Raw genomic sequence first — 144,179 nt, 5'->3', positions numbered from 1 at the left:
GCCACTTCTGCATCAGAAGTTCAGCAAGCAGGAAGCTAAATGCCAACCAGAAGCTTCTATAGGCACTGGTGATCGTGGGCATCTACTTTGACTACTGCATAAGTGTTAAACCCAAGATAAATTTCAGGCCCCTTCAACAAGGAAAAGCCAAGAGAAGACCTCCACAAAAATCTGGGCTCATAGAGTTACCACCTTGTAACATGAAAGAGAAGTAAACGCCACCACAGAGGACGGAAGAAGACAGAGGGGACTGGCCCCTCTTGGCCTTGATGAAAGATATATACATTGTTGCAAAATTCTGAACTTGTAAGAACAGCATCGATTTCGGAGAAAATGAAAGCATTCCTAGAAATAAAGAGGAACACTTTATAATGATAAAGGCTCAATTCACCAGGATAATATAACTACTTGTAGATTTTATCTAATCACATAACCACAAAATATATGGGAAAAAGTCAAAACAAGAAAAGATAAATCTATAATTAGAGTGGGAGATTTTAATGTTCCTCTGAATAATTAATAGAACAAGTAAACAAAATATCAGCTAAATAACAGCATGATTAAGAAATTGACTTAATAGAAAAAATAAAATACCATACGCAACAGCTGAGGAGTACATTTATTTTTCAAGTGATTATAAAATATGTACAAAATTGGCTGCATACTGAAGGGCCATAAAGTAAGTCTCAAAAAATTTCAAAGATTGAAACCATTCACAGCATGTTCCTGAACCACAAAACAGCTATAAATAATGAAAAGATAACTAGAAAATCCCAACTTTCAGCAATTAGGAATAAATTAGTGCCAAGGAAGAAATCATATCGGATGTTCTGGGGTACAGCAGGCTTTCTGAAATAAGATGCAAAGCCCAGAAGTCAAAAGTGAAAAATATAGGAAAAAATGATTAAAAATTAAAACGATGGGGGCTGCCCGGTGCCCTAGTGGTTAAGTTCGCACACTCCAATTCTGCGGCCCAGGGTTTCGTTGGTTCCCATCCTGGGCGTGGTCATGGCGCTGCTCATCAGGTCATGCTGAGGCAGCGTCCCACATAGCACAGCCAGAAGGACCTACAACTAGAAGATACAGCTATGTCCTGGGGGGCTAATGGGGAGAAGAAGAAGAAGAAAAAAAAAGAAGAAGAAGATTAGTAACAGATGTTAGCTCAGGTGCCAATCTTTAAAAAAAAAAAAAGAAAGAAAGAAAGAAAAATATGTATTGTGGAAACAACGTTAAATAACATACAATCCAGAGACCCACTGGGCAAAAGAATTGTACCTTATTTAATAGAGGAGGGATTCAATCCACATTATATAGTGAGCACAACAAATCAGCAAGGGGAAAAAATCCTGATCCAACAGAAAACTCCGTATTAAATAGTATCAGACAGATAACAGAACAAAATGGTAAAATGTTCAGTAGTCAGATGAAAAATTAACTCAATATCACTAACATAAGAATTAACAGAAACAATAATAGGGTAACATTTGCCAATCAGAGTAGCAAACATATAGAAGTGATCTTCAGGAAGTACCCAGATGCGGTAAAACAAGCATTTTCAAACTTTATTGGCATAAGAACAGAGAGAGGTTTTCTATAGTGTGTACAGAAAGATGCAAGGATGATGAGCAGAGCATAATTTGTAATTGTGAAACTGGAAACAAACTGCCCCTGGAAGGTTCGATCAACGATACAGTTCTGTATTGAAGACAAGGAGATTGCCAAAATGCATCGTAAGCTGAGAAAAGCATATCAGAGAACAGTGTGCAGAAAATAATCCTATTTATGTAAAAAACCACTATGTACATGTGTATCTACTCACGTATCCATAACAATATTCATTGAGTGCTTACTTAGTGGCAGGCATCACAGAAAACTTTTTGTATATTTTAACTTCCTAATCCTCATAAAAATCCTATGCTTAGGGGCCAGCCGGGTGGCACAGAGGTTAACCGTGCACATTCTGCTTCTGCGGCCCGGGTCACAGGTTCGGATCCCGGGTGTGGACATGGCACCGCTTGGCACGCCATGCTGTGGCAGGCATCCCACATATAAAGTAGAGGAAGATAGGCAGGATGTTAGCTCAGGGCCAGCCTTCCTCAGCAAAAAGAGGAGGATTGGCAGCAGTTAGCTCAGGGCTAATCTTCCTTAAAAAAAAAACAAAAACCCTATTTGTAGATACTAACTACCCTCATTAACAGATTAAAAAACAGGCACAGATATTGCAATTGGCACAAAGTCACAGAGATGAGACGGGATTTAAACCAAAGTGGCTTGGTTTCCTCCTTCCTTTTTCCGTCTTATTTTCTGTTTCCTTCTCTATTCCGTTCCCTTCCAATGCTCTTCTCTCCCGGCACCTCACCTCTCTTAGTAAACATCCAAATGTCTGTTAAGTAAAGGGGAGAAATGTAGGGGTGCAGAAGGTCAGATTCGCTTTCCTCCATACTATCCTTTATTGTTTGGAGGATCTTGTGTTCCTCTCGTAAATAAAAACACTAAATGAAAAAAAAAATCACTGAATCCTTCAGTTCCAGTCGAGGGCCTGGAAAAATTAAACACTCTAAACACAGCTGGTCGGTTTGACTCTTAAAAGGGGTTAACATCGTTTGGTGGAGAGACAGAGACAGAGACAGCAAGAAAGCGAAAGAGAAAAGGGACCATAAGGAAAAACGAGCTTGACCCCTGTCCCTTCCGAGCAGCCCACGCCCCCCTGAGAGGAAGAGGAAGTTCTCCGGCTTATAGGGCCGGTAACCCCACCCCACCTTCCCGGCTAGTAATTTCCCCAGGGCCAGGTGCTGCGGCCGTCCAGTGCGTCGCTGCGCTCGACCCAGGACGGAGCGGCTCTCCGCGGGGAGCAGCGGGCGGCGCGGCCGGAGCGCGGGCACCAGGTAGGCGCAGGCGAGCCCGCTCGTGCGCGCCCCATCCGGAAACGAAACCCGGAGCCGGGGGCTCGCCCGAGGTCGCTCCGAGTTTCCTGTGGGGGCAATTCCGGGGAAGCTCGTGGAACCCCCCCCCGGCCCCCCCCCCCCCCCCCCCCCCCCCCCCCCCCCCCAAGGCCGCCCGGGGTAGAGGATGGGGCTGGCCTCGGGGAGCGACCCCGGAAGTGGAGCCGGGGCTCCTCTTAGGGTCCCAGCTGGGCCGGCGGTACCCCTGTCCAGTCCTGGGACCTTCCCAGCGACAAGGTGTGTCCTGCCTGAAACCGCCTTGCAGGCTCGACTTTGCTTAGTACATCTCTTATCGCAGCAGAGAGCAGCGCTGCATCATGGCAAGAACCTGGGCTGGGGGTATCTGCCAGCAGGTTGGGGGGATTAGAAGGGATGCTTACTAGAGCCTGCTAGCTGTAACATCTAACAGTAAGTATTAACTAGGAGTATGGCTGCAGCCCAAAACTGTGCGAGGCACCGTGGAACACCAGAATTGGGAAGATACAGTAGGTTTCTAGCAGAGAAGCTAAGAGTGTCAGCTTGGGAGCCCACCTGCCGGAGTTGATTCCTCCCTCTGCTCCTTACTATCTGTGGGCTCCCCGCCGGTTTCTTCTTCTACACCCCTTCCACGCCTGTCTCTGAAGTTGTGGAACGACTAGAATGAGTTACAAGAATTACAGTCAGATATGTTAGGTTGACATGTGAGTTACAGGAAGACATGCATTAGTGTGATGTGTTTAGAGCCATGACTGGCACTGCAGAAAATACTCAGTTAACTTTTCCTGCTTTGTGACAAAGTTCCTAGTTTCCCAAGCTCACTATCTGGTTTCCTGTGATCTGATTTACAGAGTTATTACTGGAAGGCGTGGGCTGGCCACTTCCCAGTTCTAGGTTTAGCAATAGGAGGTACATGGTTAGTACAAGTGTCGCTTGCATCATAGGAAGTGTCAGGTGATTTCAGGTACCAGTTTTTCTTCCTTGAACTTACTTAACAGCAGAACTTTCTCTTAATGCTGCCTTACACCCTTGTGGAAGGAAATGAAATAAAAAGTAAGTGAAAAGGGAAGTGAGTGGATTTCCACAGCTGGGTAGAGGAGTGCCATGTGAAGTGGCTGCTTGTGGACTGAGCAGCCTTTGCATCTGAGGGAGCTGTTCTTTCCAACTGAAAGGAGAGAAACTGTACACACATTGTTGAATCAACGAGCACTGATTAAGTCTCTTGTCCTGGACAAGACAGGCAATGATCTGGCCTCCGAGAGCTGGAGAGCAGGTGGAGAGACATTGATGGTGCAAGAACTGTCCCCTGTACACCTCTCCACCTCATGTCTGATGATTTCTTCCTCCTTTGCTCTTTAACACACAGACCTCCGTTCCCTTGAATGAGTCAGGCTCCCTCTGGCCACAGGACTTCTACCTGTGTAGTCCCCTCTGCTCCTCTGGCTATAATGCCTCCCCACCACGCCACACCCCCACACACACCACACACGCCTCCATGGCCTGGTTGGTTGAATTTAGACTTCTTTCTGCTCTCAGATCTCTTTCTTGACAAGCCCCCCCATCTAAATTAGTGCCCCATAACTCCTTCTTAAAGCATCATTATGATTATTCATCATACTTAGAGTATTGTAATCATGTATTGTTAATTGTCATTTCTGTTCTAGTGATTGTTACAGTACCTCGCATACTCTAGGCCTTCAATCCTTCTTTGAAAAAAGGCACAAGCTTTATACTGAGTGAATATGTACATACATATTTATATATGTACACATACATTTATATATGTGTGTGTATTGCACTTTCTTGAGTAATGCTAAATTTAAAAAGCTGAAGCACAGTAGTTACTCAGTACTAACAATTGTGCTTTTCATTTTCCAAATTTTGAATTTAATAAGCACTTAGAAAAAATTTTCGCCTGGCCTAGTAAAAACAAAATGGCCACAAGTAAATTTAAAATTCCATGCTTTCTATGTTACGTAAGATATCATAAAGATAGTTTTTTAACAAGTTTCAAAGAAACTTGACAATTTGGGAAAATGTCTTTCTTTTCCTCAATGGATCAAGGACATGAGTGCAAAGGACCTGAGTCCTGAATCCTTGTAGTTCAGCTGTTCTGAGCATTCAGTGGTCATTTATTCTCTGGGCCTTGTTTCCTCACTTATAAGGAGGAAAGGAAACAACGGATCCATGTCAGGGGGCTCTGAGTTGTCAGCAGAGGCTTTTCAGGAGTATAAAGCAACCAGCCTATGATAAGGGACGTCAAGATTCGTTTGTGTTTCCTTTGTCCCTGGGTTACTTGTTAGATTTGTAGACCACTTGACCACCCCGCTCTCAATTCGTCCCAGTTGATGTAATGTCTACTTTTTTCTCCAAGGTTTACGATAAAATGCTATCCAAATGGTTCTGAGCGTATTTGTTTTGTTTCCATGAACCTGAAATACAGGCGTGGATTTTACAGGAAGACTCCCGTTACCCGGTTTGCATTTATGCGTTGGCCGCAGCCACCCCACCTCCGCCCACAGCCTTCCTGTCCGGTGGACTGGTGTACTCGAATGCTCACCATCTTGGCCCACCTATTTGTGTAAACTTATCTGTTTGTGGTCTACTTGTCTTTTACCACAACCACAGTTCATCAGATGAAATGTTTTTGTCCTTAGATGTCAACTCAATGTTTTTAAATGCACAAAATTGACCTACATTCATGAGCTGAACAACATGGAAATTTTCTAATTTGTGTCTTAGCTCAGCAAGCGTTGGCTTCTCCACATCCTGTGCCCAGTTCCTCCTCCCCGGTCTAGTGTCTCATTCTCACTTACTCATGGGAAGGTAGGGACGTAGAATTCTGGGATTGTCTTTAGAGCAGTAACATTTGTGCTAAAATAATTCAGAACATATATCCCCATCTTAGGACTCTGAGAAAAATGTTAACTGCTTTGTTCTTAGGCGATTAAGAAGTAAATTTGGGTAAATAATCCAAATCGACTTTATGCCTAGTTTATAGGCATAGTAGTTTTAGGATCTTCCAAAATTAGGGATGCTTCCCCCGTGGGTTCCAGATTTTATATTAATACTTTTTGGAAGCAAGAAGAGAGAAATTCCAGGCCCCCAAGAGATGGGTGAGAGGGTGTCACTGTCATCTGATTGTGGAGCCATAACTGGATGACCTGCACCGCTTGCCTTTCTTTGTGGTGGTGGAGGTGTATAATTACCAAATAGCCCGGAGCAGCAGGGGACTTATGGTGCCTGAGAGAGTAATTTTAACAGCTATACTTATATGTATATAGCATATGATGCTTCAGTCTCTTCAGAAGCTCTCACCTAACAGAGTTAATCAGATTATAATTTGAAGATCTGTGTTTGTCCTGAAGTAATGAAGATTCCAACAGTGCAATATATAATATGACTTTATTAGAGATTTTTTTTCTTTTAGTACAGGATAAATATGATTTTCTCTTTCTTGGAAGTCTTCTTGGATTTGTTTCCTACTAAGAGTTGTGGAAGGCATTATTTAAAAGTTATCATGTCAGGGGGCTGGCCCCGTGGCCGAGTGGTTGAGTTCGCGCGCTCTGCTGCAGGCGGCCCAGTGTTTCGTTGGTTCGAATCCTGGGCGCGGACATGGCACTGCTCATCAAGCCACGCTGAGGCAGCGTCCCACATGCCACAACTAGAAGGACCCACAACGAAGAATATACAACTATGTACTGGGGGGCTTTGGGGAGAAAAAGGAAAAAAATAAAATCTTAAAAAAAAAAGGTATCATGTCAGGGCAGGCCAGGTGGTGTAGTGGTTAAATTCATGTGCTCCGCTTGGGGGTTCATGGGTTTGGATCCTAAGTGAACCTGATGTGGATTAAGGCTGCCCCAGGTAGAGAAGCCCAAGGTGACCTGGCCTACATGCCGATCTATATGACTCGATGGATTTTTATGCTGTGAATTAGGGCTGCCCCAGGGAGAGAAGCCCAGGGCCTCCTCACCTACATGCGGATCTATATGACCAGATTCATATCTAAAGTTATATCACCACACAATAACCAGACCCCATCTGCACTGAAACCATTTAATGACTTTTTACATCATCTTTTCTTTTTCCAGTAAAAATAAGTCACATACCCATGCCTTATAAATTTAGCCCTAACCCTCAACACATGGCAGCAGCAGCAGCTTTGACTGCCCATGGGTCCTGTCCCCATGCTATTCCATACTATTCTCTAAATAAAAGAGCACTACTGCCAGACCTTGAGAGTCCAAGAAATCTTTCTCTCGACTCTTCGGCTTGCTGTCCCCGCATCAAACCAACACACTGCTCATCAAGCCATGCTGTGGTGGCATCCCACATACAAAATAGAGAAAGATTGGCACAGATCTTAGCTCAGCAACAATCTTCCTCACCAAAAAAAAAAATAGTTATTATGTTAATTAATTCACTAATTAACTTACCCAGGACTCAGCCCAGTCATTTTCAAAACTGAGTGACGTTATGTCTTGTAATAACCCATTGAGTTTGAGGAAATCAAAAGATCCTTAAGACAGCAAGCAAGAGAGTACGGGGATGAACATGGTGGGTATCATTATTCCACACATGCTTCATTCCACTTGGCACACCTGCAGGTACACCTGTCACTTAACATTCTGCACCAGAGCTTGTGACATAGCATTTTTCATGCTTGAGATGCCATGTAATTGCTAGAATTCTAAAACCTGCAAGAAAGTGAGGACCCAGACTTTGTTCTGCAGTGGCTTTGCCAACAGATACTCATCTTCACAAACCTATAGTTTGACTCAAAATATCGTAACCAAATAGGGAGGAAAAGAGCAAAGATGAACAAATGAGCGCTGTTTCAGAGTCTGTCTAGTTCTGCTTCCTTGGATTTCTGGGCAAGGAGGGAATGCTCTCTGACGCCGTGGAAGAGAAATACTCTCGTATGCGTGGTTGGTGCTCATTTGGCCAGGACTGGGGAAGTACGGTCGAAGTGTCATCACTGACGAGCCTCACCTGTTCCTAATATGATGCATAGAGGCATTTATGAATTTCCTCTTTTTCTGGCATGTCCTTTCTTTCCGACTCGCACGGGACTTCCCAGGCTCAAACAACTAAACACAAGAAAAAAATGTTTTTCAATTAAAAATATTTTAATTTTTTTAAAATAAAAAAATTATTTTAATAATTTTAAAGTCCCCTCCACATGGAAGAACTTGCCCATGTTCCTTCTCCGGGTGTTACTCAGGATCTGTCCTTGAAATGAGTGCCTTTCTGCCATTGTAGGCTAAGGGAGAATGATGGAAACAATAGTTCTTTAAAATTGCTGTTAAATTGGCTGAAGGCCATAGAATTTTTTTTTAACTAATCATATTGAAGAGTGGTGTTCTAGGAGCAACAGGGGATAGTTAAACTCTTCAGAGATGTTTAGTCCAGTGTATTAATTAAGGGATACGACTTATTTCTACTCCAGAACTTCAGTCTTTTAATGTTATATATCTGTTAAGGTTCTCTTGGCATATTGTGAGGTAATGGGTGTTACTTTTAATGTATAATCTTTGACCATGGAAATGTGAAGTTGACGAAAATAATCATGGCATTTGGTGTGTATGAATTTACTCTCCTTTTATAGTTCTTCCCATGACAGACCCAATTACACAAATGTGGCCTAGGAAAACTTTTAGCCTCCTTTGGTTACGTGTGTTTATTAGCTTACTGAACATCTTATAGATTAATTACAGAAAAACAGAAATTTTAATCTTTTTGCCCTTCTTGCCTGAGGAGGTCCACAGTGGTTGGTTTCTGACGAGTTAAGGAAAACTTGGGTTACAATTATTCTAAGAAAAGCCAAGAAATAAAATCAGTAACTCCACCTTTTTGCTTTATTCCAGGGCCAAGTAAACCCATTCTGAATTATTCAACCATTACTGAACTTCTTGAGTATATATAATTAAGAAGTGACTATAATTGAAATGTTCTTAAGAGTTTTAGCAGAGTATGAAATTTTATGCTTAAAGTAGGCAACGATAAAGAAATAAAATTGAAAGGAGAGGCAGGATGTGGTTTCTTCTTGGGAACACCACATTTTACTTGAGAATATAGAGGCATCCGTTGACTTTTATTTACCAATTCGGGTGACGCAGCAGGAGGAGTTATTAAAGGGGCACCAAGACTGGAGATGGCTTGGGAAGGGCAGGGCTGATTCACGTTAGTGTGTGGGTCCAAGATAGAACAGTCAGGTAACAGAGGTTTTGCCTCATGTCTTAACTGTAATTAACAGGCGTATGGGGGCTGGGATTTAAGGTGAAGAGAGGCAAAAGAGTGGCCGGAGAGGAGTGGGAAAGACTGGGATGGGATCAAGGCTCTCGAAGACAGAAGTACTGAGTACAATGTTTTTTATTATTAATTTTCTTAGAAATAAGCAAACACAAAGTTTCGGTGTGATTGTCATGGTGCTACAGCTGTGACATCCCCTAAGCGTGCGTTCCCTGGCCAACAGCACGTCTTGAGGCTTAGAACAAAGGGTCAGGGCTTTTCAGATTCACTGTTCACGTTGGGCAGAACACGTCCACGGGACCTGGAATTCAGAGATATTTGCAGTAGTGTGGCCTGGTAGCTAACCTGTCTGTCCAGTTGAACCGCGAGTGGAGCCCAGCCATGAGGTTGAGTACAGGGTTTTGGGTCACGTGCTCACTTTAGGTTGTGTAGGTTGGAAGCCTCCGATGTTTAACTGGATTACCAGGTGGGATCTTCGGCTCACAGTGTTTCCTTCCTGCTCTCTGCCTCCTTGGACCCTATCCTCCCAAGCTTTTAGAAATTGTCCTCCTACCTGGGCTGACCCACAACTTCTAAAGTCCTATTCAGAGCCGCAGCAGTGAGGAATAGGGTCAAGGCCAAAGGGTTTAAGTGACCAGATTCGGGTAGACTAGGTGAATAGAGGAGTATCCTATGTATATGTATAATGTCAGAGTATCTTGTTTCAGCAGTCATACTTGACCTGTAAATTTGTAGACAACATATTAATATCTGGTCTTATTTTTCAGACTCTTAAATCATGGACAAACAAAGTAAGTAATTTTCTTTGAGTGCTTGCTTTGCTCCTAATGTTAAGTCTGTTGTTAATGTGTTGTCATAATGTTTTATTCGGTTTCTGAAAGGATGTAATTTGCTTTGTGTTGTTCATGCTCCAGAATCCAGTCTGGTTCACTGCGCTGATTATAGAGATGTACACAAATATCCACTACCACTAATTTTTCCTTTAAAAATAGAAAAGCCTTAGATAAACCTAAGAAATTTTAGGCTTACTATGAAATCTGTTGTATAATTTATGCTATAGTCCATCCAGATCAGTTTTCCCTTTTCTGTGTGTGTTTTATATACATAGCAATTGTTAAGATCATATTAATTAACAGATAATAGATTTAATATGTCAATCCACTGTAATAAAATCCTCAGATACATCCCTGATATATATTTCATAACATATGAATATGTTATGATGGGAATAGATTTAAATCAATACCAATCACTATGTTCTGGCTTTTTTTCTCTCAAGAAAATTCTAAATAAGATGGGTATTTGACCAAGTATGTAATAGAAGACTTTCTCTTTTTAAAAATCTAAGATTCTGAAGAGAAAAACAATACATTTTGGGGAAAATAAGAAAAACAAAATCCTGTTTTCCAAAGGATTTATATTCTCTCTTTTTCTTTATTTCAATGGTGAAAGAGATGTTTACCTATCACCACAATGTCAGCCTTGCTAGATACGTCAGATAGTTGTTAGGAACAGAAACCTCGACTTTCCTTCATGAAGTTTCGTGCTCTTCTCTTAATGTTTGCTATATTAGTTTAATTTTATTTACAAAACTCAAAGCTTTCTAAATGTAAATTTATATAGTATTAAGCTGTCTTATTTGCTACATGCTTTAGGATGCTGCAAATCCCTTTAGAAAGATTCCTTTGACTGTGGTCATCTTTTAACTCAGCTTCATATATATAATTGTGTGTGTGTATGTATATATGTGTGCACAAATGGAAATAAAGTGTAAGTATGTATGTAAATATACATATCTATAGAAGTAAAAGTAAAATAGCTTTAAGGCAATGTGATAGTCCTGTGATTTTTGTAAGTTATTTTAAGTTGCATTTCCTGGATTCAGAAATCCATCCATTGTTCACGTACTCTTTGGTCTACTTGACTCCTTGCCCATTAACTTATTATTTTCTCTCCATGTGAATTCCCCCTGGAATTTCTGAAACCAGGATCATTGCTCTGGTACCAAAACCTCCTAAAATCTTGAATCTGTCAACCCCTTTATGCATATGTGTATTTGGTCAAACAACAGTATCTGTTAAGAGACGCCAAAATGTGACATATTGGTTAAGGTATGTCTTTAAGTCAGACTTGCAGTGTGTTTCCTTGAGATCTGTTGAGTCTGATCTTGTAGTTTCCAACTTAGATTGGGAGTGAGGGATGTGATCTCGAGAGCTAGAAAACCAGGAGCTAGGCCACTACCTGAAGCCCAGAAACAGAAGGGAATGGCTGGGATGGAATGATGTGGTATTTCAGAGATCTGTGATAATTCGATGCATGTCGCAGTGTCCCTTCAGAGAAAAGCGCTGATTGAAGTAGAGGGTTCACTGTCACCTGAATTTGCAGAGTCTCCATGGACTCCATTCTGTTGAGGTTATTATGAAGCCAATTGAACGGAGGAGAAAGGGGGCCCGCAATCCAGCCTTCGCACTGAAACCACATGCGTTGAGTGGTCTTTGAAGGCTCATGATAGATAAGTATAGAGAAAATGTATTGGATTGAAAGTTTGACAAACATTTTCTTCTGTATTGATGCCATGTCCCCATGATTCCAAAAGAAATTATTTTGAATCTAGAGTTAGTGAGCCATGAGGAAAGAGAGGAGAATATGGTATAAGTGTAATGTCCGCTAGACCATAACTTCGTGGAGGCAGAGCCAGTGTAGCCCCAGAGCCTAACTCAGGGGTGACACAGGAGGATATCAGTAAGTATTTATCGTCTGGCTGGAGTGGCTACTAAATGAATGACTGGAGAAACACAAATGTGAAGACTAGGAGAGTGAACCATGGACATATATCAAGATTATTCAAAACACACTGATTAGTAGATAACAAAGTTTACTATGTTAGATGATTGTAATTGTCAGTTGTGATTTTTGTAGGTCAAAATTAGTTAAATATTGGGGATTTCTTATGGTGCAACCTTATTGGAGTGGTTGCAGAGTAAGCATAAAAAGGATATTTAGATACTGAAATGTATGCATTATTTTAAATATTATAAAATAATTTGTATAATGTCGACAAAAATAATCCATAACCAATCTATAAATGAAAATCTGGGAGAGTTTATTCTGAGCTGAAATCTGAGGACCATGGCCCAGAGCCTTTTTTCCCGAAGGAAGAAAGGGCACCAAAGAAGTGAGGTGTACAGAGTGGTTATATACCCCAAACAGGATGTTTCACATATGATTGAAATGTCCGTTTTACAATAATCGCCAGACTGCTCTGTGGGCACAGCAATTGATGGACACAGCAGGTAGGTCTGCTGTCTCGGTGGACACAGCAGGGTGGCAGGTCTGTTGTCTCCAGCTGGGTGGTCACAGGTGAGCTGGGTGGTGAAAGGTGAGTGCAGCAATCAGTTCCTAGCCTAAGGAAAGATGATTATCCTTAAGGAAATGCCAATGTGGGGGGAAATTGCAGCTTTATCTTAAGGCCATTTGTTCTTGCCATAGGAAATGTTTTAAAGCAGATATACGATGCATGCTCAACGGCCACAGTCAGGCCCTTTTGGAAAAAACAAAGTCAGGCCGAATTAGGTTTACACCAAATGGCTTCCTTATATACTCCAATATATCCTATTGCTTGCCACTTCAATTTGTCAATAGCAATGATTATCGAAATCTTTATAATCATAATTCTTCCATTACCATCCTCACCTCCAACCAGTTTCATTTATCTCCTTCACAGTGTATATGTGGTTTTAAAACAATCATTTTCTCTAATACCAACAAAATCAGTGTACGGAAGTAAACGCTCACCACCGGGCATATTTGAAAACTAGAAATTCAGCCCTAGGAACCCCGTTGCCTCATTTATCCGAAAGGGAGTTTGAAAGGGGATTCCACTGCCGAGTAACTCTGATGACAGGCACAGCTTTTGTTAAGTGAAGTCTTCAGTCTATTTCAATACAGCACAAGAGCGTGCAAATTAAAGCTGTTGAAGGACAATGCATTTTTCTTTCTCTGTATTTCCATATATGTTTCCCTCTCCTTGAATTGCAGACATGCCAGGAAGAAATTTACCAGCTGGGTCTCTCCCTCAATATCCCCCGGCAGCATTCCAAGGTAAAACATTTGTTTAAAGAATAAAAAAACAAAATTAATCAGTTATTGCTGTTCTCCAAAGGGTGTCTGTCTGTCTGTCCATCTATGTGTACTTATTTTAGCAGTGCTTTTTATTAAAAGTGCAATGGTGAACTTGGCAGCCTAATTGTTCTTGATTTTTTTGACTATGTATCATTATAAAAGTAATTTTTATTTATACAGGATAGTAAAGATGTAGAGTTAATAAAAACAATAGAGAGTTTACATTTAGCAAATGAAATACAAGGTTGCACATAAATTAAACCCTAGAATACATCTATTAAATAAAAGATTTTATTGATTCTCCATCTGTTCTGAGCATTGGAATCATGTAATCACATTCAGGAGGTTTGTCCCTGGATGTTTTTGAGTCACGTATGAGCTAAGGTTAATTGTATTCAGTGAAAGTCACCAAAAAGAGACAACTGCTTAAACCTGGAAGCTGTAAGCAGTAGAAATGTACCCACCTGGGGATAATTCTCATTTTCATTTGGTAACATATGAAAGCTTGACTTTTGTATACACGCTGAACTATATCTTGCATTTCTAAGGAAAGTAATTGAGTCACCTCACTATGTACTGGGAGTACATTTCTTCCTGTGAACCAATGCATAAAAGACTTCAGAGATTTTCATTTAGACAAATGGAGTTATCAAATTTACCAGAACTTTCCTAAATGGCATAGTTCATGGTGCACCCAGATTGCAAGTAGGTGAGCTACCCACATCTTGAGAAACCATCCTGGGGACCTAGTGTCAAAGGGAATCTGGTTTGGGCAGAAGAGTGTACGCATTTTGCATTCTACTCTGAGCAAACAAATGTGCTTGGGAGCTGAACGGTCTGTTTAAGTGTCTAGCCGGAAATCTCCCCATGGAACCAGGATCTCACGCAGATGTTTGCAATTAAAAGAATGTGAGCTAGAAAAACGGCAAGGCTCAAAGCTGATAGTTCGCAAGGGTGCCTGCCCTGAAGTATTATTGTGGAAGCTCTTAAAAACGCTAGCACCAGCGCACTGTCTCAGGACAGTTAAAGCAGAAGCTCAGAAAGTGGGACCCAGGGATTGGTCATTTTTTAATTCCCCACCTGCTTCTAATATGCAGCCAGGCTCAGAACCGCTGCTCTCAATTCTTATAGGGTTGGCATTTGGAGAATTATTAGCAAGTCTATGATAGTCACCCAAGGCACTTGGAGAATGATTTAATCCACCCATAGCTAATTAAAAGTAGGTGATACATAATTAAATTGGGTTATAATCAGACTTGAGAGTTTGTGAGAAAAATGGCTCAACTTTCTATCTAAAGTCCAAAGCCACATATAGCTCAAGTCTTATGACAATGATGCTAACAATAGTGACGGCTTCAAATCGAGAGCACCATGCGTAATGTGGATTAACTCATTTAATTCTCAGATACTCTTATGGAGTAAATACTATTAATTATCCCCATTATGCAAGAGAAAACGGGCATAGAGAGGCTGGGTCAGGCTCCAAATTCTGGCTTCTGTTCTTCATAGTTGTCTGGTGGTTTTAAACAAGTTAGTTGCTTGGAGGTTCCCCAGCCTTCTCCTTAAGTGCCTCTTAGGCCTGGCTCTCTCCTCTTCAGGGAGACTGGACTGTTTTCAGATTTTTCAAGGCCCTAATGCTTGTTACTATCCCAGAGCTTCTCTCTAAAATGTTCTTTCTCTGCTGCTGGCCTCAACTTCTTTGCATCCTTTAGGTCTCAGCTGAAAGGTGGTCCTCAGGGAAGCTGCCCCAACTCCTTCCCTTCCTCTCTCCCCATCCAAGCAGCTTCCTCTGGCATGTGTAATCATAACACCCTGGTTCTTTCCTTCAAAGCACTTGTCTCTGATTTCTAGTTTCACTTCATCGCACTGGTGTTCCCCTTCCTTAGAGTGAGCCATAGGGTCTAACATTCTCGCTCCTGTTAGGCCGTGACGGCAGGGATTGCGTCTGCAGGTCTCATTTTAAATCCCAGTGCTTGGCACTCCGAAAAACCTTGTAGATGTACATCAGATCACGGAACTCACTCTTCTGCTTTGGATCCTCTGAGGCCTGTCAATCACGCTTGGAATAAAACCCAAACTCCCTTTTAGGGGGCTCCCTAGATGAACTGCTCCTATGTCTTTACTGACAGCAGTTTTTTTTTTTTTTTTTACAATTGGCACCTGTTCTAACAGCTGTTGCCAATCTTCTTTTTGTTTTTTTTTTCCCCCTCTTTTTTCTCTCCAGATTCCCCCAGTATATAGTTGTATATTTTATTTGTGGGTCCTTCTAGTTGTGGCATGTGGGATGCCGCTTCAGCATGGCTTGATGAGAGGTGCCGTGTCCGCGCCCAGGATCCGAACTGGTGAAACCCCGGGCTGCCAAAGCAGAGCGTGTGAACTTAACCACTCGGCCACGGGGCCGGCCCCCCGACTATGGTTTCTAGTCTTCCTCTTCCTGATGGGGTTCCTTTCTTTCTCACACATGCCAAATTCATTCCAAAAGTCAGGGATTTTGCATTTGGGTTTCCCTTTCTTCTGGAACATTTCCTACCAGATTTTCACATAAAGTTTTTCCCTTCTCATCTTTTAGGTCCCCATATAAATTCTTTTTTTTTTTTGGTGAGGAAGATTGGTCCTGAGCTATCTGTTGCCCATCTTCCTCTCTTTGCTTGAGGAAGATTGTTGCTGAGCTAATGTCTGTGCCAATCTTCCTGTATTTTGTATGTGGGATGCCACCCCAGCTTGGCTTGATGAGTGGTATGAAGATCCTTGCCTGGGATCTGAACTCGCAAACCCCAGGCCACTGAAGTGCATGAACTTAACCACTACGCCACTGGGCCAGTAACTATGTGATACCTTGCCCTCTCCCCCATGTATTTTCTCCCTCAGATCAATCTGAAATCTTTTTTAAACATTTATTTTCTGTCACCCAGAAGTTGCCTGTCAACTCTCTGAGAGCAGGTTGCCTTGTTGATAACTGAATCCTCTGATGCTAGAACAGAGCCAGTCACATTATAGATCATCTGTAAACATTTATTCATTTTAAGAAGGAATGACTTATAAAAGCTATATTTAAAAGACATTGAGGTTTAGTCTTTTTTCTGTCTTTTTAATCATGTATGTGTTTTTGTCATCAGTGTTTCATTAAAAGTATTTATAAATTGCCTACTCTGGGTATTAACTTTTGCATAGCCTTTACTGATAAAATATTATGAAATACAGTCCTTTGAAATTGTATTCCGTTCCTATGGAATTACTACCCTGTGGGCCATTCATATAAGCTTATGAAGCTTCGCTGTAATCACAAATTCACATGGAATACATAGTATACACTTATTAAATTTCTTTCTCTACTGTGCTTATTAAATACTAAAGACAATTTTGCCCATTATAACTTTTTACCTTCCTTGGTTCTCAAATTGTATTGTCCAAAGAGCTAAAGGTGCTAAATTGTGAAATTTCAATTAGTAACCTAAGTATCACAATGGAACTTTTTTTTCACGTAGAGGGTCTTAGGAATGGGTTACACCATAGCTTAGAACTTCAGGGAAACTGTTAACCCAGACAAGTGTCTGGAGAGGCCTGGAAGGAATGACATGCTCTTTACCTCTATACCAGGCACCAGGGTTTCTCAATAGCAGCACTGCAATATTTGGGGATGAATAATTCCTTTTGTCCAGGGTGTTCTTCTCAGCATTTAGGATATTTAGCAGCATCCATGGCCTCTATCCCTCAGCTGCCAGAATCACCCTCCCCTCCACTTGTGACAGCCAAAACAGACCTTGCCAAATGCGTCTTGAGGGGGCAAAACCACCCCCAGTTCTACACATAAGGAGATGTTACTTGTTAGAATTCTAGAATTATCATTTTTTATAGACTCATTTGGTCCTAGAAATGCTGGCTCAAAGCCTTTATTTTGGGCCTTCTCCTCAATGTCATCTCTCTTTTCCATGAAAGCACTCCAGAATCTTTATGTAGGTGACTCAAAATCATTGTTGATTTTCTTTCACTTTCTTAGGTTTCAAGCATATTTTCATCTAAGTTTTGAACGATAAGGTTAAGGTTGTGGGCCAACTCTATACACAGTCCCAAATCCTCAAAGTAGAAGTGGATATGAAACAGATATTTCACTGAAAAATTGCTGAAAGGTAAAAACACACACTTTAAGCTTCATAGAAACAGGATTTCTGAGCTGAAATTTTACTTGGTAGATAACTGGGGTAATCCTCAAAGAGTTGATGTGTCCGCTTTTCTGTGCAGTTACAAATTATTTCGCTTGTTCCTATTTTAGGACCTCCAGGACCTCCTGGCTATCCTGGCCCGCAGGCTGGCTATCCTGGCCCGCAGGCTGGCTATCCTGGCCCCCAGGCTGGCTACTCTGGCCCCCAGGCTGGCTATCCTGGCCCCCAGGCTGGCCTCTCAGTCCCACCAGCTGATTATCCAGGTGCTGGCCCAGTGGGCTCTCCTGTCCAGCAGCAGCCAGTGTATAATCATCCAGGTAGACCTGGAGGGCTACCATGGATGCCAGCACCAGCACCTCCATCAGACTGTCCACCTGGGTTGGAATATTTAAGTCAGGTAATTTCAAACACATAAAACAGTCATAAAAAAATAAAACCGTGCTTCCACTTTACATAATAAGATTAATAAATGACTGATTCACAGAAGTCCAAAATGGTAAAACAATATTTTTTGCTAACAAATTACTCTAATTCTTCTAGGTCAGGTTTAATTTTAAAGCAAAATGCAAATGTCTTAGAAAATTGTGTTTTCCATGATCTTGAACAGAATCTGTGATAATAGCCAATAGCAAATCTTTATTAAGCACTGTTTTCCAGCCTCTGTTCCTGAGTATAATGCATGTATTAACTGGTTTAGAAACTCTATGATATATAGGTGCTATAATTATCACCATTTTACAGAAGAAGAATCTGAGGTCCAGAGAAGTTACACAATTTGCTCAGCATCAAAACACTAAGGAAGTGGGAATGGCTTTTTCTTCTGGAATCTTGGTTCTGGATCCTGTGCTCTTTAATCCCAACACTGAATAATTACCTAGGAGGTGGAAAGAAACGTCAAACTCAATTTAGTTTTCAGTTCCAATAAGGGGTACCAAAAAAGGAGTTAATGTTTTGTGTATAATGTGACTCACTTTTTTATTGTAATTAACACAATTACATTTTTATGATGATTTTGTTCTTTGAAGATCCAATTTTATTAAGCTATCAATAAGGGAAAACATCCTGGATTTTAATGTACTGCATGTGAGGTTTCATATTTGTTTGCTGTTAGAAATCAAGTAGGGAATGTAGAAATATGAAATTCTTTGTGTCTAATCTATAAACAAATAAATGAATATTCCTATGATATTCAATTAGTTTTTAGTAAATGAGTTGTCTCTCTTGTACTCTTTGCATTAATTTAACTTCCCACAATGCACTTGGACAGCATATACTGTAAGAACTTTTAGTTGTTCATTAATTCTCCAAGAAATACCCTAAATCAATTTTTTTCTTAATTAAGATTTTACAAAATATGTAGAAGTTATCACCTACTGCAAATAATAATAAATATCAAGTATAAGTAAAAAGAAAAATTTTCATATTTATAGGAAAAAGCTCTTTAAATGGATAAAAACGTTTAATATTTTTTAATCCTTTTCTAGAAGGATCTTTTTTTCTAATTTCTATAGGGATTCCAGTGTAAGTCAATTTTATTTGACCTGAATTTGCCCACATTAATAGTGAACACATTCAATGGATATTTTTTCAATTAAAACTATATTAACTTTGGTTACACCCAGTACTAATATAAACCATGATTAAATATTGATAATATTGGTAATTGATTATATGCATTCTTTAAAATATAAAAACTAATGTTAATTTGGTTGGCTTAAAAACATGTAATATATACTTACAGATTGATTCTTTTTTACTATAATAGATAGATCAGATACTGGTTCATCAGCAAATTGAGCTTCTGGAAGGTAAGTCTTCAGCGTATTGATCATATTTGTTGAAAGAGAGGACATTTATGCAGATAAAGGCATATCAACAGCCACCAATATAACACTGTCCCTGCTGCGGAACAGTTAAACCTGGTCATTTACAAATGCCTCTCTTCATGCTAATGAAATAATGATTAGCAGCAGCTGGTTTCCTGAAATTAAGAGTCAAGTGGTGAAATACTCTTATGCTGGGCATCTGTCCTCATGGTGCAGACCCTAACTTAGAAGGAAACCAATCAAAGCTACTTTGTCACTTCAGTGGTTTCTCTCTTTGCCTGACTTCCATCACTTCAGCTGCTTTTTGCCTGGTTTCTGATTACCTTGAGATTGGCACAGAGCCAAATGCAATAGTTCAGCTACCTGAGTAGATTTCTAAAACCAATAAACATTTTGAATTTGGATGGATATGTTTTGGAACATCGTATTCCTGCCCACAGTTCCTCTTGGGAGCTCAGATGAACCCTATAACATTTGTTCCATGGGCTGAGGAGCATCCCCCTGGATATGGGGCCACTGAAGTGTTGGAGGAGGCGGACCAGCAGGCCTCAAGGCCTGGCTTCCCAGAACAGCTCTCCTGCTCCTGTGAATGGGGCATGACTCCACCCTGTGTCTGCTTGGGCCCAGCATTCCTCAGGTGCAAGATAAACTTAGGAAGCCACTAGATGTTTCAGAACTCCTGCCAGGGGAAAGAGAGCCTGGGTAGATTCATGAACCGTAGTGTCTTCCTTCTAGATATAAAGAGTCTAGTGAAAACTTTGCTAGTTTTTAGCAGCTATCTGTCAAATCCTCTTCACCTCTCTGCAAAGTACCTTTCCACTGGTAGAAATTATAACATGAATTTTACTAGTATAGTAATAGACTTGGTTAGAATATATAATTGTCACCTCTTACATTTAGATTACTTCTAATTTACATTGTTAGATATTTATAATGTTCTCATTTTTGTTTGTTTATACTAAGTTTTCTCTGGAAAAGTTCTCTTTGTTGTTTGATAATTTGTATTCTAAATTTTTTTAAATGTTTCGTTCTAAAGAATTTATTTTTGAGATTATAAAACCCCCAAAACCAGACACTATACATTATATATACAAATACTCTAAACTGTATGTCTGTAGTTTTTAGACTTCTAAGTTTTATATGTATTTGTGAAATATATATGTATTAATCATGAAATATAAAGTAAGTTCCAAATTTAGTAGTTAATCATTCTTTAGTTTTAAAAAAGGGATGTCTTTAATTTTCTTTTTGTCTCAAATTGAAGGTCTATATTTTTTTTAAAGATTTTATTTTTTTCCTTTTTCTCCCCAAAACCCCCCAGTACATAAGTTGTGTAGTCTTCGTTGTGGGTCCTTCTAATTGTGGCATGTGGGACACTGCCTCAGCGTGGTTTGATGAGCAGTGCCATGTCCGCGCCCAGGATTCGAACCAACGAAACACTGGGCCGCCTGCAGTGGAGCGCGCGAACTTAACCACTCGGCCACGGGGCCAGCCCCTGAAAGTCTATATTTTAACATTATGAATAATGTAAAGAGGTGAAGACTACTCAGTTTATTTTTAGCATCTGAGAGTACGACAAGCACTTATAACTTTCCCAATTCAAAACTTAATAGACAATAAAGACATAGCCATAGAATTCATATTTTTATTTGTTTTCATTTTTTTAACTAGAAGGAAATTATAGATTGTAGAAGCCCGTTTACCTCATTTTATAGATGAACAAGCTGAACATTTTTGAGGTTAAGCTACTTAATGAAACGGTTAGATAACAGATCCCATCTCGTGAATCAGTTTAGTTTTTTTCTCACGAAACAATAGACCTGCAGATGTTGAGGTCAAGGACAGTTCTTATGAAGACAGAGCAGGCTTGTCTAAGTCAGAGAAAGACACTTAAGGGAGGTCATGATGATAGAATTTGTGAAGGACATCTCTACCTGACTAAAAGTCCATCCACACAGATATTAGAGAGTAGCTTTTGTCTCCATATATTTCTTTTAATCACTCATTATTTTGGTGGCCTCTGACATCCTATGACCCAAGTTATTGAGGGCTAGGGACAAATGGGACCATTAATTGCTCCTTCCTGGCTCAAGTAAGGAGAGATTTCCTACATGTGGGTCTGTATGGGAAGCCCTTTGGTAAGAAATGACGTGAGTGTCCGCCTTGACACTGCTCTGTGTCCCTGTGGAGAGGTGAACCCTCTAAGGTGCAGAGCTCACTTAGGATGCCAGTGGTCCAGATGTTCTGAGCTGCAGCCTTGGTTGCCAAGCACCTTTCCCCCTTGTGTAATACCTGTCTCCCCCTCCTGAACAACTGCTGCTGAGCTAAACACAGGTGCCCTGGGCCCACGTGATGTTCTAATCTACCTTCCATTTCACTCTCTCCCTCTTCACATGGAGAGTAAGTAAGGTAAGTACATTACTTTCCCTCAAACATGGTGCAAAAAGATAAGCCATCAATATGGTATGTAAAATAAAATCTCAAACCAGTTCTTGGCTATATTTCATAAAGCAGAAACATAGCAATCATCCTATATTCTCCTTCCTAACTGAGTATATGAAAACGACACCGAGCTAGTGGACATCTTCTGCATCCACCTCGCATGGCTTTGACCATCTGCAGCATCGCACCATCTTCGGCAGCCGAGTCTGCCTTTCTGACGTGTGCCTACGGAATTACGAGGACAGGAGTGTGCTCCTCCAAGTCTCCCAGAGGGACTCTTAATGTCTCTGTGCCTTAATGCCCTCCCCTCCTTCTTTCCCTTTGCCGTTTTTTCCTCTGTCTGAATCATCTCTAAACACCTTTCCTTTTCTTTCTTCTTGTGTTACTTGAAATATCAACTAAACATGGCATAACTAGATGTTATAGTATCTTGGGGTAAATTCAATATTCTTATAACATCATGGTCATAATGATTCCCTCTTTTCTGTTTTTAGTCATAACAGGTTTTGAAACTGAAAACAAATATGAAATTAAGAACAGCTTTGGACAGATGATTTACTTTGCAAAGGAGGATACTGATTGCTGTACCCGAAATTGTTTTGGGCCTGCTCGACCTTTTACCCTGAGGATTGTTGATAATCTAGGCCAAGAAGTCATAACCATGCAGAGACCACTGAGGTGTAACAGCTGCTTTTTCCCCTGCTGCCTTCAAGAGGTCGGTGAGCAATTACAAGGGTACTTTGTAGGTAGTTTGGTAAGAGTTTTCCTCCTTTTGTTGAACCCGTATAATCAAATTAGACTTAAAGGGAAATTGGCCCATAAATTATTGGTTTATGCTTGAGAATAAATTGTGCAGGAAAAGGAGCAGGTGTAAAACAGTGAGCAGTTAGCCCCATATCCCTGAGCAGTGTGTCTCATGGGATTGAGCATCCACTCAGAGACCAGACTTCTTGACCTTTGGGAGAACTGAGAAGGTAGGGCACCTTGGTCAAATCCCTTATCTGAAATGACCGTGAGAGGCCTGACCAAGACCAGAACAGGGGCACCGCAAAGAATATCCTGGAATACCATCCCAGGAACAAGTGGACAGAAGAATGAGGAAAGAACAGATGTATTCATCTCACAATTTTGGCCAACCTACTAAGAAGCAAACCTAGGAGAGGCCCCCTCTGAAAAATCTCAACTTCTGTGTTTTTCATTTTGCCATTTAAAAAATTAATATATTTGAGTCCTCCGTAAGAGGTAAACACTAGTATGAGAACCATTAGCTCCATAAACACCAGGTGTCTCCTTCCTATTACTTGACAGCCCATTGGTGGAGAACATGGATCTCAGGGGAGATGCCAGGGCACAGAGAGTTTATAGGAAAGTTGGCCTTTACCTGTGTCCCCATTGGTGTGAGACCAGCCCTGCCCGGGTCACTTAGTCGTTGCACATAGGTAGCTCTGAGAGCATGACACAGACAAAGATACAAGCACACAGATACTGGAAGTCCAATAGTGCATTTATTTTAAAAAGATAACTGAAGTTGTTCATGCTGAATTATTTTGTTTTCTATGTCATTTAGCTTAGGAATAATATCTATCCTGGGAATACCTGAGGAAACACTGAGAGTTTGGTGGAATGCGCGCTACAGTATAAAGCGCACATTGACGTGTTATATTGTCTGCTCATACACAGTGGGCCTGGGAAGCCCTCATTTGCGGATGAGCACACGGAGGCATTCTCAAGGTGCCCAGCTGAGTAGCAGAGCCAACATTCCAGGCCCCGTTTTCTTTCCATGATCACACCGTTACCACTCCTGTTTGAAAACTGCACCATGGATCAGAGCTGTGTTCCTACATCTAAACTACTGCTTTTAAAGGAGTTTAAATTTTTAGACATTTTTCATAAGGATGGAAATTAAGAAGTATGAGACCACTAGAGCAGAGCTTAAGAGTGAAGACTCTGCATACAGCCTGCCTGAGTTTGTGTCTCATCTTTCCCACTTTGTAGCTGGAGAATCTAGTACAACTTAATTAACCTCTCTGTTCCTCAGTTACGTCCTCTATAGATAGGGATAATAGTGGCAACCCAGTAGGGATGTATTATGAATTGAGTGGTGCTTAGAACAGTGTCTGACACTTAGAAAGTGTTCAAGGGGCCAGTCTGGTGGCATGGTGGTTAAGTTCGTGCACTCCACTTTGGTGGTCCGGGGTTCACAGGTTCAGATCCCAGGCATAGACCTAGCACAAATCATCAAGCCATGCTGTGGTAGCGTCCCACATAAAATAGAAGAAGATTGATAAAATAGAAGATGTGAGTGCAGCAACAGTCTTTCTCAAGCAAAACAAAAGAGGAAGATTGGCAACAGATGTTAGCTCAGGGCCAATCTTCCTAACCAAAAAAGAAAAAAAAAAGAAGTGTTCAATAAATGAGTTATTATTAGACATTATGATGATGATGATTTTTATATATATCTTTTTGCTTTTATAGCTAGAAATCCACGCTCCTCCTGGTGTACCAATAGGTTATGTGACTCAGATATGGCACCCGTTTCTGCCTAAGTTTACAGTTCAAAATGAGAGGAGAGAGGATGTACTTAAGATTATCGGTCCGTGTATTGTGTGCAGATGTTGTGCAGATGTTGAGTTTGAGGTAAGAGATGTGATAGTGTTCATAGGCGTTACCTTCCTAATATAAGAATAATATAATTTGGGGGGATGTTACAAACATATTAAATAAATATACGTATTCTGATATCTCAAGAGGAAGATAATGGCTCATATATTTACCTTTGGTCAGAAAGATGGTTGTTGCTCTGATTAAGCATCTGTGTTGGTTATGCTAAATGGAAAAAAGAGAAGCAGAGCTTTCTAGTCAAGAAATATAAGCAAAACATCGAACATTTAAACATGGTGGTTTCTGTGTATTCTCTATTTGAAATACGACATTAACCTTGTCATCTGAGTCTGACTGCAGAGCATATGGACCCTCGCTAGTCCGCAGTGCAGGCTGCCAATGTGCTAGATCCTCCTCAGAAGGTCTGACACCTTTAAGTTCCTACAAAAAGCCAAATTATGCAAAGAGAGTTTTCAGGAAAATAGCATTAAGGCCTACTACCCAATTATGCTTCTCTAAGGACGCTCCTTTACCCTTGTATTAAATTCCATCCTCAGAAACCATGATATAGCTGTGTATTTACTACAGGGAGGAATTTGATGACAGCAGTTTTCCAACAGATGGGCCAGCCTTGTAGCCCAAGTTATTTAGTGGCAAATCTTTAAAAATCAGGATATTTCATAACTTAATCTTGGTTTTCTCATATTGTTAGGCAATCAGAAAATCTGGTAAATTGAGCCTACATTTTCATAGAAAAGGCACAAACAGGCTGAACCTGGGCAGTGCTGCCCCCTTGTGATAAGAAAGGGGAACTCTGTCAATGTCCCTTGACTTCCTAAGGTCTTTCACTATCCAGCTTTTCTTTTACGTGATCTGCCTGGCTTCTCTAGTCACATGATTTGCAATTCCTGTTAGACCCTGGTTATATAAAGATGAGTCCTTCCCCTCATTGACTTCAGAGCCTCATGAGGGAGAGGTAATTCTAAGAAAACACGTGATGTAACAGAGACTTTATAAGGACTCTTACAAAGCGATATGCATAGTGTGTGGTGGAGGGTCGGGGGGCTGTGTACCATGTATGTGTAAAGACGTTATGGGTTTATGTGTAATAGTTCTCTGTGTAGGGCTTATCATTCCTATCAAAGACGTGGAAGACTAAAAATATATTTGTTCTTTAAGGGAACATTAACAGAAGTTTGGCTGACATATAGTTTATTTGTGGAAAATAAGTGAAAATACTGGTGAAGCAAGTCAGACTGTATTGTGAACCTCCTATATTTAATGCTAAGGGATTTAGAAATCATCCAGCAACCCTTCTCAATGGATGCCTTAAAGCCCCCAGTATATGTAATGAGTTAACTTTTCTTGTGTACCTACAATGGTGTTAACTACGTAACATCTTTGAGGGAATTGAGAAAGTAGTGCCTTGAATCACTTTCTGTAAGCTAGAAAATGGAGAATTTGAAAGCAGAAATTATCAATATGAGGGACCATTATGGAATGTGAACTCCATTTGAGTGCCAACAGGCATAGCAACTTGGTGTGGAAACACGGCAGGAGCAAGAGTCCTTCTAAAGGAAAGAAGAATTCAAGAGGCATTTAATAAGTGTACTGAGTAGAACTGATTCATGGATTTATGTCAGTTGAGGATTAAAGCAAATTTGGAGATGATTCTGATGTCTAATGTTTGGAAAGCTGAATGAATAATGATGCCATAGGCTGAATTAAGAATATTGGAGGACAAACAGTTGTTTGTGGGAAGCTAATGATTTGTATTTGAGTCATGTATAATTTTAGGTATGTAGAGGAAAAGGTTGGAGAGTTTTCAGCATACAGGTGGTAGTTGAAGCCATGAGCAGATTATCCCAAGGGTGAGTAGAAGGAAGACAAGTAGACTTTTTATCCCATGGAGATGATAAATCTGTCTCTTTCCAGGATTCTTGGTAGGGGGTGAAAATATGCCTATGTGAAACTGTTATCCCCCCAATCCAGCCTCATCTATGAGTTTGAAGTCTGAATTCATACCACTGTTGTGATTCAGGAATCTCGAAACATAGAAGTTGATCCCCAGTGGTATACAGATGGCAGAATCAAATGCTAAAGCACACTAGAAGGACATTGATCCCCAAGGGCACCCTCTATTCCCACAGAAAAAGCCTATCTTCATGTGGGCAGATTCAAAAACTACATAATTCTCTAGAAACTAATTTACCAGGAACAACTGCATGTAATAGAACAGTTTGCAATCATACAAGAAATACCTCAATAAACATTAAAGAGACAAAAGATAAAACAAAAACTGTCATAAGGGAAGAATGAGACTACTAATAAAGGACAGGAGGATTTGAAAACAAACCAAATAGAACTTCCAGAAATGAGGAACAGTCCTTGATAAATCTTCATTGGAAAGTTTGAGTTGCAAATTAGATGCACGTGAAGAGAGAACTAGTGAACTGGCTGATCCATATGAGGAAAATAAAAAGGAAGGGGGGGAAAGATGTAAATTTGAAGGGACAAAAAAAATTGAAGGGAACAGAAGCTATAATAAACTACTCTTGCATGTACCAAAGAGGAGTTACAGAAAAAGAGAAGACAGAAAATGTGCTGAGATAATATTCAAAGAGATGAATGACTAAGAATCTTGCAGACTTGATGCCATGGATCCTTAGATTTTGAAAGTGCACGGAGTTCTGGGTAAGAAAAATAAATGGCACCTACATACAGCTTAAATTGCGAACTTCAAACTAAACAAGGGAATCTAAAATCAGCAAGCGGTAGAGGGAAAAGATTACCTCTAATGTAATTCCCTAACCATTAGGGATTGTGAGCATTTTATCTAGGTTTACCAGCTACTTATATTTGCTCTCGTGGAATTGTCCATTCATATCCATTGCCTGTTTTATCTATTGGGTTGTTTGCTTTTTTTCTTGTCAATTTATAAATATAATTTTTGTGTTGAAGACATTGACCCTGCGTCTGTCCTCTGATTTGCAAATATTTTCCACAAATAATATATATATGTATAGCAATATAGAAATTTTAAACTTTACGTAGTCAAATATATGTATTTTAATAGTTTCTGGTTCTCCTGTCTTAGTTATGTTCTCCTCGATGTTATACTTTATCTACTTGTTTTTTGTCTTTTTACATTTAAATGTTTAACTCACATGGAATTTTATTTGTACAATATAAGATCAAACTTTTTTCTTCCAGGTGGCTAGACAGCTGTGTCTTCACAATTTACTAAGTAGACTATTCATTCCTTCCTGAACTGAAATACCATCCATTAAATTCCCACAAGTAATGGGAGCTATTTCTCGATTCTCTCCTCTGTTGCATTGATCTCACTATCTGTCCTTACAGCAGTGCCTTATGATTCAATGGTAGTGACTTAATGATACATCCTACATCTAGTCATAGCCAAATGGTCATCGGTATCCTTCTTTATCGTATTTTCTTGCTATTATCAGATGTTTTATTCCCTGTGAACAGTAAGGTCATTTCATTCAATTTTTCAGAAGTTAGAATCTCACTGGTAGTGTATTAATCTGTTTATCATCTTTTAAAATTAACGTATTTGTGATGCTAAACTTGTCTCATCCTAGAAGCATTCTGTCTTTTTATTCATTCGTTTCTAAGTTTGTATTCTTCACGAGACCAAATAGGTTTATTCATAAAGAACCTCTATCTTTTTTGATAAATTTATTCCTAAGTAACATATAGGCATTATCACTATTAGGGAGGAATATTAATATTTTTAGCTACTTATTATTAATATTGAGAAAAGCTGTTTATTTTTGTTTACTGTATATCCAGTCATGTGACTGGACTCCAGTATTAAGTTTAGAGGGCATTTTTGCTGTATTTACTTGGTTTTCCTAGGTATAAAATCACAAGGCAAATGAAACTATTTTAGCTCTTCAAATGTTTTAATGTTTAATGTTTACCAATTAGCTCATTTTCTTTTCCAGCCTACTTCTACAGCAAAACTGAATAAGGCCAATTGTGGGAATACCTACCAAGTTGATGATTTCAATTGAAATAGCAGCAAATATTTCATAATTTAGAAAGATATTGGCTGTCATTTTTCACAGTATTTTTCTATTCTTATTTTACCTAGAGCAGGAATCAGCATGCTTTTTTCCTTTTATAAGGAATAAGAGAAAACATTTTACACTTTATGGGCCATATACTCATTGTTGCAACTACTCAGCTCTGTCATTGTAGCATGAAAGGAGTCATAAACAGTACATAAATACTGCGTGTAACTGTTTCCTGACAAAACCGTTTACAAAAACAGGGGGCAGGCCAGATTTGGCCCATTGACCTTTGTTTGTCGACCTCTGACCTAAGTTTTTATTAAGAATTGATACTTAACTTCCTAAAAGGCAGAGTATCATGATTGTCACAAATACAGACACTCTGGAGCAGCAAGCCTGGGCTTCAGACCCATCCCCATGACTGCTTATCCGTGTGAACTTGACAAACTACTTAACCCTCTCTTTGCTTCAGCTTTTTCACATGACAGTTGTGTGTAATAATAGTACATATCTTAGGAGAAAAAAAATTACTTCATACTTGTAAAGCATTTAAATGCCTTGTATATACTAAATGTTATATAAAGGCTTAATTAGTAAAAATACCTTTTCAGCCTCTATGGATATACTCATATGTTGTGAATTATATGATTTTCTAGTATTTTACTCTTTGATAGTATATTCTTTTGATACTTACCTAGGTTCTATATGCTAATGTTGTATTTGGATTTTTTGCATTTATATTTATATTGTGAGATGAGCCTATAGATTACTTTTTAGAATACCTTTATTAGTGATATATCAGTTTATTTCCAGAAGTTTAAATCTTTTTATTACCTAGATTTTCTGTTTTTAAAATATTATCTAGAATTTACCTAAAAATTATCTAATCCTGTTGACTTTTCAGCAGTAACTTCAAGTCACATATGAATTGACTATTCACATTTCTGAACTTTTCCATAAAAAAATTATATGTTCTACTTCCTATGTAAATGTTGGTGAATTTTTAAATTTCCTGCTGTAGGAGTGAGAAAGGGGAAAGTTACTGTCCGTTACGTCTAGTGGTGGGATTATGGTGGTTAGTACGTTATCTTTTGTATATTTCATTTAAAAATATTTCAAAAATTAGAAATAACTCAATTGAAAAATAAAATGTAAGATTTTATTACTAGCTTGAAATCCTTCAATGAGAGCTATTAGCAGATAAAACACTACAATGTGCAAGAAGGAATTTGTGTTAGGCTATTTTGCCACAATAGTGTTGCATAGCTTATAAGCCCTAGAGCTCAGTGGCTTAAAAAAAACGGGCATTTATTCCCATGCTCACAGGCCTGCAGGTCAGTGGGGCCTCAGGGCACATTCCTAGGCTTAGCTAGATGGCTCTGATTCGGGCTGTAGGTTGGCCTCAGATCTGTTCCAGGTATGTTTGTTTTGGAGCTGTAGCTACAGCAGCCCCCTGGGTCCTGCTTTCCTCGTGGCTGATCCCTGGAGAGCAAGAGCCAGGCTGACCCACTTAGCCTCGGCTAAGGCCTCTGCTCCTGTCACAGCAACTAACATTCCATTGGTCAAACAGGTCACGTGGCCAGGACGAATTATCAGTGTGCAGAGAACACTGGCCCTATAGAGACGGGGGATGTTTGATGAACATGCTATCTATGCTCCCACAGTTTTCATATTAGAATTTATTTCAGATTTTTAAAGAACTCATCTACCCACACCCAAATACAATGTCAACTGTTTTCAGTTTCCCTCATTAATTTAGCTGATCCCAGCCTGAGGCAAGGGTGTTTCTAGCACATATGGTACCGCATGTACGTTTGAAAAGGATGCTTCTCCTCCTGGGTTGATGCAACCTATGTGTACTTACTTTGGTGGGTGTGGGCTAAATTCAGTCCCCGCGTGCCCACTTGGTAAGGTGCGTTTGTCCGGCCACAATCTGTTCACTATTTGTGATGGCCCAGGGCTATCAGGCAGAATTGTAAGATTAGAAAAATTTTACTTTGGAGCCCTTTTTTTCATACACTCTTCCTCTTTTGCTGTTTACCCACCTCCTGCTGTCTAGTCTTACCCCAACTTTTGACCCGGGGTATACCATCAAGTTACTTCGCAGTTACTTTCCCTCTCTCAAAACTGCCAGTCCTCTTTCCCAGCTTCTTAGCCATTCACATTTTCCTACTGACAGCGGGTAGTAACAGGTCCTCCCATCCCATTAAACACTCTGCCTGTGTAAATGCCCTGTGCTTCTCTTAAAGCAGAGGTCACGTGGGGTTTATTTATTACTTCCTGATGGCTTCTAGAAATTTCGTCAAAGAAACATTTCATATTTGTATCTTTTCTTATTTAAATTTTGTTTTAGATAAATTCAACTCATTTATTACTGTGTGTCTTAATGTAGAATAGAAAATATTTCAGCACAACTTCTTTCATATAAGATCTCTGTAGCAAAGAAACAGTTTTTTCATGTATCTATAAAAAGATCCAGGTTTTTACATGCGTCTGATGAATGATATAATGTTCATAGTTATGTATGGCATATAATTTTAGTAGAGTATTTGTTTAATTTTATTCCAACTTTGGAAGTAGCCTTATTATTGGGTTTCTAGAATTCTTTAAGACTGTCTTTTTCTTTTTCAATTTAGGTTAAGTCTCTTGATGAAGCAAATGTGGTTGGCAAGATTTCCAAGCAGTGGGGTGGTTTTCTGAGAGAGGCATATACAGATGCTGATAACTTTGGGATCCAGTTCCCTTTAGACCTTGATGTGAAAATGAAAGCTGCGATGCTTGGCGCATGTTTCCTCATTGTAAGTGTATTCTGGTTCATCTGGAGTATAGATGGTCTCTCAATTCTCATTCTGAAATGATTCAGTAAATTGTACATTTTAAATGATCTTCTTAAGTTTATAGGTTTTATTTAATCCTCATTCTGAAATTCCATTTTCTCCTGAATCTCTGGATTCACAGGTGACTAGTTTCTCTCTGGATGGTCTGTGCAGTTTCACATGGTAACAGCAGGACTTCATGTGTTAGGGAGAGGCCCTGGTCTTTGGGGTTTTTATTAAAAAATGGAAATTGGTGCTTTGGAGTAGACTTTGAATCTGGATTTACATGGATAAGACTTAGTGAAACAAGGAGATTTCCTCCGGATTCATTATTAATTCATCTAATACAGGAGTGTAAACTGCAATAACAGAATACATCCAATCAAGCCCTTAAATGGCACTGCCAATCAAGAGGCAATACATGGGCTAGAGCAGTGATTCTGAGCTTGTCTTCACGTTAAATAACCCAGGGAGCTTCTCAAAAACCCAAGTGTCAGCCCATACTCCAGTTTACCTAAATCAGAAGCTCAGAATGAGGTATGTATAGCTCCCCAGGTGACTCCATACACAGCGAAGCCAAGGACTCCTGGGACAGAGCAGTGGTTTTCAACCATAGCTGCACAGTGGAAACAGCTGGGTAGCTTTCAAACTCCCCGTGTCAACACTGCACCAGATCGTAAATCAAAATCTCTGGAGAGGGGACTAGCCTTCAAGCTGTTTAGAGCTGTTGGGTGATTCCAATATGCAAGCAAGGTTTGGGGCCACAAGATGAATATCTTAAACATTGACTTGGGGGTGAAATCAGAAAAAACTAAAAACTAAGAGAATTTATAGAAAAAGGAGCTAGTTGCTTCAACAAATACATGTCAGAATAATAAGATAAAAATAAAATAAAAAGAGAGAGACCTAAGAGACATCAACTTAATGCAGTTTGTATACCGATACAAACAAAAAACATAAAAACAAACAGTATAAAAAGACATTTACAAGGCATTCAGGGAAATTTGAGCATTGACCGGCTATTTGATGATATTAATTATTAAGTTTTTATTTTTAGGTAGGATGATATGGTTATGTAAAAGCAGAACAGTCCATAATTTTTAGGGGCACATACTGAAGTATTTCAGTATAAAATGGTATGAAATCACAAATTTGCTTTTAAATAATGGGGGGTGAGGGCAGGGGCTCTAGGGGATGGAGTGATTGCTGAACCAAGATTGTCATGTTAATAATTATTGGAGCTGGGTGAGGGGTCACTGGGATTTTATTAAGCTATTCTATTTAATTTGGCATGGGCTCAATATTTTCTATATGTGTTTTCAATGAGTGTTTATTTCACATGAAAAGTAACATTTAATCTTACCCTGGCGTGTTTGGATAGATGAAAAATGGATTGGGGGTGGTGGTGGGGTAATTATGAAATGACTATGGGGTAGATTGGGCTTCTTCTAAAGGACTTTTAAAGATTGAGCAACTTCTTGTAGACATTGGGAAGATATTGAAAATCATTTAGTTAATTAGTTAGTTTTGCTAGATATAAAGAAAATAGTTATAGGGCCCGCCCAGTGGTGCAGCAGTTAAGTTTGCACGTTCTGCTTCTCGGCGGCCCGGGGTTCGCTGGTTTGGATCCCGAGTGCGGACATGGCACCGCTTGGCACGCCATGCTGTGGTAGGCATCCCATGTATAAAGTAGAGGAAGATGGGCACGGATGTTTGCTCATGGCCAGGCTTCCTCAGCAAAAAGAGGAGGACTGGCAGTAGTTAGCTCAGGGCTAATCTTCCTCAAAAACACAAAAAGAAAAGAAAATAGTTATAAATCCAAATTTTAGAAAAATAAATCCTGGTGACTATGTGAGAAATAGATTGACAAGAGGTAAAATTGCAATAGTGCAATTGCAAGTGAATGGTGACAAGGATTAAATTATTTCTTTGTGAACTGACAACGGAAAAGATAGATGTGAGAGACACAAAAATCTGTGGTTTGGGCAGAAGTCATATAGGCAAGAGTGTGTGGTTAGACATGGAGGGAGTGAGACAAGCTGGGGAATACAGTGGACCAGTTTGGAAGAGAAATCATAAAACTGGGCCAAAAAATGCTACGATACATTCTAACTCTAAGAGGGCTGTCATTCTCCTGAAAAAATCTAAAATTTGTGTATGGAATTCCAGTCACAGAAAGAGTTATTTTATTAGAGGAGTACAAAAAGATGAGGAAGAAAGATTGAAAGAGGAACATTCTGAGAGGCATGAGAAAAAGTGAAATTTAGAGAAATTACCAGAGGATTAATTAAATTCATGCAGGTATCAATAAGTGAATAGAATTTTAGAATTGAGTTGCTTTAAAATGGAAAGCTGAAGCTATCAACTTTTCCCAGATTGACTTACTAGGGTCCGTTTGTCTTGTTTAGCAGATATGTTATCATGTTTCATCAGATCCCTTAACATTTATGCGTCTGAAAATTGATCTTTTTTTTACTGAAAACTCATTTGTGTATTTTTGTTTTTCTCTAGGACTTCATGTTTTTTGAAAGCAGTGGAGGCAATAACTAGAAAGCAGGAATGTGGTAGTGGATTAATGATAGTCTCCTCAGAAAACTTGAAGCCTGTATTGATTGGGATTACGGAGAAGAAAAACTCAGTTTTTTTTTTTCTTTATTGAAATGGCTTATAGCGTGTTTGAATTACACTGTGATGCCTGAAGCTCCAGGTGTATGATTTCACTTTTCACATTATAGAGTTTATTTTCTGTATTACTTATAAATGTTTTTATACATTTTCTTTTATTTTATACATTTTCTTTTTCATTGTGTATTTCAGAGAAAGGATGTAGGAATTTTTACATTTAAACATGGAATTTCCTATGATAAATTCCTTAGAACTATAGTCTCTGCTTTATTTTCAAGTTTTATACTAAATTAAAGACTTACTAGACTAATTTTAATATAAAAGTATATATTATTTTATAAATCTAGTTGCAATATATTTCATCTGTAACAACTAATGTTATTTTGCAAATACTGTAGATGCAAAAAATTAAAAATGAACACGATTTCAGTTTCCTGTGCAATTATCTTCTGATAATACTCAATATACATATTATAAAAGAAAAGTAAAATCTGTATTTGTTTTTTATTCAGCAAATCACACTATATTTTTCTCCCATAAGCTAATCTGCTACTGTAGATAAAATTTCAATATTGAAAAGACAAGTTACCAATTTTTGATGATTTTCAGTAAAAAAAGACATGATTCTGTCCCAAAGAAGGACACATTTAAAGACATTCACTATAAAACTGGGGTATTATTATAATTTTTGAAGTAATTATTTACACATGGACTGGCTAGCTCCTGTCTTCTCTCATTCATAGGACGTGGTAGTTCTGAGATCGTGCAGGTGTTAATTAAATAGAACATAGATATTCCGTCAGAGTATAAACTTCAATAATAGTCTCGTAGATTATTTATACCAACACTCAAATAAGTGAGCTAAAAACTGTTGATATGTTTCTTTGCATATTTGATTTTTATTTTTAAACAAACTGTGAATAATCAATTCAGATGATGTTCTGAACCTTACACATGGACCCCCTTCCATTTCAAATCTCCGTTAAAAAGAGCAAAAGCATATAATAATCTTTAGTAAAATCCGTTTACTAATTTCCAGTGCTGGAAACTAGCATTTCTACCTGTCAGAAATGGAAAGGAATTTTTATGCTCTATCTTGTAGGGAAGATTGGATTGAGTGAGAGGGGATCCAAACCACAAAGGAATTCATGCAAAGCAAACGTGTGCTTAGGAAGCAAGGGCTTAGGGGAGCGACTCCCTTTCCAGGTCAGCAGAATTCCAACAGCACTGTTCCTAATGTTGGGAACACTGGGATAGGAAAAGTGAAGACCAGACCACCTCTCATTAGCCTTAATAATTCACCAGATGCCAGATTCCAATGATGAGATGTAATGGGTGCTCACGTTCAGTTTATGGTTGGCACAGATAGCATGCCAGGTAAAGTGGGGTACCTGCACAGCTGGATCCTGGTGGCATTAATTACACCAGCTGGAGAAGGAGAGGGCTTTCCACGCCAGCTCTCAGGTACCAAAACCAACCCCAAATGAAGCTAGAGGCACTGACGTTTCTCTCTGTGACAGACACATCTTGCTTTCATCACCCCCCCCCCCCCCCCCCCCCCCCCCCCCCCCCCCCCCACCCCCGCCTTCTTTGCATAGGATTTAGGATCTGTGGTTAAGCAAAGTAAAGCTGCAGTTAATCTGAGCAGTTCCTTCCTTCTTCAGCCATGCGAGGAAAAGCTGAGCAGAAACCCACACACTTTCTGCAGGACGCATTAAAGCTCAAATATTAAATACCTCCTCATTAAATATTTACAAAGAGAAAAATCATCAAATATGAAAAATTAGAAATTTAAATGAGAAAAATACCATGAGTTGCTGCAAATGTCTTGATTCGTAATCTCAATGAGATTTGAGGGAATGATGCATATTTATTTCTGGAAGAGGAAGTAGAGAAAAAGGAACATGCTGATGAGGCAAAATTTTAATAAAGTTGAAAAATATGATGACCACATGTTAAAGTATGATGGAGAAAGTGCTACAGTAGATTGCATAAAGTAGAAAGATAGCACAATAAAGTAAAAAACAGATTTTAGAAATTCTCTGGGAAATCAGATAAATACAAAGTTTCAGAGAAAAGGTAATTCCTGAGGAACAGATTCATCAGCTTCAATTTATGCACAACAGGAATTCCAGAAGCAGAAATTAGATGGAGCCAAGAGAATAATGAAAAAAAAGTAAGAAAATTTATTTTCAATCAAGATAGGTGATTCCAGGTGAATGGATTTACTATATATCAAAAAAATTCATGAAAATGCCCTACTTATGAGTATATATACGCAAAACAATTACTACACACCTGCACTAGGGCAGACGTTAGGCTGGAGTAGAATGGTTTCTGTGCCCTCAACTTCCAGGATATTCCCACAGTCTAGCTGACTTTTTCTTACTTCACTAGGGTTCAATCAATTCAGTACTCCTTAATCACAGGCATTTAAAAGGACCAAAGCGTGTGGAAGAAAAGGAAATCCTAGAAAGGTATTTGTGGCCTTTCCCCCATTTTCTCATGCCTTTGAGTAGACTCTCTCCCACAGGATGATGTGATATACAGAGATGTGGTGTCATGGATGAATTCAGAACGCAGGCTCCCTTTGCCTGTTTTTTTGACCCTGAAGAGAGCAAAGGAACAGCATCACACATCAGGTCATCATTCTGCCACCAAGTCCTAGATCTTGGCTTCTAAATACCATCCTACACTTAAACTGGGCTCTTTGAGAAATGGCTCTACCCAGAGCCGTGGCGGGAAAAAGTACAAGATGAGCCTTGAACGACTTATGGTAAATCCAGGAGGTGCTCAAGGAATAATGGTGGCATGTCAAAAGGACGAAGGAACCAAACTGAAAGGGCTCCCACCAGCAAAATTAAGGACAATTCGAGCATCAAAATATTTATATAAGAGATTATTACCATTGAGTAAAATAGGGCACTACGCATCCCTACAGATGTACCTGAAGTTTGGTAAGAAGGAAGATACACATAGTTTCAACTTTCTTTCCCGTGAAATCCTTTTAATTTTGAAGAAGGAAAGAGTAATTTATACAGCAGGGCCTAGCACCCGCCACAATCAAGTGATCAAAGTGATCATCGTCAGTAAAGGGACAAAGTGCAACCGAGTGTCACCTGATGGATTCACTATGACACAGCATCACAGGAATCTTGACATGTTGTTTAGGACAGCACATAGTCAAGTAATTTTTCCAACTTTTACGGAGGTATAATTGACATTGTATTACTTTTAGAAGTACAACATAATGATTTGATATATGTATATATTGCAAAATAATTACTACAATAAGCGGTTAACATCCATCATCTCACATAGCTACAATTTTTTTTTCCTTGTGATAAGAACTGAGATTTATTCTGTTAGAAACTTTCAAATATACAATAGAGCATTATTAACCGTCATCACCATGCTGTACATTACATCCGCAGGACTTATTTGTCTTACAACTGGAAGTTTTTACCATTTCACAACTCATTTCTCCAACCCCCCGCCCATACCACTGACAACCACCCTCTGTTCTCTGTATCTACGGTTTCAGTTTTTATTAGATTCCACATATAGGTGAGATCATACAGTATATGTCTTTCTCTGATTGGCTTATATCATTTACAATAATGCCCTCAAGGTCCACCTATATTATTGCAAGTGGCAGGATTTCCTTCCTTTTTATGGCTGAATAATGTTCCATTGTATATATACCACATTATATATACCACATTTTCTTTATCCATTCATCTGTCAGTGAACACTTAGCTTGTTTCTGTGTCTTAGCTAACATAAATAATAATGCAATGAACACGTGGGTGCAGACACCTTTTGGAGATGGTGATTTCGTTTCCTTTAGTTGAATACTCAGAAGTGGAATTGCTGGATCACACGGCAGTTCTATTTTTAATTTTTTGTGGAATCTCCATACTGTTTCCCCTCGTGGCTGCATCATTTTACATTCCCAGCAAGAGTGCACAGCGTTCCCTTATCACCATATTCTTGCCAGCACTTGTTTTTCTTGTCTTTTTGATAGTAGCCATTCCGACCAGTGTGAGGTGATACCTCGCTGTGGTTTTGATTTGCATTTCCCTGATGATTAGTGATGTTGAGCACTTTTTCATATACCTGTTAGCCATGTGTATGTCATCTTTGGAAAAATGTCTATTCAGATCCTGTGCTCATTTTTAATCAGATTGTTTTTTTCTGTTGAGTTTTATGAATTCTTTATATATTTTAGATACTATCCCCCTGGTAGATATATGATATGTAAATATGTTCTCTCATTCTGGAGGTCGCGTTTTCATTTCACTGATAGTTTCCCTTGTTGTGCATAAGCTTTTTAATTTGATATAGTACCACTTGTTGATTTTTGCTTTTGTTGCCTTTCCTTTTGGTGTCAAATCTAAAAAAATCATTGAGAAGAACAATGTCAAGGAGCGTATTGCCTATGGTTTTCTTCTAGGAGTTTTATGGTTTCAGGTCTTACATTCAAGTCTTTAACTCATTTTCAGTTTATTTTTGTGTATGATGTAAGGTAGTGGTCCAGTTTCATTCTTTTGTGTAGCCATCCAGTTTTCCCAGCACCATTTATTGAAGATTATAATTTTTTATATAATTCCCATTATATTCTTGGCTCCTTTATCACAAATTAAACACTTAATTAAACGTCATAAAACCCATATTTATGGGTTTATTTCTGGGCTCTCTATTCTGTTCCACTGATGTATGTGTCTGGTTTTATGCCAATACTATATAGTTTTGATTACTAGAGCTTTGTGATATAGTTTGAACTTGGAGCGTGATGCCTCCAGCTTTGTTCTTCTTTCTTAAGATTGCGTTGGCAATTCTGGGTTTTTGTGGTCCCATGCAAATTTTAGGATTGTTTTTTCTCTTTTGGTGAAAATTACCATTGGAATTTTGATAGAGATTCCATTGAATCTGTGGATTGCTTTGAGTAGTATGGACATTTTAACAAGATTAATTCTTCCAATCCTTGAGCACAGAATATCTTTCCATTTATTTTTATCTTCTTCAATTTCTTTCATCAATGTCTTATCGCTTTTAGTGTATACGTCTTTCATCTCCTTGGTTAAATTTATTCCTAGGTATTTGATTCTCTTTGATGCAGTTGTAAATGGGACCATTGTCATAATTTCTCCTTCTGATAGTTTGTAGTCAGTATATAGAAACACAACTAATTTTGTGGGGGGTTTTTTGTGTCTTGCAACTCTAACAATACACTGATTAGCTCTAATAGTTTAGCGGTGGAGTCTTTAGGGTGCTCTTTGTATGATATTATGTCATCGGCAAGAGGAGATAAGTCTACTTCTGTCTGATTTAGATGCCCTTTTTTTCTTTTTTTTTTTTGCCTAATTGTTCTGACTAACTTCTAGTACTATGTCGAATAAAAGTGACAAAAGTGGGCATCCTTTTCTTGTTCCTGATCTTAGTGGAAAAACTTTCAGCTTTTTGCCATTGAATATGATGTTAGCTGTGGGCTTGTCATATATGACCTTTGTTATATTGAGTTACATTCCTTCTATACCCAGTTTGTTGAGACTTTTTATCACGAATAGATTTTGAATTTTGTCAGTTGCTTTTTTGCATGATTTGCTGATGATATGACTGTTATCCTTCATTTTATTAAATTGTGTATCACATAGATTGATTTGCACATTTTGAACCATCTTTGCATCCCTGAAATAAATCCCATTTGATCATGATGTATGATTCCTTTAATATATTGTTGAATTTGTTTTGCTAATATTGTGTTGAGGATTTTTGCATCTATGTTCCTATGGCTATTGGCCTGTAATTTTCTTTTCTGCAGTGTGCTTGTCTGGCACTTACCCTGGTATGCTGGCCTCTTGAAAACGAGACTGGAAGTATTCCCTCCTCTCCTATGTTTGGAAGAGTTTGACAAAGATGGATATTCATTCTTTTTAAAATACTTGGTAGAATTCACTAGTGAAGCCATCTGGTCCTGGACTTCTGTTTGTTGGGAGGTCACTGATTTAATCTCCTTCCTAGTAATTGGTCTGCTCAGATTTTCTCTTTCTTCATGATGTAGTCTTGGAAAGTTGTTGTTTGTAGGAATTTATCTGTTTCTTCTAGTTTGTCTAACTTGTTGGCATATTGTTGTTCATTGTAGGCTCTTAGGATCTTTTGTATTTCTGTGGTATCGGTTGTAACATCTCCTCTTTCATTATTTTATCTTATTTATTTGAGTCCTCTCTCTTTTTCTTTGGTGAGTCTCAATAAGGTTTGCTTATTTTGTTTATCTTTTCAAAAAACCAGCTCTTAATTCCATTGATATTTTCTATTATTTTTAGTCTCTAATTTTTTATTTCTACTCTGATCTTTGTTACTTTCTTCCTTCTACTAACTTCCAGCTTAGTTTGTTGTTCTTTTTCTAGTACCATTTGGTCTAAAGTTAGGTTGTTTCTTGGAGATCCTCCTTATTTTTTAATATAAAGTTTATTAATATGAAATTCCCTCATAGATCTGCTTTTGCTGCATCTCATAAGTTTTGGTATGTTGTATTTCCATTTTCATTTGTCTGAAGATTTTTTTTATTTCTCTTTTGATTTCTTCATTGACCATTTCGTTGTTCAGTAGTATGTTGTTTAATTTTTACATACAAAAATGTGAATTTTCCAGTTTTCTTCTTGTAATTGATTTCTAGTTTCATACCATTATGTGTGGAAAAGATGCTCGATATGATTTCAATCTTCTTAAATTTATTAAGACTTGTTTTGTGGAATAACACATGATCTATCCTGATAACACATGATCTATCCTGGAAAATGTTGCATGTACACTTGAGAAGAATGTCTATTCTGCTGCTTTTGGATGGAATGTTCCGTAAATGTCTAAGTCCATCTTGTCTAATATGTCGTTTAAGTTCAATGTTTCCATATTGATTGTCTCTCTGGATGATCTATCCATTGATGAAAGTGAGGTATTGAACTCCTATAGCATTATTGTTTTCTGTCTATCCCTCCGTTTAGGTCTATTAATATTTACTTTATATATTTAGGTGCTTCTATGTTGGGTGCACAAATATTTGCAAATGTTATATCCCCTTGTCAGATTAGCCCCTTTATTATTATATAATGACTTTCTTTGTCTCTTATTACAGTCTTTGTCTTTAAGTCTGTTTTTTCTGGTATAAATATAGCTCCCTCTGCTTTCTTTGGGTTTCCATTTTCATGGAATGTCTTTTATATCCCTTCACTTTCCATCCATGTGTCTCCTTAAAGGTGAACTGAAGGGCCCGCCCAGTGATGCAGCAGTTAAGTGCACAGATTCTGCTTTGGCGGGCCGGGGTTCACCAGTTTGTATCCCGGGTGTGGACACGGCACTGCTTGGCAAGCCATGCTGTGGTAGGCCTCCCACATATAAAGCAGAGGAAGATGGGTATGGATGTTAGCTCAGGGCCAGTCTTCCTCAGCAAAAAGAGGAGGATTGGCAGCAGATGTTAGCTTAGAGCTAATCTTCCTCGAAAAGAAAAAAAAGGTGAAGTGAGTCTCTTACAGGCAGCATATAGTTGGGTCTTGGTTTTTTTATCCATTCAGCCACTCTATATCTTTTGATTGGAGAATTTGGTCTATTTGCTTTTAAAGTAAATAAACTATTGCCATTTTGCTAATTCTTCGCTGTCTGTTTTGTAACTCTTTTCTTCCCTTCTTCTTGTCATATCCTTTGTTCTTTAATGATTTTCTGTTGTGGTATACTTAGATTCCTTTCCCTTTTTATCTACTATAGGTTTTTGCTTTGTGGTTACCGTGAGGCTTACATAAAACATTAAATTTATAACAGTCTATTTAAAGTTTAAAAAGACTTATGTTTGAATGCATTCTATAGGTCCATGTTTTTACTCTCCTTCCCCCAACACATTTTATGGTTTTGATGTCACAATTTACATCTTTTTACCTTGTGTATCCATTAACAAGTTATTGTAGTTACAGGGTTTTCTCTTTTTATTATTTTTGTCTTTTAATCTTCATACTAGATTTATAAATGATCAACCCATCACCATTTCAACTTTAGACTATTCTGAATTTAACTATTTATTTACCATTGTCAGTTATATTAATACTGTCATATGTTTTCCTGTCACTAATTAGCATTCTTTCATTTCACCTTAAAGATGTTCCTTTAACATTTCTTGTAAGTCTGGTCTAGTGATGCATTTCTTTAGCTTTTGCTTTCCTTGAAAACTCTTTATCGCTCTTTTAGTTATGAAGAACAACTGTGCCAGGTAGAATATTCTTGCTTGGCAGATTTTTTCTTTCAGTATTTTGACTATATCATACCACTCCCTTCTGGCCTGCATTTCTGCTGAAAAATCTGCTCATAGTCTTACGCAGTTTCTCTTGTAGGTAACAAACAGTCTTTCTCTTGCTGCTTTTAAGATTTCCTCCTTGTCTTTGACTTTGGACAACTTAATCATAATGTGTCTCGATGTGGATCTCTTTGGATTCATCTTATTTGGAACTATCTGGGTCCTCAGTTTGGATGTCTGTGTTTCCCAAGGCAAGGGAAGTTTTCAGTCATTTTTTTCTTCAAATAATTGTTCTGCCTCTTTCAGTCTCTCTTCTCCTTCTTGGATTCCTATAATGTAAATATTGGTCTGCTTGATGTGGTCCCATAAATGCCTTAAGCTATCTTCACTCCTTCATTCTTTTTCTTTTTGATCCTCTGATTGGATGAATTTCATTGCCCCTGTTTTTGAATTTACTGATCCATTTTTCCACTTCATCTATTCTGCTGTTGAACCCCTCTTTGAATTTTTCAGTTCAGTTCGTGTATTCTTCAGCTCTGTATTTTTCTTTGGTACTTTTTTATATTCTCTATCCCTTGTTGAAGTTCTCACTTTATTCATGCATTGTTCTCCTGATCTCAGTGAGCATGTTTTTTGGAAAGCTTTTTAAAAATTTTAAAAATTTTGTTTAAAGGTATGCTTTTTGGTGAGGAAGATTGACCCTCAGCTAACATTTGTTGCCAATCTTCCTCTTTTTTTTTTCTCCCCAAAGCCCCAGTACATAGTTGTATATCCTGGTTGTACGTCCTACTAGTTCTTCTATGTGAGACACCCCCTCAGTTTGGCTTGATGAGCAGTGTGTAGGTCCATGTCCAGGATCCGAACTGGTGAAGCCCAAGCCACAAAAGAGGAGCACGCAAACTTTACTATGCCACCAGGGAGGCCCCAGAGAGCATCTTTATAGCCATTATTATGAACTCTTTACAGAGTTGACTTATCACTTATGTCCAGTTCACTAAAGTCTATCTCATCCTTTTGTTTGGAACTGATTTGTTTCTTCATTTACATTCATTCTCTGTGTTGGCTTCTGTTCATTAGATGAAACAGCCACCTCTCCCAGTCTTGAATGAGTGGTCTCATGTAGGAGATGAACCTTGTCGTTCAAACTTCCATGGCTCTTGGTTGACCCTCAAATCTTTGTCATTGTCTAAGCTGCCTTCTTTCTTCTTGGTGACTAACAGTTGTTGAGGGTAAGCCAAAACCTGTCAGAGTTCTAAAGGGGTTTAACTCAATCAGCACACAGATTTTGGCTGACTAGAAGTTAGACTATCAGGTAGTAGCTTTTAAAGTTATGAAAGCAGATATTTTTTAGGGAAAGACTGGGAGCTGGGCATTTCTGTCTGGTCCTTCTGTGCTGAGCCCTAGGTGATAGGCAGTTGAGAACTGTTTCTTTGTTTACTGCAGTCCTGTGGGATCCATGAATTCAAGCCCTGCTGGCTGTTAGAGCCAGGTGATAAGTGATGTTCCCCTTGGGCAGTAGCTGCAGTAGCCAGGGTGCTAGTCATGTGTAGAAGCTCATTCCAGGGAAACAGAAGTGATTTGAAGCTGGCCAGAGGGAGAACGTAGAGATGGAGCCCTCTGGCCTCCCAGGTCCAAGGAGGATCACAATCTATACCTAGATTGTGCTAAATTAGAAGCCTGACCCACAGGCAGCAGCTTTTAAAGTATGCAAATCAGCCTCTGTGGGAGAAGAACTGGGAGATGGTCCTTTCTGTCTGTTTTCTCTGTGCTGGGCCTTAGAGTAATAGCTGTTTAAGTAGTATTTCTTTCTTTGCTACAGTCCTGTGGGACCTGAACTCAGGTCCCACTAGCCACCAGAGCTGGGTGATCCAGGGGACATCCCTGATGGCAGCCATGAAAGCTAGGGCATGAGACACATGCACAAGCTCTTTCCAGGGAGACACTGGTGACCTGGAGAAGGGCTGACAGAGAATGTGGAGATGGTACCTGCTGGCATCCCCAGTCTCCTGTGAGGATCACAGTCAGCCTCTAGGTGTGTGTTAAATTAGAAACCTGATCCTCAGGCTATAGTTTTTAAGATATGCAAATAAGCATCCTTTAGTTAAGACATAGAGATGGGTGTTTCTGTCTGCCACCTGTATGCTAAGCCCTGTGGGGATAACCACGGAAAGTCTTTGGGAGCCCCCTATGAACTGTTTCTTTGTTTACTGTAGTCCTGTGCATCTCAGGGATGCAAGCCCTGATCACTTTTCAAATTAGGAATTTTAGGGGTCCATCCCTCAGGTGGAAGTCTTAGAAATTTTCGTGGTGCCTGATGTTGGGTCCAAACACTTCTCTTTACAAGGAGATTCTGGGAGCTGTAAGGTCCCTCCCAAGTATACAGCAATGTGTTGGGGTAGAGTTTATGGCAATTGTGTATCACAGCCATTCCTACCTGTTTCAATGTAGCTTTCTTCTCATTCACCCAATGAGAAGAAGTTGCTCAGCTTGATTCTGGATTTCTTTTAGAGGGAATTGTTCCATGTGTAACTGTAGATTTGGTATGTCCACCTAAGGTGAGATCTGGAGCCTCCTGTGATACCATCTTGGACCTGAACCTCCTCAAATTAATTTTGTTTTAATGCTTGATGAGCTCGCCATTCCTTGTGGTATGACTTTGGTGCAGTATTAGTGTTTATCTAGTCAGAAGTTGGGCTTAGTTTGCAATTTTTGTCATAGTTACCCTTGGTGCCCCTCAGGCTTCAAATTCTCCTGGAGATAACTGGTGTTCAGGATTTGGGCTAGTTTGTCAGCGAGTTTTACTGAGTGTCTGCTCCTCAGAGAGACTCTGTCTCTTGCAGCGTTCCAAGCTGTAATTCACTGTGCTTATTAACCTGGGTGTGGGGAATGGAGGACATAGTGTTCTGTGATGTAATTGAGGTGTCAGTCTTCAGCAAGCACTATAAATCTCCTGAGGCCACACCTCAATTCAATGTAGCCCTGAAGTCAGAGACTGTGGTGATGTGGCCAATTTACCTCTTTAATCAAGTCATCATGCAGCAAGCATTCACAGAGAGCCCAGGCCTGGCTAGAAATTTGGGTGTGTTTATGTGAGGGGAGTTGATGGGTGATGAGGTACAGGGGGTGGGAGGGTTGATAGAATCTTTTGGTCAAAAGAGACTCAACACGTAGAGAAATTTAATGATCCCAGTTAGAAACACGCCAGAGTGGAAAAGTTCAGAAAAGCAAATTGAGACCACTCCTTCAGAGGGCACGTGCTCTATACGGCTTGGCTGGGGCAAAAGTGCATAGAGTATTGAGTCTGCTATTATCCTAGGACAGGGAAGTGCTTTCTTTACTCCTACCCCATCACCTTCCCACACTTCCCAGTCCATATCCCAAGATTCTTTAGCCAGAGAGGGAATACAAAGGGTGAGAAATTTCTCTTCTTGCTCTGGGAGTGCCTGAGTCCCAGGAGAGGTTTAGGGGCACACCTAGGGCCTAGGAACCAGGTCATGTTCAGTGGGTTGTGACAGAGAATGTTGTGGATGTCCCTGACGAAGGGTAAGTGTGGGGAGAAGGAGTTTCAGAGCCAGAGGATGGAGCTGTGTTTTCAATCTTGAGAAGGAAAATCTGGGTGTATGGTCAGTGGGGAACGGAGGAGAATGGATGGAGGGAGAGGAAGAAGGCAAGTACCTGGCCAGAGGCATTGTCGGGGTGCAGGGTCATAAGTGGAGAAGTTGCTGGGAGAGAAGAGAAGCTCCAGGCAGTGGCAGTTAAAATGGCCAGAAAATCACTGGGCTCCTAGCATCCAGTAAGCTATTCTTTGCAGTCTAGGTATTGAGTTTGAAAGGGAGTTTGGGAAGAAAAAGAGCTACTCTAATTTTAGGGTAATTTGAATTAATTCAATACTAATTCCTGCCATTGTTTAAGGAAAAACTGAGTTTAAAAAAGCTTCCAGGACACAGTTACTCCTCCTAGCCCTAGAACACGCCCTGGGTGGGTGCTCAGAGTTTCCCTCAGAAACCTGTCCAGCTCCTGCCCCTGTCCCTGCCCCCACCTGCCATGCCCTGGCTGTCTGACTTTTCTAGGGACTCGTTCCTGTACCCAGCCCTGTCTCTTCTAAGCTGTGTACCTCCCTGTTCCGTAACTTCCTCAATTGTCAAGTGGCTGTGAAAACAATATTTACCTCATAAGATTGGTGTGAGCATTACAGGTTCTAATGTAGTCAAGTCACTTGAGCACATTCCTACAGGAGAGCCAGAGCAGAAAATGAAAATGTCTTAATGTTGGTAATGATCAATGGTTTCAAAACTGAGAGAAGTAGCTCAAGGCAAAGTAGAAAATATTGGTTAAATTGAGTTTCTGTATTGTGGCTTTAAATGTCGTATAAAATTTATTCTGAACACTCAGATGAAAAATGATTCTCCACTTGGAAGAAAGAAGATGCCTTCATATAAGATGCGAAACTGGGGGACCATTCTCATCTCAGAAGAGGGTGGAATACTGTCTGGCACAGAGGCCTTGACTTCCTTTCTTAGCCTCATGGCATCAAAATGTGGCAGGCTATTGAAAGAGGGGGGCAAAAATCTGGAGCATGAGACCAGGTGAAATACTGTTAACCGAACAATGCAGGATTTGAATTGGCAGCTCTGGATCTGTAAGCAGGATGGCCATAAGATGACGCCCAACAGAGCCAAACGGCCACAGACTTCTCAACTTGCTTCCCCTACACCATGCATTAGAGTTGGATTTCAGTCTACCTGTAATATTACATAATAGAAAATAGCTTATTTGTACCAAAGGACAGCTAATAAATTTACCTAAGCTGGAAACCGACCAGACTTGGAAAACTGATGCTTGAAGTGGGCTTGCCTAAAAGGCAATTTATTTCTGCCTGTGGGTTCTGGTTTCCCATCATTAACATATTGAAGTTATTCTGCCTGACAATTACAGGAAACAAACATGGTTTATTTTTTCCTCCATTAGAAGTTGCTTTTGAGAATGAGTTGCTAGGAAACATTTCAACTTGTTTTCAAATCTATTTTGTTTTTTGTGAAGAAGACAGATTCACTCAAATAATTCAAATAAATGTATTTGTGGGATTTGTTTCATTAAAATTGAGAGAACAAATATAAAATATAAAATTGATGACATTTAAATTGATTATCAGTCATATAATAAATATGTATAAAGTCCCAACTCTGGGGAAATGGCCGTGCTAGGTATATTGGTCAGAATATTGAATCAAAAATTATTCTACTCAAGGTGCTCAGCATACATACGGAAAGTGCAAGGATAGTGTTCAGGGTACTATGGAAAGCAAGTAGTAGGGACACTTACAATATTGTGATTTATAATAATATGTCTTTACTCATTCAGATGACCAAAGTGTCATTCTCCAGAATATATATATTTAGTTTTAACCCAGGGTTCCTGGCTCATAGCTCCCCAAACCCTTGGAATTTCCTGAGCAATAAGGCCAATAGAACATCTTTTGTTATAATATTTGCTCCTTTGTCCTCAGTTCCTGAAATCACTTCAGAGAAACAAAGGTGACTTTATTCATAACAAGCCTCCTTCTAGCACCATAGAGTTTATGTTAACAAGGTGACTTTTGGAAAAGACATAATGATGGGGGCCAGTTGCCAGGGGAACCAACTATGAGTAGAGAGGTATAACTTTTAATTCTATCCCCTGATATCCTGAGAAGGGAGAAGGGCTGAAGGTTGAATCAATTGCCAAGGGCCAATGATTTAATCAATCATGCCTATATAATGAAGCCCCCATAAAAACCCAAAAGGATAGGGTTTGGAGAGCTTCCAGGTTGGTGAACAGGGGGAGGTTTGGGGAGAGTGCTGAGCTCAGAGAGCACAGAAACTCCATGCCCTTTCCCCATACCTTGCCCTATGCATCTCTTCCATCTGGCTGTTCCTGTGTTGTATTCTTTTATAGTACATCAGTAGTCTAGTGAGTAAATGGGTTTCTTGAGTTCTATGAGTTGCTCTAGCAAATTAACTGAACCCAAAGAGGGGGCCATGGGAACCTCTGACTTATGGCCAGTCAGGCAGAAGTACAGGTAACAATCTGGACTTGCAACTGGCATTTGAAGTCCAAAGAGAGGGTCACTGGAAACTCCAATCAACAGCCAGTTGGCCAGAACAGGTGATAACCTGGGCTTGTGAGTGGCATCTGAAGTGGGGGAGGGGGAGGGTATACACAGTATCAAAATTGAGTTGAATGTAGGACACCCAGCTGGTCTCCAAAGAATCGTTTTTGATGCAGGGGCAGTGTTGCTTTCATGCTCACATCCATCCGCAGAACATGCAAGCCCCTTTCTTTGGTTCAAGGGGGTTTACAAATGCCCAAGACTGTTTTGTTGTCCATGGCTAAGGTTAGCAAACAGGCTCATGCAAGAGCGAAGCTCGCTAGAGTATTCTTGCTCCCTGCTTCAGGGTCCTCATGCAGTGAGGTTGCTCCATCTCTCTTCTGTTTTGAATACATTTCACTCCTGTTTTGAAATACCAAAGCCTTTACCTTTCCCCTCACCCAAAGCCTGATACCAAATGTGATGTCCTAATTCACATTCCATTTTGTCTTTCTCTCTTTCACATATTTGTACTCAGTCTGAAGGGGTACTTCTCAAAAAAATTCCCCTTCACATGGTGCAAGAAAGAAAACCAGCACAACAGAAGATCACATACAATGCTCTTAAACCATTTTATGAACCACAAAGTAATTTTTAAAATTCTCCCTATGATTATTATTCAGAGCGGTAGGGCCCTTAGCTATCAGTAAGCCCCTAGGAAGTGGCCCCAGCTTGGTCAATTATTTGAATTTAGTGCTTGGCACTCCACTTGTGCCTCTGCTGCCATTCCAGGACTACAGGAGAAATCATCAGCATTACATCCTAGGAAACAGGTGAGTATTCATAAAACTAATTAGCTTCAAAGTTCTGAACGCAATGTTTATTATTGTGGCCGCTTGGGTGTCTTACCTTAGACTCTTCCCCATAAAAACTTTGGGAGTCTGTGGATTGTGGTCCGGACAGAGGACTAAGCCCCCTCAAACCCACCTCCCAGGTGGCCATTCCACACGTAGTTTCCAGAGTGTAATGCATTCCAACTGTTGGTCACCACAACTGACTTCTTCCCTTTGTTTATGTCTATGGTCCTGTTTGTGGCCTACCTAATAGAGATTTTATAACTCAAATTGGGAAACTGTAGTTTTTAGGCAAAAAGATCTACAACTTTGCTGATGCTTCATTGCTGCTGTTCTGATATAAGTGAGAATCTTGCTGCCTTTTTGGAGAGGATGCCTAAGTTCCTGGGTTTAGGACAAATCTCTGAGATCCCCACTCAGGTGTTCAGTATCCAAAGTAAGAAGCAGACATTTATCTTCCTATCTAGAGAGCAGTAAATCAAACATCATAGCTTATGACTAACAAATCTCCAACCCCATCTTATTTCCAACTTATACTTAACCAGAGTTTTAAAATATATCTGACCCTACATGTGCCTCTTCTTTCCTGCCCTGATACATTTTCTCATTTCCCGTACCCCCCATCCCCATTCCATGATCAAATTCAGAGACTCCTGCTATTCCTCTTCTTGAGAATACCTGAGTTCTCTTTCTAGTCACTATATTTATAAATCTGAAAGATAACAAAACATATTTGAAGCTCACATTTTTAATCTGTAAAAATTGTATGAGGGGAGAATGACACCATGGAAGTGGTGAAATCAGAGTTTTCTATCATATTCCCTCTAAAGAACACTGATATTGACAGTCACTTACGAATGAGAGTGCCTTTGTGGAAGTCCAGGAGTCCAGCAGAGATATTCCAGCACACCACTGGAGCAAAAAGATATGACAAATTGGACATATTGAAGAGGATAAGTGGAATGGTTTCACTTTATACACATTATCCTTCCCTGAAGGCAGCAAAGCTCTGTACCAAGGGAGACCTTCTTGGCCCATGATTTCTCCTGCAGGGGAACGTTGAGCATGTGAATGAATGCCCACGTCTCCAAATGTACAGGATGCTTCCAAAGAGACCTACTTTTTTCTCACCCTATACAGAATACAAAGGTGTGTAAAACAATTAAGGGGCAGCTGAGAGAACTGCAGCTAGGGCTCTGGGAGGGCATCAAAGGGACGGATTCCACTATTCGCGTCACAGGCTGCATCTGGTAGCCTGCCCACAAGATCTCCCCAGCAGGCTCAGAGCCACCTCCAACACTCTGTGTACCTCACCCTCAAACACACCCACCCTGTGGCCAGCTCACTGCACATAGTCCCAAAGGTGGCGAGAGCAAACATTTGGATCTAGCCAGTGAGTACACACAGAAAGCAGGCCTGACTATGCAGGACTCCAAAAAATCATATAAACTTGAGCATTCAATACCACCCTAGGGAAAGCAAACAGGAGGCTTTCAGCACCTGCATACAATCTTAAGAATTACCCCCAAGGGGGAATAAGAAGTACAAAGCAGGCATATCCATAGAAAGCATGTGAGAAACCCTCGGAATCCCTAAGAGAGGTAACAGAAGGTATTTCTCCCCAAAAATCAGTCAAAAAAGACTATAGGTGTTGACTGCTTCTTCAAATGAAACCACAGCCATGTAAAACTGCCAGGAAGAGGAAAATCAAGGAAGCATGACAGCACCAAAGGAACATAATAATTTTGCACTAACAGAACCCCCAAAAAATGGAAATTTGCCCAATAAAGATTCAAAATAGTTGTTTTAAGGGAGCTCAGTGAACCACAAGAAAACAAAAACAATTCAATGAAATTAGCAAAACAATACATGAACAAAATGACAAGTTTAACAGAGATAGAAATCATAAAAAAGAACCAAACAGAAATCATGAGGTAAAGAATATGAGTGAAATAAAAAATGCAACATAGAACATCAATAACAAACGATCAAGCAGAAGAAAGAATCTGTGAAGTCAAAGACAGTCATTTGAAATTTTTCAGTCAGAAATGAATAAAGTAAAAAGAATGAAGAAAGCCCATGTGAACTATAGGAAACCATTAAAAGAAGCAATCTAAGACTTATTGGAGTCCCAGAAGTAGAACAGAGTGCAAAGGGGGCTTAAAGTTTACTTAAAGTAATAATGGCTGAGAACTTCCCAAATCTACAGAGAGATTTCGACCTCAAGCTTCATGAAGCTCATAGAGCCCCCAAAAATTTCAACTCAAAAAGATTTTCTCCAAGACACACTATAATAAAATTGTCTAAAATCAAAAACAAAGAGAGGATTTTAAAAGCAGCAGGGAAAAAAGATTCCTCATATACAAGGGAAGCTCCCATAAGGACATCAGTGGCTTTCTCAGCAGAAACCTTTCAAGCCAGGAGAATGTGGGATGCAATATTCAAGGTGCAGAACGAAAAAGGATACCTCACTTGGAAAAGTTGCCCTTCAGAAATGAAGGGGAGAGGACATCAGCGACATGGCGGCGTCAGCTCACCCGGGACTCTCTTCCCTCCAAACTACAACTAAAACCACCAACTGAATTCCAACCAAAAAGAAAAAATCCTAATAACGGAAATCATCAGAGACCCACAGCAGCCAAATGACGGAGGGCGGAGAGGCTGGAGCTGCCGTCAGAGGAGCTGGAACAGGGTTAAGAGACGTCTTCGCTCCCTCCCCTAGAGACTGGGATCGCTGCTGGGGGTGATGGAAGGAGTAGGGGAGGGGCCGCATGTCCGTGGGATTGTCCAGGACTCCCACAGACCTGTGCAGTGAAAATGCTCTAACGGGGGAAAGCTTTCACGTGGAGGAACCCCATTAAGCCAGGGCCCCAGGAAACCAGAGAGCCAGCACTGAACAGAATCCAGGTCTGCACGCGACAGAAAGTGCCCCTCCTCCCCCAACCCGCGCTGCGTGCCACCATCATGGCTGAAGGCGGAGGGCTCAGAACGCATGGCTCTCTACCCCCATCTAGTGGCAACAGGCTGTAACTGCAACCGAATAATAGCATTATGCACAAAAACCCCTCCTCTACCATACAGCAATTTCTAAAAGCTCCAGACCAAAAGAAAAATAATTAAAACACAGATTTCCTGAGGACTTGGAAATAGGTAAACTCAGTGACAATGAATTCAGAGTAGCTATCATCAAGAAACTCAATGAGGTAAAGGGAAATATAGAGAAACATGTCAACAAGTTCTGGAGTTACTTCACAAAAGAGATTGAAACTACAAAGAAGAATCAATCAGAAATACTAGAGATGAAAAATACAATGGATCAGATAAAACAGAATATGCATTCCCTGAATGCACGTGTAGACACCATAGAGGAGCAAATTAGCATAATCGAAGATAGACAGACTGAATGGCTCCACACAGAGGAAGAAAGAGAACTAAGAATTTAAAACACTGAAGAAAATATCTGAGAAATAGCGGACTCAATGAGAAAATCCAACTTAAGAATTATCAGAATCCCTGAGGATGTGGAAAAGGAAAATGGAGCAGAAAGTGTGCTTAAAGAAATTATAGAAGAGGACTTCCCAAAAGTAGGGATTGAGAGAGAAATGTGTGTGGAGGAAGCTTTCAGATCTCCTAGATTTGTCAATGTAAAAAGACCTACTGCAAGGCATATAGTAGTAAAAATGGCAGAAATGAATGACAAAAAAAAAGAATTCTCAGGGCAGCAAGGCAGAAGAAAATAACCTACAAAGGAACCCTTGTCAGACTTTCAGCAGATTTCTCTACAGAAACCTTATAAGCTAGGAATGACATGTTCAAAACTTTAAAGGATAAAAATCTTCAGCCAAGAATACTCTATCCAGCAAAAATATCCTTCAGATATGGGGGAGAAATTAAATCTTTTCCAGACAAACAAAAGCTAAGGGACTTTGTAGCCACAAGACCACAACTACAAGAAATCCTCAAGAAGGCTCTCATACCTGTAAAAAGAAAAAAAGGGAGAAAAGGGTCACAAAACACGGAGTAGGGAGACAAGTAGATAGAATCAGAATAGGATAGCAAATATTCAACTATAGCGTTAGGATAAAGGGAAGGAAATCACCAAAGCAAAGATAATCTTATCACTCTAACCACAAACTCACAACACAAGTTGGAATAAGGGATGAAAATAATATTTTAGGAGGGGAGGAGGAAAGGGATTGAATAAGTCTAGGCTAAGAAAGTAAGAGACTACCAGAAAATGGACTATGCTATACACGAGATTCTGAATACAAACTTCAGGGTAGCCACTAAACTAAAAAACAGAACAGAGACACAAAATATAAATAAGGAAAAATCTAAGAAACCCAGCATAAGAAAATGCAGAAGTCAATGGGTAGGCTAAAATACACAGAACGAGAAGCAAAGGAAACGCAGGAAAACCAGAAAATAAGCGACAGAATGACAGCATCAAGCCCTCATGCATCAATCATCACCCTCAATGTAAACAGATTGAACTCTCCAATAAAAAGACACAGAATGGCAAAATGGATTAAAGAACAAGATCCAGCAATTTGTTGCCTCCAGGAAACACACCTCAGCTCTAAGGACAAACACAGGTTCAGAGTGAAGGGGTGGAAGACAATACTCCAAGCTAATAACAAACAAAAGAAAGCAGGTGTCACAATACTTATATCAGACAAAACAGATTTCAAGGTAAAGAGAGACATAGAGGGCCAATATATAATGATCAAAGGGACACTTCATCAAGAAGAAATAACGCTTATAAATGTCTATGCACCCAACACAGGAGCACCAAAGTTCATAAAGCAACTATTAACAAACCTAAAAGAAGATATCAAAAATAACACAATAATACTAGGGAACCTCAACACCCCACTCACATCAATGGGCAGATCATCCAGACAGAAAATCAACAAGGAAACAGTGGAGCTGAATGAAAAGCTAAAACAGTTGGACTTAATAGACATATATAGAACACTTCATCCAAAAACAGCAGAATATACATTCTTCTCAAGCACACATGGAACATTCTCAAGATAGACCATATGTTGGGAAACAAGGCAAGCCTCTACAAATTTAAAAAAAATTGAATAATAACAAGCATCTTCCCCAATCATGCTATAAAGCTAGAAATTAATTGCAAGAAAAAAACTGAGAAAGGCACAAGGATGTGGAGGCTAAACAATATGCTATTGAACAAGCAATGGATCATTGAAGAAATTAAAGAAGAAATTTAAAAACACCTGGAGACAAATGAAAATGATAATATGCCATACCAACTCATATGGGATACAGCAAAAGCTGTTTTAAGAGGAAAATTCATCGCAATACAGGCACATCTTAACAAACAAGAAAAATTCCAAATAAGCAATCTTAAACTACACTTAACTGAATTAGAGAAAGAACAAACAAAGCCCAAAGTCAGCAGAAGGAGAGAAATAATAAAAATCAGAGCAGAAATAAATGCTATTGAAACAAAAAAGGCAGTAGAAAGGATTAATGAAACAAAGAGCTGGTTCTTTGAGAAGATAAATAAAACTGACAAACCCCTAGCCAGACTTACAAAGAAAAGAAGAGAGAAAGCTCAAATAAACAAAACCAGAAATGAAAGAGGAGAAATAGGAACAGACTCCACAGAAATACAACAGATTATGAGAGAATACTATGAAAAACTATATGCCAACAAAATGGATAACCTATAGGAAATGGATAAATTCTTGGACTCCTACAATCTCCCAAAGCTTAGTCAAGAAGAAGCAGACAATTTGAGCAGACAAATCACAAGGAAAGAGATTGAAACAGCAATCAAAAGCATCCCAAAGAATAAAACTGCAGGACCAGATGGCTTTCCTGGGAAATTCTACCAAACTTTCAGAGGATTTAATACCTATCCTTTTCAAGCTATTCCAAAAAATTAGGGTGGATGGAACACTCCCTAACACATTCTACGAGGCCAACATCACATTGATACCAAAGCCTGACAAAGACAGCATGAAAAATGAGAACTACAGGCCAATATCACTGATGAACATAGATGCAAAAATTCTCAACAAAATTTTGGCAACCTGAATTCAACAATTCATCAAAGGATCATACATCACGATCAAGTGGAATTCATACCAGGGACACAGGGATGGTTCAACATCTGCAACTCGATCAATGTGATACACCACATCAAGAAACTGAGTAATAAAAACCACATGATCATCTCGATAGATGCAGAGAAAGCATTTGACAAAATCCAACAGCCATTTATGATAAAAACTCTGAATAAAACGGCCATAGAAGGGAACTACCTCAACATAATAAAGGCCATATATGACAAACCCACAGCCAACATCATACTCAATGGGCAAAAACTGAGTGCCATCCCCCTGAAAACAGGAACAAGACAAGGATGCCCTCTGTCACTACTCTTATTTAACATAGTACTGGAGGTCCTGGCCAGAGCAATTAGGCAAGAAAAATGAATAAAAGAAATCCAAATAGGGAGGGAAGAAGTGAAACTCTCACTGTTTGCAGATAACATGATCTTTTATATAGAAAACCCCAAAGAATCCATTGGAAAACTTTTAGAAGTAATCAACAACAACAGCAAAGTTGCAGGGTATAAAATCAATTTACATAAATCAATAGCATTTCTATACTCTAATAATGAACTAACAGAAAAAGAACTCAAGAACACAATACCATTCACAATCTCAACAAAAAGAATAAAATACCTCAGGGTGAATTTAACTAAGGAAGTGAAAGACCTATACAAGGCTTTTCTGAAAGAAATAAATGATGACATAAAGAGATGGAAAGACATTCCGTGTACATGGAATAAACATAATTAAAATGTCCATTCTACCTAAAGCAATCTACAGATTCAATGCCATCCCAATCAGAATCCCAATGACATTCTTTACAGAAATAGAACAAAGAAATCTAAAATTCATATGGGGCAACCAAAGACCCTGAATTGCTAAAGCAATCCTGAGAAAAAAGAACAAAACGGGAGGCATCACAATCCCTGACTTCAAAACATACTACAAAGCTACAGCAATCAAAACAGCATGGTACTGGTACAAAAACAGGTGCACAACTCAATGGAACAGAATTGAAAGCCTGGAAATAAAACCACACATCTACGGACAGCTCATCTTCAACAATGGAGCTGAGGGCATACAATGGAGAAAAGAAAGTCTTTTCAACAAATGGTGCTGGGAAAACTGGAAAGCCACATGTAAAAGAATGAAAATTGACAATTATTTTTCACCATTCACAAAAATAAACTCAAAATGGATGAAAGACCTAAAGGTGACACCTGAAACCATAAGGCTTCCAGAAGAAAATGTAGGCAGTACATTCTTTGACATCAGTATTAAAAGGATCTTTTCAGACACCATGTCTTCTCAGATAAGGGAAACAATAGAAAGAATAAACAAATGGGACTTCATCAGACTAAAGAGCTTCTTCAAGGCAAAGGAAAACAGGATTGAGACAAAAAAAAACAACCCACTAACTGGGAAAAAATATTTTCAAGTCATACATCCGACAAAGGCTTAATATCCATAATATATAAAGAACTCACACAACTCAACAACAAAAAATCAAACAGCCCAATCAAAAAATGGGCAAGAGACATGAACAGACATTTCTGCAAAGAAGATATACAGATGGCTAATAAGCACACGAAAAGATGTTCATCATCACTGATCATCAGGGAAATGCAAATCAAAACTACACTAAGATATCACCTTACACCCATTAGAATAACAAAAATAACTAAAACAAATAGAAACAAATGTTGGAGAGGTTGTGGAGAAAAAGGAACCCTCACACACTGCTGGTGGGAATGCAAACTGGTGCAGCCACCATGGAAAACAATATGGAAATTCCTCAAAAAATTAAAAATAGAACTACCATAAAATCCAGCTATCCCACTACTGGGTATCTATCCAGAGAGCTTGAAGTCAGCAATTCCAAAAGTCCCATGCACCCCAATGTTCATTGCAGCACTCTTTATAATAGCCAAGACATGGAAGGAACCTAAGTGCCCATCAACAGATTATTGGATAAAGAAGATGTGGTATATATACACAATGGAATACTACTCAGCCGTAAAAAAGAACAAAATCATCCCATTTGCAACAAGATGGATGGATCTTGAGGGAATTATGTTAAGTGAAATAAGCCAGGTAGAGAAGGACAATCTCTGTATGACTTCACTCATATGAAAAATTTAAAAATGCAGGCAAAGAGAACAGATTAGTGGCTACCGGGGGAAAGGTGGGGTGGGGGGTGGGCACAAAGGGTGAAGGGGTGCACCTACAACGCGACTGACAAACAATAATGTCCAACTGAAATTTCACAAGATTGTAACCTATCATTAACTCAATAAAAATTAAATTAAAAAAAGAAAAAGAAATGGAGGGGAGATATAGACTTTCCTAGATAAACAAAGGCTGAGGGAGTTCATCACAAGTAGACCTGCCTTACAAGAAATTCTGAAAGGAGTTCTTCAACCTGAAATGAAAGGACACTAATTAGTAACGTGAGAACTTATGAAAATGTAAAACACACTGGTAAGGATAAGTATATAGTCAAATTCATAATACCATAACACTGTAACATGGTAGTGTGTTAATCACTCAACTCTAGTATGTAAGGCAAAAGGCAAAAGTATTAAAAATAACTGTACCTACAATCATTTGTTAATGGATGTGCAACATAAAAAGAGAGAAAACAAAATGTGAAGGGAGGAGTAAAAAGGTAGAGCTTTTGTATGCAAATGAAGTTAAGTTGTTGTCAGTTTTAAATGGACTGTTATAAGATGTTCCATGTAAGCCTCACGGTAACCACAAAGCAAAAACCTATACTGAAAAGATGCATAACAAGGGAATCAAAGCATAGTGCTATGGAAAATCATTAATTAAAAAGGAAGACAGCAAAAGGGGAAGAAAGCAATAAAAGAAGTATGAAACAGCCAGAAAACAATAAGTTGGCATTAGAAATTTCTAACCTATCAATAATTAGCATAAATTTAAATGGTTAAAATAGACAATCAAAAGGCACAGAGTAGCTGACAGGATAAATAGCAAGATTTATGATATGCTGCCTAAAAGAGACTCATTTCAGCTTTAAGGACACAGCTACCGTCAAAGTGAAGGAATGGAAAAAGATACTCCATGCAAATGAAAAACAAAAGAGAGAAAAGGTAGCAATACTTACATCAGGCAAAATAGACTTTAACTCAAAAATCACAACAAAAGATGAAGATAGTAATTATATAATGACAAAGGGGTCAATTTATCAAGAATTTAGTAAATATGTATGTACCAAACATTGGAGCATCTAAATATATCAAGCAAATACTAACAAATCTGAAGGGAGAAACTGACAACAATACAGTAGTAGGAGACTTCGATAGTCCACTTTCACCACTTTCTAGATCACCCAGACAAAAAATCAATAAAGAAATGTTGGACTTAAAGTGCACTTTAGTCAAATAGACCTAACAAATATGTACAGAACATTCCAGCCACCAGCAGCAGAATACTTATTCTTCTGAAGCACACATGGAACATTCTCCAAGATGGATCATAAGTCAGGTATCAAACAACTCAGCAAATTTAAGAAGATGGAAATCATACGAAATATCTTTTCTGACAACACTGGTATGACATTAGAAGTTAATAACAGGAGGAAAACTGGAAAACTTACAAATATGTGGAAATTAAACAGTACACTCCTGGATAACCATAGGATCAAAAAAGAAATGAAAAAAAGAGAATAAAAAATGTCTTAAAACAAATGAAATTGTAAATACAACATAGCAAGACTCAGGGGATGCAGAAAAAACATTTCTAAGAGGAGGTTTATAGCAATAAACACCTACATTAAGAAAAAAGGAAGATCTCAAATAAACATCCTAACTTTATACATCAAGGAACTAGAAAAAGAAGAAAAAACTAAGCCCAAAGTTAGAAGAAGGAAGGAAATAAAAAAAGACCAGAAAGAGGCCAGCCTGGTGGCATAGTGGTTAAGTTCATGTGCTCCACTTCAGCAGCCTAGGGTTCACAAGTTCGGATCCCAAGTGCAGATCTAGCACCGCTCATCAAGTCATGCTGTGGCGGCATCCTGCATAAAATAGAGGAGGATTGGCACAGATATTAGCTCAGGGCCAATCTTCCTCACAAAAAGAAAAAAAGATCAAAGAGAAGTAAGCAAAATAGAGACCAGAAAAACAATAGAAAATATCAATGAAACTAAGAACTGATTTTTTGGAAGGATAAGTAAAATTGACAAACCTTAGGTAGACTAAGAAGAAAGAGAGAAGAAAAATAAATCACATCAGAAATAAAAGAGGAGACATTACAATTGATACCACAGAAATACACAGAATCATAAGACACAACTATGAACAATTACATGCCATCAAATTGGATAATCTAGAATGCAGAAATTCCTAGAAATACACAACCTATCAAGACTGAATCATGAAGAAATAAAAAATTTTAATGGACTAATTACTAGTAAAGAGATTGAATCAGTGATCAAAACATCCCAATGAAGGCAAGCTCAGAATCAGATGGTTTCACTGGTAAATTCTACAAAACATTCAAAGAGGAATTAATGCCAATCCTTCTCAAACTCTCCCAAAAACTGAAGAGCAGGAAACACTCCCAAACTCATTTTACTAAGGCCAGCATTATCCTGATATCACAACCAGACCAGGGACACCATAAGAAAATTACAAGCCAATATACCTGATAAATATGTACAGAAAAACTCTCAACAAAATATTAGCAAGCCAAATTCAGCAGCATATTAAAAGGATCCTACAACATTGTCAAATGGAATTAATCCCAGGGTTGAAAGGGTGTTTCAACACATGCAAATGAATATATGCGATATAGCACATTAATAAAATGAAAGGTAAAAATCATATGATCATCTCAATAGATGCAGAAGAAGCATTTGACAAAATTCAACATATTTTCATGATAAAAATTCTCAACTAATTGAGCATAGAAGGAATGTACCTCAAAATAATAAAGGCCATATATGACAAGCCTATAGCTGACATCACTCTCAACACTGAATAGTTGAAAGCTTTTCCTCTAAGAACAGGAACAAGACAAGGAGCCCAGCCTCATCCGTCCTATTCAACATGGCACAGGAACTACAGCTACAGCAATTAGACAGGAAAAAGAAGTAGAAGGCATCCATAGCAGACGGAAATAAGTAAAATTGTCTCTGTTTGTAGATAACATCATCTTATACAGAGAAAATCCTAGACTCGCCTAAAAAATGATTGGAACTAATCAATGAATTCAGTCAAATTGCAGGATATAAAATCAACGTACAGAAATCAGTTCTGTTTCTATACACTAACAGTGAATTATCTGAAAGAGAAATTAAGAAGCAATCCCATTTACAAAGGCATCAAGAACAATTAAATACTTAGGAATAAATTTACCAAAAAGGTGAAAGATCTTTACACTGAAAATTATAAGATATTGATGAAAGAGATTGAAGAAGACACAAATAAATGAGAAGATATCCCAAAGTCTTGGATCAGATGAGCTGATATTATTAAATGCCCATGATATCCAAAGCCATCTATATATTCAATGCAATAACTATCAAAATTCAAATATAGTTTCTTGTAGATATTTCAAAAATCCTAAGATTAATACTGAACCAGAAAATACCCCAAATAGACAAAGCAATCCTGAGAGAGAAGGATAAAACTGGAAGCGTCCTGATTTAAACTATATACAAAGCTACACTAATCAAAACATTATGGTATTGGTATAAAAACAGACACATAGATCAATGGAACAGAACAGAGAGGCCAGAAGTAAACCCAAGTATATATGCTCAACTAATTTTCAACAAAGGAGTCAAGAACATACAATGGGGAAATGGTAGTCTCTTTAATAAATGACATTGAGAAAAACTGGATAGTCACTTGCAAAAGAATGAAACTGGACCACTATTTTTTCTTGGTTTCTACTATCCAGATTGAAGACCTAATAAAGAATTTTTCGTGTCCTGGAAGAAGGAAAAGATGGAAAGGAGTAAAACTTAACCTAACTGAAAACATAATAATAATGGATTAATCTCTCTGAAATTCAAAAATGATACAAAAAAGCTATGCATAGAATTTTAGTAGTCAAAGGAATCAGAGAGTGGCTAATGCATCTTTTTAAATTTTTTTGTAGGGGGAAACTAAGATACCAGTGAAGCTAAGTGATTTAAAGCTACGCCATTGATTACCCAATGTAAGTTCCATATTTGAAGGTAATTTGACGTGCAATTTATACACGTCTCCATCAGTATTACTAATAAACCACCACATTGTTTCATTCTTTAGTCCTCAGTCATTTTGAAACAAAAAATATGAAGTCATCAACAATCAAGGACAGAGAATTCCTTTTGCAGAAGAGCAAAGCAATCTCCTCCAACACTTCTGTGGACCTTCAAGGCCTTTTACCTTGAGGATTTGTGATATTGTAGGCCATGATATCATTACCACGCATAAAGCTCTAAGATGTAGCTGTTGCTGGAGCAACTGCTACTTAGGAAAGGTAGGTAAATATTATTTCTACCACCTGATTTAGAAGATAAATATTTGAGTTTTTTTGAAAAAGCCTTAACATTGGACAGTGTGTTAAAATTAAAACAGCGGATTTGGCTGCAAAGCGTCTGGAAAGAAATATATATCGGGGAGAGAATTATGTATTTGTACCACATACCTGCAGGTGAGGATCATGCACGATGCTGTAAATATTTTTCTGGCAATGAAGGTCAGAAGATCTTTAGATTTTTAGAACCTTTCTATTCTAAAATATTGTGGGTTTTATTTGCATTTTCCTGCATATGCTTATTAGCTATTTGAATGTGTTCTAGGAAATGCTGAAATCTTTTGCCCATTTTAAAAATCAGTCTCTTTGTCTTGGTATTGAGTTATAAGAATTCTTTATACAGTCTGGCTATAGGTCCTTTTTCAGATGCATGAATTGCCAATATTGTCTCCAGGTTTATGGCTTGACTTTTCATATTCTTGTCCTTGGAAAAATAGGTTTCAATTTTGATGAAACCTAATTTAGCATGTATCTTTTATGTTTCATGCTTTTTTTATTGGTTTTTACTGAGGAAGATTCATCCTGAGCTAACATCTGTTGCCAGTCTTCCTCTATTTTGTATGTGGGCCACCAGCACAGCATGGCCACAAGTGGCATAGGTCTGTGCCAGGGAACAGAACCCAGGCCACCAAAGCAGAGTACGCCAAACTTAACCACTAGGCCACTGGGCTGGCCCTATGTTTCATGCTTTTTATGACTTGTTTAAGAAATCATTGCCTACTACAAAATGGCAAAAACTCTCTCTCATATTTCCTCCAGAAATTCTATATTTAGGTCTCGCTCCGTTTTGAGTTAATCTGTGCATCTGAGGAAAGGGTTGAGATTCATTTTTTTCCAATTTGATATCCAGTTGTTTGAACACCATGTTTTGAAAAAGGCTATCCTTGTCCATTGAATTGTCTTTTTACCTTTTTTGAAAATAAATTGCCAATATATATATCTATTTCTGGAATCTACTCTCTCCCATTGTTCCATTGATCTGTATATAGATAGATAGATGTATAGAGATATATACCATTACGTCAATACTACATTCTCTCGACTCTAACTTTGGAGTAAATCTTAATATCAGGCAATATAAGCTTCCAATTTTGCTTTGCTTTTAAAAGATTGTTTGGCTCTGTTAAGTATTTTCCATTTTCATACAAATTTTACAAGAGCCTTTTATATTACTTTAAAATTCCTGCTGAGCTATTGATTTGGATGGCATTGAACCTGTTCATTACTTTGGGACAGAACTGATGTCTTACTAATACTGTATCTTCTGCTCAATGACCATGGTACATTTCTCCTTGTATTTAGGTCTTCTTTAAGAATTCCCAGTAATGGTTAGGTGTTTTCAGTGCTTAGTCTTGCAAATATTCTATTAGGAGTAAATTTAAATATTTCATGTCTTTAGATACAATTAAAAATATCTTCAGATTAAATATTCTATTTCCGTTGCTCATATACAGAAAACAATAGATCTTTGTATATTGACCCTTTACCCTTTTGATTTTTCCAAAAATCACTTATGAACTCTAGTAGTCTTTTGCAGATTCCTTAAGATTTTCTACAATTATATACTAACAAAAACAAAGTTTTACTACTTATTTTGCCATCTGTATGCTTTTTATTTATATGTGTATATGTATGAATGTAGTATGCATTTATTGTTATTTCTGTTCTGATTAGGAACTGTAATATACTGTTGAAGAGAAGTAGGAGAGAGGATAACCTTGCCTTTTGTCCTGATTTTGGAGGAAAGGATTCAATCTTTATCATTCAGTATGAGGTTATCTGTAGTTTTTTTTTTTTTTTTTTAAGATATCACTTACTACATTGAGGAGATCACATTTATTCCTAGTTTTCTGAGTTTATATCATAAATAAATTTTGTATTTTATCAAATACTTTTCCACATCTATTCATTTGACTATATGATTTTTCTCTTTTAATCTGTAAATATGCGAATTGCATCACATGATTCTTTTAAATGTTAAGCCAAACTTGCATTCTTCAGATAAATCCCACTTGGACCTTGGACATATTTGTTGTTCTTTTTTATGTATTGCTGGATTCACTTTGCTAAGATTTTGTGTCTAGGTTTATAATATAAAGATCTGTAGTTTTCCTTTAAATTTTTGTGTGGTTCTGGTATTAGCATAATGTTGGTTTTGTAAAGAGAGTTGGGAAGCATTCCTTATTCTTTTATGAAAGAATTTAATTAGGATTGATATTATATTTTACTTAAACATTTGATCATATTCAACAGTGAACTTATTTCAGGCTGAAGTAGAGTGTGTGTGAAGGATTTCAGGTTTAAATTCAAAACTTCTTTAATAGATAAAGGTTTTTCTTCTTGAGTCCATTTTTGTAATTTGTGTCTTTTGAAGAATTTGTCTAAGTTATTGAATTTATTGGCATAAAGTTGTTAATATTTGTTTATTGTCCTTTTAAGTTTGCATATTATGTAGTAATAGTTCCTTTTTCATTTCTGAGATTGGTAGTTTGTGTTTTCTTTCTTTCTCATGCTTAGCTTAAGGAATTTTGTTGATATCTTCAAAGAACTGTAACCAAAAGTTCGCTCTCTGAACCCGATGCCAATCCAAATAACGAGAACAGAGTCTTGAGTGGAAGAGGAAAGGTTTTTACTATGCCAGGCACAGGGAGCAAAGCAAGGGCTCATGCCTCAAAAATTGCTAGCTCCCCGATGAGGAATGGGTAGGGACTTTTATTTGGGGTTTTGGGTAGGGGAGGGGGCGCATGTAGCTGTGCAGGCTGGCGTTTTCCCACCAGCCTGCGTTTGGCCTTGAGAGGCTGCTTGCAGCAAGGCGGGGGGGAGGGTGAGATAGGAGGGTGGCAGGTGGGCATCCTTCGCGTTGTCTCCTCTTCTTGTTTGAGGCAGGTTCGAGCGCCGGGAGTCGAAGAGTTGAGGTCTGGGAAGCTTCTGCTCCTTGATATTCTTGAGACAGCAGCTTTCCTGGCAAACTCAAGGACACGTGATTAGCCAAACTTTAGTGTGCCTCCAACTCCAGGCCACCTGGGCTTTTAACAATTTGTAACTCCCATTTAGTTGTAAAGCTCAAGGCGTCCAAGTTTAAAGAAACAGGTATTTACATATGAGTGGAGCTAGAGAAGCAGGAAAGGGGGTGGTGGGTTTTAGTTTTAACCCCATATATGCTGGGTTCAATGGGGGGGGAACTGATACCAGGGCTGATGTTAAGAGCCTGTAACAGAATCAGCTTTTAGTTTCATTTGTTTTCTTGATTTTTTGTCCATTTTCCATTTCATCGATTTTTTTCCTTTAATCTTTATTATTTCTTTTCTTCTACAATTTTTCTGAACTGGCAAAGCCCAGGCCATCAAAGCAGAACATGCACACTTAACCACTGCGCCACCGGGCAAGCCCCTAAAAAATAATCTTAACGCTCAAATTCTATTTTCTTCAAGGCTATATCTCAAAAATGAAAGTGCAATAAATAAATTAGCATTAAAAGAAAACTAAAAGTTTTACAACACACAGATCATTTCTAAAGGAGATACTTCAGGAAGAAGGCACATGATCTGAGAAAGATCATCTGAGGCTCAATAAGATTCATCAGCAAATAAAATGCTAAATATATTTGTGAATGTAAATATGTTTAAAAAATAAAATAATAGCAAGCATCTAATTTATGAGGTCAAAAAGAACCAAAACTAAAATACTAGCCAACCAAAGTATATAAGTTGTGAGAAAGTGATTAAAATTAAAATGTTCTAAGGTCTTTCTATTGTTCAAGAGATGAGTTCAGTTAAATGTGCATGTTAAAATTTCATGGATGACCACTGAAACAACAGAAAGACTGTATAAATTTCAAACTAGTAGAGAAGAAAAATGGGATTAAAATACAATCAGGCAAACAAAAAACCAAAAACCCCATTGGGAAAAAAAAGAGAAAAAAGCATAGAGAAAGTGAGGCAAACAGAAATAGAGATTAAAATGGTAAAAAATATCTACCTATTTGGCTATATCAAGAAGTCAATTAAATATATATTTATATTAAATAATTTTAAAAAATTATATCTTTTTACAATAACTACAATAAATGTAAATGGGCAAAACTTGCAAGTTAAAAGATAGAAGTCATTAAATTGGATTTTTTAAGTATCCATAGGCTCTTCATAGGAGGCAAATCTAGAATAATGACAAAAAATTTGAAAGAAAGAAAATATGGGTAAAAGTATAACAGAAAAATATTAACCACAAGATAACTAGTAAAACTAAGTTAACACCAGAAAAAATAATTTAAGACCAAAAAAAACATTATTAGGGACAGAGATAGGAAGGGTAACTGCATGATGATAAAAGTTCTACTCAAAAGAAGATGTAATAATTCTGGACTTGTGTGCATCTAATACCAACCTCAAAATGCAGAGAAAAATGTTATACTATTTGAAAGTGGCAGACTCATCATCATAGTGGGAAATTCTTCCACATCTTTCAATATTTACCTGGAGTAGGAGACAGAACCTTAGTAAAGTTATTTAAAATTTGAACAAAAAAATTAAGAAGCTTGATTTAATGGACATATATAGAACTTTATCAAACAAGGAGATAACATACATTGTTCTCAAACAAGCTTTTTTACAAAAATTATTCTCATAGTGGGCCAAGAAGCAAGCCTCAAGTTTCAGAGAATGAGTATCACTTGGACCTTGGTGTCTGAGCAAATAAAACTAAATTATAAACAGATAAAGGTATATATTTTAAAATATTTTGTACTATGGAAACACGTAAATAACTCTGGGATAAAAAGTAATACATGATGAAAAATTTAAAATATTATCAAATTGTCTAATAACTAAAATATTACATATCAAAACTTTTGGGATGAAACTAAAGATGTTAAAGAGAAATAAATAGCTGAAAACACTTATTGAAGAAAAGTGGAAAACTATTGAGCTAATTATCTATCTCTTAAAAAGTTAATGAAAGAACAGAACGAACCTAAAGGAAGCATACGGAAGGAGATATTGAACTACTGATCAAAGATAAATGAACAAACAGCACCCACAGCTGGTCTCCAGATGGAAAAGAACTTTCAAAGCAAGGAAGTCTCAAAGTAGCAGACTGCTAAGTTAGAATATCTAAACTTACGTACAAGACAAATCATAACATTAAATATTCAAAAGCTGACAATAAAGTAAGGACAATGTAGGCTTCAATTATGACCAATGAATAATATCCTTATATTAATGAGAGATTTTATTTAAGTGAGAGGAAAAGCTTCAAATTCCCAATGGAAACGGACAGAGAATATGAAAAAGTACTGTATACAAACACTGAAGAGGGAAGACTAATAACCAATAACCATAAGGAAACATTTTCAAAAACATATGAAGAGAAGAAAAAGTGAGAAAAACAATGAAATATCCTTTTTCATTTCTCATATAATCACTTTTTTCTGACGGTGAACTCTCAGTGCTGATGCAGGTTTAGGGAATCAGGGACTCATGAGCTACGGGTATGACCGTGGGGACCACACCAAGATATCTCTAAAACAGAGTGTTAAAGACTCAGAATTAATGTCCAATAAATGAGCTTGAACGATGAATACTCAGGATATATTATGCAGTGAAAAAAGCAAGATATAATCATGTTATAATACCAATTCTGTGTGTCTGGAAGGAATTTGAACCAAAAGATTAATGATAGATTTTGAGGAGATTGAAAATATAAATTTTTCCCTTCTCTATAACTACAGTTTTTCATATTGAGTATATATGAATGAAAAATGGAGAGAGAGAAATAAAATGAAGTAGAATTACTTGCTGTCCTCTAAGTGCCTTTATATCCAAATTTGTTATTTTGGTGTGTTTAAAAGTAGTCAAACGATCATTGTTTTGCTCTTGAAAGTTGGCTCCTCATAGGTCTGATCCTCAGAATTCTGTTTTAATGTTTTATAATCATGTTGTTATAACACCAAAAAGCACTGTCATGTCTAAGGTCTGTACCTATTTCTACTATTAAACCAAGCTAATTATATTTACTTTTCTTTTTTTTCTAGGACTACATGTATTTTGAACTCTGGTCATGAGAATCAGCCTGAAAGAATACACCAAAGATTACTGACATTAAGTTTTTGCCAGCCCTCAGCAAAATTAAACAACTTTCACTGAGAATATCTAAATAAAATTATTTGTATGATTTTTTTCTGAATAATAAACCACACTAAAATTTAGGAACTTCATATGATCACTTTCTTTAGCTCAGGATTCTGCTGTATAGTTGTCCTGGTCAAGATCTGGCTCACTCATGCATGCGCAGTCAGTTAACAGATTGGCTGGGGACTATCTCATCCCAGATGGCTTCATTCATATGTCTGGCTGTTTTCTAAGGCAAGAGTGTCAACAGGCCACATATCTTCATCATCTAGGAGGCTAGCCAAAGCTTTTACACGTGATGGCTACGTTACAAAAGCAGCAAGAAAGCAAGATGAAATGTTCAAGCTCATTTCAAGCCTCTGTTTCTGTTACATGTGCCAAAGTCTCATTGGCCAAAGCAAGTCATGTGGCCAAGTCCAGATTCGAGACGTGGAAAAATAGATTCAATTTCTTTATGGGAGTTGCTGCAAAATATTGTGGGATTTTTTTTATCCCCTCTAATCTACCATTGTTCACCCTCTCGTCACAATTATTTCATTCTCCCCACACAGAAAATATCTTCAACCCTCTTAGCATGTTCGAAATTCTCTCTCAATGACAGCATCAGGCTCAAGTCCAGTATCATGGGATCTGCATCTTTTGTGAACGCACAACATCATACTTGGTTGCAGCTCCTCTTGATTCAGAGTCTTCACAATTAAAAAGACACACCCAGCATTCAATAGTGAACTAAGGTCAAAATAACCACAATAAACAAATGGAATCCTCATAGCAGTCACCGGTCAACAGCAATGTTGGAATTGAGATGAGCACATGTTGCCAGTTCCCTTTACTCTGAGGACAGAGAACATTCTGCCCTCTGGAAGTGGCTCTCTAGTCCATTGTTCTCCATGGCTGTGCCCTCTGGAATTTTGGTTCTATCTTCTGAGACATTTTTCCTTTGCTAAATGAAATGGCCATGTTTTTAGCTGAATAGTTTTTGCAGCCTTCTTCTCACCTACAGAAAGTTAGAGACAGAAGTCTCTTTTCATTTTAAACTGTCTCACTTTCTTTTAGTCTGTTCTGGTACAACTCCCTTAAAAACTGTGTGGCTTTCCTCGTATCAGATTTAGTCTACTCCATTGGAAAAAGCCACATCCACTTTTCTTTTAAAGATAGACTTCTGTCTCTGGATTTGCTCATAGCTAGCCTAGTTTTTATATGATGGACGGGTTCCAAAAGCACCCAGAGAATACATCCTTGTGCACAAGCACTTTTCAAGCCTCAGCTTGCATCAAGTTTGTAAACGTCCCATTGGCCAGTTCAAGTCACATGGCTAAATCTACATTCAAGGGATGTTAAAAGAGACCTCACCCCTTGATGGGATGTGTTGTAAAATATTGTGGACATTTTTTCACAATTTACCACGTTATTTAGCAAGTGATTTTTCTTGATTTGTGTTTGCTATAGACTGAATGTTTGTGTCCCCCAAAATTCATCCATTGAAACCTAATGTTCAGTGTGGGGCTTTGAGGAGGTGATTAGGTCATGAGAGAGGAGCCTTCATGAATGAGCTGGTACCCTTAAAAAAGAGGCTCCAGAGAGTTCCCCTGCCCTTTCACCATGTAAAGTTACAGGAAGAGGATGGCCAATTATGAACTGCAAGTGAACCCTCATGAGACACTTAATCTTCCAGCGTCTTGATCTTGAACCTCCTAGCCTTCACAACTATGAGAAATAAATTTCTGTTGTTTATAAGCCACTCAGTCTGTGGCATTCTGTTACGGCAGCCCAAACTGACTAAGATAGTCTTATCTATGAAATAGCTTTTAATATGGGATTTTATTTTTCAATTCCATCTCATTGTGTAATTACCTGATAATTATTATGATGATTCTTAGATATGGTTTGTTTCAATGAGAGATAAGGTCCGAAGAACAGGGCATTCCACATCAGAACTACACAGACACTGTCCTCAGGGGAGCAAAAGATAAAGACTGGGTGAAATATACTAAAATGAGACCTGAATATTTCCACACAAAGGTTACTCTTCCTCATTACAAAAGCGTCTGGATAGAGCAGCCCTTGTCATACAAGGGTTGCCATTCCATTTTCTGGATAAATTCTGTCCTTGTGGTAGGAATTTCTCTCCTTAGAAGAGAATAGCATGTTTCTATTTGGAATGAGTATGACCTAGCTCATTCTAGAAAGATGGAATCAAAAACTTGAAGGAGTCAGAAGTGGCTCATCTAAAGAGAAACGGGTAGACTTGAGGCAGATATTGCCAGGGGGTAAGAATTTGTTGCCTACTCCACTTCAGTGGTCCATAGGTAAATGGACCCACATGTATGCCTAAAGATGTTCACTGGGTGCTGTGGCCTGGGAGATTCACATAAAGAACCTCACGCTCCAGCCTAGATAGGAGGAAGTGGAGGCTCCTGCCCCCCAGAGGATGATAGGATCTTGGCCTATGAGCTTCTCCCCAAATTATATATTTTATAACATTCCTCAGCAGTCTTCTATCACCTTTTGGTGGGAAGACATCACACACATCCTCAAAAAAAAAAAAGGACATGAGACCAAATTTCTTACCACACAGGTGAGAAGAGACTTGGAAGCAAATTAATTTAAAAAGGAAAATTAATGACATGATTTTTTTGCTTCCAAATTTTGTGGAGCAATTTCATTTCCAAATTATCTGTGTCACTCACAGTTGCTTCTCTGAAACTTATCTGCCTAGAATTCCTGGAAGACAAATCCAATTTTCTCTCTATCCAGGTCTGAATGAATCAAGATTTGGCACCTTGGGGGCAAGGTATTCAGCCCCTCTAGACTCTGTATATAGTAATAGTACCTACTTAAAGCATTCTTTGGAACATAAAGTTAGATTTTTAGCACAGTGCCTGGTACATACTGAATGCTTAGTATATATTAGACAGTGTTATTAGAGCCATATTTAATTGAATGTTGGTAATTCAGATATTACATACCCAAAATGGAACATTAGTATACGAAGAAAGTTGAAACTTGTTCACACACTGGTATCTTGTTTGTTTGCCTCCATTTATACAGATATGAACAGGCTTTTAGAGGAGAAATGAGTTTAGTTTGACATTGTTAACAGGATGCTTTTGTTTTGGTCAGGCTCCTGGAGGCAAAGCACAAAACACTAAGATTTCAATGCTCACATTCCAGAACAAAGTTCTAAACTCTTTACGTAGGATATGTTGAAAAAAACAAATTTGTCTTCAGCTCACAACTCATCAAATACGTCTCACACAATACACCAGTTACAGGAGGAAGAGGAAGAGGAAGTATAAGCCATCTCTTTCCGGTCTCCTCCTTTGTGATCTGGGTATTGGGTGTCAGAAGTTGGTAGAATTGATCAAGAGACCATGGAGGCATTTTGACATAGGTGGAATTGTTTCTGGGACAAAGTTTAGCCCTACCTTCATAGATGATTTGATGCTCTTCTAGCACCCTGACGACTGGAAGCTTTCATAGCACCTAGACCCAGCATCCTTGTTATGAACATTGACATTCCCATAACAGGTCATGGCACAAGTGAGGTTTCTTCAGAAGACACTGGAAATAGGTAAGTGAGAGCAAGAACACAAGAAGCAGAGCATGCAATGGGAGAGCTAAGAGGGATAGACTGGCTTTTGAACACACATGAAGACCTCCAGAGTATACTCTCTGGTATGACTTGGTGACATTATGAAGGGTGGCTGGGAGAGCAGTGAGGTCCTGCTAATACCTGGGAGGGAGCTACTGAGCCAGCAAGTATTTGGGTTAAGCTGTTATTGTTATTGTTATTACTAATATTCTGAAGAGTATTTGATTTCTCTCAGTTATTGAGGATAACTTAGCTCCGTGAACTGGAGTGGGTTTGTTGTTGTTGTGTGTTTTGTTTTCTGAATGTGAGACTGCAAGAAGCAGCATTTACCTTGGGTGCCTCATTTCTTTGCAGTTATCAAGTATGTGAATAAGTGGGATTCAGATATGCTCCCCAAATTAGCAGCCAGTGAATACACTTGATAGGGAGCAAATGAGATTTTCAACTGCTTCACAGAACCAATCCAATAGAATTTTAGAGCAAGCCAACTGAAATTTTAAAATGCACTTTGAAATAAGATGTTATTGTGCATAGAAATGTGTTACCTGTTAGTCTCACCAGCTATGTATGTGGATATGACACCCTATCACACTTTCTGAGAAAAGATTATGCTAGATTATGCTAGAAAACATGTTCCCAGTCATCCAAAAAAATTCACTCACAAATGAGTGCTGACCTTTTTGGGAAACTCCAGTACTCCTGGTTATTAATTTCAGGCCATTCACTGAAATAGTGGTCCTCAAACTTTAGCATGCATCAAAATCATCTAGAGGGATCATTAAAACACAGATTGCTGCACCCCATCCCCAGAGTATCTGATTCAGTAGGTCTTGGGTGGAGCCTGATAATTTGCATTTCTAAGAAGTTCTCAGGTGAAGCTACAGCTACTGCTGATGGGGACCACACTTTGAGAACTTTGGCACTAGAATAAATTACCAGATTTCAGCCAGAATTCCATGAACTGCTGAGGGATCAAATTGAACAAACCATGGAGGTTTACTAAACATTTTAGAGGACTACTGGAATCATCAAAATTGCCTCATCTTCAAACATCGTGGCTGGGCATCTTCAGGTGTATACTGAATGTATTGTGGATTTAATGAAATCATAAAAATTACGTCGGCCCACCTAAACTGCCACTGGGAACTTCCTCATCTCTACGAAGAACTTTGGTATTGTAGGGGAGGAAGAACATTGCCTCTACCCACTGGGTCCTTCTGACTGGGCTACAAATTAAATTGACATGAGACAAAATAATGAGAGAAAATTAAACAAAGCTTTATACCATGTATACATGGGAGAGACCCAGGAAAACAGAGTAACTCACCAAAATGGCAGAGGCTCTCATGTTAAATACATCTTCGGCTAAAGACAAAGGAGGATGTTGGGAGTAGTGGTTTGGGATTTCAAAGGGGAGAAAGGCAAATCACATGGGAATGGCAAAGCAAATGTCTGGTAAATAGAACTTTGATAAGAGTGGGCTTAGCAAGCATCCTCCCAGTCTACTGGATACCCAAAGTTATTTATTGTGATGACCTGTCCTGGGGACAGGGCTTTATTTTAAATTTCTTTTAGGCCGTTAGGGGGAAGGTCAAAGTTGCTTTCAGAGTCTTTTGTTTCTAAAAGTAATCAAGGCAAGGCAAAGAGACGTACTTTGGGGTGGCCAATTCTGATCACCCACAGTACTTATTGCCTTTGATGTACATGTGGGATGTCAACTTTGCTGGTCCTTTCTGTCCTTCAAGGACTGTGTTCTCAGAACTGTTCCACAACCGTTCTATAGGAATCAGCATTCCCAGTGCAACTAGTAATGCATTTGCACCAGTTGGCATCTGTTTCACTTACATAGCCTGCAGGATAAATTTGGACAATTGTCAGTATTCAAACTACTAGATGACTAGAGAGGTTTTTAGTTTGGATTAGTTTGGTTTAGTTTAGATTCCATAGGTTTACAACCCAAATGTCTATTGAATGACTATTCAAAGTAATTCCTACTTCTAAGCAAAAGAATCACCTTTGCTGTTTTGAAGATGTTGGGAACGCTAGTAGGGCAGCATTGCTTTCTTGGTTTTTATCTGAGAAAACAAATGCTAGAAGCAATGTGGCTACAACTGCACGCACTTCTTGGGCTAATATGTCCTGGTTACCTACAGCAATGTAACCTGGACGTAACTGTCTGGAAGTTGATTTTGCCACCATGTGAGTAATTGTTGTAGATTATTACTTCATGACTGTGTGTGTGTCAGATACCTGTGACCATTCTGCACTACCAGTACTACCCTAAAATGCTTGAAGTCATCAAAGCAGGCCTTCCTTAACTTCCTGCTAATCTACTAACAAACTTACTTGAATTCACATTCATACTTTCTTTTTTTCCTCATTGTCACGAAGAGGCCTCTGCATTTTCTCCCATCAACAAGGCAACCAAACCACTGCAGCTCTAGATGCTTGCATCCTTCCAAAGCTCCTTGCCCAATCAACTATCTCTTTTCTCTGCTTTCTCTTCAGTCTCTCTCCCTAGAGCAGAGTGTTACTCAAAGTGTGGTCTTTGAGTCAGCATCATTAACATAATGTGGGAACTTTTTTAAAAGGCAAATTAGTGGTCCCAACCCTAGACCTCCTGAATCGGAACCTCTGGGGATGGGGTCCAGCAATCTGTGTTTTAACAAACTCTCAAGGTAATTTTAGTCATCACAAAACTGTGAGAAGCACTAAAATAGAGCTGGGGTTCTCAGACTTACCTACACTCTGGAATCACCTGGGAGCTTTAGAAAACTATTAAAGCTTTGGTCCTAGCCCCAGAGATTGATTGCATTTATCTAAGGCACAGCCTGAACGCCGGATTCTTTTTTTTAATAGACTTCTTTTAAGAGCAGTTTTAGATTCACAGCATAGAGATTTCCTGTGTATACTCTGCCCCCACAAACACCCTGGAATTTTTAAAGGCTCTCCAGGTGATTCTCATGGAATGACTCCCAAGAATATTTTTCTTCTCGGAATGTAAACATGCTCAGGATTCTCTCGTTTTTCCTTCAATTTCCCTCAATTGTAGATCTACCTCCACCTTTGACATTTTGGTGTTGTTCTTTCACACTTAAGCTTGAATTTTGTCACCTTTCTTTCTCCACATCCTCGTCTCCTATTCATCGTCCAGCTCACTGTGATTTCTCTCTCATTTCCACCATTCCCTTATTTTCACTAAGGGATCCTTTTAAACCTTATCTTACTTGACTTCTCTAGGGCCTTGGTGTTGCTGACAACCTTCTTGAACTCTTCTCTTTCACTGGTTCCCAGACAATCCATTCTCTGGAGTTGATTCCCCACTTCTCACTCAGTCTCTATTAGGATTTCCCCTGCGCCCAAGCCTTAAATGTTGATCCTCCTCAAGTTTGCATTTCAGGCTCTCTTCTGGACTAACCAGCTTGTCACGAAGCAGGAACATTTGGGGCACATGGAGAATTTTTTTAAAGTAACTTTTGTTTATTAATGAAGAGCATATAGATAGTATAAAAAGCCAAACACTGCTAAAAGACTTAGAAGTCTCTGGCTATTCCCCTCTACCCATTTTCCACAAAAACAAACAAGAAAACTTTCTGGGATTTTTTTGGAGTTTCCTTGAATCCATAGAATCAATTTGTGAAGAACTGACATTTCAACAATATTGAAATATCGAATCTGAGAATATGGTATATTTTATGTAGGTTCTTCTTTAATTTCTGTCATCTCAGTTGTGCAGTTAGAAGAGTAGAAGTCTTACACATTTTTCATTGCTTTTTTTTACTACGTATTTGATGTTTTGATGCTGTTGTACATGGCATCTTTTAAATTATCTTTTCTAATTTTGATTTCTTGTATAAGGAAATACGATTATTTTTGTGCATGTTATCTTTCATACTATGACTTTGCTAAATTCACTAATTAGTTCTAGTAGATTCTTCATAGAGTCTTTTGGATTTTTTGTGCACACAACTGTCATTTGTGAATAAAAATAATTATACTTGACACTTTCTAATCTTTATGGATTTTCTTTCTTTTTCTTGCTTTTTTGAATTGGATAGGACCTCCAGTATAATGGTGAATAAAAGTATTGGCAGTAGACATCTTTTCTTTGTTCCCAAATTTCTTTAAGGGAAAACCTTTTAATATTTCACCCTTGTATATGTGATTAGCTCTAGGTTTTATACTCTTAATCAGATAGATACTCTTAATCAGATTGAGGAAGTTTAATTCTATTCCTAAATTACTGAGATTTTTACCAACGTAAATCTAATTAAGTGATTTTTATGTATTTGTGATAAGATCATATGGTTTTTCTCCTTATTCTGATCAACTGGTGAACTACATTGATTGATTTTGGATTATTTACCTAACCTTGCATTCTTAAAATATCAATCATATTGCCATATCCCACTTGATCATAATGTTTTGTTAATTTTACTGGGCTATAATGGCTGTTATTCTGTTAAAGATACTCACATCTATGTTCATGAGTGATTTTACTCTATAATTTCCTCTTCTTGTAATATGTTTGTCAAGTTATGGAATCAGGGTTAACTGACCCAGTGGTGTGCTGGTAAACATTAAATCATTGGCTTCCCAGAGGAATCAAAGGCCATATTTTATAGTGATTGATGATTACTTTGGTGAACATACTCTCATCATAGCTGATTTCAATCCACCAATGGGATGTCACTGAATGCAGAGTTGGGAAGGGATGCTCACAATTGGCTCTTGTTAGGCTTTGCAAGCTGGATCCAGCATACCACTGTTCTGACCTAAAAAAAACAAGTGGGGGCCCTGTTGCATAGTGGTTAAGTTCGCATGTTTCACTTTGGTGGCCCAGGGTTCACGGTTCAGATTTCAGGCTTGGACCTACATGCCTCTCACTAAGCCATGCTGTGGCAGTGTTGCACATACAAAATAGAGGAAGATTGGCGCAAATGTTAGCTCAGGGACAATCTTCCTCAAGGAAAACAGAGGGGAAGATTGGCAACCAGATGTTAGCTCAGGGCCAACCTTCCTCACCAAAATAAAAGTTTGTAATTGTTCTATCATACTTCATACTCTGAATGAATTAGTGTAATATTGATATTTCTACTTCCTCTTTAAATTTTTCTTAGCATTCATAGGGTTGTAATTAATGAATTTGAATGCTGATCCTATTAGTCTTGAAAAAGATAAATGTATTTTCTTTTTCTTAATGTAAAAGAAATTTCCCTCTCCTACAAAGAGCATGTCCTCAGTTGTACTGTGTCTTTTGAGAGAAGCTCTTATTTAACATATAAGTGCCATATTTCCATATTCCAGGAAAAAGAAACTCAAATGAAGAAAAAGGCAAAAAGAACCTCAGGATCTTCCTACCTGACAACTACATTTGCAGTTGGCTAAACAATTAGCAGTGGCTTTTGTCAAATGCTATTGGAGAAAGATTTACACTAATAATGGTTCACTTTGTGTTATGCTAAGACATTAGCTTAATCAGTGGCTTACTTTCTCTTTAGCTAAAACATTAGCTAAATCACATTGAGAAAATAAAACCCAGAGGCAGAAACTAATTGGAAACATTGCTTTTAGGTAATGAAGCACTTTACACATCCATTTTGGGATTCATTAAGTTTTAGTTTGGAGAAGTTTTCACATAACTCACCTAAAAAATGCATAATTGTGACTGAGATATATAATTGCCAAAACCTGCATAAAAATGGGAATTTGGCATTTCATTTCACCAAACATTCCATCAAAATTTTGACTGAATTTTAGGGGTCTGAAGATAAAAAAGATGAACAAGGCTGTATTCCACTACTTGAGGAGCCTAGTAGAGGATGAACACATTTAAACTAGTAACAACTTTACCAGGTGATAAAGGCAATTAAAGAGATTTATGCGAAGCACTGTAGGAACACAATGAGAGAGCAATCCGTTCTTTCTAGCTGGGAGACAAAGTCTATTGACAACGTTATAGCCTCCGTCTCTCTCTCAGCCTCCCTCCCTCTCTCCCCTCGTAGATTTAGTATTTTGAAGATCAATTTAAAGAAAGGTCAAGGAATCCCTTCAGTAAACCAGAGGAAGTCACTTCTGTCCCAAATCCTGTGTTTGGTTAAGAGGTTTGCTCAACCCAAATGAAGGGGAATTCATTCCCAGTGGGAATGTTCCTTCCTTTGGAGAAGTCCAGAAGCATCACCGTGGGTGGAGAACGCTTCAGCAACAAGTGAGCACATTCAGGGTCAATGAGTACCATTCTCACAGGAAAGAGAAAACTGATATCCGAGAGGAATAGCTGTTTACTAATGATGAAATGCAACAGTCCCAGAATTGTCCAGGAACAATCTTGCCTGTTGATTGGGATAGGTTTTATCATAGTTTTAAACATGAAGACTGTTCAAAGAGATATTGAGATATTTTCTAGAAGCAGGACCAGCTATGTAATTTGCTGGACCCAATGCAAATTAAAAATGTAGTGCCATTTGTTTAAACACCTTTAAAATTTCAAGATGGCAACAGTGTCATATTGAACCAAGCAGGGGGTCCTGAATGACTGCACAGCTCCCGGCCTGTGAAGCCAGCCTTGACCAGAGGGCAGTATCACTTCATATATTAAAGCAAGATAAATCTTTCTTGATTGGTCTAGAACGGGAAACCATAAGCTTTAAAATATAGCAAATACAAGTCTGAATTCTGCCTTCATTGCACATTACCTCCTGGACATTGGACAAGTTTTGAAAATTTCCATTTCCTCACTGAAATGTGGCCATACAATTTAAAACTTCCATTGCAAGTTCCAACAATATATATGAACATACATGCGAATTTTCTATGGGTGAATTTACAAATAATTATATGCATTATGAAAAAAAAGAGTGTGCAAATTAGTGGCGTTACGATATTGCAGTTAGTTTTAGAAAAATAATGTAAATAATGTTAAATTAAAAGATTCCTTTGATTTCTTTCTTTTTAAACTTTCTTGTCCATTGCTGACATTGCTCATCTCAGTTGTGAGCTATCAGTCACAAGTTAGATCCAAAAAAAAGATCATTTTAAGATCATATTTTTTAATATTCAAATAATTTATGTATTTAGGATTAGCAACATCATATCAGGTGTATTATATATTCTGCATATTATATTCTTCATTATTCTATTTCACCATTACTTTTGGTTATTCATAGATAGGTCCATTTAATTTACATTGTGTTTAACAATTTAAAAAATTATTTGCTAAAATAATATGGTGTTGGCATAAAACAGACACTTAGATCAACAAAACAGAACAGAAAGCCCAGAAATAAACCTACACACATATGGTCAATTCATTTACAACTAAGGGGCCAAGAATGTACAATGGAGAAAGGAGAGTCTCTTCAATAAATGGTGGAAAAACTGGACAGCCACATGCAAAAGAATGAAACTAGACCACTATCTTATACCATACACAAAAATTACCTCAAGATGGATTAAAAACTTGAATATAAGACCTAAAACCATAAAACTTCTAGAAGAAAATGCAGGTAGTAAGCTATTTGATATCAGTCTTGGTGATGATTTTTTGGATTGACACCAAAAGCAAGGGCAACAAAAGAAAAAAAAGTGGAACTACATTAAACTAAAAAACTTCTGAAGAACAAATAAAACCATCAACAAAATGAAAAGGCAACCTACTGAATGGGAGAAAATATTTGCACATCATATACCTGACAAGGAATTAATATCCAAAATATATAAAAAACTCATACAACTCAATAGTAAAAAAAAACCAAACAATCTGATTAAAAACTGATCAGAGGATCTGAATAGACTTTGTTCCAAAGAAGAAATACAGATGGCTGTTGGGTATATAAAATATGTTCAACATCACTAATCAGCAGAGAAATGCAAATCAAAACCATGAGATATCACCTCACATTTGTTAGAATGGCTTCTGTCAAAGGGACAAGAAATAACAAGTGTTGGCGAGCACGTGGAAAAAAGGGAGCTCTTTTGCACTCTTGGTGGGAATGTAATTGATGCAGCCAGTATGGAAGTATGGAGGTTCCTTGAAAAATTAAAAATAGAACTGCCATTTGATCCAGCAGTTCCACTTCTGGGTATTTATCTGAAGGAAATGAAAGCATTAACTCAAAAAGATATAGGCAGCCCCATGTTCGTTGCAGCATTATTTACAATGTAGTTTCCATACAACATATGGAAACAACCTATGTGTCCTTTAATGGATGAATCGATACAGAAAATGTGGTGTATATACATATATATGTATATATGCACACTCACACACAATGGAATATTATTCAGCCATAAAAAAGAATGAAATCTTACCATTTGTGACAACATGGATGGACCTGAAGGGCATTATGCTAAGTGAAATAAGTCAGACAGAGAAAGACAAATACCATATGATCTCACTTATATGCAGAAGTTTTAAAAATGAGCTCATAGATATAGAGAATAGACTGATGGTTATTGGCAGTTGCGGAAGGGAGTGAAATGGCTGAAAGGGATCAAAAGGTACAAACTTCCATTTATAAAATAAACAAGTCATGGGAATGTAATGTACAGCATGGTGAGCATAATAAATAATACTCTATTGCATGTTTGAAAGGTTCTAAGAGAGCAGATCTTCATAGTTCTCACCACAAGAAAAAACTTTTTGACTATGTATGGTGACCCATGTTAAGTAGTCTTATTGTGGTGATCATTTCAAAATGCACACAAATACCTGTCTGGAATCATTATGTTGTACACTTGAAACTAATGTACTGTTAGATGTCAACTACACCTTCTTGTTCAGAAAGATAGGAGTGCTAGTTCTTGACTGTGGTCCTCCCTCTCTGGGCGGCCTGGCAGCTTTGTTCACTGTCTTCAGGTGGCTATTAGACAGCTGGCTTTTTCTAGCTCATCAAGAATCTGGAACCACATCTTCAAGTACCTATTCCTCTGAGCAAAATCACTGTTATGCTCTCTCCATTAAGAAGAGAAAGCAGCAGGGGGCAGAGTAACTTTGTCAACACCCGGCCCCATGGTCCAAGCACATTTCTCCAGGAAATTGCAAAAACAGGGACTCATGCTCCTGATGAAACTCATTATGTGATGCTTACTGCTATCTGCCTGAGCCTTTGCAAGATAGTCCTCATTAAGTCACCAGAAGATAACAAGGGCAGGAATTATTCATCTCCTTTTACTAGTGAGAAACGTAAAGTCAGATGAATGAAGTGAAACACCCAAGGTCACAAATCTAGTGATCAGCATTGATGTGCCAAAATATACAAAGAACTCATACATCTCAACAACAAAAAAATTAACAACCCAATTGAAAAATGAGCAAAAGATCTGAACAGACATTTTTCCAAAGAAGATACACAGATGGTAAACAGGCACATGAAAAGATGTTCAACATCACTAATTATCAGGGAAATGCAAATGAAAACTACAATGAGATATTACCTCACACCCATCAGAATGGGTATAATTAACAAGATAGGAGATAACAAGTGTTGGAGAGGATGTGGAGAAAAAGGAACTCTCATACACTGCTGGTGGGTATGCAAACTGGTGCAGCCACTATGGGAAACACTATGGAGATTCCTCAAAAGATTAAGAATAGAACTAACATATGATCCAGCAATTCCACTGCTGGGTATTTATCCAAAGAACAAGAAAACATGAATGCCTAAAGATATATGCACCCCTGTGTTCATTGCAGCATTATTCACGATTGCCAGGACTTGGAGGCAGCCTAGGTCTTCATCAAGGGACAAATGGATAAAGAAGATGTGATATATATACACAATGGAATACTACTCAGGTATAAAAAAGGATGAAATCTGGCCATATGTGACAACATGGATGGACCTTGAGGGTATTATGCTAAGCAAAATAAGTCAGAGGGAGAAAGCCAAACACCATTTGATCTCACTCATAAAAAGAAGATAAAGACAACAACAAACAATCACATAAAGACAGCGAACGGATTGGTGGTTACCAGAGGGGGAAGGGGGGAAGAAGGGGAGGAGTATGAAAGGGGTGATCAGGCACACGTGTGTGGTGATGGATTGTAATTAGTCTTTGGGTGGTGAACATGATGTAATCTACACAGAAACTGAAATATAATGATGTACACCCAAAATTTATATAATGTTATAAACCAATGTTACCACGATAAAAAAATAAATAAACAATGCAAGTATACTGGAAATGCAAAGGAAAACAAGTTTGCTGAAAGATAAACATCTCCAAGAGAAAAAACTTCATATAATATTTTTTATAATCAGAATAAACTTTTAATTTTTACTGGATGAATATTTAGCAGAAATGCCTTTAAATACATGTTGCATTAATTCCTTTTTTCTTTATATATATTTGTTTCTTGGCTTTACCTAGAACCTTGCTACCTAAAGTGGGGTTCAATAGGCTGGTAACATCAGAACTACTTGAGAGCTTGTTAAAAATGCAGAATCACAGGCTCCTTCTTAGAATCCATCTATCAAGTCAGAATCTCCATTTTGCTCAGGAGATTTGTATGCACATTAAAGTATGGAAAGCGCTACTCCAGAATTTAAACTTCTAAAGAGCAGGCACTTCACTCTTCTGTGTTCAATCTCCTGTGTTCTTCCATGTCATCCAGCACCTGGGCTAATGGGAATCACTCAATATGCCAAGCTGCACCAAGTATGAACAGAGCGCTCCATTATCAGACTATTTATCTCTAAGCATTAGTGCTTTTCCTTGGCATTTGTGTTGTTGACTAGGGAAGTCCATGTGGCAGCGAAAATACTACGTGTTCACCAGCAATAGTGTATTAAAAAACTACATTTCCCAGCCACTCTTGCAAAATTCAAGGCCATAGTCTGAGTGTTGGCCCATGGGGTAGATCCGTGGCTGGAAGCTGTGGGCATGAGAGTTCCTATGCAACCCTCAGGACTGACTAATAATTTGTGGGGCCCAGTGAAAAGTGAAAATGCAAGGCCTCTTGTTCAAAAATTAGGAATTTTAAGATGGCAAGGGCAGAGCATTAAACCAAACACTGGCCCTTTCCAGTGGGGACTGGGTGGGCGGTGGGGGTGCAGTGCTCCTGCACAGGGTGCATGCCATGGAGCCGGCTCTGGCAGCACTCTAGTTCCTCTCTTCTCTGGCCCTGGCGACTCCTGAAACCATGTGTGAGATTGTGGTATTACAAAATGCTGGAGCCTCTGTCAACCTCAGTCCCTGAGTTACCCTGGGGAACAGAGCACCTGCCAACACTCTTTGGACATAGAGTGAATGAGGAAAAAACCTTTTGTTCCTGAAAAAAAATAATAGATAAATAATAAAAATTTTAAAAATTAAATTTACTCAAATTCTAAATTTGTCTCTACTGTGCACAGATTTTTAAAATTTTTTGCTTTTCTAGAAGTGCTGAAGCTCATATTCCTTGGAGGAGGCAGAACATAAATTTAATGAATATATTCATAAACTAAACAAATAGTAAATAAGTAAAATATATAGTATTTGACAAGACAATAAGTACAAGTATTCGAAAAAGTAATAGGTGCATGAGAAAAAAAGGATCAGGCAACTGGGATGGAAAATATACTGTAGTGCTAAAAGTTTAGATTGAATCATCAGGAAAAGCTTCATATTTAAGAAAAGGTTTGAGGAGGTCAGAGAGCAAAACTTGTGGCTATGGGGGAAGAGCATTCCAGTCAGAGAATGCAGCATTTGCAAAGCGCCTGCAGTGGCGTGTGCCTTGGATGTTGAAAAATCAGTAAGAGACCAATATGTCTAGAGAAAAAGCAAGAGAGTGAGAGAGTAATGGGAGGTGAGGTCTGAACTGCCAGATTGTGCAAGTCATTACAAGGAATTTGGCCCATACTTTGAGTGGACTGATGGGAAAACAGTAGGCAATTCACCTGTCTTTTTCTGAGGCAGCTGGAGGAAGATTCTCAACACCCAAGTCTACTAGCGTTCTCCTAGATGGCGGGTCATGAAGGTCAAGTTCTCATTGGCTATGATATGTGTGTTCTAGCTTTTGGGGATCACCAAACCCAAATATACATGGTTCTACATAATTAAGTATCATCATCATCATATTCATAGACAAGCTCTTCCCATGATTAAAGTCTTCGTATGATCTCTCACACTAAGAAGAGAACCTCTCTCATCTTCTCTTCTCAGGTTAAACTGCTGGGAGCTGGGCAGGGACCACGCATGACTGGAATCCTTTGTATGATGTATTTGCCAGACAGCCCTTTGTGACAGCGTATGAGGTAGCTCTTTAAAGCTTTTGTAATGATTAGAAATGACATCTTAGATCAAGTGAAAATCTGTTGTCCATCCCTGAAAATTCTTTTCTTTGTTTTCAACTCTAATACACTGAGATGCAAAGACACTTCTAAAAAGTTCTTCAAATGCTTCAAGACAATGGTCAAACTCATCCTCTACCCTAAACCTTTAGTTTTAGGGGCTAAGTATCCTTGGTGTTAGCTGTTTTTCAAATGAAGCCATGCTCAGGTGCTCTCTGACTCCAATGGCTATTCTTTAAGATATTCTCACCCCCACAACCCCATTTGAAATGAGGCTCCAGGAACTAAGCGTGATATTCCCAGTAGATTCTCATCAGTGCAGTGTACTCATATACTAATGGACATGACGTTGGCATCAATTTCTTTGGAGCCATATGAGATGGCTCACTCATCCTGAGCATGGAGCTGGCTGACTTGTCTATTTATTTCCATTTCAGTAACCAAAATATAAGTATATGACTTACATGATTAGTTCATGGAAATTATGGCTATGCTTGGAACAAGAATTAAAGCACTGTAAAGTTTTAAACACAGCCAAAAACTAGCAGGATATTTAATCATTTATTTAAACGGATCGCCTAGTATTGTCAGAGTTGTTTTATATCTTACTTTAGGAATTCTGCTTATGGTTAGGAACTCACTAGGGAAGGTCCATCATCCATTCTCTCCTGACTTTCACTGAATGCAGTTGTTAAAAGCTTTGCCTTTGATTTCAGCCATAAGAAATGATGGGATTTGGATTAGCCAACTAATATCCTTCGGCTAAAGTCAGCACACACGAGATGGTTGAAGTCATAGAATGATTTGCTGCTTTGGAACCATTTCCCACTGAAGATGAGCTATTCCTCAGCTGAAACTAAAAAAATATATACTCAGCCAGGCTCACGTGCTCAGGGTCCACATTAGCCTTTAAACAGAAAGACACTAATATAAGAAAAAAGTCCAGGGCACTGCAGGTCCCACTGACACTTCTTCAGTCCCCAGTACTCTCCTCACTGCTGAGACTCAAAGGCTCACATTTCATTCATTGGAAACTTACTAGCACTCTTGAAGTTTTGCTCATGAACTCTATAATTGGGTTTCAGGATATGTTCACATGCTTTGTCTTATTTGAATCTCACAATATTATGGAGTGAACAAGGAAGGTATTAGCTTCTCCATCGTAGAGACAAAAACACTGAGGCTAAGAGAAGTTAAGTAACTAACTCCAGGCCACACAGCTAGTCAATAGTGGACCAAAAATCCAGGCCCAGATTTTCATGTTTTCTAACACCCATTAGTCACTATAAAAGAGAAGGAACTGAGCAGTGGTTCTCAACCCAACTGCACATAAGAATTACCTCGAGATCTTTTAAAAATGTACCAATTCTTGAGCCCCATCTCTTAAGATTCTGTCGTTTTTCTGCAGCCCTGACATCAATATTTATGGAAAACTCCCCAAGTGATTCTAACACTTGTTATTGTTAAGAACAAATGGCAGAATGTGTCTAAGCACCCAGACTCTGCAGTGAGGCCGCCTGAGTGCAGATCCTGGCTCTACCACGGGAGAGCGTGTCATCTTGGGCACGTTATCAACCTCTCTGTACTTTGATTTCCTCATCTGTAAATTGAGTATCATAAGAGAATCCACTGAAGTTCAGTCCCGGGAAGAAAAAATGTAATAATCCATGTGATCCATTTAGCACAATGAATAACAAATAATAAGCACTGATAAATGGGAACATCCATATTGTTATGGTGCTTTGCAGTTCTTAAAAAGTTTTCATGATCATTATTTCATTTGTTTCTTGCAGCAACACTGTAAGATAAGTTATGAAATTCAGATTTAAAATTGGAAGACCACAGCTCAAAGGTAGTTCTGGCCTGGGGAGACCAACTGTCCAGTTTGCCTGGAACCAAGAGGACTCTTGGGACACAAAGCGCTAAAGTCGGAAAGTCCTGGGCAAACCATAAGTTCCTTTGACCTGAAATATGAGACCTTTTAAGGATGTCGTGCTTCTGAGTCAGGCTGGGAACTGCTCAAAGAAAGACAGTGCCTTTCTCTGCTCGTTTCCCCACTACAAAGTACTCCGCCCAACCTCCACTAAAAAACTCACCCATTTTCTGCAGAATTATGAACTGAGTGATTATTTAACTAACTGGTAGATTAAGGCAATGAGTATATAATGAAAGTGATTCACATGATGTAGACATTTGCATATATACAATTCCCTTCTGCTAATAGCCAATTGTGTGCCTAGGAGTTATTTGTTAGTGTTCAGGCTTGGTTACTATACTGACCCAATAGTTAGCTTTTCTTCTCTCAGCGGTTGTATAGTATAGTGAGATGCAAGTAGCTGACTGCCTTCAGCTCTGCCTAATCCAGGGAAAGTTTGTCTTCTCCAAGCTTCAGCTGCCTGATCAATAAAATTAGAATAATAAGACCTACATCACGTGTTTGTTTTGAGGATTAAATGAGACAACAAATGCAGGGCTACTGGCACACTGCAGTGTATGATAGTTTTTTATGAATTTGTAGACAAGTTGATGCTTTATGTATGTGTTTGTTTGAATTTAATTGGACATTCTTGGGTAAGAAGAGGGAAGTTTTTGCCATACGCCAATCACCTTCCTTGTTCATCCTATCACACCACACACCTGGGGGTTGCTAATTCAATCTGATTTCAACACACCATTTGGTCACATTTGGTGATGGGTAGAGTCAATATGTTATAAAGATCGCATATATGGATGTGCCATTCTTTCCCCTGTGTCCCCATGTATGTTTAAATAAGTAAACCAGCCATCATGCTCACTCTCCTGCTCATGAACTGGTGTTAGGTTTGGGCCAAGAGGGAAGGAGAGGCTTCTAGCCAAATTATCCAACGAACGCTGAGTTAGTGCTTATAGTAATAAGTGTGGATAACAGTAAAGTGTTAACATTAAATTGGCACACCTCTTGTTGTTGCTGTGGACCTGGGACTCCCCTCCCCAACCAGGAGATACCAAGGCAGGCAGGCAGAACTTAGCAATTGGGACTCAGCTACAAGAACCCTGGCCCCAGAAAACTCTTTGCCCCTGCTGGCCTGAGACTCTTCCCCCACTGGGTGACACCTGGCAGCCCAGCAGCCCAGCCTGAGGATACCCCTACTTCACCCTCAGGCAACACAAACAAGGGCTAGTGGAGGCTCTATCAGCACAAGATCTATTAAAGCAGACAAAAACAGCAGCACAAAAGCTTTGAAAAACTAAATGATTATTACAAGCACAGTCCAAAAAAGTAAGCCAGGACCTTCTTGCTAGACCTAAACAGGGTGATTGTCTGCTAAACATAAAAGATTTAAATAGGACCCAGAGTCCCACACACCTCATCCAGCACCTGAGAGAATTCCTATACAGGAAATCTGCAAGGATGTAGATGATCTGAGGAACACAATCAACAGGGAATAATTGACATATAAAGAACTCTCCAGCAAACAACAGTAAAATACATGTTTTTTCAAGTGCCCATGGAACATTTGCCAAGATAGACCACATTTTTGATCATAAAATAAACTTCAACTAATTAAAAAGAATTGAAATCACACAGAATGTGTTCTCTGATCATAATGGAATCAAACTAGAAATCAGAAACACAAGAGGAAAACCTCTAAACACTTAGAAATTAAATGACACACTTCTAAACAATCTGTGGGTAAAAGATTACATAAAAAGCATACATAGAACTGAATGAAATAGAAATGCAATATATCAAAATATGTGGGATGCTGTTAAAGCAGTGCTGAGAGGAAATTTTATAGCATTAAATTCTTATATTACAAAAGAGGAAAGGTATCAAGTCAATAATCTAAATTTCTACCTTGAGAAATTAGATAGAGAGGCAAAATAAGCCCAATAAGCAAAATAAGCAAACAGAAGGAAGGAAGGAAGAGGATAAAAGACAAGCTCCAGACCGGGAGAAAATATTTGCAAACCACTTATCCAACAAAGACCTATAGAGTATAGTACAATGACATTAATGTTGTTTTCATGCCTGTGAACACAACGTTCATTCTGGCCCATGGATCAAGGTATGCTTTCTATTTTCAATTGTTATTATCCAAGAAATACATTTGTTAAGGCTATAGCTACCATAGGTGGTGATTCCTCTGATGGATCTAGGCAAAGTAAATGGAAAATCTTCTGGAAAGGATTTACCATTCTACATACAAGTAAGAACGTTCTTGATTCATAGGAAGAGGTCAAAATATCAATATATTCAGGAGTGTGGAAGAAGTTGATTCCAAGCCTCATGGACGACTTTGAGGGGTTCAAGACTTCAGTGGAGGAAGTAACTGCAGATGTGGTGGAAACAGCAAAAGACCTAGAATTAGAAGTGGAGCCTGAAGATGTGACTGAATTGCTGCAATCTCATGATAAAACTTTAACAGATGTAGAGTTGCTCCTTACGGATGAGCAAAGAAAGTGGTTTCCTGAGATGGAAACTACTTCTGGTGAAGAGGCTGTGAAGATTGTTGAAATGGCAACAAAGGATTTAGAATGTTACATGAACTTAGTTGATAGAGCAGGAGCAGTCTTTGAGAGGATACTCCAATTTTGAAAGAACTTCTACTGTGGATAAAATGTTATCAAACAGCTTTGCATACTACAGAGAAATTGTTCTTGAAAGGGAAGGTCAATTGATGCAGCAAACTTCACTGATGTCTTATTTCAAGAAATTGCCACAGCTACCCCAACCTTCAGCAGCCACCAGCTTGATCAGTCAGCAGCTATCAACATCAAGACAAGATCCTCCACCAGCAAAAAGATTAGGACTCCCTGAAGGCTCAGATGATGGTTAGCATTTTTCTTAATGTTCTTTTTTTGTGTGTGAGGAAGATTTGCCCCGAGCTAACATCCATTGCCAATCCTTCTCTTTTTGCTTGAGGAAAATTAGCCCTGAGCTAACATCTGTGCCAGTCTTCCTCTACTTTGTATGTGGGATTCCGCCACGGCATGGCTGATGAGTGGAGTAGGTCTGCACCCAGGATCCACACCCAGGATCCAAACCCGCGAACCCGGGGCCACCAAAGTGGAACACATGGAGCTTTACCCACTCAGCCATGGGACTGGCCCCAAATAAAGTATTTTTTGATTAAGGTATGTACATTGTTCTTTGGACAAAATGCTATTGCACACTTAACAGAGTACAGTATAGTGAAAACATAACTTTTATACGCACTGGGAAATAAAAAATTCATGTGACTCACTTTGTTGTGATAATCACTTTATTGTGGTCTGGAACTGAACCCATCATATCTCAGAGGAATGCCTGTATAAAGAACTCTCAAAACTCATCAGTAAAAAAAGAATACAATTAGAAAATGGTAAAAGACACAAACAGATATTTCACTGAAGGAGATACATAGATGGCAAATAAGCTTAGGAAAAGATGTTCAACATCATTAGCCATTAGGGAAATGAAAATTAAAACTACCATGAGATATCACTATATACCTATCAGAATGGCTAAAATAAATGTTGGCAAGGATCCAGAGAAAAGGCATCACTCATACATTGCTGGTGAGAATGTAAAATGATAGAGACACTCTGGAGAAGTTTGGCAGCTTCTTATAAAAGAAGACATGCGTCTACCATAGAACCCAGAAATTGCAATCTCAGGAATTTATCCCAAGAAACAGAAACGTATGTTCATACACAAGTCATAGCAGCTTTATTCATAACAGCCAAAACCTGAAAACAGCCCAGATGTCCTTCAATAGATGAATAGTTCAGCAAACTGTGGTGCATTCATAACATGTAATACTACTCAGCAATGAAAAGAACAAACTATTGATACAAGCACCTTGGATGGAATCTCCAGGGAATTACATGGAGTGAAAAAAGCCAGTGCCTAAAGGTCACATACTATATGATTCCATTTATACAACATTTTTTCAAATAGCAAAATTTTAGAAATGGAGGTCAGATTCCAGGCTTCCAGTGTTAGCAAGAGGGGAGAAGGTGTACAGGGCAACTGGAGGGAGGTGGGCATGGTTAGGCAAGGGCGACACGAAGGATCCTTGTGATAATGGTGTGTTCAGTATTGTGACTGTGGTACTGGATGCCCAAACCTACAATTGTGATAAAATTATATACAACTAAGTCCCCCCCTACTCCCCGCATGAATGTTCTACCTGAGCCATCTGTTTGCCTGATGTACAATTTTACTTTAGAAAGTTCTAAAGTTCTCTTTTTCTTTTCAGCCAGTCATTTCTGTTTTTGCCTTACCGAGGTGACATTTGTAATCATTTTGACTTGAGTTCCACGTGTTCCCCAAACACTTACGTCACTCTTTTCCATTCTCTATTTCCATATTCTTGGAGATGCGACTCACTTACCCTCCGTGTATCAAAGACAATTTGATCTAGATAGTATAAATGAGTTCAAGCTTTTAAAATCATATAATCTACATCCATGGACACAAAATAACATGAAAACGTATTTTTGAAACCACTGTCAATTATATTTTCAACATCATAGAAAGTGTGAAGATTCAGAAACATAGGGAGAAACAAACTCTCCCAATTCTCAAAAAAAGAAAAACAATATTGACTTGTAGAAATGGCACACACACTTTGTGTTAGGTTTCTATAGCTGCCTTACCAAATTACAACAAACTAGACCACTTTAGACAACAGAATTCTGTTCTGTCACAGCTCTGGAGGCTAGAAGTCTGAAGAAAAGGTGTTGACAGTGTTGATCCATTCTTGGGCACTCAGAGGAAGAATCAGTTCCACGCTTCTCTCCCAGCTTCTGGTGCTTGCTGGTAATCTTTGGTGTTCCTTGGCTTGTAGACACATCACTCCAATCTCTGCCTCCATTGTCTCACCATGCTCTGCTGTGTGTCTGTCTCTGTTTCCAAATTTCTCTCTTCTTATCAGGACACTAGTCATTGGATTAGGACCCACCCCAATTCAGCATGGTCTCATCTTGACTTGATTACATTTGCAAAGGCCCTATTTCCAAATAAGGTCATATGCACAGGTACCAGAGATTAGGGTTTCCACAGACCATTTTTGGGGATATAATTCAACCCACAATCCACTGCAATGTCAATTTCAAGCAAATGTATAATATAATTTTTAAAAACAATAGTAAGTGAACATTTAGCAAAGGGAGTGGTGAACATTAAAAGTTTTGTATTCTCAGATGTTCAATTTCATAAAATGGACACATTTCCCTTTCCTTATTGTTACTATAGAGGAGTCATGAGAACACCACAATGAACATTGCTTTTAATATACATTAAGCAGAAATTTTAATTTTCTTTACTGGGGGCAACAAAGAAAAAAGCAGATTACATAACAAGATAGTCTAAGTGGATTTTTAGCTGATTGAATAACTACAGGAAGTATTGATTATTGAATTTCTGTCACCTTGGAAATTAGTCTCTAATAGTGACCTATTGGATTCTTTATTTGTCCCAACATTTGTCTCAGTGACATGAAAGCAGACATAAAAAAGCAGGATTACCAAATTTCATATGACAAAATCTAAGAAAAAAGCTAACATGATAGATTAACGGAATACAGATTCAAATTAACCTTAATAGGCTACATCTGACTTTAGTCATAAGGCTGAGAAGCTAAATGGGCTTAACGAAGAAGATGACATTATACAGCCAAATAAGAGTTTCTGTTTCTAAAATAAAAAGTCAGTTGCCCACATAGACACCATATCTGTAGCCTTAAAGAGCTGATTTGATGATATTGCCTAAGCATGGCTAATCAGATTGTGTCCTTAAACTGCCACTGAAGAAGTCTGTGGCTGAGACCTCCCTAAATTAGCCCTAAACTGGCGGTAGAGTTACAAAGAGCACAAAAAACTTCCATTATAGGCGCTGTAGAGAGAAACAATTTTGTTACAAGGATTTCCACTTTTACTTACTTTTCCTGGTTAATGTGCCAGGGAAGTTAGTTTGAAACATAATAACATTGGTGTCAAATCCATCCATAAGGTAAAATGTAACAATGAGAAACCTTACTCTGAAACATATTGTTGCTGGCATCCTGTTCATATCTAATATGCACACATATAGAAATATTTCCCATTGCTCAAATACTCTCCTCACATTCGTTAGTTGGGAGTAAAGTTTATGGTCTCAGTCTATGTTACAATGTGTGAACATTGTGGAAGCCCTGGAGTACTTTGACTCCAAAAATGGTGAGGACAGCAAGGAGGATTAGGATTGAAAATGGTGGACCATTTGACTTATATTGTTTGCTGGCAAAACCATCAAGCCACTATTTTGGTTGCTGCAAAGAGACTCTCTCCCAGCATGCTCATCTCCCCCACCCCCAACTTCAGCCTGCTTTCAATTCTCATCCTCCGTATCCTCCTTTGTAAAATTCTTTGCGTGTCATTCTCCTTATCCCTTACATATAGACCTTACTGGACTAAACAGCTGAAGTCAGGAAACAAAATACTAACAATTATAACAATTTCTCCAGTATACAATGAAAAGACCCACTCCAGGGTAACTAATGTTGCAGTTTAACTGCCATAAATATACTATAAGTGATTATATGTCAATAAAACTAATGCAGTTGGGCCTCATTAGTACAGCCTTATGGATATTTCATTGTATTATATAAGTATCAGACCAAATAGTAGAAGGGAATTAATAACCCTAAGGAAGATAATCTCAACATAAGGAATCAGGAATGAAGACAAAAAAGTAACAACAAGCAACAAAATGGGTTTTCAGTCTTAAGAAGAAAATATTTAAGGAAAAGTGGATAGCGACTTACAAAAATGTAAAGGTTGGGGCCAGCCCTGTGACCTAGTGGCTAACATTTGGTGTGCTCTGCGTTGGTGACCCAGATTCAGTTCCTACTCACCTACCCCACTCATTGGCAGCCATGCTGTGGCAGTGATCCACATACAAAACAGAGGAAGACTGGCATAGATGTTAGCTCAGGGTGAATCTTCCTCAAGCAAAAAGAGGAAGACTGACAACACATGCTGGCTCAGGGCAAACCTTCCTCGGAAAAAAAAAAAAAAGTAAAGCTTTATTGAATTAACGTAAGAAATACATTCTCTTTTGGAACAAAGAATAGAATCAGGAAACAACAAAGAATATCTTGTGAATATAGGTTTTGCTTAATAAAAGAGCTTCCTAACAGTTTGGCTTATCTAGCAATGAACTACTTTAAACTATTAGCAGTTTGTGAGAGTTAGAGTTCCAATAACGATAAGATAGCTTGTATTGGAATAACTTGCCCATAGATAAAAATAATGAATATAAAAACAACTATTTGAAGACATTGGAGAGCAGTCAAAACCAGAAAGAAACTGTAGGGGCCTTGACCAGTAAAAGAAGGCAATTATGATAACTGAGAGCCATGTTTATACAGCCTTTCCTGTGGGCATTCCCTAGTCCTCAGGTGCAGGGCAGATAGAACTCAAGCAGAATGCTTCAGTCTTATTAACTCATGAGGTCAGTGAAGAGATTTCAGGTTGCTAGGGATGCTATGCATTGAGGATAATCTCAGAAAGTAGAGTGACACAGAGAGAAGACATTAACACCTGCCTATAAACAGCCTTCAAATCCTTGATTAGTGTTTAACTATATATGTATTAGGGAGACAATGATGCCAACAGAAAGTAGTAGCTGAAAGGACTGAAAGAGATTTCAGTTGCTATGCACTGCAAGGAAACAGAGTTTGGAATTCAAGTATTGCCACAGATAGAGAGGCTTGGCAAAAACCTTCAGGCATTTGACAGATTGGCCTTAACAAAGTATAAAACAAAGACTCCAGGAGTTAAAGATGATCAGCCTTAAACTGCTTGCCAGAGAATAATTAATCCCTTCAGAGGAAGAAGACAGGAATCAGAATCTCGACAATATATTATCCACAATGTCCTGCACACAATAAAAAATTAACATACAACCTAAGAAACAGGAAATTGCGACTCGTTAAAAAAAAGAAGCCTATAGAAACAGATACCAAAGTGAAACAAATATTGGAATAGAGTAGTAAAAGAGGTATTATAAGCATGTTAAAAATTTAAAGAAAATGATGGCCACAATGAATGAACAGATGTACAATCTCAGCAGAGACACAGAGGCTGCAAAAAAGAACCAAATAGAAATACTAGAACTTAAAAGTGTAATATCTATAATGGGCTTAATAGCAGATTGAAATAAAGCCAGTAAATTTTGAAGAGCAATCCACAGAAATTATTCAATTTAAAGAGAAAAAATTGGAAAAAAGGAAATAAAATCTTGGTCACCTGTGAGGCAACCTTAAGTGGTCTATCATACATTTAATTGAATTCACAGAAGAAAAGGAGAGAGAATGGGTTAGGGAGGTAATTTAAAGAGACAATGGTTGAAAGTTTCCCAAATTTGGTGAAAAATATCAACCTATATACCTATGATGCTCAGAGAACTCCAAGTAGGATAAATAGAGCAAAACCACACATCATAGACTAACTGGAGAGAGCCAAAGCAAAAAAAATTCATCTTAAAGCCAGTAATACAATTCCATCAGAAATGGAAGTCACACTGTTGGGGAAGAAAAGAAAAACCTGTCCACCCAGAATTCTATATCCAGTGAAGATTCACTTGTAAAAAGCATGCAAAATAAAAACAGTTCTGATATAAAAAAAAAAAAAGAGGGAATATTTCTCTACCTGTTCTGCACTGCAAGAAATATTAAAGGAAATTCTCCAGCCTGAAGGGAAGTAACAACAGATAAAACTCATATCTATAAGAAAAAATGAAGAGCACATGAAATAGTGTATATAAGGGTAACTATAAAAGCTATCTTTTTTCTTCTCTTAATATCTGCAAAAGACACCTGACTGTTTTAGCAAAACAAAACATTTTATTATATAGTTTATAATTTGTGTGCATGTAAAACATGATAGCAGTGGCACATAGGATTCAGGAACTAAAAAGTGCTGTTGCAAATTTCTTAATTATACACGAAGACGTACGATATTAACTCTAAGCAGACTCTGGTAACGTAAGAACCACCAGTAAAAAGAAATTAACACAAAGAGATGTAGCTAAGGAGTGACAGAGCAACTAAAATAGGATTAGTATAAAATATAGTGAATTTATCACCCCCTAAAGTATTCAAGTTGAAACGTCATCAGAACAGGAATTTCAGAAAGATATGGGTTTGAATCATCCTTCTTTTCCTCAAAACTTGTGATTTGGGGCATATGACATACTTTCCATTATTTGTTTATTCACTCAAAGCAGTATGTTTCACCAAACATGTTTTGTTCTTGAATTTTTTGCCCTCTTTCATGTGGCCATTGGGGTGTCTACATTCATAAGCTATAATTTCTTAATGACTCTCATGAATTTAAAACAAAGCTAATACATAGTATTATATTTTGCTGTAGTTTTGGCACTAGTTTCTTTGTTTTATGCTTTCAACACAAGACTATTTCTGTATTTGAGTAATGTCCTGTACAATTACGACTGAGAAATACAATAGGAGCTTTAAAATCTATTCTCCCATGCATACTAACAAATAACATCTACAAAGGAAAACGGAAAATTCCAGACCACTCCCATATGCCTTCTCTATCCAAACTTCTCTCATAGTGGAGCACTGCCAAGTACCCTTCAAGCTTAATCTAATTTATTTCTGTCCAGTAAATTTGATTCTTTATAAGGTCAGGAACATTGAGATTCTCCCAGTTCAGGTCAGTGAATTGTGCTCCTCCCCATAGACCACGGAGGAGAACCCCATTAGTTTAAAAAAAAGCATTTGTGCCTAACAATGCCAATTCACAAATGGCATTTTTCTCCGTGTCAGAAAACACAGGCGACCCTGCCCCCTTTCCCCTCTTTCCTGGCGTCCCTCCCTCCCACATCAAATTGGTCTGCTCCAATGCATGGAAAAGAAAACAGAAACGCCTGGGCGGCGAGCCTGAGCGTTTCCAGCCGGCACTGCACGGCCAAGGCCAACTCTCTAAGCCCAGGGTCTGCGGGCGGGAGAGGATGCAAGTCAACAGGGCCCTTGCGGAAGACGGCTCTCCTCGGCTCCCTTCCCTGCTCAGATCTCTCAGCAAAGCCCTCCCTCACAGACTCCAGGACCGGCCTTGCTCTGCTGAGAGGCCACCGTCGACCTGCCCTCAACTTTTCCTGCACATCACTTGAGGTTTTCTTCACTTCCCGCGCCCCTTCGTTTATTGAGAAGCTGACTCCAGCGGAGTCCCCCTCCCGGGCCCCCTGGCGGCTGCTCCGAGGCCCGGGGGCGTGTCGGGGGCGTGTCCGGGGTGCAGGGGCCACGCCCCCAGCCGCGCACCGCCCCCGCCCCTCGGGGCTCCAGTTTGTTTTTAATTTGAAAAATCCTCCTCTTCCTTTCCCCGCCCCCTCCCCACTCTCTAGCCCGCGGATGAAATTCGGCCCCAGGCCTGGCGTCGCGGGCCCCGGGCGGACGGCGGCCGGGCGGAGAGCGGGGCCCCGGGGGCGGTGTCCTGGCCCGCAGCCCGGCCGCGCGCCGCATCCTCAGGTGGTTGCCGCAGTTGCGGGGGCCGCGGCGGGCGCGCAGCGAGCTGTCTGCAGCCCGGGGCTGGGGGTCGGGCCCTGGGTCTTCACGTGGGCGGCAGGGGCCGGGATGGAGGCTGTGGGGGGGGACACGGCTCCCCACGAACAGCGTCGTGCCGGGGCGAGCTGGCTGCCTCCGGGTCGCCCGGTCCCGTCTCCGGCGTCCCCCGCGGGAAGAGGGCGCGCTGTGCGGGCCGAGGGCGACCCCGCACGTCTCTGTCCCGCAGGCAGGTTCCGGGTGACCGGCTCCTCTGCGTCTCTCGCCGGCGTCGCCGCGCGCCGCTGCCCCGGACTCGGGCCAGGCCGACTCGCAGGTAAAGGGCTTTCCGATCACTTCTCTGCAGCTTGGCGGGCGGAGGGGCGGGGCTTCCGCGAGAGAGCCCGGTCTCGCTGGAGCAATTCTGGCCGACGGGAGAGAATTTGTTTCGGGATCTCCTTGCATTGTTTCTGTAAAATAAAACGTTTATATTTCAAAGCTTAGATTTTTTTCCTTCATTTATTTTCTGGTCTTGTTTATCTTCTCTTAGGATCCGCGATTTGAGTTTGTAGTTTTATGTTGCATATTTAAAATGTAGCCGCCAGTTGGAGATATGCGCTAAGGTCGATTTCCCACCTACTTAAAAGGATATACATTCAAAATTTTAAATTGGGTGTCAGTACATTAGGAATAGAAAGATAACCTCCATCTATCTGTCTCACTATTGTGGTTAATCTTGAAACACTAGCATTACCTCCATTAAATTTGGAAAAGTCAAGAATGCTCATCATCGCTCTGCCATTGTTGTGAACTGTATAGGCTAGTGACATTTGGCAGGAGTGCACCTTAACATTCTGCCTAGACAAAAAGGCACAAACATCACTTTTGCACATTATGTGATTGTACACCTTGAATGTCTGCAGGAAACAACTGAAAATCTCGTAATAGAATTCTGTAAAATGTCCAGTTGCATCTAACCCTAATTTACAGATATCAGTAGATATATACATAAAGTAGGAAATACAATGGACCAAAATAAACCAATTTGGAGTGAAATAACACAAAATTGAAAAACATTTAAAAAATACGTATGAAACTCCAGGGATACATGAAAATAAATATATATATATAAGAATGTATAGGTAAAATAACAAAAAAGACTACATAACAGTTTTCTAGATAACAATATCATTTCTCTAAAAGAAGATTTAAATTGAATAGATTCCTAACTGATTTGTTTTTAAAGCAACTGTTTAGCTCATGGAAAAACAAACACTTGCCAGGAATATTTCAATTAAAAGAAAAATGTGCATATATATGGGGCCTTTATTACATAAGAAACGGTATTATAAAGCTATAGTGATTAAAAGGCAATTAAGTAGGGAATAGACCTACTGCCAGATAAATCAGTGAAACTGAAGAGACAGATTTAAGAGTGAAAGGAAAGCTGACATTTGATAAGCATACATTTTAAATCGGGGTGGGGAAGAAATAACATTTAATTGATCATGTTTGAACAATCGGGAATTTATTTGGGGAAAGTAATAATAAAACTGGAACTTTCCCTCGCTCTTAACACACAAGTGTAACCTAGATGACATGCTAATTTAAGTCTAAATGTGTGAAACCTAAAAGTAAAAGAAGAAAACCTGAATGAATATTTGTGAGCATGGCGTGTGGGGAAAGCATCTTTGAGATTGAGAGAAAAACCAAGAGCCCATTTAAGTATGTGATTCTTATTAACGTTTCCATGCAAAAAACAGTTTCAAACAGGGAAATTATAACAGAAAAAGAGCTGATTTTACTAATATGCTTAGAACTCTCATTAATGACTTAAAATCATTCCAATTTGAGGATAAAAAGTCACATCAAAGCAAAAGAAATGCAAATGATAAGCAGTATACTTAGCCACACTAATTATCAGAAAAATTCGATTAAAATAAAAAAAGTTTTTGCCCATTTTACTGATTTTGAAAGTCTGATAATACTCAGTATTGTTGATAACATGATGAGAGAACAAACTCTTATTGGAAATGTATTGGTAAAACTTTCTTATGGTAATAGCTATTAAATTTTTCAAATATTCATCCACTTAGTGGAATTTATCATGCTCCTAAGTGTACAAATAAAAATGTGTCCCAGATGGTCACAGTAGGATTGTTTGTAATATAGAAAACAAACAATTCTACAACCATTGATCGGGATTTGGTTGCACAATTTATGGTACATCTGAAAGTGAAATAACATGTAGTTTACGAATTTTGATAGCTCTAAATATCCTGACTTGGAAATACGTTCAAGGTATATTATAAGTTGAAATGCAAAAAACAAGTTGAAACACAGTATATATGTTATATATATTTATATGTAATATATAGTGTATGCAAATAATGTAGAATATAGACTGAATTATGTATATTCATGTTCTGTGATATAGTTCTATAATGTGTGATGTTTATGAGGAAAAAGTGACATTATAATAGGAAAAATAATAAATAATAAAGATCCTGAGAATGTAATTAGTAATTTATGCAGAATAATTCCTTTCTAGATATATTGTCATTCACTGTAGAAAAAATGTTTTCTTTTACAAAGCTTTCCATATTGTTCTTTTCATTTACTTTCTCTTAGAATATCGTCTTTCAGCTTCTTCCTTTGAAAATCCCTTCCTTTATCTCTTTCCTTAGTCTCGATTGCTATGATGCTTCTTGTAGGCGCACAATGGGAGGATTTTGACTGTTAACTTTTCACAACCTGTTACCTTTTTGGTAAACAGCAAGTGCAGGAACAGTCATACTCTATATTTCAGCAGCATTGTACTAAAATTCACCTTTATAGTACTCATCTTTCTGGACGAGAGAGATGCAGTAAAAATAAATGACAAATTTGGAAAAAAATCTTAAATTCTAGTACTATTCATATGAACAACACAAGAAGAAAATAAACTAGCAAACAGAAAAATGGACAAATGACAGACAGTTCACAAAAATGGTGATGCAAATGACTTTTAAACATAATAGAAACTACTCAACTTCCTCATTATATGATATGGAAAATAAAACTAAACTGTACTTACCTTTCAGATTGGCAATGCCAAAAATTTTCATAAAACATCATATTAGGAATATAACACATTTTTGTCTGGTATGTGAATTGATTCAAATTCTTTGGAGTACAGATTAACAACATATGTCACAATAAAAATGCACAATACTTTGACCCAGTTCTGCTTCCAGGAATTTAATACACAGGTACATAAAGAAGTATGTGTGAGTTTATTTCAGCATTGTTTGTCATAGCATACGTTGAGGAACAATTTAAATTTTCATCAAGTGGCCAGTTAAATTGTGGTGCAGCCATTGAAAAGAATAAGGTTCTATGAACTGAAATGTAATCACATCAAGATATTTTAATAAATGAAAAAACAAGATCCAGAAAGGTGTATAAAAGACTTCCATTTGTATTAAAATGCATATATTTTAGTTTGTGTATGCTTAGAAAATCTCTTGGAAGACGCAAAAAGTCTAGTCTCTGTGGTTGCCTTTGGAGATGGGAAACGGGGAGCTAGTAGGAGGAATTCTTACTACTCAAGGTATAAATATATGTGCTGCTTGACTACTTGATTTATTCCAGTGATTGTTTGCAGATAACATTTAATTTAAAATATCTGTTTTTATAAATGTATGGTTTTCTTATGAAAATGATTTAATTGTAGGTCATGTGACATCCAGTTATAATTTTTAATATTAGAAAACTAGCCAGAAAATGGCACAATAAGACATTATCTGGTAATCTTCCAGGTATGATAATTGATATAGTAATGTTTCCTTCAGTGTATCATATAAGCATTGTTATAACAGTTTTCTTTTGATATTTTTTTGAGTATATACATTTTTTTAAAGATTGGCACCTGAGCTAACATCTGTTGCCAATCTTTTTTTTCTTCTTCTTTTCCCCAAAGCCCCCCAGTATATAGTTGTATATTCTAGTTGTGGGTCCTTCTAGTTCTGCTGTGTGGGACGCCACCTCAGCGTGGCCTGATAAGTGGTGCCATGTCTGTGCCCAGGATCCCAATCAGCGAACCCCCGGGCCACGGAAGCAGAGTGGGTGAACTTGACCACTTGGCCACGGGGCCCGCCCCTTCTTCTGATATTTTTTGTACTCTAGGTGACAAAAATATTTCCCCCTTGAAAACTATAATGGGGAGACCTGATATTCTCTTGAAACAATTTAAACTAATTTAGTCTGTTTAATAAAAGTTATCTATGAACTGTGGCTGTCAGTTTGCTCCCATTTAATCTCATTCTCATTTTAAAATAAAGCCAAATAACCAACCTCCAGGATCTTAACATTCGCTAAAAAGAAGGAACTAGCCTACCATAAGCCTTTTGTTTGGAAGGAATGATGGTGTGACTAAAGTAAGAAATACGTTTATACGGATTATAAAAATATAGCAATATAAATTGATCAGATTTTGCCAGCATTTTCATTTGTTCGTGGTGAAAATTAATCACAGTTTCTCTCAAGTTTCTTGTAGGATTGATTTCATGCAAAGATATAATTAAATAAATGTATATTCCACGTCGAGTTCTAATGAAAGAGTCTGCGTTTCCCTGGGACATTTCTACTACGTGTTTCATCCCCAAGTAACAGGCCTACGTTTATCCTGTTAGCGCAAGCCTCTGTGATTGGTTTTTGAGTAGGATAGTTTCTTAATTCCAGCCCATGTGATGGCAATTTGTGAAGTTGCCGAGATGTGGAATGGGAATGACTGAATCCTTCACAATCATTGGGCTTTCATTCATTCATCCTGACCCCCCTCAATTATCCATTTCCCTAGTAACCAAGAAACCCATAAAACAAATCGACACCATATACCACGGGAGCCAAGATTTTGGCTAAAGTCTATAAAGAGAAGGGTGTGTAAAACCCTTCATCTTTGGTGAACCCGAGGTCTCCTTAGTTGTAGATTCACCAGAGGGTAGCTTGTTAGTTCTATTTTTTTTATTCCTTTTTTTCTATTCAGATTATAAAATCTATTTTACATTTTTCTAGAAAATTTAAAGAGGAAATGTTTTTATGTGTTAGCATATTCTCTCTAGGTTTTAAATACTTTTTAAAAACAAGACTACATTATAATTATGCAAGTTATTATAAGCATTTTAGTGATTTTTACAGAGCTATCTGTGACCTTATTTTGTAAATGAATATGATTTTATGATGTTTCACTAAAACATACTTTTTAACTGTGGTGCTAGTTATTTGTGTAGTTTACAATTGCTATGGTTTACATCCTATATTCCTTCTATGAAAATGAGAATGTATCACAAAACAAAAATCTTACAGCAGATTTTGGATTTCTTTTGAACCTTGCAGGAAATTTACTAGGGCTCACAAATGAAGTTTCAGGAAAAATTTAGATAGGTATTGTATTAATAAATTGAAGATTTAATGGAGTTTGTTAAGTGTGATTCCTTTAGGAGGTGGATTTTTATTTGAATGGGGAAGGGATGTCATAGATCTGTAACTGACCTTGTGTGGGGGGGTTGTGAGGGGTATTTCAAAATCACTTGGGAAATGGTTTCAAGAAGAGAAAGAAGTCCTCTCGATTAGGGGTTCTCAAAGTGTGACCCTGAGCCAGCAGCATCAGCGTCACCTGGTCTGAGATGATCAAAGGCATATTTGGAATAGCTCCGAATTTCTTTTGTACACTCACCTCCCTTCTCCGGGAGAATCATTTTACTTGATTGCTGAGCTACAGAATTTTTGTGGAGGAAGGAACTTTGGAAATCAGTTTGTTCAAGCTCACATCCTTGTGTACTTAACACATACTTGTCTGTATGTGTTGTGTGTGACTGAAGCTGTTATGAAATATTTGCATAGTTTTTCTTCAGTTTCAGTGTGACAATTTTGTAATTTTTACACTGTCACGAAAACTAACTGAACCATATTATTCAGTAATATATTTAGCAAATTGACTTTCTTAAATATTCTTGACAATATCAGAGCGTTTAAGAAGGCAAAGGAATATCTGCATTCATTTTGGAAATAGTAACATCAAATGGTGAGCTAATGTTTGGAAAATCCTTGTAGAAACATTCCAAATCCTATTAATCATTGTTTTAAAAATTTCTACTGTGTCAAGTACCTTCGAATAGCATTTTGACAAGAGTTAAAAAAACAAACACTTGCTTTAATGTTGTAGTCTAAGAATATTTATCTATTTTAAAAATATCCTTAACAACTTGATCCAATTTAAAAATCTACACAGAACATCCCTTTCAGATTTGGCTAGGAAAGGTGTTAATTTTTACTTCAATTTTATTTTCTGAATTGTTTCCGTATTGTTTTAATGTGGGAGGTTTATATACTCATAAAAGTTTCTAAAGATGTTTTCCCAATAGGAAAATAAAATTTGATCATGTCCCAGATTTTTGGAATAATTTTCTTAGTTGTTTATAATATGTACGTAAATATTATATGTTTCTATATTTGAAAACTTAAATGTGCACCGTAGAAAATATATTTAATTCCTATACTTAAAAATATATATATTTTCTTCCTGACTGGGTTCTGATGTCAGTGGCAGGCCCTTATCCAAGGAATAATAAGATGTATTAAAACGGGTGATGACTTTATTGAGAGGCGATGAAATGGATTTTTCTGGGCTCATGATGTTATTTGTTTGTGATACATGTGCAAAGTGCTTAACCTAAACTGTGTGTGCAATGTTTTGGAGCAGAATTCATCTTTGTGAGAAGAATTGACCCCAGGCACTTGGACTCTAATATACGATCGTTGCAGTAGCTAAGTCACAGGAAGCTGTTGACTGATCATCTTGCCGTGGTGCTATCACATTTTTTAAGAGGAGAAAGAAATCATCTATTAATATTTTTTAGTGGTTCTCTAAATTTAAATGGACAACATAAATCAGTTAGTTGGCAAGTAGAGAATACAAGATGGTATCCGTAATATTTCAGCTATACAACGGAGTTACATTATCTGTAGTTGGAATCCGGTATATGAGGTCAGGCTCGGGAGAAATTGCTCTGTGAATTCCTTTGAGTTTCTAAGATCCTTGGAAAACATACCTACTTCTGGAGAGTTCACCACATTTATGACCTATCTTTGCCATTCATTTCAAAGTATTTTCTTATTTTTCTTGATACATTCTTTTTGACTATGGATTATTTAGAAGCGTGTTGTGTAATTTCTAAGTGGTTGGAGATTTTCCTGTTATTCTTCAGTTGGTGATTCCTAGCTACATTACGTTATGGTTAGAGAATGCACTTTGATTTTAATTCTTTATAGTTTTTAAAGATTTTTTTTTTTTATGATGCAGAGTATGGTCTGTCCTAGTGAAGGTTCCATGTGTTGAAAAGAATGGGTATTCTGATGTTGGGTGACAACTGGCAGTGTTGGTTGATGATGGTGTTTTAGTTCTTTAGTATCATTGCTGATTTTCTCTCTACTGGTTTTATAGATTACGGAAAGAGGAAGTGTTCAAGTCTCCAACTACGATTGTGTGCTTGTCTGTTTCTCCTTTCAATTCTGTCAGCTTTTGCTTCATGTATTTTGAAGCTCCATTGTTAGGTACAATCACATTTACTATTGCTATGTCTTGTTAGTTTACTGACTCCCACTTTTAAGAGATGTCCCTCTTATGTCTGGTAATTTTCTTTGTTCTGAAGTCTACTTGTGGAATATTTATATCCAGCTTTCTTTCTTTTAAGAACTTTTGAGATATAATTGCCATATTATAAAATTCACCCATTTAAATTTTATTGATTTTTACTGTATTCACAGTTTTGCGGCTATCACCACAATCTAATATTAGAACATTTTCATAATTCCAAAAAGAAACCCATGCCCAATAGCAGTCATTCTCCATTCCTGCCACTCTTCCTCCAGCCCCTTGCAACCACTCATCTACTTTATGTCTTTACAGACTTGCCTGTTCTAGTTAGTTCATATAAATGGAATCATACACTATATGGTCTTTTGTGACTGACTTCTTTCACTTAGTTAACGTTTTCAAGGTTCCTCCAGGTTGTAGCATGTATTACTACTTCATTACCTTTTATGGCTGGATAATATTCCATTGTAGTGATATATTGTATTTTGAAATTTATCCATTCATCAGTTGGTGGACATTTGAATTGTTTCTGCTTTTTGGCTATTTTGAGCAATGCTGCTATGAACACATTTTTTGTGAGGTTGTAAGAATAGATCTCTAGGTCATATGTTTAATCTTATTAATCATATTAAACTCTATATTTAACCTTTCACAGAACTGCCAGACTGTTTTCCAGAACAGCTGCGACATTTTACATTGTCACCAGCAGTGTATGAGGGTTTCAATATCACCATCTATTTGCTATCAGTTGGTATTGTCTTTTTGATTATAGCTATCCTAGTAGGTGTGCAAAGTAACTAACTGTAGTTTTGATTTGCATGCCTTTAATGACCAATGATGTTGAGAATCTTTTTGTGTCCTTATTGACCATTCGTATATCTTCTTTGGAGAAGTGTTCAGATCTTTTTGGCTATTTTTCAATTGGGTTGTCTTTATTATTAAGTTCTGAGCACTCTTTCTATATTTTGGATAAGAGTTCTTTACCAAATATATGATTTGCAAATATTTTATCCCATTCTGTGGGTTATTTTTTCATTTTCTTGATGGTATCCTTTGAACCACAAACTTTTTTAATTTTGATGAAGTCCAATTTACTGATTTCTTTTTATGTTGCTTATGCTGTTGGTGCCATATCTGTGAAACCATTGCCAAACCCAAGGTCATGAAGATATACTCCTGTTTCCTTCTAAGATTTCTTAGTTTTAGCTTTTACACTTAGATGTATGGTCCATTTTGACTTCATTATTTTGCATGGGATGTTGTAGGGGTCCAAATTCATTCTTTTGTATGTGGAGATACAGTTTTTCTGGCACCATTTGTTGAAAACACTATTCCTTCCTCACTGAATGGTCTTGGCACCCAATTCTGTCCCACCGGTCTATTTGGTCTTTGCAGTAAATTTTGAAATCAGGAAGTATGAGTTGTCCATCTTTGTTCTTTGTTTTCAAAATTGTTTTGACTATTATGGTTTCCTTTTGTTTCCATATGAATTTATGTTTAGCTTGTCAATTTCTAGAAAAAGGCAACTTGCATTTTGATAGGGATTACACTGAATCTGTAGATCAATCTGGGGAGAATTGCTATCTTAATATTAAGTTGTCTGATCTATGAGCTTGGGATGTCTTTCCTCTTATTTAACTCTTTAATTTCTTTCAACATTGTTTTATAGTTTTCAATGTATCACTACAAAGTACACAAACTCAGTGTACAAAGTATAATGTATAAGTTTTGTTAAATTTATTTCTAGGTATTCTATTCTTTTTGATACTATTGTAAACAGAAGTGATTTGTTTGTATTGTTCATTGCCAGTGTATAGAATTGATTTTTGGATATTGATTTTTGTGTCCTGCCACATTGCTGAATCTGTTTATTAGTTCTAATAGTTTTTAGTGGATTTTTTGGAAACTTCTATGTACAAGATATGTCACATTTCTTCATTTTCAGTCTAGATGGATGCCTTTTATTTCTTTTTTCTGACCTTATTGCCCTGGCTAGAACCTCCAATACAATGGAATAAATGTGGTGACAGTGGATGTTCTTATCTTGCTTTTGGTCTTGGGGGAAAGCATTCAGTCTTTCTCCATTGAGTATGATGTTAGCTGTGGGGCACTTTATAGGTGCCTTTTATCAGCTTAAGGAAGTTTCATTCTACTTCTAGGTTGTTGAACAGCATTTTTTTTTTATCATGAAAAGGTATTGAATTCTGTCAAATACTTTTTCTGAGTCTATTGAGCTGATTTTGTGGGTTTTGATCTCTATTTTGTTGTTAAATCACTCATTGATTTTTGTATGTTAAACCAATGTTTTATATGGGTGTTTATAAATCCTGCTTAGTCATGGTGTATAATCTTTTTTATATGTTGCCAGATTCAGTTTCCTAGTTTAGTGTCTATATTCATAAGTGGTATTACTGTAGCTTTCTTTTCTTGTGATGTCTTTGTGTGATTTTGATATCAGGCTCATAGTGACTCGTAGAATGAGTTGGGGTATGTTCACTCTTACTTTTAGAAGAATTTGTGAAGGATTGGTTTTTATTATTAAGTGTTTAGTAGAACCCCCAGTGAAGTCATCTGTGCCTGGGCTTTCTGTGGGAAGTTTTTTGATAACTAACTCAATCTCTTATTAGGACTCTATTCAGGTTTTCTATTTCTTCTTCAGTCAGTTTTGGTAATTCATGTCTTTTTGGTAATTTTCCCATTTCGTGTAGTTTATCTAATGTTTAGCATATGGTAGTTCATATTATTCCCCTGTATAGTCATGTGTCACTTAATGATGTGTATACGTTCTAAGAAATGCGTCATTAGGTGATTTCTTCATTGTGCAAACATCATAGAGTCTAGTTACACAAACCTAGATGGTACAGCCTGCTACACACCGAGGCTCTATGGTGCTAATTTTATAGGACCACTGCTGTATATGTGGTCCATCACTGACCAAAACATTGTTATGGGTTGCATGACTGTATATCATATAAATATATGTGAATCTGTAGTATAAAATATAGGTAAGTAGTATATTATACATAAATAATTTAACACATTCAGTTGCCTCTATACAGCAGGGTTGTAGAGTTAGTATGTGGTCAACAGAATTACATTTTATAATTTATATTATGAGCAGAACAATGTAATAATATAGACTAATGCAAAAGTGCCAAAAACGTGCAAATTCAAGGGAAGTATCTCCATGTGAATCAACTACCAAAAAGCTTTTAAATAAAGAAATTTAATTTAACTTAATTTTATTCTAAACGTATTTAGAATACACAGCCTCCCTTTTTTCAGAGAAACTGATACATGTAAAGTGTGTTAATCCTGTGGTCTGTCAAGATCCAGAATGTGTAGGGAGTTATTATTCAGAGGAAAGAAAAATACACCAAGAGACATAGAAGAATAATTCAGGCTTTTAGTGTAAATTTTCTTGAAGGCTATAGCGTCCGACTTTACACAGTGAAAAGCTTCATTTAAACAATATTTATGCTATGAATGGGAAAAAAAGTTAAAAATCTCTTTCTTTAGGGAAGCTTACCTTCTAGTTGGGGCTTCCACTGAAATTTAATCTTCTTTAAGGGTCTTACCTCTTCAAAACTGCTTTCTCTTGTAACTGCTGCTAATTTTCTCTCTCTCCCTACTCTCTGTAAGCTTCCTTACCAGGGGGCTCGCTCTCCACTGCCCTACCTCCTCTTCTCCACTCTCTCTCCACCAGGGGCATCACCTCCAAGCCAGAAGCCTGGGGGGTTTTTTTGGTCCAGCGCGTCTATTGGGCCACAGGACAACAGCCAAGACCCCAGAACTCCATTTCATAAACATGATCTCCTCCTGGGCCAGTTTCCCAGGGAAGCCCATGAAAAGCATCTTCTTCACGATCTCTGTTTGTGTCATGAGAAATCTTGCTTCAGAATTTTTTGTGGAAGGAATTCTTTACCTACCTCGTCACATTTACTAGAATACATAAACTGATTTGGTGTACAGCTAACGTTATCCAAAGTAATGTCACCTATGAATTAGTGTATTTATAATCCACAAATCTTTCACTGAGCCAAAATAGATGGGTAAATATAAAGGTATCACCTTTACTATAAGAACATTTCAAAGACCAGACCCACCCAATTATGAAATGAATTTCATATTCAGAGAGAAGCGTATTTGAGCTAGTTGTTTCTGCTTTTTGATTCCATCAAGTCTATCACCAGAATTGCTGTGTTTTACGGAGTCAAGGAAAAGTGGCTCATTAAATTGTATTTATTTTTCTATTCTTTTTCCACTCCACCCTGCTTCAGCGGTAGATATTGAAGAGTTCTGGTGTGGCTGAAAGGCAGGTGGCTGCAATGGATGTGAGACAGGCACAAGTGCAGCTGCAACATTTTGTCGTCTCAAGGGGACCAGACTGCCAGGCCAAACCCTGGCCATACTTCTCACTAGCTGTGCAAAACCCTTTAAATAACTTCTCTGTGCCTTAGTTTCCACTTCTGTTACAGTACCTCTTTTATAAAGTTTTTTATTAAATTAGTATTTGTAAATTGCCTATGAAGATGTTTTCAAAGTGTTTTTGTTAAGATAAAAAGGGATCATCAATAATGGGACATCAGATTCTGGTTTGATACAGTGACCATAAAAATGATTATCAGTTCTTGGGCATTCCAGCCTTTTTTTATCCATTAATGTAAAGCTAAGAAATTTAAAAAGGAAAGGAAACAAAGGGACACATAGTCAGTCCACTGAGTTTACTGCAAAAATCTAGTTAAACCCTAATGTTTAGGATTTGGGAAGGACCAGAGGCCACGTTTCTGGATGTTGCTATCAAATCTGACTGGAACTAGTGTGGCCATTAGCGGTGATTTCACAGAGGCTGCCCCTGAACATGGTGTTAATTTGGATTTTCTCTCTTTCAGACAGTAGTAACCTAGAGATTTTCATATTCAATCCAGAATCCACAGGCAAGCTAAATAGAAACATAATGCATCTGTTACTTTTAAACCTCCAGTTTGGGGGCTGTCTCCGTAGGCAGCCATTAAATTTCCATTTGTCTTTGTCTTCCTTAATTTGAAGAGGTGAATAAAAGTTTTATATGTTTTAACTAACAACAGGTTTTTAAAGGGTCACTTAAAAAGGAGGGATCAACAATCCTCTGAATGTGTTAATAAAAATTCCTTCCGTACAGTACTGAGTACCTGCTGTTTTGTAATATTTTTGCATTAGCGATTCTTTAAAATCTATGAAGCCACCATATCAAAGTTTCTCTTTCAGGAAGCACAGTATTATTTTTAATATTTAAGGAATTAAGAATTATATTTAATGGCATGGTTATACAAAAGGAAATTTTCATTTAGCAAGTTGGCAAAGATTAAAGGGAGATAAATTTAATACTGATATGGTCCCTCACATATGATTTAGGTTTAAAATGAAGGAGCCTTGCTACAAAGAAAATAATTTGGCAAAATGTTCCCAAATTTTAAATTGTAAAAAGTTCTCCTATAGAACATGAATCCATCGTAAATTATTTTATCATAAGGGAATAGCCAGAGGTATGTATAAATATTTATGGAAGAGGAAATTTTATAATATTAATTATAATACCAAAAAGATGTAAGCAAATGGAATAGATTGAGTAAGTTAAAGTTCGGTCATTGGTACCTTACATTTAAACAAATATATATTAGTTTCACAATATTTCTGATCATATTTATTATAAAATCCCCATACATACACACAGAAAGATAAACATAAACACACATACACACACACAGGACATTCACCAACATTTTAATAGTAGTTATTTTGGCAAGATTGGTTTAAGCATTATGTTCCTTTTTTTTTTTTTGCTCAGCGAGATTCACCCCGAGCTAACATCTGTTGCCAGTCTTCCTCTATTTTGTATGTGAGTTGCTGCCACAACATGGCTGCTGATGAGTGCTGTAGGTCCATGCCTGGGATCTGAAGCTGGGCCACCAAAGCAGAGTACGTGAAACTTAACCACTAGGCCAGGGGGCTGGCCCATTATGTTCATTTCTTTATACTTCAGTTTTTGATTTTTTACAAGTGATGATATATTACTTTTGTAATCATATGTATATACATAGCACATATATGTGTGTGTTTGTAATAGTTTAGCAGCTTTTCTAACAAACTAATTATAATTTGGTTCTGATGCTAAGCACCCAGAGTTAGCACAGACTCCCCACTAAGACTGCTTTCATTTAAGATGCCAGCCGTAAGTTTGGGGGTCTCCAGGCCACCCACACATCTGAGCAACTGGCTACAAATTCAGGTGTTCCCATCACCCCCTCAGGTTTGATCATTTGCTAGAATGACTCACAGAACTCTGGAAAGTGCTACATTTATGATTAAAGTTTTCTTACAAAGGATACAAATCAGGACTAGCCAAATGAAGAGACACATCGGGTGAGGTCTGGTAAGATCTGGAATTCAGAACTTTCATGTCTCCTCCCTGTGGAGTCTGGATGTGTCACCCTCCCAACATGTTGATGTGTTCACCAATCAGAAGCTCACTCAAACCTCGGTGGCAGAGTTTTTATTGGGTTTCGTTACATAGGCGTGGTTACTAGAATCATTGGCTGAGTGGTTGGACTGACTCTCCAGCCTCCTTCATCTCCCCAGAGCTCAGGGGATCAGTCACATATCACGTGGCTCAAAGCCCCAGTCCTCTTAATCACATGGGGATGATTCTGGCATGATCGGCCCCCATCCTGTGACATCTCCTTAGCATAAACGCAGCTGTGATCCAAGGGCCCACCATGCTTAATAAAGACACTCCTATCACTCAGGAAATTCCAAGGCTTTAGATGTTTCTCCCTGGAACCTGGGACAAAGGCTGGACAAATTATTATATAACAATAAGTTCCCATAACAACTAAAATTGAATAGCCATCACTTCCTATGGAGAGAGAAGGAAATAATCAATACATGAGACATCTAGCAAAGCCTAATAGATATTTCTTTTGTAAGCAAGGCATATATACAATCCTAGGATGATTAGCACATTAACATCTTCACTCAGCATGGATCCTCGTGAAATTAGAAGTTTATAAAATTTGAATGTTTAAAAAAAATATCAAAATTTACATTTATTAGGAGTTTTATCAGGCTGGCCCTGTGGCCTAGTGGTTAAGTTCGGTGTGCTGTGCTTTGGCTGCCTGGGTTCGGCTCCAAGGCATGGACCTACACCACTGGTTGGCAGCCACACTGTGGTGGTGACCCACACACAAAATAGAGGAAGACTGGCACAGATGTTAGCTCATGGCAAATCTTCCTCAAGCAAAAAGAAGATTGGCAACAGATGTTAGCTTAGGGCAAAAGAGAAAGAGTTTTATCAAGGCTTTCAAGAAAATTATAAGTAGTATTACTTTTAATCACTTATACATATATTATCTCATTTGAATTTTATACTGTGAAGTACTACACTAATATAAACTTAAATGTTCAATCTTTCATATTGCAGGATAATTAAATTAATAACCTCAATATTTGTATCTTGGAGATGTAATGGATATTATATTCGTCTAATTTTTAGAAGATGTTGTTAATGTAATTTTAATTGCTCTTTTTAAAGTCCATTTCTAGATAAATCCATTCAGGTGAATAATATAACATAATTAATGTCACTATCTTACGCTAAAGGCAAATCCTGTAGACACTTAGGCTGTACTCTAACCCATCTGTCTTTCATTTAGCTACAGGTAGGAAAAAGCTCTCCAGCAACATCTTCATTTTCTTTCTCCTAGTTCTTTCCAGTTTCAAACTCATTACAAACGGTGCTCATAAAATCATATCTGCTCGAACCATCCTCACTGGTGGCAGAAGATGGGAGTCACTGATGTCAGCCTGGAACCCAGTATAAAGTGTTACGCACGGTTGCTCAGTAATACATGTTAAACGGCTGACTGGCAGACAGCTCTTCTTTATACTACATTTGAATAAAGATAATTATTCTCGGTCTCTTCACCAGTTGGTTTATTTTATGTAGAAAATTATAGTAATAATGCGTATTTGTTGAGGATTTGCTATGTGCCAGGTACTGTTACATCCAAATGCAACCATTTTAGTCTTCACAACAGTTCTCTGAGGTGGATCCAGTGGTCATCATGCCCATGACACACAGCATCACCAAGAACAGAGTGTTCACTCAAGGTCACACAGCTATGAGGGATACCTAGGATCTGTCTGTCTATCTGAACCACTGTCCATACTGTCTGAAGTATGCTGCCATACACCTTTTACCAGCCATCAAATCTTCTGCCCTCCTCCAGTAACTTACCTTTTATACAAAGGACAGCATCTTCTAACATTTACATCTTAAACTCAAATAGGGGATTGTGGTAGATGAACCAGGACTTCACAGGAACTAGCTGTTTTCCTGCCCTTGCTGAGAAGCAGAAGGAATTGTACAGTGACCTCCTGCTTTCTTTTCTGTCCTCTCACAGCTGAAGGCACTGGCAATAGGCAGAGCCCAAGGTTTTAGTTTGCATATGCGTGTTTCCAAGCCCTGTGCCTAGAGAACTGCGAGATTCTCATGTGTCCGGAGGCTCCTTTGCGAAGGGGCCAGGACAGCGTCCAATACGTACTCAACTGCAAAGCGCTACTCATCATTCTCGGTTTTGTAACTGAAGTTTCAAATCCCCATGACGTGGCTCTGAAGCTGTGGTTTTGTTGAGCTTTGCTAACCTGTCCCTGTTTACAAAGCTGAAACTGAAGAGCGAGCATGTAACACAGCTGCAATGTTGGATGCGGCAAGTGGTGTCCATGTAAATGGTCTCCTGCTGTAGGATGCCACTGACGGCATCAGGGCTGCCTTGCAAAGCAACAGACCACAGCTTCACCAATCACGTCCTATCCAGGCCGTGTCTTCTTTTCCCCTTTATTATGTTCCAGGCAGTGTAGATTCCCCTGTATGCGGCTTAAGCCCTGAAAATGCAAAAGGCCTCTGCAGTTAAGAGCTCTCAGGACCAATGAAACGCTGGCCTGTTGTGGAGGCACAGTTCAGTTTTCCAATCTGGTTTCCATCTGAAGTAAAGCCAAAGTCAGTCTCTCTTCAACCTGTGGCACTTTTGGCCCTTGCTGAGTGATTGGGAAATCTGAAAACAATTCCCCGAATGTTAAGGGAGGATTAAGTTCCAACAGTCATGCTTGTACCAGCTGGAAATTATCCTCTCTTATATAACGTTTGGGAAAAAACTATGTTGTAAAATTTTATAAGAAAGGGAAGAGAATTTAACATAGTAAAAAAGAAAAACTAGAGGCTCCAAGGAGTGGGGAGGTAAACAAATTCTTGGAATACTGGTGGCTTGTCAGGCAATGTGTGGGTAAATTTTACTTAGTTCAAATTCATTGATATTAGTTTTTTAAAACATTTTTATAGATTTTTAAAATTTTCAAGATTGGTTTATTTTTTTCCAGTTGTTACTCAATCACTTGAATCAGATTTGATTCTCATTTCTGCCGGCATGGTTGAGAACTGCTCTTTTGCTTTTCATAATGTCAGTCTCAAACATGCCTGATCACAGAGACCACCTGGGACAGTGAAAATCTGTAAAAGTACATACTTCCAGGTCTGGACCCCAGAGGGACTATTCATGTTTGGGATTCAGAATTCTGGATTTTTTCCTTCAAGTTTTTATTTTGAAAATAAAAATATTCAGATCTCTATCTTCACCTAGATTGAGCAATTGTTAAAATTTGCCTCATTGCAGTATGCTGCACCGTTTGCCACTGTGGATAGCCGGATAGATGATGGATGGATGGATGGATGGATGGATGGATGGATGGATGGATGGATAGATGGATAATGTGGCCCCTTTTCGACAAGGCACTTAATAATCTGTTCTAAGTAGTTTCCATCATGGTTCCTTCACAGTTTGCAGTCCCCATGGGTAATGTAGAAACGAACAACAGATGTTTAGTTAGAAGGTTGCTCTCAACATATAACTGTAAAATGATTCTTTTTTATTGTGAAATGATGTCATATATATAAATATGCATATTTAAATATATATGGCCTTTAAAGACTAGTAACATCCCATCGCCCCTATTCCCGCCCCCCCATTACTACTAGAATATTAGCAGGAACCTCAAGCCCCTGGGGCCGTGGCTTACCCTTGCCCGCATCACTTCTCCTCCACATGTTACCATTTTCCTGAGTTTTATGTTACTAATTCCCTAACTTTTCTTTAAAGTTTTCCCCTATAGATATCAGAAAAAAAAAGTGTTTTTGTCTCATTTTCCTCCTTTTGAACATTCTTAAATGCTATCTTGTGTTCTCTGATGACTTGCTTTTATTGTTTTGTCCTGTGTTGTCATTTTAGGATTCATCTCTGTTGATGCGTATGGCTGTAGTTTGTTTGTTTCACTACAGTATACTATTGCATCATATGACTGTCCTAGAATTTGTTTATCCAGTGTACCACTGATCGACGTTAGGAATGTTTTCAGTTTCTTTTAATATGAACAGCGTGTCAAGAACATTCTTGTATATGTCCTTTGCATACGTGTGCAAGAGTCACTTGAGGGTACATTCCTAGGAGTGTCCAGAATTTAAGGTTCTAGAAATGTGTGGTCATTCTCCTAAACACCAGAGATTACCATCACTGAGGGAATAGGACCAATTCCTTTGAACTCCTTTGGTTGGCCCAGTTGGGTCTGGCTTTTTGGTGTGCCGCAGGATATTTTTTTAACCTTTAAGACACATGGGACACTGTACCACTAACTCCAGCTCCAGAGGTGAGTGGAAACAGTCCAAGACTTGTGGAATTCTGACCCATGCTTGGCAAGACAGTCATTTGTTCTGGGAATCTACATACTGGCTTACGCCATGGGGGTGCCCCTTAGTCAGCTCAGAACCCACATTGACTACTCACTCATATGGTCTTCTGATGCTTCTTTGACGTATCTACTCAATATTGGTGACTTTCTACTCTATGTGAAAACACAAATGACCACACTCTGTTCTCTGATAAACAGAACGACTCATTGGAAAGAAAATGGACTTTGGATTTAGAAGTACTTGACTTTAGCAGGGCTGGCCATTTACGTGTTAGAGAGATATTGTTATAATTAGAGATAAAATATGAAAAGTACTCGGCCCTTTGACATTTGATAAGCAGTCAGTAAATTATAGCCTTTGTTAATGTTGTTCTTGTTATTTATCATCGTTCAGAACGCAGAAGTCCTAAAATTCTTCTCTCTGATAACTTCTTTTTTTTCCCAATCTTGATTGAATCCATGAAATCCCTCCCCCACCCCTTGTTTCAAGTCTCATCTCAACTTCTAGTTGACTTCTCTGAGTTATTCTCGTAATGTTCACATTTACACATTTTTTATTCAAATGTTTAACGTGTCTTCTTTTGGCCTCTCCTTAAACATAACGTGTCCCAGTTTGAACTGTTGATTCCTTCCCTCCCCAGTCCCCACCATTTTCCTCTCTATTTCGGTTGATAACATCCCATTAACCCAGTTTCCTGGCCTAAAAACTGAGACTCATCCTTGGCTCCTTTCTTTGCTTTAATCCATCAGCAACTCCTGCAGGTTCTGCTTCCACAGTATGTCGTACATCTGACCATATATAACCCTCTCCAGCATTCCCTCCCCAGTCTGAGCTCTCACCTGGATTACTGCTGCCACCCCTCCCTCACTGCTGCTTACTTCCGTTCTTGCCCCCTCAAGATAAAGTATAAGTCAGATCTCATCACTCCACTGATTAAAATCCTCCAAAGACTTCCCAACTGCAATTACAACAAATTCCAGACATTTCCGTGTGGCCCTCAGATGTGATCACACTCTGTCTCCATCTCTTACCTCTGTTCTCTTCCTTTGTTGCGTCTCAGTTGCACCTGACCTCATTCTCTCCCTTGAATATTCAAATCTCAGTGCCACTGCAGGACCTTTGCACTTACTTTCCTGTCTTTCTGGAAGTCTCTTCCCACATTTTTAGTGTAAAGCCATCTTTCGTATTTCAAATAGCTCAAAGGTCACCTCCTGAGAGAGACATTCTCTGGACTCCCCATCCATATTTTTCTTGAAATTTTTACTTTGTTTTCTTCATAACTGTGTTATCTAAATTTAAAGTTACATATTTGTTGACATGTTTTTTAATCTCACCCCGGGAGAATGTAAGCTCCAGCAGTGTCTGTCTGGTTCACTGCTGTATTTTCAACATCTGTAATAGTACCTGGTACATAATAGGCACTCAGTAAATATTTGTTGAATTAATGAAGGAATGAATGAAAGGTAACTGGAGGCTAAAACAATTATAGAACTTTACATGTATCACTAAGTAAAGTAGTAACTGTATATATTTCCTGAGATATTAAAATGTTTTATTTTTCAGGACTAATTGGAACTCTTCAAAATGTCAGGTAAGTTTTTGTGAATAAATTTTAATATGCTTTATTTTCAAATGTGAATTGTGTGTTGCTTTCCTTTAAAAATTGGAGTTTATTTCATTTGGAAGTTTTTTATTGTTGTTTACCATTTGAGAAAAAAATATATATATAAAAAAGTATATACAGACAGTCCCCGACTTACTATGGTTGGACTTATGATTTTTCCACTTTACAACCATGCAAAAGCTATACTCAGTGAGTAGAAAGCGTCCTGTGAATTTGGAATTTTGACCTTTTCCCAGGTTAGCGATTCCTGGCGCATCCTCCGTCGTGATGCTGGGCAGCGGAGCCCCAGTGGCTCCCAGTCAGCCCGCAATCATGAGGGTGAACAACTGAGACACATACCACCCTTCTGTCTGTCACTTTCAGTACAGTGTTCAGTGAATTACATGAGCTACTCAACACTGTATGATAAAACAGGGTCTGTGTGGGATGACTTTGCCCAACTGTGGGCTCCTGTGAGTGTTCTGAGCACGTTTAGAGTAGGCTGGGCCGAGCTATGGTGTTCGCTAGGTTAGGTGTATGGAATGCACTTTCATTTATGATATTTTCAACTTACAATTGGGACGTAACCCCATCCTAAGTCTAGGAAGATCTTTGTGTGTGTTTGTATATGTATATGCACATTTATAACACAAGCGTTCTTATCTGCCTTTGATAGAAAAAGATTAAAAGAGATTTCTATTGGCACATCTGTACCAAAAGGTCTCTAAAGTATGTAGGGAAAATTAAGTAAAGGAAAAATGTGGGTAAGAATCTAAGTCTGCAGAGAGAGGTCATAGTAATAAAAAGCCCGTGACGCCAGCCTGCTTTCACAGAGGAGGGTTCGAAAGTAGGCCTGAGTTTTCAAGCAATGGAGAAGATGAAAGAAGGAGAGAATCACCGCATTTATGAGATTTATGTTTTTTATAGATAAAAGTCAACCAGTTAAGAAATTGAGAACTTCTCCTTATAGTGAGTCCAGGGAGAAATTTCTCTAATTTCAACAAGAGGACAAGGTGTAACATCATGAAAAGTGACTTCAATACAGTAGTCTCCCTTCTCATCCTGGGGGGATACGTTCCAAAACCCCCAGTGGATGCCTGAAACCACAGACAGTACCAAACCCTACATATACACTATGTTTTCTTTATACATAAACACCTATGATAAAATTTACCTTATAAATTAGGCACAGTGAGAGATTAACAATAACTCATAATAAAATAGAGCAATTATAACAATATACTATGATGAAAGTTATTGTAGATCTTAAACTCAGCATATGACTTTTTTCTTTATTAAGTTGAAGACTTTCACTTTCACTTAAAGGAAGCACTTTATGGCTTCTCTCTGCATATCCAAATGGCCAGCGTCACTACTCTTGTGCTTTGGGTCCATTAGTAAATAAAATAAAGGTTACTTGAACACCAGCACAGCGATGCTATGACAGTCGAGATGATAACCGAACCGGCTTCTAAGTGACTAACAGGCAGGTGACGTCTACAGCGTGGATCCCGTGGACGAAGGGATGATTCATGTCCCAGGTGGGACAGAGCAAGATGACCCAAGATTTAATTACGATACTCATGATAGCCCACAATTTAAAACTTATGAATCGTTTATTTCTGGAATTTTCCATTTAATATTTTCGGATTGTGGTTGACTGCAGAAAGCAAAACTATAGATGGGGGGGGGGTGGGGGGGGCGGGGCTGCTGTACCTCCCTTGTAGCAACTGCAATGACCTGGATTGCTTTCACTGGAGATGGAGGCTAAACCACCTCTTACTGAGTTTTGTGTGGCACTGCTGCTTTTTAAACCATTTAGTATTTATTGTGTTATGTTTTGAATTTATTTAAACACAGTCATTTTCCAAAAAGGATTAGGGAAAAAATCAGATTCACTCTACGTATGACTGAGTTTTCCATATTATATAATGGGAAAGAATTTTTGCCATTGTGCAGGGAACTTACATGGGTAGGAATCAGTCAGGTCAGCTGAAGCACGAGCATGAAAGCTCTTTGCTTTAATCGTTGCACAATATAATTGCTTAGTTTTATTTTAAAATCTATATTCAGCCTGAAAATTCATCAAATATATTAATAGGTTGATGTCTAATAAGCATAATGAGTTATGTTTTTTTGTAAGAAATATGAGTGTATTTCAGATTGATTATACTCACTGATGCATACCAACAAGAAAAAATGAGCATATTCTGTCATCATATTATCATTTCTATTGTAAATCATGTCCCCTCGCTCTCCCTCAAGGTGTGGTCCCCACAGCCCCTGAGAAACCTGCAGAGGAAGGGGAGAACCGAGTAGAGGCTCCTGACCCAAGGCCTGATAACCCTCCTAACTACAAGTCCCATTGTGTGCAAGGTAAGTTAAATGTTCAGAGAGGATCTTTCCCTTCTCCAGAAAAACCATACTAATAGTTGATTGCTTTTAAAATTAGCCAATTAGTTGAGTGATTCAATAAATAAATATTCAATGCCCACAGGTGCCCAGTAGTTTACTAGACGTCAGTTAGAGCATATTCGTAGGCTACTGAGGAAGGGAGCTGTCCAAACATTGATGGTTTCTCTTCCTGTAGTTTGGAAACATGACGAGAGCGCTGTAGGGGCGCAGAAGACAGTAACTGACTCTGCCAGGGGTTTAGGGGAAGCCCGAACTGAGGAAGTTAAGTTTTGTTGGCATGATGAGCTTCTCAATCAAAGAAGAGGGAGTGGGGCTGGTCAGGTGGCGCAGCGGTTAAGTTCGCATGCTGCACTCCAGCAGCCTGGGGTTCGCCGGTTCAGATCCCAGGGGCAGACCTATGCACCGCCTATCAAGCCATGCTGTGGCAGTATCTGACATATAAAATAGAGGAGGATGGGTACAGATGTTCGCTCAGGGCTGATCTTCCTGAAAAAAAAGAAAAAGGGGGAAGGGACCATGCCAGGCAGAAAGAACAATGTGTTCAAAAGCACCAGATCATGAAGGTCTGGTATGAGGCTGCGTGGGACAAATGGCAGGCACAGTGCAGAGAAATGGAGGTGAATGGCCTTGAGTGTTGATTAAAAGGTTTGTGGTTCTGCAAATATTTTTCTAAGTCTGAATACACTACTGGTGGTGACTCAGGAAAATGGACACTCATACTGCTAGTGGAAATTTGAGTTATTATAGTTTTTTTAGAAAGTACTTGGGGAATGTGTAAAGTTTTAAAAATTAAAAATACACTTACTTTTAACTAAGGAAATAGTTTTAATCAGGATTGTATTTTAATACATTTTAAATGACTTAAAAAGTGATAGATAAGATGTAGAAATATTTCTTTAATGTATATTTAAGTGTCTATTTAGAGGTGGAACAGCAGGGCTTCCTTATCCCCTTTCCCTCCTGTGTCCCTGTGTTGTCTAGATCTGATCCAGTATAACCCCTCGTTACAGACTCAAGCCCTGCTAAATCCAAGGTCTGGACAATCCTAAATTATAATCACGCTATATCTGGCGATTTCTCTAAATTTACTTCAATGACTACCAACATGATCTATATATACTTCTTTTTTTTTTTTTTTGAGGAAGATTAGCCCTGAGCTAACTACTGCCAATCCTCCTCTTTTTGCTGAGGAAGACTGACCCTGAGCTAACATCCATGCCCATCTTCCTCTGCTTTATACGTGGAATGCCTACCACAGCATGGATTGACAAGTGATGCCATGTCTGCACCCTGTATCTGAACAGCTGAACCCCAGGCTGCTGAGAGGCGGAACATGCGAACTTAACCGCTGCACCACCGGGCAGGCCCCCATAATCTATCTTATATTCACCAATAACTCTATCCCCGAGAACCTAGATTCCATTAGAACAGAAGTGCCACCGTTTCTAAGAAGTAAACATTGGTTATAAATCACATTCTGCTCATCTGGGAAAGTGTCTGTCTATTCTTCTCTATATCAAAAAATTAGCAAGAGAGTAGCATACAGCCTTCAAATTAAATGACTAGTTGAAAAATACTATAGTGCAGAAGATACAACTGATGAATTTTCAGTTGTGAAATATACTAACAAAAATTTACTGTGACCGCCACCTAGTGGCTGAACTATATACTTACTTATGATGCCTGACAAATTGTGTCCCTGTAATTCACATTAAGGAACTTGAAATACTATACTTCAAATATTTGGCATTAATGAATTTCTTTGAGTTCAATTAGGTAATTTTCATTTGAATTATAGTACTGGATATGTGTTGCCATTGAAAATAATATCTTCCATATATGTTTAAAAGTATGCTTAATAACGAAATCTTTATTGTATGTAGTCTATTTAAAGAGAAAATGACACAATTTCTTGAAATAAAAAAGGATGATTATATTCAAAATAACTAAAAGCACAAATCCCATAAAGCAGTATTTCTCTCAGTGTATTGGTAGGGCAATTCTCCATAACAGACTTTCTTTAAATAAGCGTGGAATCCCATAGTTACACAAAATTAAACGAGTTTTTTTTTCCTGCAGAATGAATCAGAACTCTTAACAGCAATTTCAAAGCTCAAAAGGGAGTAAAATAGGCTTGTTTCCCAAACATAATTTGATCATGTTTTTTCCTTCACTTCTCTTAAAATCTCTGAATAATACATACTTATAACAAAAATCACTTGGCTACATAAATTTGTATATAATTTTTCTTAGGAATATAATCTTTATACTGAATAGCCCCATAATCTAAATTATAATTTTCTTTCTGGTTTATTGATCCTCAAATTTTATTACATGAGAGACTTTTATATTAAAATCACACAGTTAATATCACAAGAATTAACCATCTACTCATTGAAATGATATAACAATTAGTATTCTTAAGATAGTTTATATGACTTTTAGTTGCATTGTTATTTTTAATAATAGTTCTTAAAAAGTGAGGAGGGATATCTGATTTCCAGTCCAATTTGAGGATTCTAAAGAAATTGAAGTATATTCTTCAGGAGCAACTGAAGCATGTAATTTCCTCCTTTCTTTTCTAAAGACATTGGGTCTTTTTTTCTCCCTTAGCTTTAATTTGACATTGCTTTTCTTACTGTTATGTTTCCTTTAGTCTCTCCTGACTCTCAGTCTCTATCCAGAGCTTGTATCCCCTACCTTTGAAAACTGCCCTTCCCTGGAGCTCCTTGGTCCACTGCCCTGCCCTGCGCTGCCCCGCCGCTGGCTCTCACAGATTCCATTACCCCTCCATTTACATGCTCTCCTCAGAGGTCTGGGTAATACTCATGGTTTCATTTGCCTTTAACAACTTATGAAGCTCTTATCCCCTGCCGGTATCCATCTCCTTCCTCTAAGCTTACATTTCTAACTGCCTGTAGTCACTTCCCCTGGGTGACCCTGGACTCAGACTCAATGATCTTCAATCCGACTTTGGTGTTTTGCTCCTGAATACATACCTTCTAAATTTTCTGTACTCTAGAGATGCAGAGAGACCCTAGTCAGAAACTTGAGACTCTTTCCTTGCCGCCAGTCTGTTTCTAAGACAATGTTGTCTCTTGAGTGTCGATTATTATTTCTCCACTTTCTGCTCCTTTCATCTCAATCAAACTTCCTTGCCTTCCGTCCGGACTCCTACAGGCATGTCCTGCCTAATCTAACCTTCTCATTCACAAAGGTTCTAAGTGTAAAACTAATCACTCCACTTTCCATTTTATCCGCATACAGTTCAAGTTCTTTGCACAGAGTGTAGGTCTTTCCTAATTCTCACTCCCTCCCCACCTCCTTTCTAGCCTTGTCTACTAAATCTCCACACGTGGCCTTTAATCCCGCAGGACTGAGCCTCCCCTGTGCGACGGCTCGCTTTGCACCGGTTCTCTCTGTAAAACCTTCGCCCATCACGGAAGTGCTGTCTAGGTCTAATGTGTCAGCATTTCATCATGGGGGACCTCCTTTGCCTGGGTTAGGTGTCCTTCCTTTCTAATCCCTTCACACCTCATGCTTCTACTTATGGTTACAGCAATTACTCACTTCATGATAATCAATGACTTTTTCTCATAAATATGTGTATCCTTCACAGAATTGGATGTCCCTAAAAACAGATGTGTCTTTGAACATCTTTCTGTCGCTGGTTGCAAGCACACAGCTGGTCCTTGAAATGGGCTTGAGGAATGCTTCCTAGATAAAGAAATGTTTGATTTATCTCATAGCCTTACTTTCAGATAGTTTTAGGAGAAATGGCTTCATAATTCATGACTTTTATGAGTGGGATTTTTACGTGTAACCAAAATGTCCCAGACCTCATCAGCTTCAAAAGCCACTCTTCCCTTTAATGCCCGAATCACTGGAATCTGAGCCTCTGTCCAGTTTGCCTGACAGGAAGTGCCATCTTTGCTTTATTTCTCATCCCAAAGAACTTCTTCGGCAATGTCCTTTCCTGCTGGTGGCTGGATTTCTCAGCATTGGCTGAGCCCAGACCACTGCTTGGCCTCTAGGCTCGTCACCTCTTGCTGTCCTGAGACCAGCTTTCTGCTGGCTAAGCTATTTTTTCCTGTACTGTGTTGTCCCCTGGGAGGTGGGGGATGTGCAGAACCTAAGAATTTCAGGACTTGAAGATAGCGGCCAGCTAGAGTTCCCCTTCCAGTCTACGGTTCCAAGGCTCCCCGCAGAATCCTGTTCTGGATATTCCTCTTCCCAGCCTCTGATCTAGGGAGAGTGTTAACATAATTTATTTGAGGATGCTTGTGTTTTAGTTCTGACTCTGCCATATATTAGGTATTGACCTTTGAGCAAGTCACTTAACCTCCTTATGCCTCAGTTTCCTCCTCTGTAAATGAAGGACAATAAGAGTACCTACCACATAGGGTTGATGTAAAGATCACAAGATTTAATACCTGTAAAGTACTTAGAACACTGCCTGGCACATAAGAGCTCAGTAAGTGTTAGCTATTATCATGTTAGTTTTTTTTAATAGTCAATGTAGCTCCCTTTAACAGGAGTTCCAGATCTGCCTGGTTTCTAGGACCCAGGAGAGCAGCATCTCCACTTTACCTTACTCTCTCAAGTCTTTTTCCTTCTGCAGAAGTGACCTTTTTCAAGAACAGCGGCCAGTGGAACCATCCACATTTTTCAGGAGATATCAGTCCCTGCCCTATACAGCTGTGAGCATTGCTTTTTGGTTACAGAAAGATACCAGATTACCTAGTCTGTTGACCCACGGTGCCCATGGCCTGGGTGACCTAGGGAAATGTGGCACCATTTGTGGAGCTTCGTCATCACAGCCAAGTTGGGCTTCCACTATCCAGTCTTGTTCCCTGTAGCCTTCTTACCTGGACATGAGGTGGATCTTGGCTTCTCATACCTCTTGCTGTCATCTGCCCAATAATTCTTGAGCAGATATACAAGAAAACACAGATATATGCACCTACATACACTATAAGAACAAACAGTAATTTTCAGAAAGAACCTACAGTTTAACCTATATTTAGGTCAGATTCCTTTTTTCCTCAAGGAGGGAATCCACAGAGAATGATCTCCAACCGTGGTGAAAACAAGCTCCTGTGTAATTATACATCACAGTTTTGTGACATTGTCTCCATCTTTTCCATTCCAGAATAGAATCTTTCCTCTCTTTACATTGGTTAAATCAAAGGGTCTTTAAATCAGTGGCTTTCAAAAATTCTTGATGATAATTTACTATGACCCACAATAAACAATACATATATATTTGTATTTACTTATATATGACCAACACAAATTTCACTGAGCAGTACTCAATATGGTGTGTATACAGCACACGGGCAGTATAGTATTTTCTATTTTATTTTAGTTCAGTCTAGTCAATTTTATTTATAAAAATTGCAGTTGTGAATCATTAAATTGATTTCACAGGCACAAATCTCTCTACCATTTTAAAACACTGAGTTAGAACAATGTTCCTCAAACTTAGTTGTTGATGAGAATTAATGAGATAGCTGTACTTGTATTGGACAAAATATACTTTAAGACAAAAATTGTTATTAGAGATAAAAGACATTTCATAATAATAGAAGTGTCAATCCATCAAGAAGACATAACAATTGTATACATATACATATACCTAAAAACAGCTCCAAAATACACAAAGCAAAAACTGACCAAACTAAAGGATGAAATAGATAATTCAATAAATTAATTGGAGACTGCAATACCCCACTTACGATAATGGATAGAACAACTAAGGAGACGATCGAGAAGGAAATAGCAGCGATAAACAACACTATAAACCAAAATAGACATAAGAGACATGTATAGAACACTCTACCCAACAATAGCAGAATATACATTCTTCTCAAGTGCACATAAGACATTCTCCAGAATAGACCTCATGGTTAGGCCATAAAACAAGTCTCAATAAATTTAAAACAACTGAAATCATACAGTTTATTCTGCCACAATGAAATAAAGTTAGTAATCTATAATAATAGAAGGAAATTTGGAAAATCATTAATATTGGGAAATTAAACAATACACTCCTAAATAACCAAAGAGGCAAAAAGAAATCACAAGAGAAATTAGAAAATACTTTGAGATGAATGAAACAAAAACACAATATACCAAAGCTTATGGGATGCAGCTAAAGCAGAGCTTAGAGGGAAATTTATAGCTGTATAAACCTACATTAAAAAAGACAAAAGATCTCAAATCAGTAACCGAACTTTCCACCTTAGAAATAAACCAAACCAAAAGCAAGCAGGAGGAAACAACTGAGATTAGAATAGAAGTAAATGAAACAGAGAAAAGAAAAACAATAGACATAATCAACAAAACCAAAAGTTGGTTCTTTGATAAGATCAACAAAGCCAGACTGACCAAGAAAAAATAGACTCAAATTATTAAAGTCAGGAATGAAAATGGAAACATTACTAACAACCTCACAGAAATTAAAATGTATTATAAGTTAAAACTATGAACAATTGTATGCCAATAAATTAGAAAATCTATATGAAATAAACAAATTCCTAGAAAGACGCAAGCAACTGATACTGACACAAGAAGAAATAGAAAACCTGCATAGACCTATATAACAAGTAAAGAGATTGAATTAATAATTTAAAAATTTCTGACAAAGTAAAGCTCAGGCCCAGATGGCTTCATTAGTGAATTCTACCAAATACTTAATTAGGATTTTAATACTAACCCTTTACCAAAAAATGGAAGAAGAGTGAAAGCCTCCCAACTCATTCTATGAGGCCAGTATCACCCTATTAGCAAAATCAGACAAGACATTACAAGAAATGAAAATTACAGACCAATATCTCTTATAAATATAGATGCAAGGGCTGGCCCTGTGGCATAGTGGTTAATTTTGTGTGCTCTGCTTCAGTAGCCTGGGGTTCACAGGTTTGGATCCTGAGTGTAGACCTAGCACCACACATCAAGCCATGCTGTGGTGGCGTCCCACATACAAAATAGAGGAAGACTGGCACAGATGTTAGCTCAGGGACAATCTTCCTCAAGCAAAAAGAGGAAGATTGGCAACAGATGTTAGCTCAGAGCCAATCTTCCTCACACACACACAAAATATATATAGAGAGAGAGAGATGCAAAAGTACACAACAAAATACTAGCAACGTGGTAACCAAATCCAGCAACATATAATAAGGATTATATAACATGCCCAAGTGGAGTTTATCCCAAGAATGAGATGTTGATTTATCATATGAAAATCAATCAATATATGGACCATATTAATGCAATATAGGGCAAAACCCACATGATCATAATCAATAGATGTAGAAAAAGCATTCAATAAAATGAAACATCCTTCATGATAAAAACTCTCAACAAGCTAACAATAGGGGGGAATTTCCTCACCATAATGAAGGGCATCTATGAAAAACCCACAGCTTAACATCATAGTTAATAGTAAAAGCTGAAAGCTCTCCCCATAAAATCAAGAGAAGAGAGGATATTCCCTCACGCCACTTCTAGTCAACGTTGTACTAGAGGTCCTAGCCAGGGCAGTTAGGCAGCGGAAAGTAATGAAAGTCATCCAGATTGGAAAGGAAGAAGCAAAACTCTATTTGCAGATCACATGATCTTACATATAGAAAATCCTAAAGAACATGCGCGCACACACACACACACACACAATTAGCACTAATAAATGAGTTCAGCAGTGGGAGTGTAAAACAGTGAAGCCACTTTGGAAAATCATTTAGCAATTCCTCAAAAAGTTAAAGCAGATTTCAGTCCTCAGTATATACTCAAAAGAATTGAAAACATATGTCTACACCAAAACCTGTACACCAACGTTCACAGCAGTTATTTGTAACAGCCAAAATGTTGAAACAACCCAAGTATCCATCAACTGATTAATAGATACATAAAATCTGATATATCCATACAATGGAATATTACTTGGCCGTAAAAAGGAATGAAGTACTCCAAATATGTGCTACAACATGGATGCACATTGAAGGTATGATGTTAAGTGAAAGAAACCAGACACGAAGGCTGCATGTTACATGATTTCATTTATATGAAATGTCCAGATTAGGCAAATCTGTAGAGACAGTGGTTTCCAGGGGCTGGGGCAGAAGATGGAGAATGACTGCTAATGGGTGTGGACTTTCTTTCTGGGAAAATGAAACTGTTCTGGAGTTAGATAGCAGTCATTAACAGCACCCTGTTGAAGTTAAGTAGACTTACTGTCTTTGTGACCTTAAACAATGATAACAATAAACATAATAAAAATTTACAGTGCTGATTATACGCTAGGGCTTGTGCTAATCTTACTACAACCTAATGAAGTAGGTATATTATAATCTTCAAAGGAGAAACCTAATACACAGAGAGGCTAACATGTTACTTGATGTCTCAAACCTTATTTCCACACCTCTGAAATGGGAATAATTATCTCATAAGGTTTAAGAGGATTAAATAAGATAATATGTAAATCTCCTCAGTACCCTGTTGGTATGTGGTATACATTCAGAAAATGGAACTTCTGGGGGGCTGGCCCAGTGGTGCAGTGATTAAGTGCGCACATTTCTCTTCTCAGCGGCCTGGGGTTTGCTGGTTCAGCTCCCGGATGCAGACATGGCACCGCTTGGCATGCCATGCTGTGGTGGGCATCCCACGTATAAAGTAGAGGAAGATGAGTACGGATGTTAGCTCAGAGCCAGTCTTCCTCAGCAAAAAAAAGAGGAGCATTGGCAGCAGTTAGCTCAGGGCTAATCTTCCTCAAAACAAAAATAAATTAAAAAAAAAATAAAATGGAACTTGTTATTTTTTAAGTGAATGTTGTGTGATCTATATTATCTTCATTTAAAAAATCATGCTAACTTCCAATATATTATAGTGTTGATAGTGTGTAACACTTTTATTTGTTTTTGAACACAGGGCCCCCTGGACCAGCTGTTCCTCCACCTGCCGGCTGCCCAGGAGGCTTGCCTATGAGATTCTACAGTCCACAGCAGCCCAGTACCTTCCCCTTGTACCAGCCAACTAGTGGTATTGATCCTATCCAGTACCAGCCTGGCAAACATCCTATGCCAAATCAGTCGGCTCCAATAACATGGATGCCAGGACCAACTCTTATGCCAAACTGTCCTCCTGGTCTGGAATGCTTAGCCCAGGTACTCCACATAAATCCAAATTATTTTCTTGTGAAGTGTGACTGATCTGACAAGAAGAGACAAAAGGCTAGATAGATAGAGAGTGATGGGTCAGTGATGACACATGTCCAGTTTGTGAGACTGTAGGAATGGTACTACGAATATCAGAAATGTGAAGGAGGAGCAAAGAGGAGAGGAATATTTTTGGTGGGATGAGTATGGTTTTCTAAAGGATGTATGCTGAATTTTAAGACAATCAAGATGTCCTGTTGAAGGCAGTTTAAAAAACAGGAACCAGTTTAAAACACAGGAACCAACCAAAAACTATCAAAGATGCTAATTGAGGTGTCATTTGCTTAGAAGTAGAGTTAACGTCAAGAAAAACAGCATAAAAAAGAACAGAACAGTAGACACTGAGTGAACTATGGAGGGCTTCAGCCCATTGCTTTTTCTCACCAGCCATAATTTTCATTAGCCATTCCTGCCACTCCCCAACCATACAGTGTAAGTAAAAGTAGCGAACCCGCCAAGGATGTTGCTTCAGACCAAGTTCCAGAGAACTCCTTCCCACAGTACAGTGACTTCTTATTTTCTGTCTTTTTAGACATTCTGGAGCCACCAGGACATTCAGATCAGAAACTGGGCCAATATGTCAAATTGATGTACCAAATGGTATTGTTTAAAAACACATGTCAGAAACTAAAAAGAAAAAAATACTTAATGAAAATAAGATAAAGCTAGTATTAGAAAGCCCTTAGAAGCAATTGAGTCATTGTTTTGCTTTTAGAAGAAGGAAGTGTTGGAATACATTCTAAGCAGCGGACTTGCCAGTTCAATACGTGTCTCCCCACATGGTCAGCCAGATCTTCCTTGGGGTTGACATATTTCTCTTCTCAGCTTTATACTTTGATAGAGACCCTGTTAATCCTATGCATTGAGAGCCATTGGTACAATGTTATAGTGCGGATATTTAAAGCCAATACAGTTGCATAAGAAAAACTGAGATTGTACGTGAGCCAAAAATTTTATTAAGTTATTGTTTTGGCAAAATATTCACAAAATACAAAGCCAGTTATTCAGGTACACAGTCCTAGAGGAAACCCCTACATTATTTCAGAAGCTTATAAAATGTTTATCGTTAAGTTTAGAAGGTCTGTTTTTTATACTTGATGATAAATATGGAAATCGTCCTTAGAAATCCAAGATCTGGAGTCATTTCTCTTTTAAAAATGTGAAGCTGTAATATGCATTTAAATATTTTTAAAATGTTTTTTTAAATTTCATCTATTATTCTGACGGAAGTTAAATGAACATATTTTATGAATTCTATTTTCTCTTTCAGGAAGGTTTTGAATTAAAACATTAAATGAAAAAAGAAACAAAACAGATTTGGAGCCAGACAAACCTGGTTTCTAATTCTAGCTCCACTTCCTCTTCACTGTACAACCTTGAGGAACCTTCCTGACCTCTTGGTGCTTGAATTTCATCATCAGCAAACTAGTACTAGCAATACGTACCTTATTACATTGTTAGGAGAATTTTTAACGAAATGAAGTTTGTAATGTGCATGCTAGTTTGGGCACCCAGGGCCCACCCAATGGGTGATCGCTGTGTGGATGTTATTTGTTGAAATACCTTATATGTGATTGGAAGACCCAGAGCCAATCATTCTCTTTATCATGTTCTTTATCTTAGTGTTTTTGCAATCTCAGGTGCAGATTACGTGAATCTTTATCAGGACTATCAAAACTCCGTAGCATCCAAAGTAGCAGGATTCTGTTCTTTCTGGAGTGTTGGCTTGGTCCGTGACTCCAGCAAATTGTTAGAGAACTGCTCCTAACAGCTGTAGTGTCTTACTGGGTAAACTTCATCTGCACTAACGGGCATCATTTCTTTAGAATATTTTGCTCAGTAGTACACGCTTTTACCAAGAAATGAATATTTTTACTTTTTACTTCTAGATTTTAACATCCTGGATTTTCATTTATTTATTTATTTTTTTAAGGAAAATTAGCCCTGAGCTAACATCCATGCCCCATCTTCCTCTATTTTATGTGGGATGCCTGCCACAGCATGGCTTGCCAAGTGGTGCGGACGTGGGTCTGCATGGGTATCCCACCCGGCGAACCCTGGGCCACACAAGTGGAACGTGTGCACTTAACCACTGCGCCACAGGTCCAGCCCCCATCCTGGATTTTTTACAGAGACTATAAACCACCTTAGTGGCCATTTTTGGTATTTTATAAGACATTTCTAGAGCACCTCACCTGATTGTGTTTTTATACAAGAAAAAGCTTTTAATGGAGGAAAGATTGTATCATCTCTATAACCTCCTGTAATAAGTCATACCACAAAACATCCATGTCCAGTTATTTCTCATTTTACTTGTTACCATATTCATGTATTTTTCATTAACCAACGTATTTAATGAATGTTTGGTGAAATACGGCATTTCAGGGAGTATTCTGGGCTCAGGGGTTAGGAAAGATCTAATTATATTATCTAAAATTATATAAATATGATTAGTCCGACTTCAAGGAGGTTTCTTTTTTTCTGCTAGAATGTTCTCAAGTTTAACAGATAATAGGCCCCTTAGACTGTCTGTAGAGTGATTCTTAAGTAAAGTTAAGGTAGAAGTTTATCTAATGGTATTCCCAACCTCCCTTTTCAGGAGATCCCGTCCCAGAATGTTTCCTCCCCTCTGCCCTAACCCTTCACATGTTTCCTGCCTTCATGGACCCTCCTTTTATTAAGGATGCAACTAGGGAAGACCCTGGCATTAGTAGCTCAAGTGAATAGAATTCAGTGTGTTAACCTTCTCCAGAGGTACCTGTAAGACACAGTCATGCGCCACATAATGATGTTTCCATCAATGACAGAGCACGTATACAACAGTAGTCCCATAGATTAGTACCATATAGCTTGGGTGTGTAGGAGGCTGTACCATCTAGGTTTGTGTAGGTACACTCTATGATGTTCCCACAATGAAATTGCCTGAGTCATTTCTCAGAAGGTATCCCTGTCGTTAAGTGATGCACGACCGTAATATAAAACTGGACACTCCTGTGTGAGGTCCACCCTGGCGAATTCGCTCTCTGTAAGTCCACTGAGAAAACTGCTTTCACTATGGCTTGTCTGTGTTAAAACATACTGAACTTCCTGAGCAACTCCAGTCTGGGTGACATGTCAGAGAGATCAGTGAGTAGGGACTGAGCTAGGAACGAGCTATGCCAACACAGGTTCTTCTAGATGCTATTACTGTAGCGGGAAGATGATTTTCTGATATACCAGGCAACTGTTTATCTTTTAAAGTAGCACTCGAGAAAAGTGGTTTTCCTGTCCAGACAGCTCTGCTAATAACCATCTGATGAGGTGCAAATGGGCTAATTTCACTGGATAAAAATTTTTTTGATTGTATTCAATTTCAAAAATATATTTTAGTATCAACTGATGCATTTTAATGTCTCATCAGTTTCTTTTCTAATGCTGACTTGATTTAATTCTGATATTTCTCTCTCCTAATTGCTTTGTTCTATCCCAACAGTTGGACAACATACACGTTCTTCAGCATTTTGAGCCTCTGGAAAGTATGTACAATTTTGTAGTGTCCAGCAGTATGTGAATCAGGTGGAAATTTGCATTATCCAGTATCTAGTTGCTTATTTGTATTGATCACTTTTTAGTAGTGGAAAGAGAGAAGACTTTTCTCTATTACCCTTTCTTCAAGAAAGTAATTGTTTTGTGCAATTTTATCCATTTATATTTCAGATGTAAGCTCTTAGACTTGAAAAGGACTTATACTTTATCTGGTCACCCCCATATCCCTTACCCACCCCCTCTGCTTCCTGTTCACTTTTCATGCACGAGAAAAAGAGACAGCCAAAGCCTAAATGAGCTAGCCAGGGGCACCATAGTCAGCTTAGCAGTGATAGAGCTAGAGATAGAATCCAAGTCTGCTGAATTCTTGTCCAGTGCCCTTGCTTTGGAAGTAAGAAGAAATCGCAGTAATCACAATGCCCGTTCTCAGTTCATCCTCACTAGATTCCTCATGTCCCAGGCGTACGCATTCATGACCAGCACATAGAGCCTTTGACTTTCCTTGGCTCATTTTCTTATTTGCAGTTAGCAATGACCCTCACCATCTCAGCATAGTTCATGAGCTGATTCATTTATGGTCCAATGTATAATTTTATTTAAATAGTTTTATATTTAAAGTTTTCTGAATTTAGGTACTCCAAGAATACTTTTTGAATCTTTGCTTTTGTGTGGAATAGGTTTTAAAATTATTTTATATTGAGCTTCTTAAAAGAAATGTTTTAAATTTTCAAAATAACTTAAGTACTTACAGGGCATATGAGTTACTATCTTTATGTTCTAATCAACTGCGTATATTTCACCTGAAATTTTTAAAAAACTATTTCGTTTTAAGCCCCTGAAAAACGCTACAAAAGGACTTCTTGAGGCCCATTTTAACTGCTTCTAATTTAAGATGGCTTTCTCATTTTATTTTTTAGAGGTGACAGGTTTTGAAACTAATAATAGATATGATATTAAAAATGACCTGGACCAGATGGTGTACATCGTAACTGAAGACACAGATGACTTTACCAGGAATTCTTACCGGACGCTAAGGCCCTTCGTCCTCCGGGTCACTGACTGTGGGGGCCGAGAAATCATGACAATGCAGAGACCTTTCAGATGCACCTGCTGTTGCTTCTGCTGTCCCTCCGCCAGGCAAGAGGTCAGAGAGCAGAAGTCTAATCCATTGTTTCTTTCTGTTCCACCTCTTCACGGCATGGCTGTGCTCCTTCAAAAACTACACAGGAGGGGACTTTCACTGGCTCTGCCAGTCAGAATGAGAGAAGATAGTGGGGAGGGAGGAAGCCAAATTGTCTCCCCTACAGAAAATCACACAGGACTTTTTCTTGTGGGTTCATGTCTCTTGCTAGTTGGTGGGTCAAACTGATAGAACACAATTCTGTCAGTTTTGTCTCCTGAATTAGAAATTTACCTATCACCTAGAACAGATTTATCTAAATATAACTATGTATCCCCAGATAAGGTGATACTAAGCACAAACATGTGCTTTTAGAATCGGAAGAGACTTGAGATAACTTTACACTATGCATCATAACCCATCCCTTGCTACAGGGAAAGAAAGCGTGGTACAAAAGGTGGCAAAGTGCCTGAGGATGGTGTTACACTTTACCGAGCACTGGGACCAGAGTGCGCGTGCGCTGGCTTCCAGTCGGGTTACTCTTCTATGACCTGTGCAGCTCTAGGAAAGTTGTTTGCTGCAGGGAAAAGAAAAGCAATTTTAGAGAGAGGTCCAAGAGAATTTGAATTTCACTTATGCCACATACTTAAATTTGGCCAGTTTACTTAACCTCTTTGAGCTTCAGTGTTCTTATACACAAACTGGGCAGAACAATACCCTTTAGGATTACTGGGATATTTAAATGATATGCGAGGTACTAGTGCTTACAATGGCAGTTTTTTTTACAGCCCTCTCTGTGCCTTGATTTATTCACCTGTAAACTGAAGATATTAATAGTACCCATCTCAGAGGATGATTGTTTTGAGGACTAAATACTAAATAAATGTCAACTGCTTAGCACAGTGTCTGGCAAACAGTGTAGCTCAATGAATATTAGCTAGTGTTGTCAGATAGCTTTCTTCTTTTCATTCTTGTCTTTGTAATATTAGCCTTATATTTAAGGTGAACCTCTACCTCATATCCTTGATGCTGTCAACCCAAGTAACCAATAACCATTCTATAGATAGGAGAGAGAAGGTAAGTCAAGCTGAGGATTATAACCTGGGAGAGCAGCCTTCACAAGGGAAGAAAGCGCTCTGGGGAAGCGGTTTTCAGTACAGTTTTATATCTTTTTAGAACAAAAAGCGTACATCAAACACGCCCAGGATACATATTCATCAAGTTTCAAAGAGATATTCAGCTGCAAATTACCAGGTTAACATGACCCTGATGTCTGGGAAAGGAAACTTATCATCAGGAGTGCTGATACTGGCGTCAAGAAAGGAAGCATGCGTCCTTATCTTAAGGGTGCATTCTTTTCCTTTGAGATGTTTAATGCGTTCTTTACTTTAATGGTTAAAACAGATGTACAGTGTATGTTTGATAGGCCATAAGTCAGGCTTCTTTAGTTCAAACCAAATCAGTTTAAGCAAGAATAGTTACCCCGTATACCTCCATATGTGAACATCTCTTGTCAATTGCATGGTAGGCATTTTTCGTCATATTTATGAGTCGAACTTAGTAAATCAAAGCCTCTAAGTGCAGCCTTCCAAGATTATAGGAAGCCAGCATAGAGTAGATAAAATTAAAATTACAACCTTAGTCCAATGCATAGAATTTTTGTCCCACAACTTATCTAGATTTTTTTCTGATTTCTCCAGTTTTGCTTGTATTCATGTGTGTGTGTGTGTGTATTTAGTTCTATGCAGTTTTGTCAGCTGTGTAGATTCCTGCATCCACCACCACAATACAAATACCAAACAGTCCAATTACCACAAAAAAACCTTTTTATAACCACACCTCCCTCGGCCTCCTCTTCATCCCTAACCCCTGGAAACTACTAATCTGTTCTCCATCTCTATAATTTTGTCATTTCAAGAATGCTATATAAACAGAATCATAGAATATGCAACCTTTTAGGATTAGCTTTCTTCACTCAGTGTAATTACCTTGAGATTCATACAAGTTGTTACATATATCAACAGTTCGTTTCCTTTTATGGCTGAGTAATGTATCACGGTATGATTTTTTTTAAGCAATTTATTTGTATACAGTTTTGATTTTTTATCTTTTAGGCCTAAACTTGTATGAGATCTCAATCCTAGGAAACTATCAAATTTATATGTTTGTATATATGTGCGAATGTATATATGTGAACAGTAATATCTTGATCTGACAGTTCATGAAGCTGTATAGTCCTGCCCCATGGTGAGACCCAGGGGACTCGAGATTCTTAGGAGAGTATATATGACGCCAGAGAAATCATCAGTAGAACTTTTACTTTGGGCTTTTACCAAATAATTTAATTTTATGACTCTTTTGTTACTAAATATGAAGATCTAAGTTCTTCACAAGAGAATATTGTAAAGATAATTAGCTAAAAGAAGGTAGTGGACAATATTTTAAAACTCTTTGAAAATAGCTTTATATTCCCATACACACTTTCTGTTGTTTTTACAATATACAATTTTTAAAATGCTTCGTTTCTCTTTTATTTTCTACGATAATTGTCATGTCTGAAGATTTAAATCTAAGAAGTTAGCTTGTTGCTTTTTCATGGGTTATTCCAGAAGACATGAGACCCCTAGATCAGAGACAAAGAACTTTATTACTGCACAGTAAGCAGCATGAGCATCAGCATGTTGTGTAGGTCCGCTTGTCTTTAAGTTGTAAGGGGTTGACTCAGGAGCCCAGGCAGATGCTACATGTATAGCTGAGGACAACTGAGCTTAGAGAACTGGTCATTTTATAACTAACAGTAACTTTATCCCAAAGGGAAGCATGACCTCATCTCTCAAGGCTGTTCACTGAAATACAATGTAAGAACCAGCCCAGGTGAAATGGAAGCCTCTCTCCCAAGGACCATTTCCCCAGTCCTTGAAATAAGAACATATCTATGTTGTGTGTATGTGTATATGTACGTAATCGCATCCTCGCCTCTGTCACTGCTTCACTTGCAGCTGGAGGTGCAGTGTCCTCCTGGCGTCACCATTGGCTTTGTTGCGGAACACTGGAACCTGTGCAGGGCAGTTTACAGCATCCAAAATGAGAAGAAAGAGAATGTGCTGGGAGTACGGGGGCCATGCTCAACCTATGGCTGTGGTTCAGATTCTGTTTTTGAGGTAAACAAATGTAAAAATAATGTTTCTACTATTTTTTCTGCATGTACTGACAGCCCTCAGAATGATCTGGTTTTAGGTGAATTTTCCATGCGAATGAATAAAGTAGTATGAGGAAAGAGTTAATTAACCAGTTGACATCAAATGATTTTCAAATAATTGTTAGTGGATTGCTTAATGTTTTCCAAAATGTGAGCTTCTTTTTCATGATTTCAGTGTTTGATAAAGGTAAGAAGAAATCACTTAAAACATTAAACCTGAGAGGGAATAGCTTGACCTAATCCATTCATTTTATTCTTGGCTGCATTTAATTAACCATTTTTACAAAGATTTCCAGGATCGGAATATAAGTCCTAAGTAATGAAAGTGCATACCGTATCACAGAACATAGAGAGCACCCCTGAGGTTATGCAAATTGCTTGTTTGCAGGATACAAGTCTATCCGCATCCTCAAGAAATAGGACAACACTGACAACATGGATAAAACGCAGAATAGGCTATGACATTTTCTCAGGAAATAGAAAAATCCTTTTGTTTTGCCTTTATCTCAGTGGCTACAGAATGATTGCTTATTCCCCTACAATTCTGACAAAGGAGATTCCTAGAAATCTTCTTAAAGAGTTCTTTCTGAATGCCTTGCAATTCAGCAAGACTCATCATTTAAAATTGCTCATTCAGGTAGTTCCTGTGACACGCAATAAATTTCCTTAGTTCTCATTTTACCTCACCATGTCATCAAGCATTGCTTGACAGAAGACCATTGTAGAGAAATAGAAACTGTCGATAAGCCAAATTTCAGGGGTAGATCTGTGGAGATTCTAATCACCAAAAGTTAGTATTTGACTATTTTCCTTGTGGCAAGTGCCAGGATCCCCCTTTCAGAAGCTGAAGCCCTTCAGATCCTGGTGTCCTTTAAGAAGACAGAGTGGATGAGGCCCACACAAGCTGGAGTGATTATAGGAAGTTTGACAAGTGCACAGAGCCATGCCTCCTTGCTTTTGATCCTGTGTTTCCCTCAACTGGAGGAGACACCCTCCCCATCCCTAATTCCCATCCTTTGGTATGTTGAAAAGAATTTCAAAATCAATGAAAATCATACCTCCTCTGACAGACTCCCCTAATAACTCATTTGAGGATGAAGCGAGAACACTGGCCTGAGATTATAAGATATATCACAGTTCAGTCATTAACCCGTTGCAAGGCATTAAGCCTTCTTGGACGTAATTTCCTATTTGAAGTTATATTATTACTGTATTCATTTCTTGCACTATGTTGATGCTATCTCAGTGTAAATGGCTTATAAAAAGAAGACTGAAACCTGTATTATAATATCTTTCAATCATCATAAAGTCACATTCTTGTCTCTCTAGGTCATATCCCTTGATGGTGTATCCAACATCGGCAGTATTGTTAGGAAGTGGAATGGTTTGTTATCTGCAATGGGCGATGCTGACCACTTTGAGATTCACTTCCCATTAGACCTGGATGTGAAGATGAAAGCCGTGATTTTTGGAGCTTGCTTCCTCATTGTAAGCCTTTTGCTTTTGAGTTATCTTGAGAGAATTATTCTTTCTGATGAGGAGTGGTGTAGTACAGTGGAAAGGAAATAAGCTTTGAAACTAGGCCAACTTCTGTTTCTGCCACTTACTGGTTACATGTTATGCAGAGTGTTTAACACTTGCAAGCCTCAGTCTCTTCTTCTCTAAAATGGAGATAAAAATAGTTATATTTTTCAGGGTTTTGAATATTAGCTATCATATGAGTAAAGGGGCCAGTAGAGTGCTTGGAAGATATTAGGCATCCAATAGGTGTAATGGTCATCATTGCCTGTATTTATCATTCTCACTATTTAAAGAAGCCTGTCCTATGATTTCTTAAGAACTAAGATAACTCTAAAGCTGATAGTCTTTTCCTCCACCTACTGCCCCTCTATCAGTGTACTCCTTGGTGGTGTACCATCCTTAGATTTATTAGGTACAATTCCCTTGCTGTATTTCTGACTAATTAATGGTTAGTATTCATAAGTTAAGCATAGAAATAGAATCCATAGCATTTACCTAAAAACCTAATTACCATATTGCAATTGGTATATTTAACATGTTTAATATTGATTTTCAAGTTTTTCTTCCTTTTAACAATGAAGCTTTAGTTAATTGGTACCCCAAGTGGAAAGCTTATTGGCCGCCAACAGCTTCAAGTTTGTAATTGCTACTGTTCGTACTAGATTCTCTTCAAAAAGATTTCTTTGTTCTTAACTGGAATGGGAGGATTACCTGCTACATTATAAAGGATAATATTTTATGCCTTGAATCTAATTATTTGTCTGCCTACCTACATATAATTCTATATTTATCTATCTATCTACATATAGTTGTATATTTATTTATCTACCTACATATAATTCTATATTTATCTATCTACATATAATTCTTTTTCCAATTTCAGGACTTCATGTACTTTGAAAGATCTCACCACAACGTTCATCAAGATAGATCGAGACAGTAAATCAGCAATTATAATTAATAAAAACAAATTTAGAGAAGTTGCTTGGGCTTATGGTCAATCCTCAATTATTTGCAAATACATTTATCTGTTTTTGCAGATTGCTTGTATTGGGTGTTACTTTCACAGGTGGGCTGAGAGTATAAGAGCAAGAACACTGTCTAACCACGTGTTTCAATTGAGTATCTGTCTCCTTGTCTATGTAGTAGACTAGGAGTTCACCCTGAGAGCACTATGACTCGTTAACCAGGTAAATGTATATACAATGAGCTTGAAAACACTTTATCGTGAGATAAGGGAAAATGCATCCCAGAGCTCTCACATTAATTGGTAGCGAAATGGTGGGGTTTTGCGAGCAATCCTTGAGGAGATAGAGTAATATGGTTTCCATCTCTAACACTGTCCTCTCCATCAACATGTCCAGTTACTGAAGACAAATTTGATTCCAGGTGAAAAGAACGATACTCTTCATCTTTAAAAACAAAAAGAAAGCAGACAGACATATTGTTTTACTGCAAAGGAAATTTTTACTTGGGCACATGTATCAAAACCTCTTTTTGCAAAGTTTATGAAAGTTTTGATGGAAATTTTGATTTTATTGTAAAATAAAACATGTTTTTTATGTGATAAGGTTTATATTTTCCATGTCTGTTCCCTCATTCACCAGCATGGACAATCAGGGGCTGCCTATATGTGGAGACAGGGTCAGACGATCAGGAAAAGAGGTGACCAGGGCCACAGCCAATCTAGATCACTGAGCAACTTAGAGACATCAGAGCCCCATGAGAAGCTTGCATTTAATGCATTTAACCTCTCTTGGTCACAAACACCGTATGGATAAAATACATTAAGCTGAATCTCTAAGATTGTCTGTTGAACTTTTGTATCTCATTTGATATGACACAGAGGATATAATTATTTTTTCTTTCAAGAAGTCCATGATAATCACCGTGCTGTTCTAATTGCAAGAGTTGGCGTTTTGTTTTTAAATTTTGAAATGTGACATTCTGTACAGCACTTTGTAAAAGCAAAACCTACAAATTCTGATACTGCTTAACATTGCTTTGCTGCTTTTTATTTCAATGATAGATAAATCTATATCTGTCAAAGAAAGTTCTAAAACACAGCAAGCATGCTACTTCTCTGGGATCTACAGCTTGTGAGTACAGATTATGTAGAATCAACATAGTTAAAGTATAAATTGTATGTGTTTGTGTTCACTAGTTAGAAGCAGAGTGTGTTAGTGAATACACTGATGAGTCAACTTGCAATTATTGCACTTCAGCTTCCTATCTGGACAAGGACTGTGTTCTTTCAACGCAGCCAGTACGTAGACTGGAGTGTATTCTTCTTCTGCTCCTTATTAAATAAAGCCAGCCCGAGTGTCCTTAGATGTGGTTATCCTCAGATGAGGGCCTTCGCTCACAGTTCTTATGGACGTGAAAAAAATGTGCCTCATTTTTAATGATAGTCATCTTTTCAAGGTAAAAGTTGTTTTACTTGGTTTCTTGTAATGTTCATTTTTATGTACTACTACCAGCTTTTTAAAAAAAGTGTAAAAGCTGCTGCTTTCTAAAATAATAATTACCTTATATTTGAAAGTGCAATTGCAGTCTTAAACAGACATGCATATTATTTCCTATAGTGATGTCTGACATTTTATGTAGAAAATCAGACAGTGTTCAGAAAGCTTATCTATGTAAACTTTCCACTTTTACTTGCCTACATGCCTTCATTCCAAGACCTGCTGCATAACACTAAGAAAAAATTATTTCCAGCATGATATTTTAAATTCCTGCTTAAAGTCTTTATGGTATTATGTCTCTTACAGTTATAATATCTTGTTCTTTAAAAATAATACCGTGTGTCTTACATTTTTATACCACAGTTCATATAATTTCTATATTTCTTAATGGGATTTCATTGTGTAAAATTGATCAGATTGATTAATAAAAACAAGCTATTCTCTCAAATTTGTGTTTCATGCTTCCTGATATTGTTTTTGGCTTTTAAATAAATGTGTGGTTTACAGTAAAATCCTGTTTTATTTTTTGATTTGTGATTGAGTCTTTGCTACAGACTGAATGTTTTATCCTCCCCCTCCCAAATTCATGAATTGCCCCAATGTGATGGCTTTAGGAGGTGGGACCTTTGGTAAGCGATAGGTCATGTGGGTGGAGCCCTCATGAATGGGATTAGTGCCCTTAGAATCGGCCAGCACCCTGATCTTGGACTTCCCAGCCTCCAGACTGTCAGAAATAAATGTTTGTTTAAGCCATGCAGTCTACAGTATATTTGTTACGGCAACCCAAACAGATTAAGACAGAAAGTGGGACTGAGAAGTGAGGGTGCTGCTGTAACACCTAAAAATGTGGAAGTGGCTTTGGAACTGGGCAATGGGCAGAGGCTGGAAGAGTTTTGAGGTGCGTGCTAGAAAAAGCCTAGAGTGCAGTGAATTGAATTTTAAAGATGATTCTGGTGAGAGCACAGAAAGAAAAGAGGAGAGCTAGAGAGAAAGCCTCAATATTCTTAGAGAATCCATAACTAATCCTGAACAGAATGTGGGTAGCAATGTGGACACTAAAGGCCATTTTGATGAGAAATGGAAATGAGATGGAAATGAGAAACCTGTTATTGGGAGCTAGAGGAGAGGTGATCCTGATATGAGCAATGGGCTCCCTCTGCTTGCCTCGATCTGAGCCAATTAATCACGACGAGTTAGGGATCAAGAGAGGAAGTTTAATTAGATTAGCTGGCTAATCAGAAGACAGGTGACTAATGTCTCAAAAACCCATCTTCAAGGTTTACAGAATCTTGAGGCATTATATAGGGAAAATGGGCAGTAAGGAGGGGGTCCAGGGATGTTGGTCTCCAGGCTTGATGGGCTCCAGGCATCACACTGTTCCATTCTTCTGTCAGCTGTGATGGATACCTTGTAGATGTGTTTCCCACCTGTGGTCACTTTGTTCCTGGAGAGAAACTCATAGAACAAAGTTTTAATTTATCAAGGTATCGGGGAGTACATACATAAGTGGAGGCCATAAATGAGGAGAGCATGTGAATTTTTTAGAGTATGTGCAGAGCAATGAGTAGTCACACAGAGGAGGGGCTGGGGCCATTTAGCAAAACAAGATGGCCTCACTTTTGCTCGCTTAACAATCCTTGTTATAAGGTGTCAAAGAACTTGACTGAATTGTCTTTATGTTGTTGATGCAAATAAACAGTAATCAATCTATAAATGAAAATTGAGGTGAGTTTAATGTATATAAACCAATTCTGAGGATTATAGCCCAGGAGAGCAGCCTCTCCCAGGGAAGGAAGCACTCTGGAGGAGCGAGGTGTACAGTATGGTTACATACAATTTTGGAACAAGGAACATACATCAAATATGACAGGAATATTTGAAAAGTACCAGGAATACATTTTTTTTTTCTTTTTACTACAGTCACAAGATGTTTTGCTACATAGCGCAGATCAATCTGACCCTGGCTTCTGGGAAGAAATACTTATCTTTAAAGAAATGCTGATGTTGGGGGAGGCCTCCATCGCTATCTTTAAAGGCTGCATCTTTGCTTCAGGACAGTGTAAATGTTTAAAGCAGATGTGCAATGCATGCTCGACAGGCCACGTCAGGCCACTCTGGAAAATAAGGTCTGGCCGAATCTGTTTTAAACCAAAATGCCTTCCTCATATACCTCAATATATTAACTTTCCTTATTGCTTTTCGTTTACTCCATCAGTGTTCTAGTGTTTTGTGGAAGCTGGGATTTGTGAGTGATGAAATTGGATATTTAGCTGAAGTGATTTCAAAGCAAAGTGTTGAAGGTTCAGCTTGTGTCTTCTGACTGCTTATGGGAAACTTCAAGCAGAAAGAAATGACTTAAAGATGGAATTGTTAAACAAAAAGGAAGCAGGATTTAAAGATTAGGAAAATTCTCAGCCTATCCATATTACAATAAATGAGACCACTAAGGGCGTGGACAAGGGACTGATAAAGAGATGGCATGGATCAGCCAAGAATTATTTTCCAAGACAATGGAAGAATGACCCCAAACAGGATTCAGAGATCAACAGAGCTGCTACTCCCATTGCAAGCCCCACTGCAAGGGCCTGGGGGGTGGAGCAGTTGAAAGGAGGGGCCACCAGCACTTGTGGGACGTTTGTGCAAGCTGCCTGGCACCACCTCACATGTTGGGCTCTGCTCTCTATATTTGTGCCATGCTTCTCCGCCACCCCAGATGGGGCTCTGGCAGGCCTCAGTGTGTCACGGGCTTCAGTGGCTGCCCCTCCAAAGGGCACAGGCAGCAAACTTTGCTGATGTCCGTGTGGTCTGGTCTCTGCCGACAGGGAGAGTGCAGAGGCCAAAGAGGCGTGGCTGCCTCCAGCTAGATTTCAAAAGATGGGGCCACCAGGGAGAAGCACAGGCTAAGGACCCCAGGCCCAGAGAGCCATGGAACGCAGACAGTCTCTGTGGGGCCTTCCTACTGAGCCCTGGGGGTGACATTGCCACCCCAGTGGGCCTAGAAGGCAGAGCATTGAGTCAAAGAAGATGATTCTTGAGCCTTAAGGTTTACTGTTGTTTGCCCTGTTCAGTCTTGGACTTACCTGGGACCTGTCACTCCTTTCTTCCTTCCTAGTTCTCCCTTCTGGAATGGAAATATCTATCCTCTGCCTCTCCCACCGTAGTAGTTTGGAAGCACATAACTTGTTCGGTTTGACAGGTTCACAGCTGCAGAGGAATTTGCCTCAGGATGAATCTTACCTTGAGTCTCACCCATACCTGATTTAGATGCTATTTAGATGAGACTTTGGACTTTTGAGTTGATGCTGGATCAAATTAAGACTTTTTGGCTGTTGGGATGGAATTTTTCTCGCATGTGAAAAGGTTATGAATTTTGGAAGGCCAGCAGCAGAATGCTATAGACTCAATGTTTGCGTCCCCCTCAAAATTCATGTTGAAATTTAATCCCTAATATGATGCTATTTGGAGGTGGGGCCTTTGGAAGGTGATTAAATGATGAGGGTAGAGCTCTTATGAATGGGGTTAGTGCCCTTATGAAAGAGATCACAGGGAGTTCCCTTGTCCCTTCTGCCATGTGAGGACCCAGTGAGAAGAGAGCCATCTGAACCAGGAAGCAGGCTCTCACCAGACATGGAAGCTGCCTGTGCCTTGATCATGGACTTCCAGAACAGTGAGAAGTAAACTTCTTTGTTTATAAACCATCCAATCTATGGTATTTTTGTTTTAGCAGCCCAAATGGACTAAGTCTTTGAATATGTTTTTTCCAAAGGGATTTTTGAATCAATTTCTTATTAATGATCAGGTTCATTCATGGTCCTTGCTTTCTTTTATAAGTTTAATACTAATAAAGTCGTTTCTGTAATATTCTGTAGTAACAGCTAGCTCCCTGATGTAACCCAGTTATTTATAAATGCTTATTTCTAGTTCAGTTATTTAAGGCAATTTAAATTTTATGTGTGATTTTAATGGCAGTATATCATGCAGGAAAGCTGTCAGAATATGTAACTGTCAGTGAGGGATGCATTTTAAAACAATTTTTCCTTATTGGCCAGATTTCCCAGAAATTTTACAAAAAGCTGGTTACCAGACTAGTTTGCTAGCTGGATTTTCCAACCAACTAGATGTTAAATTAAGTTCAAGTATAGAATAAGCAATGATTTCAGGGAATAGCATCCTGCCTCTCTCAGGACAGTTGGCCTCTTTTCAGTCTTTTTTATCCCAATGTTCAAAGTTTAATTTAATTTATATTAAAGATGCAAGCTTGGGAAACCCATAGGTCTGGGTTTAATAAACTAATACCAAATGCCTTTCTGGTATTACAAACAAAACCTTTTTGGCTAGTGATAGCTAATATATAAAATGGGTCTTTTCCCATTGGTTGACCTTCACAGAATACATTCTTCCATTGGCCTCTAGACCTCTTAAATTGTAAATCCCAGAAAAGAGAAAAACAGAATGATACATTCCAAGTGTAGTCAAAGTGAGGCAGCACAGGATGCTATATGGTAATGCTTAGCATGGTTAATAATAGCACATGTAAGCTTTCACTCAGTATCTGCCTAA

General features: G+C 38.3%; 2 protein-coding genes and 1 long non-coding RNA gene across 6 annotated transcripts in view; 2 read left to right on the top strand and 1 right to left on the bottom strand.

Annotated features, from left to right (window-relative positions):
* The window catches only part of LOC124229948 (uncharacterized), a 5,181-nt gene extending 2,284 nt beyond the window's left edge, over nt 1-2,897 (bottom strand). Inside the window, exon 1 of the long non-coding RNA XR_006886029.1 lies at nt 2,760-2,897. This is a non-coding gene — a long non-coding RNA (uncharacterized LOC124229948). The remainder of the gene's footprint in view (nt 1-2,759) is intronic.
* Nucleotides 2,749-34,110, top strand: LOC124229936 (phospholipid scramblase 1-like). Of its 2 annotated transcripts, XM_046645506.1 has the most exons (9): nt 2,749-2,885; nt 9,938-9,961; nt 13,209-13,271; nt 17,563-17,849; nt 19,218-19,260; nt 22,215-22,435; nt 24,196-24,357; nt 30,998-31,159; nt 33,689-34,110. In XM_046645506.1, the coding sequence occupies exons 2-9, from the start codon at nt 9,949-9,951 to the stop codon at nt 33,725-33,727; spliced, it is 990 nt and encodes a 329-aa protein (XP_046501462.1). In that variant the 5' UTR covers nt 2,749-2,885; nt 9,938-9,948; the 3' UTR covers nt 33,728-34,110. The 2 variants fall into 2 exon arrangements, with proteins under 2 accessions (XP_046501462.1, XP_046501468.1); XM_046645512.1 differs by lacking the exon at nt 24,196-24,357.
* Nucleotides 34,111-95,979: 61,869 nt separating this feature from the next.
* On the top strand, nt 95,980-140,131 carry PLSCR4 (phospholipid scramblase 4). 3 transcript variants are annotated; one of them, XM_046638885.1, is made up of 10 exons: nt 95,980-96,134; nt 96,397-96,483; nt 116,123-116,150; nt 118,428-118,538; nt 127,503-127,738; nt 131,262-131,304; nt 132,232-132,458; nt 135,434-135,595; nt 136,963-137,121; nt 138,038-140,131. In XM_046638885.1, exons 3-10 carry the CDS (start codon nt 116,144-116,146, stop codon nt 138,095-138,097), a joined length of 1,005 nt encoding a protein of 334 aa, XP_046494841.1. In that variant the 5' UTR covers nt 95,980-96,134; nt 96,397-96,483; nt 116,123-116,143; the 3' UTR covers nt 138,098-140,131. The 3 variants fall into 3 exon arrangements, with proteins under 3 accessions (XP_046494841.1, XP_046494833.1, XP_046494849.1); XM_046638893.1 differs by lacking the exon at nt 95,980-96,134 and having other exon boundaries at nt 96,349-96,483; XM_046638877.1 differs by lacking the exons at nt 95,980-96,134; nt 116,123-116,150 and having other exon boundaries at nt 96,143-96,483.
* Nucleotides 140,132-144,179: the final 4,048 nt, after the last annotated feature.

The sequence above is a fragment of the Equus quagga genome, chromosome 1 (genome assembly GCF_021613505.1).
Source record: "Equus quagga isolate Etosha38 chromosome 1, UCLA_HA_Equagga_1.0, whole genome shotgun sequence".
In the NCBI taxonomy this organism is placed as follows: Eukaryota; Metazoa; Chordata; class Mammalia; order Perissodactyla; family Equidae; genus Equus; species Equus quagga.
This window is presented reverse-complemented; position numbering and strand designations above follow the sequence as displayed.

What these genes read in the sequence shown, in the direction of transcription:
- LOC124229936 (XM_046645506.1), top strand. An exon ending in TCCCCTGCTGCCTTCAAGAG is followed by an intron (nt 22,436 to 24,195) that starts GTCGGTGAGCAA and finishes TTGCTTTTATAG; the next exon opens with CTAGAAATCCACGCTCCTCC. An exon ending in GTGCAGATGTTGAGTTTGAG is followed by an intron (nt 24,358 to 30,997) that starts GTAAGAGATGTG and finishes TTTTCAATTTAG; the next exon opens with GTTAAGTCTCTTGATGAAGC.
- PLSCR4 (XM_046638877.1), top strand. Translation starts at nt 96,240, where the DNA reads ATGGAGGCTGTGGGGGGGGACACGGCTCCCCACGAACAGCGTCGTGCC. An exon ending in CAAGTCCCATTGTGTGCAAG is followed by an intron (nt 118,539 to 127,502) that starts GTAAGTTAAATG and finishes TTTTGAACACAG; the next exon opens with GGCCCCCTGGACCAGCTGTT. An exon ending in GTTCAGATTCTGTTTTTGAG is followed by an intron (nt 135,596 to 136,962) that starts GTAAACAAATGT and finishes TTGTCTCTCTAG; the next exon opens with GTCATATCCCTTGATGGTGT.